Below are 109,763 nucleotides of genomic sequence, written 5' to 3'. Positions count from 1 at the left end.
ATCTCGACAAAATTTATAACAAAAAGCGGAATACACTTTAGGCATTGCGCAAACTTTTTTTCATCAAATGAAATGTATTATGGTAATGCATCAAAAGTTAATGCGAGAAGGTGAAATGAATTAGGTATTGCGTCATAATCTTTTTCGAGAAAGTGAAATGCATCATGTATTGCCTCTATATTTTTTTCGAAAAACACCTTTTATTAATTTTTCGTCAAAATATTAATCGTTATGTGTAATGTTTCTGTTTTTGCAAGAAAACATTTGGCCAATTAACTCAAATCTTCTCGTTTATTCGAATTATTTTTTGCGAAAACACTAAAAATATCATGCCTTTGCAACTTAATTCTTTCGACTTGCGTAAATCTTCTCATAAAAGATCGCGTAAGAGGTGACCCTTTGAAGCTTCCGTAATATTTCAACAAAGTCGTGAAATCAAGAAGTTTCGACAGGATTTTTGTCGAAGAGACAAAAGCTTCAAGCATATCGAGAAAAATTCAGTTGCAATGCCTAAAAGCTTCTCATCTTTGTCAGTAAATTTTATTGAGAAATGCAAAAACATCTTATCAATGCGAATAAAAATTAGTCGACATAGCGCAAAACATCTCACCAACTGTAGGCCCTGATACGCTTCCGTAATACTACATTTACTTCGATAAACGGCCTCAAAAGTCTCTTAATATTAATTTGTCCAGTAAATCAAGTAAATCTTTCCAAATTATTCCTAAATCGTATTCGGAGGTGTATATAAGTAGCATTTACAAAATTAAATAGAAAAAATGTAAATACTTACGAATGATAAATAAATATGATATAAATTTGTGATAAACTTTAAAAGAAAAAAATAAATAAATGAATAAAAAAAATTAAATAAATAAATAAATAATTATACTTACATTATTTACCCGATGAGTGCATTTCAATTAAGACACAATATATATCAAACCAACGTTTTGGTGAATTTATATTTATATATTTTATAAAACATTTCACGAATAAAAGCTAAGAGATGCAACAAAAATGTGTTTTGTTTATTTTAGATCAACTGCAAGGCTTTAGACTTTACCTTTCACGAGACGGAAATTTCACAAACAGCAACATAGTATACACAAATACCGCAGGGGATTATAACTATGGTCATATTACCATAACAACGAACTTAGCTGGTTTATTTAAGTTTATTAAACTTGACTTGCCTGGAACGTACAAACAAGGAAGCAGGCAGATTGTTTTATGTGAGGTTGAAATTCTTGTCAAAAGTAAGTTATATTTTACTTGATTTTCATTTTGTATGTATGTAACTGCTTGAAGAAAGTTACAATTATAAAGTCACATGGGTTACTTTTACACACATATAAAAAAACATGTCTCTTAGAGTAACAGTGAGTGTATTTTAGCAACCCGGGAACTGAAATAACACCAACCAACATTTTAATATCATTGACTTTTTTATCAGAGGAGAGAACTAGAACATTACCTTTTCTTAAGTATAATATAGATTACTCGTCCCTGAAAAATATAATTGCAAAAAAAACAACAACAAAAACATTGACCGGTGATACCATGTGACGTCAAACTAGACTAAATAGTTTAAAGTTTACGCGCGGTATTTAAGCCCCATTTATCACACCGGCGAAGGAGTGTTATAAAGCCCTTTATCGCATGGCCGCCACAACTTTCCTTTGAAGATCGGCGTTCTCTAAATTGCAGTATTGGAAAACTTTGGGGGGTGCTCTAAATGAGGTATCAGTACACTTTCTCGCGCATGCCCAGTTTATTATTTTATTTCAAATAATAAAGTGAGCATACCTGAAAAAGAGCAAAACAAAACATTACACAGTTGACAGAACTTAAAAAAACTATTTAACATATCATCTCGATATTTTTACTTCAAAACTTGAAAATGCAAGTATTATAACGATGTTGACTCCAGTGGAAAGTAATCGCCATTTTTCTGCATCCTGACATCGAAGACAAATCTGAAACAATGCTCAAATTATTCATCTTTTTTTTGCTTTAAACATTGCCTTCGTTTTACAGGAGATCTATTCTGACCAGTAAGCCACTTAGTAAATCACTACACGTATGAACATAATATTCTAGCGAAATTATTAATAGATTGAAGTAGTGTTAAGTGAAAATCACTACATTGTCGTTAGTTTTAATAAACTTTCCTTTAAAAGGAAAGGCTTGCTCAGTTGTGCCATCATCCCATCCCTTTAAAATTGTTTTGTTTTGTTTCAATTTATTATCACATTTTTTTTTTGAAATACGGTTTCTGTATATCAAAAAGGGTTTATTTAGTTTTTTTTGTAAAAACGAATATTTTTTGTCAAAAACGATTTGAAATCTATGGACCTTTCCGATTTTTCGTAGTGAAACATTTAGCCACACCTTTTCCTTTCATTGCTAGGTCAATTGCTCACAAACAGTATCACAAACAAACCCATGTGTTATTTTGTGCAAACCAGGTCAACCAGTGACTATGTATTATCTCAGTGTAGCAATTGGATAACAAGTTAGCCAATTTACATAAAACTGTAAACACTGGAAAGGTCCAATCTTTATCGTATAAAAATAATAAAGAAAATAATCAATCGTAAAAATACTAACATTGGCTCTCCCACGTGGAGATCTATCTATCACACTGAAGGCAAAACAAGTGTGCACATTTCATTTCCACTTTTTTTGCAGAGAGAGTCAATCGTTTAGGCAGTTGCTAATTTCATTTACATAGCAGCTTTATAGACAAGTAAATGCACTAAAAGTCTTCGTTACGTGGTACCATTGATAAGCATGTATCAACTATGTTACACCTAAAATATCTATGATCACAGATATACCGACAACACAGGATGCGCTATCTGTAGATCAGCACGTGGTAAGGTTAATGGTATGCATGGGTTATTTTTAGATTACCTCACCAAGACGTTTAAACTCTACGTTAGAATTGCGTTTAAATAAAAGACTCAGTAGATCTAAATATAACTCGATCATGCACTAATATTCTGTGTGATTCGGTCACGATCTATTGGTAAGTAGGACCGTCCTTTGGAGACGGAATACTACTACAGTAACCATTCTCTATTGTATAAAACCAATAAAGACAAAAACCTATTATAAAAGAAACTAACTTTTGCGTCTTGAAAAAGAACTGAAACGGAACAATTTCGTTTATAATTTATTTCTTCCTTCTACTTACGCTTTAAACCGATAAATCAAGTAAAAATAGAAATCCTATTTAAATATATAAACAAACTTTGATTACCGAAGTAACTAAAATAGCTTAGATTTCCGTAATATTACTTTGTCTGATGCCGCAGAATTGTCACGATTGCAATAGGAACTTACTCGGCTATTATCATTAATCCGAAGAGTGACCGAAAGGGCCGAAAAGTTGCGATTGACACGATTGCAGCGGAAACATAGATTGGTTTCCCGTTCAATCATGCACTAACAAATGTAAGCAGGAAACCACCTAACCGGAACAACTTTTCCAAAACAAATTGCCGTGGCTGCAAGCCAAAAAATACGCGTACAAGATATTCCTCTGAAATATACACCGGGGTTCTTATCGACAATATTTTCTTGATTTTATTTTGAAAATTAGCTGGAAAGATGATTAATATTGCGCATTAAGAAAAAATGCATCAACTTACCTCGTCAAATGGTTATTTATGTCCAGTTCCTTCAACGGCATCTAATGGGTGTATTTCTGTGGTTATTTCTAAAAATATTTATATGTTTAAATAAAGCAAATATTACGAGAGAGCGTAAATCTCCAAGAAAAAAGTCGTGATGGTCATGCGATAAAACAGAATAAATACTCGGACTTCACTGGCTGGTATCAGCGCATGGGGCGACAAAAGGGTCAATCATGGAAATTAATCTCAACGTTCCGTCTCGATTAATTTTCTATGATTGACCCTTGTTGTCGCTCCATGCGCTGATACCAGCCGGTAAAGTCCTTGTATATTTTCTATTACTACTACATATAATACCTCATTTGCATACGCCCTTCTGTATCTATTATGACGTCATCCGGTCCATAAACCGCATACAGACCGGGGGCGGTCCATAATTCTTATATGGACTGGGTGACGTCATATTAAATATTGACGTATGCAAATGAGGTATAATATTTTATTTTGTTGTTAAATGATTCTTTTTACTGAATTTATTGTTTTGTTTCACATAAAGTTATTACATGTTGATCAAAAGACATGATTTGTATTTAAATTGATTATAAATTATTTTTATAGTTTGTGAAAATTTTAATGTTCGGGTTTTTTTTGCCTGTTTAATTTGATTAACAAAAATTGAATGACAAAAGAAGAGCAGATTTTTTTTGCTGTATCGCTTTAAGATAATAATAAAAAATCCGATTTGGGTTTGAGATATTTCAGACATTGAACCAATTAATTATTATTTGAAAGCGAATTATAGTAAAAATGACAGCGACAAACGGGATGAAAGGATTTAGATTCGGTATAATATAACAAATTAAACATGGTCTTTCGGGCAAGCTGCAAGTTTACAGACTGGTTGGTCAGACCTCTGAAGGTATAGGTCCCTCAGCTGCGCTTCGGGCCATATACCTTCCTCAGTCTGACCAATCAGTTCGTAAACTTGCATATTGCCCTCAAGGCCATTTTTATTTGTTAATTAATAAAAACGATATTATACTTGTGTAATAACACTTTGACGTGACGTCATTTGCGTTATATATCATGTTGTATATAGAGGATATTGAGTAAGTTCAATACTGAATATATTGCACGAGTTGAATAAAATTATATTATGCGAGCCTCTGGCGAGCATAATATTATTTTATTCAACGAGTTCAATAAATTCAGTAATGAATTTACACGAGTTTAATATTCTATTTATCACACACCCAAAATAAAAGACCGTTTAAAGTGAAAAAAGAGTAATTTTTCACTGACGCGCCTATAGTATATAGCTAACTTTTAGCGCGTCTTTACACTATGTTTGTATAACGCTAATGACGTCACGTCAAAATATATGCTCGGCTGTGCAATAGCATTTTTACAGAGTCGCAAAATCGGCAAGGGACTGTGATTATTAAACATAGCGCTAATAGCGCTAATGTTAGCGTTACACTTTACGCACGTCAATGAAAAATAACTCGTTTTAACTATAAACCGTTCTCTGTTTGAATATGTGATAAATAGAATGTTATATCGTGTAGAATCAATACTAAATGTATTAAACTCGTTGAATAAAACAATATTATGCTCGCTAGAGGCTCGCATAATATGATTTTATTCAATTTGTTCAATAAATTTAGTATTAAACCTACACTCATTCAATATTCTCTATGTGTAATCGCTACGGTGTCTTTAGTTGGTGAACCAGTGTTCCGTGGTGTTTAAATTGCATTTACACATCCCCGGCATAGCCCAGGTGTATTCCCGGTTCAGTACCCGATACAGCACCGGATACATACGGTTAGTGCCGATGCTAACCTGGTGTATTCCTGGTTGATCCCGGTAGAGACCCGCCTAGACACGGTTTCATCACGGTCAATCCAGACCATCGCCGATTTCGCCACGGTTACGTTACGGGTGATGCCGGTACTGTCCCTTTGACGCCACTGTAATGCACCGAGGCTCCCCTGTTAAGTTTATAAGAATAAAACTGCCTGACCACATTGACAGCAGTCATTTGGTAAAAAGACAGCAGAGATTCCAGTCAAAAGAAAGGGGTAGAAAGTTGGAAAAACTGCGCCTATAACGCATACAGAGGTTGAGATACCTCAATCTGAAAATGCGTCAGCTGAAGATTTTTCCTACTCTCATTTAACAAAACATCCATGCTCGTGTTCCTTCAGTAAACATAATGATCCAAAGTACCACAAGAGTATATATAACTGTTCTTTAAATTGCCTGTTAGCGGCATGAGGTCGTGACGCCATCGTCTATCACCGTTGTATAACCGGGACTTGCAGGCAATATCCGGGACATCACCGGCTCCAACCAGAGCGTTGTCGCCAATAACCGCAATGTACATTCAACTGTTACAATTTGGCTCTGCCCGTTTTTACCGTGGCAATATCGTGTCGTGTCATCACCGGGGCTTTGCCGTGTGGACATTGATCAACACACATCCCGGTTTTTACGATTTGTCACGGTATGGGTGCGGCATAGATACGGTGGTTCCGATAATTTTCTTTTTTATTGAAGAAGTTGTTACCGGCAATAATTTCATTTTAATTAATCCCTGCATTTTGAAAGAGAGTTCAAGATAAGTAATATGATTGTGTCATAGTTTTAATTTTGTAATATAATTTGTTTTAATCTATTTATTTTGAGGAATAATTTATTTTGTTGCATAATTCATAAATCGAATGTCTACAAAATTGAAATGTTCAAAATCATATATTACAGTGTCAAACATTGCAACTGATAAACAAGCAACGATGTCAACACACTATATTGATATGACTGCGGATAAATGTATAGATGGTAATCCACGTCGTGATGCAAATTATTGTGATTGCTGCAGTCATTCTAATAATGATGCAAATCCATGGATAACTGTAGATCTTCTGGAAGTACATGAAATATTTCAAATTCATGTTGCTGGTAGAAATGATGATTATAGAAGTAACTTTTCTTTTTTTATGATAAATGGACTGTGTTCCATTGTACGAAGTCAATTAGTGGGGTGCTTTCATTTAATATCAGATTTCCTTGTTGTGTTGATCATTGTTTTCATACTATGAGAATTTGAAAAGTTACATTATTTAAATATATAAAACCGAATTGTCAAATTGCTTATCTTATGATAGACTGCCGTAAGAAATAAAACATGAATTCATGAGAGTTGCTTAGATGCGTAACAGATTTGTTTTGTTAATTTGTAGCGCCTAACGGTTTTTAAAAAATTTTAAAAAATCGCGAGACGAATGCTCCATTTAACATTGCAGAAACACATTGAAAGAATAAAAATCGTTCGTCCGTCCAATTTTTAAATGAACTTATCCTTTGTCCTTCTTAAATATTGACTTTTTTCATGCATGAAACTTTGGAGAAGATTTCATTCATATGGTTAAATAGTATCGAACATCGCTGTGATTCTTAAGCAATTTATTTAATTAATGACAAGCACTAAACATGCAATATCTTCATCGCGTAAAAATGCAAACATTATCCTTTCATAAGATTAAATTAAGAATTTCAATTGTAACCTTTGCAATTTTTTTTTAATTAATGATATTATGTTACTTATATTTTGTTCACACCTTTAACCTAAGCATTGGTTACCTCTCTTATTTTATTGCCAGGAAACAGAGATGTAACTGGGTTGGAATTATTTGCAAATGGTACTAACAACCTTATGCTCGGTAACTTTACATCAGCGAATGCTAGTGACGTAATAGTGACGTTACCACAAGGACTACACAGTCGCTATATAACACTCAGACGACCAATTCCACAGAACGTTAACGAATGGTATCTTATTGTTTGTGAAGTGGAAATATATACCAGATGTTCGTATATTTATCAGAGAAAAACATTTATAAACCATGAACTGTGTTGTGATACAACGAAAGGGCGCTGTTAAATACTTAATATCTAATAAAGTAATGAAATTTGAAATGGTAGCCTTCTCAGTATCACTCACTAACTTAAATAGTTTAACAATTGCTGTTAAAAAATCAACTAAAAAGAATAATTATAAATTTATTTTAACTTTAATAAATTTTGTTATTGTTAAACGAGCAACATAATTGTGATGTATATATAACTGTGACAATAAGCTGCTCTTGAGACATTAGACAATGATTATGATGACACGAACATTTCTAAAATTAATGTTCATTCATTTAAGATATTATTTGAAATGAATGAAATAAACCTTTCACAGACTGCAAACCAGGAACTTACGGAAATGTATGCGAACAACAATGCGGACATTGCAGACAAGGGCCGTGCAATATCGATTCTGGACATTGTCCAAATGGAGAGTGTATGGCAGGATGGACGGGGTTAGAGTGTAAAACTGGTAAAACGAAGTACATCTTTGTACATAGATGTTTTTTTGTTTTATCTATTTTTGCTGTGTGTAACGACATTTTAACACAAATATACATCAAAATGGTTAACCACATTGAAATGTATAATACGACATGCATTAAACATTACAATAGAGCGACGACACTACTTTTAAATAGCTTAATGTTTATTTACATGGATAAATTGTTTGGAAAACTGAACTCATTGCAAGGTATTCGTTTACAGCTAAAAGACCTTACCTGTTGACAGGCGACAGTTGCGATACATTGAGTGACAGGAACGATCTTGTTATGATTCAAGTATACAATAGTCTTAAATAAAAGATAAACATTGTTTAAAAAAACAGACCTTGTTTTAAATTATTGACATTCGAAAAATCATACATAGGTTTTACAGCTTCATCTTTAGATTTCCATTTCTACCCAATGTTTTTTATTATAGAATGCGACTTGGGGTACTATGGCCTGAACTGCTCCTCCGTCTGTAGTCCTCATTGTTTTAACGACGAAACTCAATGTAATAAAATTACTGGAAACTGCATGCAAGGATGTGAAGCCGGATATATGGGTCACAACTGTTCTATGGGTATGCACTTATATTTATTCTTCCACATAATGTGTAATAGAAACAGTATCGAAACAAGCGTTATCCGATTTGTTAAAGGGGGCGTAGACCCCGTGTATAAATCGGATTGCCGAGTGTTTTGATGTTCTTTCCCTTTTGTACTATATAAAAGCATTCAAAATATGGTTGAAATTTAAATGATGAAATTGTTTTATAAAATAGAGCCCTACTTGATTGGTTAAGTCTTGCATAAATTGATCGCTTATTCTTTGTTGAACCATAGAGAACTATTTCGGTATCACCAACGCCTTGAAAACATATCAACAAATCCAAGAGAACATGTTAATCTTTTAATAAAGTACACCAGTTTGTTTTATTTAGACACAATTCTACATTAAGTATTGTACATCGGAAATCAAGCAAATTTATAGAGATTATTGAATATGTTTTTTATGTAAACTGTAAACAAATAAATCGATGTCATACACATCATTTATAGGAATATTTAATCTAAATATATATCAAACGTAGCCCATCTGTACTTTGATTGTAGATCCTTATCAAAATCAAATAAAATCTTAAGGAAACAGACTCCGTGCTTAGAAAATAATTTCATTTTTTTTTTATTTCCGATTCAAATAACATAAAGTTAATATAAAAATATAATAAATTTTACTATAGGTAACAGCTTATGATTTCATAAATAAACTTTAATGTTAATCATTTAATCAATCCATGGACAGTAGTGTTATAATGTTTTTATAGATATGTTATCTAACACATTTAAAAATATTGGTCATTTAAATGTTGTGTTTTGTAAACGTACTAGAATGTACAGCTGGTAAATTTGGTCGTGATTGTAGAAGTACGTGCACCAGCAACTGTCTACAAGGTTTTGGTCAGTGCAGCAAAATTACTGGAGAATGTCAGAGTGGCTGTGTGTCTGGATTTAAAGGGCATAACTGTTCGACTCGTATGTATATCATCGTTTCCTCTAATGTTTTCGTGAGAAGCGAACCCAACTCTTCTCCACTTTTTTGCGAATATTGAACAGTTTATTTTTAAAAAGTGTACAATATCTGTATATCTTTCTGTTTATTTTAAAACATTGTGACCAATGGCCATTAAAGTTCAAGTTGCATAATAATGTTGCATTGATTTAAATACGTTGCCGTATAATAATAATAATAATAATAATAATAATAATAATAATAATAAATAATAATAATAAATAATAATAATAATAATTAAGACTTTATTTAACCAGAGAACTCATTTGAACAACATATCAATCTTCCATGGGGCCCTCAAAAAGGAACAATATAAATTTAACAAACAAAACTATTAAAATACATACATGTAAATACATACAAGAGATTATCAATTTGTATACATCGACGTGTGATTATATCTCAAGTATAAAGTTTTAAAATGGTTCACAGATGTAGCAGACTTAATATATTCAGGAAGGCCGTTCCAAATACAAGATTCAGAATAAATAAAAGACTTCCAAGGTGCCTTTTTAGTTTTGCTGGTGGGGAAATTCCTCATGTGCCTCTCCGTGCATAATTTCTGGCACGTGCATGGGCATTCCGTAGGCTAGCTGGATAGTTTCCTCATATAAAAAAAAACCTCCCGGGTGAGATTCGAATCCATACCGATAAAGGACAAATGGTTTGAGGTCACCATTCGGACACCGATGCCCCGGAATAGACGTTAACAGAATATAAGTTTTCTTTTGTTACATTTATAGCGTGTGAGACTGGACGATTTGGTGAAAATTGTACTTCGTACTGCAGTATCCATTGTTTTAAAGGAATTGAACAATGTAACAAATCATCGGGTATATGCGAGGAAGGTTGTGATGCTGGCTATATGGGCAATAATTGTTCAACAGGTATTTTTCTCTTGATTTTTTTATCAGTAAGTTTAATATGTTTCTACAGATTGTGTGTAAAACAGATTCTTTCATTTCATCAAGTACATGAATTTTAGTTGTACTACTTTCTAATGTAAATGTTATCTTATATCATCCCACATATGAACTGTTTGATATAAATTCGCAAAATATGAGTTTATGTTTACGTTTATTGACTGTCTGTTTACGTAATCTAAAGAAATTTGCTTTTTTAATGAAACATTTTCATTTTCTTTTCCCTGTTTATGTTCCCTGTCCATTTCTTTGATTAAGTCAGTAACACGGCTTACTTTGAACATAAAACAATTATATAATGGAGTTTCACTCTTGTAAACAGTTTGTCCTGATGGTCAGTATGGTCGAAATTGTACCGGAACTTGTAGTGATCACTGTAAGAACGGTAAAGTTGCGTGCAACAAAACAACAGGATATTGTATGGACGGCTGCAATCCTGGATTCACAGGACCTAAATGTTTTCTAGGTATACAAATGATTGTTTAGATCAATAATTCTATGAGTAGACATTTCTAAACTTCTAATAATGCAAGTTTAATGATGGCCTTATTATATAAAGTAGTTTCATGCTAATCTGATATCGGTACACGGACAAACAGCAATTGTACGTAAGCTTTTCTACTTGCACAGACTGTCCACATGGCACATTTGGCGTAAACTGTAGTGGTAAATGTCATTGTTACGGTGAAACAGATTGCAACAGAAGAGACGGGAATTGTAGTACAGGCTGTGCGTTTGGATGGTCAGGATCCAATTGTAGCAATGGTATGACAATAATAATGTTATTAAAAATATATCCTACTCATAACATGAAACGATTCTGTATTTTACCGATACCGATACCTGAATTTTAAAGAAGTAATAAATTTCTCTATATCCAATCACAAAACGAATTGTTGCTCCTGTTAAACTTGTTTAGACCGCAAAAAAGACTTTGCACGAGTAAAACAATTCTTTAACCAATAATAACTACAATATAACACATATTCAGTAACTTCTTAAATATGTGGGAAATTTAGAGAGAAAAACAACAACACGAGAAAATGAATTTAACTGCACAATACGTAATCATGCATGTTTCCCCTCTGAAGTATACTTGTCACAAATTGAAAACACGTGTTCAATACAGTTGTGACTTCCCATAGATTTGTTAAAGCGGACACATCGTGAACTCGCTTTATTTTATTCGGATGTGTTTAGTTTGCACTGTATATGTTTAACTTCCTGTATTGAATCGGTGAAACTCGACAATTTCCGTTACTGATGTACATTGTCGACCTCACACGTGCAATATCGAACGTCATCGCGCACCTGTTGAATATTCCCAGCCAGACCACTTTTTGTAGAAAATCCGTAAATACGATTTCATTATAAGAAAAAGTTAAAATATCAAATTATAATGTAGCGCCAAAAATGGATGCAGTGCTTCAGGTTATTGAAAGAAAAGTTTAAAGAGTTATTGCTTCATTATTCAACTTAGGATTACATAACTGTAATAAAAATACTTTACTGCAGTTAACACTAAGTTGACTTGACTAAATTATAGATATGAGGATGTAATATGGAGACAAATAATTCATCTTTATTAATTACATGTATACGGATTGGTATTTGAATAAAATGTAAAGGGGCTGCTGGACAGCGCAAATATAAATATGACGTTGCCGTTCATGAGTAAGATTAAAAAACGTTTTGGAATCCTTCACTTAATTCTTTATTCCGGTATATACCGACCAAGGCACTTGAATGATAAATTGCTAAAATCTTGTCCATTCATCTATCGAATGCATTTTTAAAAGTCTAATTTGTCTCTTCACAACGATTTTGCAATAAAACGAGTTTTGCAATAATTCATTGCAAAACACGTTGCAATGACATAATATTGTTGCATTTTTTCACAACTAGTTTTTGCAATGAAAACGAGTTTTACAATAAATTATTCTTATATCAGATTTGATATAAAGATTACACTTTCAACATTCTAGTGTTCGTCTTTTTAGCTCACCTTAGCTAGCTCAGGGTGAGCTTTTAGGATCGTTGAATGTCCGTCGTCTATCGTCCGTCGTCCGTCCAAACTTGTTCGTTCACACTCTAGCGGTCACAGTTTTGCCTCAATCATCATCAAACATTGTCAGGATGCTTATCTAGTTGATAGCTCGGATGAGTTCGAACATGGGTAATCTCGGAGGAAAAACTAGGTCACCGGAGCTAAAAATAGAAAAATCTTGTTAACACTCTAGTGGTCACATTTTTGCAACAGTCATCATTAAACTTGGTCAGGATGCTTGTCTAGGCAATAGCTCGGATGAATTTGAACATGGGTCATCTCAGATGAAAAACCAGGTCACAGGAGCTAAAAATAGAAAAACCTTGTTAACACTCTAGTGGCTACTGTTTTGATTTAAGTATCCTGGAAATTTGGTCTGAAAGTTTGTTTTGACGATTTCGTAGGTCCAAGTTCGAATATGGGTCACCTGGATAAGAAATATATCACACTGCTCAAATATGGATAATCCTTGTTAAGCATCTAGTGGTCACATTTTTGACTCACATGTCCTGAAACTTGGTCAGAATGCTTGTCTTGTTCTAGGTAATTGTTTGGATGAGTTCGATGGGTCAGGTGAGCTATCTAGGGTGATCATGGCACTCTTGTTTTTATAAGGATTGACATGCAGTGATTCTTTCATCATAAGTTTTTATTATATTATCTAACATCAATACAATTATAAAATTATCTATTCATAAGTACAAAAAGCATAATTATTTTTTTATTAAATATCAGCACATTTACATTATCAACAAACATTTTTGCAAACATGTTGGCTGAAAGCTCTGTGATATAGATAGATAATAATTGTTACATGACAAATTTATTGCAATATTCGTTTTATTGCAACACTGGTTGTGAAAAAAATGCAACAAGATTATGCCATCGCTACGAGTTTTGCAATAATATTGTGATCACTTTCTCAAGAGTACTTGTAATTTTCGACATTGTTACAATAACAAATATATATAGCACAGGGTTTGAGTCAAAGTGCTTGCAAAACTACAATTATTGATGATAATGAAAATGTGCTGATATTTGATTAAAACCTTTAACTATCATATATTTGGCATAATAAATAGATGGTTGATGCTAAATCATTTTTACAAATTAAATGACTAAGCTATAAAATAACTAAATAACTCATATAAAAAGATAAAGATAATAATATATAGAGTAAAATCTTTATAAGGATCAAATATGACATTAGAATAATTTATTGCAAGACTCGACTTTATCGCAAATCTGGTTGTGAAAAAAACAACAACAATATCGTGTCATCGCAATGAGTTTTGCAATAATATTGTACATACTGTCTCAAAAGTACTTGTAATTTTCGAAATTGTTACAAAATCAAATATGTATATCACAAAGGTTTGAGCCAACGTGATTTCAAACTACAGTTTTTATCGATAAAGAAAATGTACCGATAGTTAATAAAAACAATTTGATTATCATTTATTTTTGCAATAATGATTTATAAATGATTTAGATTGGAAATTGATGTTAAGTACGTGTTAGTTTTGAACTAATTACAAGATAATATCTATGTACTTCATAGAGTTTTGAGCCAAATATTTTGCAAAACTACTGATGCTATTTATTAAAAAAAGAACATTGAATCATCATATATTTTGCAATAATAAATATATGCGTTTAGAATAGATATTGATGTAAAATCAGATAAACACATTTAATGAATCAACTCACTGCATGTTAAACCTTATATAAAAAGACGAACATTAGAATCTTAAGAGTATAAACTTAATTTCAAATTTGATATAAGAACAATTTATTGCAAAACGGGTTTTTCTTGCAAAACTGTTTGTGAAAAAAATGCAACCAATTATGTCATCGCAACGCAAAACTAGTTTCATTGCAAAACCGGTTGTAAAAGCATCTGCTTGAACAACGATTTGTATCTATTTTGTGATCATAATTTCTGCAAGAGTCTAGAGGTACTGCACCAACAATGACGTGAGTTAAATCAGACTTTCATCAAGCCAGAATTGAAATGGCGCACTACGGGGCGATGACATAAACATGTTGATTTTATTTAACATGCACTTGTTGAAAGTGCCTGCATATTTCGTGTAAATGTTTCACTTAAATAAATTAAAGATCATTATTTATTATCATGAAATTTATTTTTCATTTATATGTGACGTAACCTAGATATATTTTGTGTCTACAAATATCTAGTAGTACGGTAGTAGTTGATTCGTTTCTTTAAACTGTCGATGGTAACTTTTAAAAAAAAAGAACAGCACATAAGTAAATGGCACATACATTCTGTACCCACTCATAACCGGTGGTCTATTTTACAGGGAATAATAACATCTCCTGTGTCAATTGCCATCTTAAGTGCATAGTGCTATATGCATCGCTGAATTTGTGTTATCAAAACTTTGAAAACAGATATTAATTTTTGTTCATTGTTGTAGGATAATGCACGGTTTGAGTTCAGATGTTCAGGAATATAATTTACGTAGACCGATTAACCGTACATTATTCAAAAAATGCACGAAATAATAATATATAGTTTCATTCTAACATGCTAATAAAAATGATATCATATGTTGAACTTTATTGAGCGTAGAAGTAATTTTCCTGGCGTCGTTTGGTTCATTGTATTATTTTTCAGATTTAAATCTTATAGAACGTATCTGGGAAAAGGTTAGCACCAGTCAGTCTAGTACATTTTCTCCGTCACAAGATTACGACTCTAGTAAAGCAATAGACGGAGTTCAGAATTATTCAGTAGATACATGTAAATGTTGCAGTGTAACAAATGGGAACTCTCCTTCATGGTGGCAAATTGATCTTGGACAGAAATATTTAATAGGTGGTTTGCAGATATTTGGAAGTGAATCAAGTAAGATGAGGGCATTCCTTTGTGAAGTTTTTCTTTTAGAATAAGGTAGTTTATTTGTGTGTTATAACGCTAAGATACATTACAATGAGGAATAATTAATGAAATATTATATGATTTTAAAGTAAATATCTTACAAAAATATTAAATCTTATCGTTCAAGATTGAAGTAATGAAATACAATTGTTCCTATATAGCTTTGTGTCATGGATATTTAATTTATTGGGCGTGTTAAATGAAACAAAACTTTGAACGTTATTTACTACAGGTAGGCATCAACAGTTAGAACATGCAAGAGTTTATGCTGGCAATTATTCAACGACAGTAAACCCGTCAGTAAATATGACAATTATTTACGAGGTTCCAGATATGACAAACAAACGACACTTTACCAAGGAACTAGAAGAACCATTAATTGCACAATTTGTTTTAGTACAGTTGACACAGCCAGTGATGACGTTGTGTGAACTTAAATTATATGAGAAAGGTAACAAATTTCAAAATAATAATCTTTTTATTGGTAAAAGAACATTGTTAGTAGAGTTGTCACAATAAGTGATGACGTTGTGTGAATTAAAATTATACGAGAAAGGTAACAAGGTTAAAAAAAATAGCTTCTTTATCTAAATCTGACTTTTCTTAAAGGTTTCTTTCCCCTCCTTATAGATCATTTTAAGACGCGGTCCGTTACTTAAAAAATCGATCGGATCATCGCCCTACATAGAAGTGTAGTAAAACTTCGTTAGTTGACGATAAAAAGTAAATTATAATAATAAATAGTTTTAAACAATAAAGCAAAGTATAACTTAATAACTATGTGGCCAAGGTTGCAATTAATAATATGAAAAAAAATGATGATGTTCAAAGAATTTTCTTAGCGACCCCGTCGGACTTGAAACTCATAGAGATAATTGTTACAAAAATAGATCTTTTCTTTTCTACTTAACAAAGTTCATATAAAAACATTAAAGAAATTATATTATACATGTATATCAAAATTAATAAAATCAATTAATGAAATCAAAGTTAATTATTATTCTGAAAAAGGTCAGAACATGCGAGAATGCATGATCATTAACATGTTTTAATATTTAGTTTGCCTGATTTATTCTTATCTGATTTGACTGTAATGCCAAGAAGTCATCTTAGACCATAAAGACGATAAAGAAATTTTAAGAAAATCGTAAGAAGTAAAGAACATTTCACAGTAGGAGAGCGCAAAAACACACATTTTTATCCAGTTGATCGTTTTGTTTTTAAATCTAGGTAAATGCATCACACACACTATTAAGTGTAAACATATTTTATTAATAATCATAAATAGCGCATAATATACATGCATTCAATATATACAATGTTGAAATGGATAAGAACGAATGATACGAAATTTTATAACTTCTTCTTCAACTCTGTTTTAAATTTACACAAAAATTATGGCATTAGTCCACCGAGACATTGTGAATGAATTCATATAAAGTGTGGAAAAAAACTTGAGGATACATAAATATATATTAAAACCTATATAGTATAGTATGCTGCTATTATAACGTTATCCCAGTACATAAAGAACTAACTTACACAGCTTAACTTAACACTTCCCGGCAAACGACTGACTGGTCACAAACATATCCTAGCACACAATTCCGTAATCACACACCTGAAATAAATATATCTCACAGCAAACAATTAAAAATACATATCCACCTTCTAGTTTTCTGGCACATAGCCCTGTGTTGTTCATTGTTTTGGTCGCAAAAATCAACGACAAAAAGAGTGGATTACCCCTATTCGCAAAATTACAAATAACAAATATATATTAATTAACGCCCAAAATAAATTCAAGAGCTATAGTGTTTCTTCCTTCTTAAACAATGCAGTATCTGAAAAAAAATCCACACGGGGGCACATGCAATAATGGTGTATTCTGCACCTTCATGAAGGTGGCCGATATTATCATATTTAAGATGTGATTTTTGTTGGGTATAAATTGCTGTCAGTTTTTATTATCAGGAGCAATGCATGCAAACCATATATTTTTTAATGTATGTCATATATCCTTGAATAATGCTATGCAATTGTTTATCTGGCGAACCGAACTTTAAGATTGCTCATTTTTAGGTCCGTTTGCAACTTTATTGCTTTTTGCCCTTCACATAATGCGCATGCGCGAAAAGGTACTCCCCTTTTGTAAAGTACTAGTATAGTATTGTAAAAATGTCTTTAATCAATATTTTGGCAAAGCGAACAGCATAAGTAATATTATAATATAAATAAATAATTCAACGAAATGTTTAAACTTTTTTTTCAGAATGTGAAATTGGAAATTTTGGAGCTGGTTGTTTGCATAAATGCCATTGTAAAGATAAACGTGCATGTAACCAGGTAACAGGTAAATGTCAGACACCAGGTTGTCTAGCAGGGTGGCAAGGAGAGGCTTGTGAAAATGGTAAATAACTAATATGTAAAATGATAGTATTATACACCTTTCCTTTAGATTTCTTTTTAAATTTGAAAATACTTCCTACAAACTATCATAAATAAACACTAGAGAAAGCCTGGTAATTATAAATACTCTTATTAATAACTTACAACATAATTTATTACCCTCTTTAACGATATATATGCGTTTCCTGATCTAATTCTTTATTTATTGAAATGCTTGTTTATTCATGCTCACGTTTCATTATAATTACGTCCATATACGAGTATTTGTAATAATTGTAAGTCCAGTTACCCAATAAATCTTTTTTCTATCAAATTAAAACAAAACAACAGTTGTAATAAATATTCTAAAAAATCATGTCTAGTTATGTTTCAATCTGAAGTACCTTCCGTATAGAATAGAATATGCCAGAAGAGTTTGATTTTACAATTTTAAGAACCATGATAATGGAACAGGAACAGGAGTTTTAAAAGATACATTTTATTATTTGAAACTACATGAAAAAATTCCTACGTATTTGCCTAATACAAGTTTTTTATGATATCAATAATTATCACTTTTTTTAATCTTTAAAGTATCATATCTTACCATTTAAAGTATATCATTCAGTAATTTTGTGCCCACGTCTCAAAATATCGGGTGATTATTTATAATAAATTGAAGTACGAGCTTGCAAATAAAGCTTTATCAACTTACTAAGAAACATTACATTGAAACCTTATTGTAGTTTGTGGTGTTCACAAGTTTGGTGATGGATGCAACAACACTTGCAACTGTAAAAATGGTACTTTATGTGATAATACTAATGGAATATGCTTTATAGGGCAATGTGATCCCGGATGGCTTCTACCAACCTGCAGCGAAGGTACGTTTCCTTAAATCATAAAATCAAAAGTTTGCTATAAACATTGTATAATGTTACAAGCAATAAAATTGGAAATTGGAATTAGTTTAACTTCCAAAAAAAAAGTAACTGTAAATGAAAACATATTTACAGATTTTTCTTTTCAAAATAATCTTATGAAAGATTTTCATCTTGTTTCAGATGTGTTTTTCATTTGAGACATTATATTTTTATTCATCGTGTATAATACAAATTGCAATGATAAAACTTTTGCTATGTCTCCCTTGTTTTACAAAATTTGATACAGGTAGACTAATTTTGGAAATGTTCGGATTATACTTTTTAATGAGAAATTTCGTTTCATCATCTATAGATTTTACATATTTCGCATATCGTTAAATCGCTCATTACAATGCAACAAATCACTTATGCCACGACAAAAGAACACTCGTTTATACAATTTAGTAGATACATTTTTTATGATTACTTTCTAAAACGTGAATGACCATTGTCAGTTGGTACCAAGTGTTTATATATCAATCTACCAATGTAGAAGTATCGATTGATCTGTTGAGCAGTGGCACCGTATTAGACTAATTAAATGCCATGAATGCTGACCAGCAAACACAATTCAGGTTGACGTGTACATAAATTGTATAATGCCTAATAAAACATATTATTATTACTCAGATGTAGGAAGTTGGCGGCTTTGCGGTCTAGAAACGTACGGTGGTGAAAAGTCGTATCGAAGTTATATCAAGTTTTCACCATCATGGTTTCGTTATTTCAATTTTTCTGCATCGTGCTTTTGACTTTTCATCATCAAACATCCGACCTTACACCATCGTTGTTTCGTTATGTTGAGTTTTTTTACCATCACATTTACGTGTTTTCGTTGTTTCGAATCATGTGCGTGTCGCGATGGTCTAATGGGGGAAAATAACCGTACAAAAATGATAAAAATAAAAATGTCTCTCAAATCTTTTTTCTGCTGACACATCATTTATCTCACAAAATATGTCTGAAGAACTTCATTTATAACCGTTTTAATTGTTTAAAATTTCAACAACAAATTTAGCCCGTTATGCCGCTATGCTGCCAGGTAATTACATACTTCATTTCCTCGATAAGGTTACCACTAAATCTTTAAACATCTTTAAACATACTCTTGTTTCATTTTTAGCTTATATCGACAGATAAATATTGATGAATTAGTGAAATTCTATTAACTATATCTAATAAATGAAGAAAAGTAGTTAAAAAACTAATACACATATTTCAAAGGTAAAAGTGTTTTTTGTGATGATCAAGAATGAGGGATAAGAAACATATTCCTTTATATTTATTTTCTGATATGTCCTTTCCCCGGAAATATGTTTGATGTTTTTCAGTCTTCTTTCAGGGTACATTTTGATATATTTTTTTATCTCTCCTGTTATTTTCTTTGCAATACGTGTTTGTTTCTATGATTTGATTTTACGTATTACAGACACAGTATATGTCATATGGCAACGTTTCAGCTTTACTGGTGGAGGAAGACCTCGTGTGCCTTTAGTACATTATTTTAGGCATGAACGGACACCACCTGACTAGAACCACCCACGTTCCGTAAGCTAGCTTGATAGCTTCCTCACATAAAATAATCTTATGATGTCGGGACTCGAACTCACAGCGGTGAGGGGTAAGTGGTTTGAAGTCAACGCACTTAACCATTTGGCCACGGCCGCCCCTTTCCTAGCAATATACATTGCATCAAATATAAACGCCTGTCCTGATCTTGATCCTTTAATCTTTGTGAAGTGGGTCTGAAGATTGAAAAACGTAAATAATTAAAAGAAAACAGTGTAACCTAATTGTGTAACAATGTTTACTATACCATTGTAATTGAGATGACTTAAACGCACTGTTTACAGATATTTTAAAACTATTAATGTTTTCATTTTATGTATATTATAATCATATACTTTGTTGTTGAATATAAATAGATATAAACATTTTGAGGCGCTTGGATGTGCAAACAGCTATGTCATCAACATTACTTAATTGGACTTCAAATCGCGCAATTGATGGAAAGATTGGTCCAATACCTGAGGTTTGCAATTGCTGCAGCGGCACAAAGAATTCCCAATTGTCTTGGTGGATGGTAGATTTAGGACAACGGTATCCTATCAGTAGCGTTACTGTGTATAGTAGAGACAACGGTTAGTATCAATCTGTTTTGTCTGCTTATATTGTAAGAAATGTGAAACTATCTGTAAATATAACGCAAAACTGTGTTTTTATTTTAAACTCAACATGTTAATTTCTGCTGAAGCCGAAACTAAGGGATAGGTGTGGTAGGGAGAGGCGAGTAGAAGGAAGCTGGTGCTTACAATTTCTGTCTATTTACAGGCTCAGTCAAACTGCACTGTTTTTATTATATTTGCCTTTTTGTGTTTTGGTTTGGGTATTTATTTCGTTATTTCAAGTAGTATGCTTTTTTATTAAATTTTTCTATATGGTTAATATTTACTAATCTGTATGTTTTAGAGAGAAAATATAAACAACTTACCAATTTCAAGCTTTATTTTTCTAATAATACTGGACAAAGTTCATATCATCTGGTTGAAAATACCACGAGGCGGATAGATGGAAATGAACATGTGCTAACTTTTTCAAATCAGCTAACAAGATATATTAAGATCCAGAGACCAGGCATCCTGACTTTGTGTGAAGTTTTGGTGACTGAAGGGGGTAAGCACTTTTATTCTCAACTCGGATTAATGTACATTTCTATTTATTGTCTCGGTATTATTTAAATTATTGCTAGCTAGTTTACGAATCGCAAATCATAGTAAAGTCAGTGTTCTTCAATAAATACAAGATGTTTAATAGATTTTAGAAGAAATTTGTTTGCTAAATGTAAAATTTGATTTATGGCAGAAAAAATGATGAGTACTTCATGTTTTACAGAATGTGAGGTAGGAACATTTGGCGAGGAATGCTCCCAAATTTGTCACTGTGCCGATGAACGTGCATGTGATAAAAGAAATGGATATTGTCAGTCAGATGCATGTAAAGTTGGTTGGATTGGTACATCGTGTAACAAAGGTAAGCTTACAAATGACACGTTGTGTTACATGCTCAAAATATGTTTAATGTTCCTAAAAATCTATTTTTTGCTACCTATACTTTATTAGATTTATATGTTTTATGTAATACACTTTAATTACTAAAACGACTTAACAGCTAAAGCTGCATGTTGTCTTTTACCTTAAAGATAGATACATGTATGATCAACAGGCCGAGATTCAAATTACCGCAGACCTTTTTGAGATTATTATATAAATTGGTACATATATATCCAGTGTAGCGTGTATTCTGATATGCTTACAGAAATTGTGACATATATTCTAATCATAGTATTGCCGCAAAGAAAACAATCTACTCTAACAGCAAAAGTAAAAAGTTACGACAAGTTATATAACATTGGAATAGGCAAATATTTACTGGAATATGTTTATTTGTCAAGCATGAAATAAATAACGGACAAATAGCTGTTACAAGTAGCAGTGATCGAATGTTACGGTAAACAAATATCACGTGATTACCTTCCCTGTACACTTCAGCATTCAATATTTCCGTATACAATCTTGAAATCTTGAAATTGGAAAAGGCATCTTTATGTTAAAATGTTTACTTTTAAATTTGTAATAAGGCGCCCTTGTTTATCATTCATTTCATATTTTATTGAAAGTGACATTATGCTCATATTTTGATACTTAAGTTGAGCTGAATTGACTTTTTATTTCAAAATATTGACTGTTAAAATGGTGTTTGACCAACAGTTTATTTTGGAAAAATTTTATCGTAAAATTTAAAATCTGCCTAAAATAGAAAAAGACTACCCCATCTTTTTATAAACTGAACGTTTCAGGTAAGTTCTAATTGAAATTTACGAAAATTTAGTTTCGATCCAGGGGTTATTTATTGTTTATGTAAAGTAGATTATTAAATTGAAATGAATTATGGCAATATAAAACTTATTTTGACTTTCACCCTTTAACTCACTGTACATACCCTTGAATGGGCATAATGTCACTTTAACTTATGCAGAAATTATTGCATAATACGTATATGTCTGTTCATAATGCATCATAAGTTGAGATTGATATTTGTGTTTACTAAGAATGTCCGAAGAACAGTTTTGGAGACAAGTGTAGTGAGAGCTGTTTTTGTGCAGATGGTACATGTACTAACGACTATGGGATATGTGAAAACGGTTGCCAAGACGGATACACTGGTTTCCATTGTAATCAAGGTGAGTTGATGTAATATCCTAGTGACTTACGTCTGCTATTTAAATCATATACCCATTTACGGTCTTTCTTTAAGTCTCAGATGTTCACCTCAACAAGGTAATTGGCTGCATCAATGTTAGCATTGTCCTTGCTGAAGTAAAATGATAAACAATTTCATGTCTGCTTTATAAACTCTGTACCTTTTTTAAGGCAGTTTTTCAAACTTTGCACAAATGGTTACTGCAAATATGCATTGTGAAGATGTGCCTACTGAAGGTCACATTTGAAGGTGAATTTAAGATAATCTCGCGACTGCTGTAAACATTTGGCTCAAATGTTAACATAAACGAGGTAGTATACAGCAAACATGTTTCCGCTGTGATGTCTCAAAGTCAATGTCATCCTTGAAAGTTAAATATCATACTGGTTTATGTCAGCTAAACATAAATGTTACTTCATGAAGGGCCTTATTGAAACTGTTCAAATGTACAGATGTATATGAATGTCGTTTTTGTGCTAACTCAATGTCAAGTAGCAGCCAGTGTAAGATCCTTTTAATATTGAGTGGAAATATAAAGAACTAATTCGTGAGTAAAATGTGCTTGATGACGTGAGTATCTGCACGAATTATGTTAAAAATGTAACACAAGTAAAGAAACTTTAAAGCATCTTTTTGATAATAATATTGTGATGTCATGATATGATGACGTCATGATTTCTAGCGCATATCGTAACGCGGTAAAAAAGTCAGTAGATAACAAATTAATGTCAGCAACTAAAATCTATGGTATATCAAATAGAAAATGTGTTTGTTTAGTATGTAACATTAAATTTTATTTATTTAATAAACACCAAGTCTTATATTTCCATTCGAGTTGCAGTCCTTGAAATATTTTTCAATATTAGATCTACTTCCAAGACAAGTACAAATGTATCCTCTATTGTTTGTTTACAGTTGATGAAATGAACAATCAAACCCACCAGGCAGAAAAGAAGAAGAATGCAACAGCTCTCGTAGCAGGTGTTGTCAGTGGATCAATTATTGTCCTGATACTAAGCGCCTTAATTGTTGCTGTTTTAATATTTAGAAAGAGAAAAAGGTTAACAAGTTTTAAACAAAACTGACATATACTTGACGTAAATTGCTTAAAACATGTGCCTGAACACATCTTTTGTAAATACAGTGCAAGTTAATTCCTGTAAGACTAGAATATTAATCAGATTCTATGTTATTTTGAAAAAATCTTTATGTTTTATTAATTTATTTCTGTCTTTGTTACAAACACCGATAAATAAAGAACGCAATGTCAGTTCTCTTTATCTACAGTCATAACGTCTTTCTTTTACTGCTATATGAATACAGTTATAGAATATGTTTAAAGGTAGAATCAATTCAAAGTATATTTATTAAAGTCATGAGATAAGTACCTTTATAAAATACTTTTCAATTATATAGAGCATGTTACACATGTTTTAATAGTATTGTGCGTTATTGTTTGTTATATTGTTTTTCTTTCTTTTTTTTTGTTCTTTGCTTGCTGAAAATATGAATACCTATCTTTTTATTACAGTGAGAACAATAAAAGTCACTACTCAACGCCAAAATCTCGAGCTGCTCAAGATGATCCAGATTATGACACTTTAGATGTACTCAATGGTAAAATTATATATATTGATATATTATGCGTATGTTTTGCATACATCGTACAAAGAGAGATGCAAGCTACTTTGATCTCATTCTTTGCTCTGTCATCGAAATTTCGAGAACGGTTTAGGTCAATTTCTAATTCAACTTATTTATATTAGACTAAGTTATGTGCAGTAAACGGTCGGTTCCGCTGATCTCACACAAGGGAAAAAGACAGACCATGTTTGTACTACAATCGTTACGTAAAACCTTTGCATTTACACTCATAATTTGGAAAAGCTTTTTTTTTGTACTCAGAATCTGCAATTTGGTACAAATGAGGACAATTCAGTCCATGTATTCCATTTATGCTTATTTTTGTATGGATAAAGAAAAATACTGATTATTTGTGTATCGTCCATATTTGTGTATCGTCTATGATATTAATTGACATATTCAAGCACAATGCTTCTAAAACGGTGCTGGTCAAACCTTTCACGTGAGAATTATTATGACGGTATAATTATTTCTTATGAAAAAGCCGAGTGAAATTGTCAAAGTTTGAAGTCATTATTGTGTAAGATTTTTGGATTTTTTTATGTCTTATATTACTATCGTCGGGCTATGTTTGTTTCGTTTGAAACATTTGTTCCAGAAAAGTATGTTTTCAATTATCATATAACATGTAATCTTTAAATCAAATTAATCATTATCGATATATCGAGTATAAAGTCGTTAAACCGACAATTGCAAATTATATCAAACGATTTATATAGAACGCAGCAAGACTGACATATGTTTCATATAAACACAATCTAGAAAAGTTGCGATCGGTTGGGAGCAATGGAAATAACAATATTATTATACCAGGTTTGATAAAATCTGTTCATGAGAGATAATGAAAATGTAGAACAAAGCCCTTTAACAACGTTTAAAATTGTATATAAACTTTAACATTAACTTGCTGTACTCGCTCCTGAAGGACCACCAAACTATATTATCATCGTAGGATACATGGGAATCAAATCATTGATTGTATATTAAATATTGACAGCAGAGTATGCTGTCTGCAAACTGCCTTGGAATTACATCCGTTGTAATTATCGTAAAGTATTAACAGAAAAGCTTTTCCACCCTATACACTAATAATACATCTGAAGGATCTCATGTAAAGTCAATGGCATATCTGCAATAACAGTTTTTTCACAATGACTTTAACCTCTTTAGAGCAAAACAACCAGAATATATGTCTCCAAAATATTGTTGCTCTGCATATTTCCACTGTATTTGCAGATTCTACTCTGAAGGTTGTATCATGTCTTTAATATATAATTATATACACGGCCTTTTTAAGCCTGCATAATACACTTAAAGATTTTTATTATGGATGTCCTGTTATAACATGTCAAAACATAAGGCTGAGCGCAATCAATCTCTCTCTCCGAATCATTGCAACTACATGTTAAGAATTCAAATATGAGTTATCAAAAACAACAACAACAACAGTTCAATTTATATAGTGTTAACACTATTCGTATTTATTTTCAGATAACCAGGGACAAAGAAGTGCAACGTATGAAAATGAAGTTGTATCTAGCATGTGATGCACTTGACTCGAAACAAAATCAACATGATAATAATTTTGTACATGGAAGTTAAGATCGTGTAAAACTGATTTTATTTTCATTAATAAAACGGATGTTATGAGATATCGTCCAATGTAATTTATCATTGCTTATAATTTTATATGATGAACAAGATTAAGAAGGGAAGGTGGTGTTCATTGAACGCAACCCCCACCCGACCCAGCAGCAAAGGACCAGTGGCTAGGCACTAGCAGGACCCCAAACAAAACAGGACTCTGCACAAGGCAAACCACGGACTGGATAATCACTTTAATAATACATAAAATAAAAGATACGGTAATAACCGACAAGGAAATTAAAGAAAACGATGTATTAATTGAATAACAAAGTTAAGGGGCACAAGGTAAGGGTCAGGGCAGGATTAAAATAACAAATAAAATAAAACGAAGTGTTATGACAACAAATAAACCAACTGTTAACATGAACCCTAATTCATTTAAATCAATTTGCAATAAGTCTTATGTTTTGTCATTATTTTCAGTTTCCAAACGGGTATAAAATTGTCTTAAAATACTTGTAGTTCAAGAGGTTTAACATGATTCACATGTCATTTAAATAATATATGTCTAAACAATATAAACAGCAATATTACAAATATCAAGGTTTGTTATATAAAAGATTCGTAACAGTTGTATATATCAAATGACTCAGGTGTGTTGTTCAGACCGTTGTGTAGGTTAGACAACATTCCTACGAAATAAATGAATGCCTTATTATATTGATTTGGCTAATATGGATTGAGTTGCAATTATATTTCGACAATGTAAATACAAGTACATTTTCATTCATAAACAATGCTACACGCGGTTATCTTATCAAATACCACGCGTCATACGTAAAAAACCCAGCAATTAAAGAGTTTAATTTGTATCTCTATGAGATTTTGAATATATTTTGAAAAATAAGGAAATATTTATATGTTGTTTTTCAATGTTGACAACCCTTGTTCATTACAAGCTTAAAACTCAAGTGTTTTGACCGTCTCAGTATCGTTCTGGGTTCTATACTGCATGTCTTGCACTTAATTGTTGTTTATGATATTATTTCGTAGTAGAAGTGCCTACTGATAATAAAAAAAAACATTTGAAATGCATATAACTTGCCCAATATTATGGAGAATGTGATGATTTTTCGTGTAACTTACGTTTAAGTTTTAACAGCATTTAATCGAGTGATATTTCTGTGTCATTTCTGTACAAAATTAATCATGTCTGTTACGTTTCTTCTTTAATTCGAACAAAACTAACGTATGTTGGATGTGCCGTAATTGTGTACTCTTTTCAAGTTTACTGTGAACGTATTTTTGCAAGTATAAATTAATCACAATTTTTAAAATAAGCAATGGTGTAGACATTCTTCGGAGTCTTAATTGTTATATCACTGTACAGTTATGTTGTTTCAGTACAATCGGTTTGTCATTCATTCAAACACATACACTAAAGGAATAAGACAATACAGACTATGAACTTACAACTGACCCGATTGTTGTTGTATTGAAGCCCTTGTGTAAAATTGTTTTTCTATACATCAGTTGCAAAATACCATTACATGTCATTTAAAATCTTGAAAATATGACAATTTCAATCATGAAAAGAAAAGATGTTTTTCACATGCATTCGAAGTGTTTAGAAAATATATGTGCTTATAAAACAGTCCCATTTACTGTAGAGGTTGTGCCAAAAACAGTGCAAGTAGGATTGTGTTACATAGCATCTATTTATTATTTGTGGAAGTGAAGTTCTGTCAATTGCTTCATTATGTTACACCATACTTAATATATGCCATTTAAACACAAATGAAATAACATTGACAGTGATAGAGATTTTTAAAAGCATCAGTTTTAAGTAAGACGAGACATTTACAGACATTTATAAAAAGTTAATTTTGTTAAGTAAAACGTGAAACAAGCATTGAAATCGTTCAAGTTTAATACATACGTGCTCGTATACAAATGTTTACAACTATATTTTGTACATTTTAAACGCTTCATAAATAACTCATACTGAGAACTGACGTATTGAAAACTGTAAAGGAAATTATCTGTATCGCATATGTGTACATCTGAAAAGTAATAATTTATCAAAACATATTAAAAGCCAATGGTGTAGAAAGTGACCCAACAATTTTTCACATAAAAGGTGTCCAAGTGAAAAAATATAGAATAAACATCAAATAATAATGTGGTACTTATTGCTGCCTTTTCATTTTTATATTTTTAAAGTGAAAAATAAGCATAAAAGGTAATTTGAAATGATAACATAAATTATGTTAAATTGTGGTCGAATAAATTACCATTCTTGCAATGCGTGGAGTAATTTTCTAAGGTAATAACGTGTGTAAAACAGAAATATTTACAAAATGCCTGTTGCTCTTTGAGATTTTATAACAATTTAACTGAGTGTACTCATTCGTCTCTAAGTAGTAAATTAAGTCTGCCACTTGAAAGATATAGTATGCAGTTGCATGAGAGAAACTATTTATAGTAATCCTCTTTGTTGATTTGTTTTTATTGATCAAAATATAAACGTTGTATGTACAGTTTGGATATATAAACATACAACTTTGTAACACATAGAGTTTATACAGCTATAAAAGTATTCAAAGTAGAAAATAGATCATATCCATAAAAGACAAAGAAAACATTTTTATATACTACACTCATTCATCTGCACTCTCGCACTATAGTCTGTGCTTTTAATATTGTAGTTGGCCATATCTAAAAATCTTTCAGTCATTTACTTATCTCTATAGTAATATTATGTGGGTTAAATATAATAATAATAATAATAATAATAATAATAATAATAATAATGAAAATAATAATAATAAATAATAATAAGAAGAAGAAAAAGAAGAAGAAGGAGAAGAAGGAAAATAAGAAAGAAAGAAAAAAGATATTGTGTTAATCTGCATTAAGGAAAATAAGATAAGAATACCATGCGGAAATAAATGTTTCAATTTATCATTACAGCCTCTTTTTCAACGTTGTAACAATATGTTATATAATGTTTAGCTCCTACAACTGAGAGAATAATCTTTTGCATTTTACATTGATAAATCTACATCTTAAAGCAAATTAAAATTAGATTTTTAGTTTTTGATAAAGGACTTTCATATGTAAAACCAATCATCTGCAGTTAATGTTGGACAAATTTTCTTTTTTGTTTTGAAATAGATATCAATGATGTCCTTAACAAAACTACATTGCCAAAACAAATGTTCGATAGCTTCGTTTTCATTTTTACAAAAGGTTCAAAGAGGATTATCATGATCTTCTTTGTTGATAGTACTTTTTTTATTTCGCGGGTATCCTGATAATATTTTATAATTATTATTTATAATAAGAGCTTTAATATGGCAGCGATTTAATGTTATCTATACACTCCCGTTGTATCTTTGCTGAACATGGTGTTATATGCGTTACATATTGTGGCTGATTTGTGCCATTCGTGTTTTTGACCCGCGACCCCGCCAAGCGAAAAGTCGAAAATTAACAATTTAAAATGGCAGTTGCGCGGAGCGAAACACGCTAATAAGCGAGGGTGCGGGGCGAAGTTTAATAAATAAAACTTCGCCCCGCGGGGCGCGGAGCGAGATTTAAGGAAAAAAACACGTTTATTAGCGGGGGCGCGCGGCGAAGTTTTATTTTTTAAACTTCGTCCCGCGACCCCGCTAATTGGCGTGTTTTCGTCCCGCGACTATAGCAAGCAAAAAGTCGATAATTAACAAGTTAAATTGGTGGGGGCGCGGATTAGCGTATTTTAGCTAAGCGCCCCATCGTTTTTATGCTTAATTTCTTTTATCACACACCCGTGCCGATTTTGCGACTCCGTAAATATGGTATTGCACGGCCGTGCATATATTTTGACGTGACGTCATTAGCGTTATACAAACATAGTGTAAAGACGCGCTAAATGTTAGCCTTATACTATAGGCGCGTCAATGAAAAATGACTTATTTCACTTTAAACGGTCTTTTTTTGGGTATGTGATAAATAGAATATTAAATTCTTGTAAGTTCATTACTGAATTTATTATACTCGTTGAATGAAATAATATTATGCTCGCCAAAGGCTCGCATAATATAATTTTATTCAACTCGTGCAATAAATTCGCCTAGAATCTAGGTATTGGACCACAAAATGTTTTAAAAAAATCTAGGCAAAAGAGAACAATCGTCGGTCACAGAATCCTTCAAAATAACCTATTGCAAATATTTGTGATACGTTTTAAAACAAGCGTACTTTTTTCAATCAGTTTATCTGTTTTGTAACTTAAATGTTAATTATTTAAATGAATAACATGCCGCACACGTTTTGCCTGTTTTGCAAAAAAATATTTTCGCAATCTCCGTTGCATATTTTAGTGATACCTCTTGTTCCCTGCCCATCATTAGATTATAGACGGGTCTCAACGGGTTTTAGAACGATCGACTATAGATAGATTTAACTCAATACAGGATTGGAGCAGTAGCCGATATTTACATTTTTCATTCATTATCATACCTAAATCGGTGTGAAAGGATGAATTAGACCTATTAAAGTTCATTCCGTTGGGTAAAAAGGCACGATTTAAGCATTTTATCATTCAAGCGCCTTGTCCGGTATATACCGGAATACGGCATTTAGTGTGGTGCTCCAATTCTTTTTTAGTCTCACTCACTATAGACTGGCTCTTTGGCACGTTATTTATTAGGTAGATAAAATTAGATAATTATAAAAAGAATATGATATTCAAACGTGACACTATCACTTCAGTAAAACGTATATTTTAATCGTTTAAAGTTCTGTGACATGTTGTACACCATAAAAGCTATTTTTAATAGAAAAAATGAAAACAATTTGATTTTGTTAAAACAAATAAAATGCACAAAATCAAGTCATATATTTTCCCCATTGCTATACGGTCTTTCGTGTTGTGTTCTATTTCTTTAATAATCCACAACTTGCTTAAAGTGACGATATATATATAAAGTGATTGATATTGACAAATTGCACATTAAGCATTTTTAGCTCGACTATTTTTTTTAAAAGTAGAGGTATTGCTATAGTCGCGGCGGCGTTGCCGTTGCCGTTCCCATTGCCGTTTGCAAACTTTCAGTACCTTTCAGTAGACCACGCTTACCTTTACCTTCATCCATAAATGACCTTGACCTTCAAGGTTAAACGTCCAAATTTTGCTTGTTCATGCTGTTATTGGCTGTAACTTTCTTATTTTTGAATGGATTGTCTTCAAACTTGAACATAATAATTTTCAAGGATATTCCTTAAAAATAATCAGACAGACCTTGACCTTCACTCATAAATGACCTTGACTTTGAAGGTCAAATTATTGAAATTTTCATTTTTTTTGGCTATTATTGGCTGTAACTTTGTTATTTTTGAATGGATTGTCTTCAAACTTGAAAATAATAATGTTCAAGAATATTCCTTAAAAATAACCAGACAGACCTTGACCTTCACTCATAAATGACCTTGACTTTGAATGTCAAATTATTGAAATTTTCATTTTTTTGGTTATTATTGGCTGTAACTTTGTTATTTTTGAATGGATTGTCTTCAAACTTGAACATAGTAATGTTCAAGGATAACCCTTAAAAATAACCAGAGAGACCTTGACCTTCACTCATTAATGACCTTGACTTTGAAGTTCAAATTATTGAAATTTAAATTGTTTTGGCTGTAACTGGCTGTTACTTTGCTATTATTGAAGGGATCAACTTAATATTATAACAGAACATACTTAAGGACAAGACCTTGTTGTATATCAAACACTTGGGCTCTTTAATGACCTTGACCTTGAAGGTTAAATTACTGAATTTTCTCAGATTTGTGCATTTAATGACCATATATATTTATTGGTGTGTGTGTGTGTGTGTGTGTGTGTGTGTATATACATATCATCATCATCATCATTAACAACAACAACAACACGTGTCACCACCACGTGTCACCACCACCACGTGACACCACCACGTGACTCCACCACGTGACACCAACACCTGACACCACCACGTGACTTCACCACGTGACTTCACCACGTGACTCCACCACGTGACACCACCATGTGACACCACCATTTGTCAACCACGTGACTCCACCACATGTATCTATTTATAGAATTTCTATTTATAGAATTGCGTGTTTCTATTTATAGAATTGCGTGTTTCTATTTATAGAATTTTCTATTTATAGAATTTTCTATTTATAGAATTGCATGTTTCTATTTAAAATATATAGACAAATCTATTGTGACAAGACAGACCGGTTAATTTTATAAAAAGGAAACGTGAAGATTTTGTTCAAACATTTCTTTGTTTGCTTTTAGAGAAATTAAAAAGTCGAGCGTTGCCCCCGCCCGGTGGTGGCTCTTGTTAATTATCTATTTTAAAGAGAAAGCAGAATAAAATGAAAAATATTTGTAATTGAAAAAACAGAACGTTGATATAAGCTTTAACATCTTTATGAGCTGTGTTAAAAATAATCTGTATGTATAACGTATATCAAGTGCTACGGATAGATTGTCATCTGTGTCGTTATTATCAGCCATTACTCACACCAGTACTGTGACGTTGAGTTGTATATCGGCTACGTACATCGATCTTTTTGTTTAGGAAATAACTGGTCGAAACACCTAGACTGCGTCGCTTGAATTTCGAAAGACCACAAATACCTCGTACTCGGTCAATATCCAAAACAAAAGTAAAGCTCCATTGTGGATCCTGTATGATCACAATATGATACCACCCTAGCCCTAACCCTGTAGTTAATACTTGCCCTTTATAATGTTGCGATCATGTTTCAAGGCCGATATACCTACTACATGTATCTTATATTGCAAAATAGTGTGTATATACATGATTCCAAAATGCAAACCTTAATAAAGACTAGTTCAGGTCTCGAGAAATCTAAAAGGGATTCCTCTGAGCATTCTTTTGACATGAATGAATTTTGAAAGACTTGTGAACCATTTTATGAAAGCATGGACTATTTACGAGTTATTTTTTTCATCCCGTTTCCCAGAATGAAAATTTTTATTGGGCAAAGTGATCGAATACTGAAAAGCGTTGCAACGTTCAAATCGGATCATATTTTCGATATTGAGTATGTTTAGTTGATATCTTTTGGGAAGTTTCTTTAGCTTTGCAAGAATTTGAACTTTTACCCTTTTAGTATTTCTGGCAGCCTCAGTGCAGTTTTTAACCCTTTCCCCCATGAGCATGTTGTGAAAAATGGCCGTTTTCACTGAAAAGCCTCCTGTTACAAGTTCAAACTGCTATGAAACTATGAAAAATGCTTCAATACTAATCAAACTTGGCACAAATGTTGTCTGGACCACTGCCTTTGTAACGACATGCTCAGTCTTAAATTTCCTGTTACCATGGCAACGAGGGGACATCTCAAAATTGCCAAAATCACTATTTTGCCTCGATTTTTTCCATCAAAATTTATTTCAAAGTGCTGCAACTTCTCAAGGGATTGAGATAGAGTCAAAGGCTTTTTAGCGTTGGTTACACGTTACAATATGATCGACCTGGGGTCATTTTTAGCCTCTCAGAAGTCCAAAATTTTCTTGGCGATGAGGGGGACTCCGCCACCCTTCAAACCCCCCTAACAGAAGGGGGCACATCCCCCCTTCTGGCAACCCCCTGATGTATCTTTTGGATGGGGGGCGGCGCCGAAAAAGTGCTAATTTTTTTAGCAACATTTCTCAAACGAAAACATGACATTTTTTCACTATTTGAGGCCTAAAAAGGGGGGGGGGTCAAAAGTGCGTTGTTTCGCGTATATATGTGGTAAAGGGTTAACAAAAATGATGAAAAACTTTGGAATCACCTTAAAACTAGTTTTTCCATGTTAACATGTGGTCTTTCACCTAACTTTGGTGAAAAATTGTTGTTTTGTAACATTTATAAACAATAAATAAATTCACATGATTAAAGGATAACGACCCATCATTACAAGTGTTTTAAATTGATTTTTCCAAAATTTACGATATTGTTTTCATATAAGAAAACATATCAAGTACTTGTCTAATAAAAAGTACTTTAACATACAGCGCATACTGATAAATAAAATCTGATACTTGATCTTTGTACCCACGAAACGTTATCATAGGAGAAGTAACATGAATGTGCTATAAGTTTGGGTTGTTTCTCACGAGCTGACTGTGTTAACTTCCTCGTCGGGCCCACATGGCGATATCGAATACAACTTTAAACAAACAACCTATCGCATTCTCCCATCTCCGCAATATGAGTCATATGACTAAGCACAGTCTCCTTTTTTCATTCTTTGAAAAAATGCGTATAACTATATTGATAAAAGCGTTTGAAAGCCAGCGCATGAATCTAGAAAGCTATTCTGCATTTGTTTATCGATTCTAAATCCAAAACATGACTGAAACTAAAATTAGAAGTATTATGAATTTCATTGTGAAATAATATGTGTATTCATTGTTACACATAACTTTGGAGTCTAACGAGTTTTGGATCCGACTTAAAAGTGCACTACATACATTGGGATCAACCGAAATCGGATTATAGGATAAATTAAAAAAAAAAGATTCATGATGTATATTTAATACAAAACACTTGCATGAAACCCTTTTGTTTGAATGGTATTTATCAAATTTGTCTTGTTTTATGTATGCGTTTTATTTATGCGGGGCCAACTACTAGGGAGATACAAATGCTCAAAATCTTTTGAAACTTCGTATTTTAATTGATGTAACAAAGCTTACAATTGGACATTTATTAACTCAAGAAAAAAAACACATTAAATAACTCTACCCAAGACAAAATGTGACCCTCAGAAATTCCTAGAATGATTTCAGTTTGACGGTAGTAAAAAGATCAGTGACATCAGAATCTTTTTTTTATTTCAAGCACACAGGTTTATAAAAAACTCAGGCACTAAACAGTATTCTCTCGAAGAAATATAACATGTATAAAGAGCATTTATCAATATAAACATCAATAAAACAACATTATCTCATATTCATTTAGTGTTATCATGTTTTGTAAGTTAATCGGAGTGTTAAACTGAATGACAGATATTTGTTTACAATGACAACTGTCCGTTTCTTAGAAAGGGCGACAACCAAGATTAGCGGCGATGTCTATACGCCGTATTTCCGGCATAGTTACATGAATGCTGCGCGCCGTTATGCAAATCAATAATTTCAATATAACAAGAGCGCATTGCTCTTTGGAAAACAGGCCAAATCGTCAATTGTTTGTTTACTGGGCCCTCCCTGTATGTATTGCACATAGGTAAAACCGGGCTATAACAAGAGCGCGTGAATATGTTAGCACATGGTTTTGTTCCCGTTATAACAAAGGCAAAAGAGGGGAAAATAGCCGGTTTTATGCTATAATGACGTTAATCAAGCAACAACAATAACGTCAAGAAGCTTTTTTTCTCTTACATAGGCGTTCTATCGCTTGGCATGAGCTTTAATTCGATGCGAAAATCTCAAAATTGATAAAAATGTCATTAAAAGCCGTTAGAGTGTGCATAATAATACATATTTGTTTATATTATCTTACGATATAAATGTCCATTATATAAAGAAGAAAATACTTTTTAACAGGTTTGATAAATTGGTATCTATAAATTTTACCTGCTGTTTGATAGCGTTATCTATATAATTATCCTGGTTGGTTTACATTAAATCTCCTTCCAAATTTAAAGAAAACTTCCCCATTCAGTTTAGCTCTATGTCTTAAAGACTGAAATAAATATCAAAGGTTAATTTGTCGTGTTATTTTAATAGTTTAAAATAATATTAGTAAATGACAATGGATATCCTTATTTTCCTTTATCTGGGCTTTATTGTGTTCAAGTCATCAGTACATTGCCAGCTTCTGAGTAAGTTATTTAAATTGTATCTATTTCTGTAGATTTATATACACTCTTTAAAAAGGGACACAGTGATTGATTAAATATTTAAAATTAAAAAATGTGTTCATACGCAATTATATAAATCACTGTCTCTTTGTTTCACATCCGTCATGCATTACCGATATTTCAAAGTTTTCCCATATATATTTACGAAAGAAAGATGCATAAGTGCTAATGTGAACGTGTGACAGATTCGGTAATTTCTATTTTATTATTTGTTTTTTTTTGTTTTTTTGTTTTTGTTTTTTGTTTTTGTTTTGTTGTATTAAGAAACTGATTTTTCATGTGTTAGTTCGTATAATTTTGATAATATAACTTATCGGGCTTACTGGAGTTCTGAGTCATGCATAATAAATAACGTATCATACATCAACATATAAATGGAATATGAGTTCAGCATTTTATTGGATGTCAATAGTATTGCCGAGAACATGCGGCTCTAGTGCGATCGGGGTTAAATCATTTGAACCATAGATGGCACGCTCCTTGACATTTAGGCTGCGTTTCGTAAACGTTGCTTTCCCTTGTAAATGTATATTTTCATATTTGAACAAAACTCTTTTTGATGATATGTTGTTTTCTCTCTCTTTTCATTGCAGTCCTATAAAGGTTAGCCAATATATAAAGGTATGAGTATTTCTAACCACTAAAAAAGTTTTAAAAATACAATTTTTCAATGTGTCATTTTTATTAGGTTCTCCGGTTGATAAGATAAATAACAATGGAAATCTCACGTAAAATAGATGTCACTGTTGAGACGCTACATTCACTGATCTTTAAAGGAGACTATCTTTAGAACAGTATAGAATTTACGAGGGGTATCTTTATTAGTGGCAACATCTCAATTTAACCATCATTTGTACGTGGAAATACAATACATGTATAATAAACCGTTGGAAAGATTGCTGATTTTTTTAACCAACAGTCTGTTTTGGTACGTGCAATGATTTTGTTTTGAATACTGGATGCAAACATGGCTGTGTTGCATTGTCATTTGAGAGAGATGCAAAAAGCTTATTGCAAAATGTGTAGGTAACGCGAAAATATGCGTCAGAAATACAAACGATTCTAGCTTTAGTTTATGGGAAAATGTCCTTTAATATCGTACAATTGCCTGATAGGTGTCAATGTTTAAGAAAGGTAAATCTTATGTTATGGATGATCCCATCGGCCAACTTCCGCTACCTCTGAAAAAAGACATCAGCACTTTCAAAGTCATTGTTGATATACCGTGGAGGAGATAAGTGACATTACGGGCCTGTGTTCGTCATATGTGTTTCCCATCTTGGAAGAAAAGTTAAAGTTGAGGAAACTGTGCGCCCGTTGGATCCAGTATTTCATAACTTCTGAGCAGAAACGGAAGCGGGTTGAAAAAGCCCCGGCCTTATTGACTAGGTTTAAAGAAAGAGATACTAAACCCTTGAGAGAAATTTGTCACAGAGGATGAAACGTGGCTTAATTTTCTCCCGCCAATAAACTCTGTAACAAAATGTTGGTAGGTGAAAACAGCGATCGCCCGGTGTTGCTCGACGTAGCAAGCAAGGAGCGTTAAAAGAGTAAGTTCTATTTCTTTGACAGTGGTGGAATAGTGGCCAAAGTCGCTGAGTCTGAGAGAGGTAGTGTCACTGGAATATTTTACCGTGACCATGTCCCACTTCTGTATTCGTCACTGAATTTCAAAAAACCAAATGTATCGGTGCGCAGGATCAAATAACTCCATGATAATGCACTTGCGCACCGGTCAGCGTTGGTTCAAGCTTATTTAAAGGACAGATAATTGAGACTTTAATACATCCCGGTTATAGTCTTGACCTTCGTCCTTGTGACTTTTGTTCAATACCTCAAATCTTGTCTTCGCGGGCGCCGGTCGGAAAACCCGAAGTGAAAAGTGCTCGGAAGTGCTCTCTACCAGTGTATAAACAGTTTTCCCAAAGAACAGTTCAAAAATGTTTTATACAGAATAAATTCTGAGTCTTGAAATATGTGTAGAGGTCCATGGTGAATATTTTGAAGGACGTTACTAGACATTTTCCAAAGGAATAGATTATTTATAAAAACGCGCTGCTATAACATTAATTAAAATATGCCCCTCGTTAATAAACGGTATTCCTGTATTTTAGCGATTTTGATTTAATCGCCACTTATTCATTTAGTCTAAATTTAAAATGTCAAGTTTTTAAATCACATGAACGTAAGCTCGCTCATAGGTTGATTTCAATTATTGTTACTCATTCAATTACATTAAAATTTTTAATGTATCTTAGGCTTAACTTGCTATTGATATTTGCTGACTTAGATTTACTACCTGTTTATTACCTAGTGCTACTATTTTACCTAAATTTTGTGTTGAATAAATGAGATTGTTGCTTGTGTTGCTTTTACTTCTGCTGATAGTGTGATGAATTTATTATAATATAGGTTCAGCTTCATTTCTGTTTTAATTCTAGAAACATTAAATTTGTTTTATCAGCCATATAAATAGAAAAACGTTAATTGTTTAGTGAACATTTCATTTAAAAATTCAGCTTACAACATTGCTCATATGACACAACTCAAAAGCTCATCTGTACTAACTTATGGGGGGTTAAACTATAGTACAACTAACGTGATTGATGGAAATCCGGCAACATCGCCAGACGCATGTAACTGCTGCTGGTCATCAAGCGATGAAACTAACCCCTGGCTGGAAGTCACTTTACCACGTCATGAGCATCTTGTCGATATTGTTCTTCAAGGCAGGACTGATCAAACTGATGGTAACTTACAGCAATATTACCTAATTACCATTATTAAGTTTAAGTTTTATCAGCTATTTTAAGCAAATGAATTTGTTCAAATAATTTATAAACAATTATTAAAATAACACATTTTGAATACTTAAACATCCCTTCAATTGCAGCCATTCAGTTAAAAATCAACTGAAAATGTGATAACCATCTTTCAGTTAACTGTTTTGATACGAAATCTTAAAATAATATATTTATTCACATGTATCACACAGACAGTCATGTGCCAACAGATATTTTTAAATAGTTCGTATAGAAATGTAGCAAACTCAATAGACGTTTTGTATAGATGTGAGATGATTTTCTTGTACTGAAACAAAGTAATGTACAAAACTATTAACGTTGCTGAAAATTATTAAAATAAAATGTAGCTATTCATGCACATGCCTAAATAATTATACACATTCATTCACACAGAACCAAGAAAGTTATCCGGGCTTAATGTACAAGCAGACGGCATTGCAATACCTGACAAGTGGATTTTTGTCAATTCTACACACAATTTTGTTTCAATAGATCTGCAGAACCAACCAGTGAAATCCATTCGAATAAATAGGCCTAAAATGCACGATAATTATGGAGCATGGTTTTTAATTGTTTGTGAAGTCCTCATCAATATACAAGGCATGTATACCTAGATTTGCATACAAAATAATAAACATAATTTTATCTTGGCTTATAATAACATCACCAATCTTTGTCACTGATAGGTAATGTGCGAATTGTATATCTTTTGGTTTATACATAATTTACTTTAGTTCGATTGTGTAGGAAGCTATAAGCTTATAGACACACTTTCGAATCTGTTTCTGGAACCAACCAGTACTGAGCAATAAGTGTAAAGTTTCTTGCTCAAGGAAACAACGACTTGCCCCTGACGAGGTTTGAACCAATGCGGCTAGCGATCACTAGATTATTAGTCCGACGCGTTAACCCCTCGGCCATGTCAGCGTGTATATCTTTTGAAAAAAGGAAGCAAGATTTTCGGATGTAAGGTTAATCACTTCAACAATGGACATTCCATTTTACGTATTATATTATATCATGTATATAAATAACATTCTGGTTATATAAAAGTACCTATCGTCTATTGTACGTTTTTTAATACAGGTCAGACATTTATTCCCTATATCAATGATTTATACTGTTCACCGATATTTGCTTTTATTCGAAACAAAATGGATTTATCTATTTATATTTTACAATATTTACCTATATCTTTTGATAGATAATATAAGTGTGATATTGACATATTACTCTTAATATTTACAATGAAAAATCACTAGATTACTAGTCCGACCCGTTAACCACTCGGCCATGCCGGCGTGTATATCTTTGGAAAAAAAGGAAGCAAGATTTTCGGATGTAAGGTTAATGACTTCAACAATGGACATTCCATGTCACGTATTACATTATATAAATAACATTCTGATTATATAAAGTTACCTATCGTCTTTTTATTTAATACAGGTCAGTATACCAATGATTTATACTATTCACCAAAATTTGTTTTTATTCAAAACAAATTGGATTTATCTATTTATATTTTAAAGCATTTACCTATATCGATAATATAAGTGTGATATTGACATATAACTATTTAAATTTACAGTTGCTGAATTATTTCAACAATTAAGGGAAATATCCAAAACAAGTCAGACAGGTTTGTTCTCAAACAATCCCGATTATGGATCTTCCAAAGCAATAGATGGGTTGAACAACTATAATATAGATGCTTGCAAATGTTGTAGCGTGACAGCGGATGCGAATCCTCCAATTTCGTGGTGGCATATTGATCTGAAAAGGAAGTACATTGCGTATGGATTGGAAATATTTGGTAGAGAAAAGATAAATGAAGGTAATAATATGTAACATAACAAATATAAAATTTATTCCATTTCTTGTATGTCCAAGATAAAATGACATTAGTACAGTTTGATGTTTTGCTGTCTTAATTTATGCTGATATGAAATATAACAACACTTAAAAAGCAGCAATAACACTTTGTTTCCTTGTCATATTTATGCCTCGATAATGCTTTCGTCATTGGTTTACATAGCAAATATCATCGCACACTTATGTTTTTAGGTACTGTTAGAAAAAAGTATTACCTTGTATATGTAATGCTTCACATCTATAGTTAAGGAACGTTTTATGTTAGACGAATTGCATTTATGCTCTTTTAATTATAGGTAATATAGAATTATAAAAGATATTTTACGATCGACTCAGTTGCTTGCCCTTCGTATTTTTTATGACTGGATATAAATATTGTAAATTTCATTAATGAAATAATGTGTCATGTATGCATAGTCATGTTATGCTTTGATACGTTATATGGTATTTTGATAATTTTAAATGATTTATTTCTGATTATATACATAAGCCATCTCTATAATGCCTAAGCTCATGTGTCAAACAAATAATGTATTAGAATACAAGAACCTACAGGTGTTGCTATTGGCATTGATATTTTCTACATTTGTTGCGCTTATGCATATTCTAAATAATGATTATTCCGCATAAACACATATACAGGAAAAACAACCCATAAATTATTATACACGATAAAACAGATGTTCATATCGACTTCTATTTTGTTTAGTTCACTTGTTTTACATAATGATGAATTACAAAGTGGCGTCAATTTATTGGCTTGTTTGTTTGGGTTTTACGTCACACCAACACAGTTGAGGTCATTTGGCGACGTTCCAGCTTTACTGGTGGAGGAATACCTCGGGTGCCCTTCCGTGCATTATTTCAGGCACGAACGGGCACCTGAGTAGAACCACCGACGTTCCGTAAGCTAGCTAGATAGTTTCCTCACATGAAAGAATCCAAAGTCCCTGTCGGGATTCGAACCAACAGCGGTGAGAGGCAAATGGTTTGAAGTCAACGACCTTAACCACTCGGCCACGGACGCCCCAAATTTTGTGGTATTTTGATAGTATTGATATTGCATTTAATATCAAAAACATAAAACTGAATCAGCTAAGTGCCTTAGTTATCATTCATTTTAAAATGTTCATATTATTATTGTTGTAGCATTTGATCAATTTACAGGTAACAATAACCAAATTCAGAATGCTAAAATCTACGCTAGTAATTCAAGTATGGAGGACAGTATTGACACAGGGTATTTGCTATTCGATGTGCCAACCATTGATGTCACTACACATTTCATCAAACATCTACAGAGGCCAGTTATAGGCCAGTATTTCATTGTCCGCATAAACAATACACTACTTGCATTGTGTGAAATAATCGTTTATGGAAAAGGTGCTGTTTGTATTAACGTCATACATATATCTATATTTTTTTAATCTTATCTTGTTTTATAAGTACACATAATTTACGTGACAGAGTGTTTGTTTTAAATAAATCATCTGTTGGTAGCAATAATGATAACCTGATTAATAACACCGGTTTGATAGATTGTCAATTGATCAACGGCCAAATCGAAATTCGCTTTATTAAACTGTAACGCATTTTTCACGAACAAATGCTTATCAAACAGTTTCGACAATTTCAGTTAAACTTAAGGCCCTGTTACATAAAATGTCAGTGCCAGATGTGCATTCATTAGCTGGAGAATGAATACGTTTTTCTAGTTTATATTTTCAAAACATTACCGTGTTTTTAAATTGAATTAAATAAATTAAAAAAGCACACTGATTGATTAATGATATCAAAATGCAATTATGATTTTTTACAATGCATTGCAAATTAAAAAGTGTTTTTTTTATTTGTGAAGCTACTCAAGCTGTCTCCAATTTTACGTTTACATGTATCTAACACAACTATAAACTAAAGTAGTTCTTATTTAAATTTAGGAAGGGAAGGGGGTACAATCAGACAGAAACGCTTCTTCTGATTAAACAAAAAATTAACAGAAAAAAGAAAACGGATTGGCTACAAATAAGGCGTTATTTTAGGATTCCTATCCCTGCGCTCAATATTAATTACAAAAAATGTATATTTATTCGCTCTTAAGAAAGAACTTTCCGTTATCTTGACGGCATTATGTCTTGTAATTATTCCTGTCTGAAACGATACAAGCTCAGCATAATTATAGCAAATATTGCTTTTCCGTATTGCGGGCAACATTAATTTAATAATATTTAATTTTTACTTTCAACGCGTTTGAGGAATTTCGTGAAATAAAGTAAAATAATTTTGCTCAATATTTTTTCGAATCAAAATATCGCTGTTTACAAGCAGCACGGCGCGGTTATATAAAATGCTTCGCATTGATACCTGCAAATACTTGTATCATATTTACAAGACAAGTTACTTTTAGTTTAACTTTATGAAATGAAATGCAGATTAATCATGCATGCATGTTAAAAGCATCATAAGCGAGGTTGTATTTTACAGGTAACTGCAACGTTGGAAGTTTTGGGCTCTCTTGTACATCTAAATGCCACTGTGAAGACAAGATGTCTTGTCACCCATGGACTGGATATTGCCAAACACCCGGATGCATGCCTGGATGGAAAGTACCATCTTGTGATAAAGGTATGAAAACAATTTAATTGAGAACTTTTTGTACTTTTATTGCGTCAGTTTACTATGATAGATCTTATGTGGCAAATGGGCAATTGACGCATACAGTCATTTCAAGTCTTTTTTACTTTCGCACACGGAAAATTTAAAAGAAGAGTATTATTACGCCATTACAATAAAGGTACGTGTAATGAAAATGTAATGAAAAGATCTAATTACTCAGACAACATACCATTTCAAGATCGGTGTTACTTTACACACACAAACACGCGCGCGCACGTATGTATGCAAACCCACACATAACAAAAATAACAATTTAAATTTCTTAAATTAAAAACACAAATGTTTGTTTATACACAAGACTAACTGGTGTAGAACACGTAGTAGCTATAAAATAATGTCTCGATAAAAATGATACTTTTGATGTCAACTCATACGAGGGTTGTTCAAAAAGTAATAGGACTAAGAGTCTTATGTCTCCATATTCCATTAGATTTTAAATATTTTCATATCCACGGCAATAGTTAATTGTTTTGCATACAATGTATCTTAAACGAATCTTCTACTTGCCCCTCACCGTTGTGGGTTCGAATGCCGAAAGAAACTTTGGATTATTTCATGTGAGGAAGCTATTCAGCTTGCTTACGGAATGTGGTTCTACTCAGGTGCCCGTTCGTGCCCGACATAGTGCTAGGACTATGCGACGTAAAACCCAATCAAACAAACATTAAACAAATATTTTAAAACAATGAATAAAATTTAAACACAATGTCAATATGCGAACAAATATTTATTTTAGAAGACAACACGCTCAACGAAAGATGATCTCGTGACCGAAATAATAAAATGTTCTCAAATGATGGCTGCAGGATTGCTAGAAATAAAATTGTCCGACCATTGTATTTTCTTAATACTCAGTTCAATATAGTAATTTAAAACAGCGATAACCATTTTCACATTAACTTATCATTCTTTAAATTGGCGTTAATAGAATGAGAAGAGAGAGCAATGTGCACAGGCGTAATCAAATCGAGCCTGCAACATTTTCAATTTTGTCGTTTTGGATTTTCTTTAGGGATCATTGTCATTTCCTCTATTATATAGATAATGAACAACATAGAAACTGAAGACAATTTTGTAAGGAAGGGATGAACGCATTTGATAAGTATAATTATACAAAAAAACATCTGGAATAATGTACAATAGAACTTAATCTAAATAGAACATGACCTGTGCGTAGGAATGATTTGGTAAGGTATCTGTAATGAGAGCAATGTTTGGCGCGGAGCTTCTCTATGGCTGCATTGCAGCAACATTTGTACAATCAAGTTGAATAATTGTATAATAGCTATGTGTGTGTTAAAAGTCGATGGCGTTTATGGGATATCGTTTTCAGATAGAGCACTTTTATATCAAAAGAAAATCTGAAATTTTACATCAGTTTTGCTTTTAACAAAAACTTGTAAAAACGCAAAATAACGCAAAATAATAATTATGTTGATGTTTTAGCGAGAAATGTTTACATGATATACAGTGTTTCAAAGGTTAACACAATTATGTAGGGATATTCCTACGTTATCAGTGAAAAGGGCGGCGGACACTAATGATTGCGTTAAGAAAAAAATAATCATGTTTTTTTCATAGGATAACATGTTTTTTTTATAGGATATTATGTTTATTGTAATTTGCGTATCGAAATCTATTAAAAACAGAACAAAACATACCTATTATTGACCTTAGACCTTTGAGAACCAAATAAAATGTACCAAATGTAAAGAAAGAAAACATAAAGACAAACAAAACGTCCGGTAATGGTCATATCCGCAGAAAGCTCTGTAAATATCAAGTATCAATTGAAATGAAATGCCTACTGTTGACGCCCTTGAAATCGGTTGTTATCTGCATCATAAAACAAATATTTTATCTTATTCAATGTTATTATTTCTTAATTTCTTACGCTGTTTTCGTTACCAAGGCAACAAGCTGGAAACCTAACATTATTCGAATCAGTATAAACATTTACAGATAGTTCCAACAGGACCTTCTTTCATCGACCTACTGCGCATATTTTTCCGGTCCGATTCATCATGTGTTTAGTGTCTCTAACAGAAACGCGTCATGTGCATTTGATAAACTCGCTTGTGTGTGCTATTTAAAGATTCAAATGTTATTAACGTGTACACCTTCTGTTCGAATGTCAGCTTTATAAATTGTTTAAATAAATTGTTTTTTTTATGTTAGCATCGTAATTGTCGATATATGTTTTTGTAAGAAGTTTTTAATTAATGAATGAAGTTCCGTAATCATAACATTTTAAGATGCAATTACAACCAACTTTAACATTGTGAACCGTTTAGGTTATGATCAGGTAATGTTCCATAAAATAGAACATAAAGAAAACGTGTTTTGTAATGAATAAAATGAAATAATCCAAAGTAAACGAGAGCAAATTCGATATAAAATATTTAAGACTTAACTTTTATACCAACCATTTTATCTTAGCTGCTGTGGTGTCATCATGATTCTGTTGTTAAATCACGAATCAGTTGATACTTCTAAGCACTGGGTACGGATTTGGGACACATAAGCGGAATAAAGTTTTAATTTCTATGTCCATTTACAATTGCATATATTAACTTTTGAAATTAACCTATACTTTGGTGATATTTATTGTAAGTAAATTATCCTCACATGATTACATTGCGCCTCCGAAATGAATCAATTTTCTTCTTAAGAAAAGGGTAAATATGAGTTTTTAACGCGTAAATTATGAATTAAGAGCATAGTTCAAGATATCACGATGACGAAAAGTAGAAAGTACGATGGAGGAAAGTCGAAACCACAATGATGAAAATGAACAAATATCAAAGTAACGAAACCAGGATGGTGAAAAGTCGAAAATAGAATGGTGAAAAATTGATCATACGATGATGAAACGTCGAAAGTGTCATTGCAAAAACACGACCTTCGTTGTTTGGTGATGTCGGCTTTTGACAATCATACTTCGAAATTTTCATTACCAAAACTTTGGTATATTCACCATTGTGGTCTCGTTACTTCGACTATTTCGTGTTTTCATTTTTACGAGATATGTGATTGTCTCGATGACTCTAACGGAACATCATATAAAATACTGTGGCTAACTAATTTTGAGTGAAGTGATTTATACACATTTTGAATGTTTCAAACTGGTAAAACAAGTAAGTTCAAAGAGGATATTGAATGTGTGTACATTTACCACTAATTTTATTGAACGTGTTGATTAAATGCATATGGTGCGAGCCTCTGGCGAGCATACTATTGTTTTATTCAACGAGTCCAATAGATTTAGTATTGACGCTACACGAATATAATATTCTATTAATCACATAATAAAATAGAGAACGGTTAACAATTAAAAAGAGTCATTTTTCATTCAATCACTCACCTATAGTGTAACGCTAACATTGGCGAGTTTAAACGCTATGTTTGTATATAACAAAAATGACGTCAAGTTGTATTACACTAGTCTAGATGTAATATCGTTCTTATTTAATGGCTTTATTACACTCCTACGTCGTAGTACATGTAATAAACAAAATTCACACTTAACAACACAACCCCCAATATTGTTCGTTTAAGCAATGGATTTTATAGTTTATTTAACAATAATTATACAACCCAATAGCAGGATTTTTTAAAGCGATACAATATGCCGCCATGTGTCCCACAAAAAAGGATAGGCTGCGTTCTTTAGGGTCTGTATGACGCTAACGTCCTGCGCAATATTATGCCTATTGTGTGCTCAAGATTGAATATGTTTTTACATTAAGTTTTATCACCAATCAGCAGTTGTCAGATAATTTTGGTGTGACCTCTTCCTTTCAAGAGTTTGCTGTTTTGTTTTAGTAAATTTATTCATTTGAGTACGCCATTAAAAATAACCAGTATGGGAAAAAAGGGGAAAAATAATGATTATATAACTTCAGCTGTCTATCAAACATAAAAGATTTTAGAACATATGAAGTATTTAAGCCAAACCATCCATTATGTGTTGTCGATTAATTTGTTCGGACAGTGTACTTTTCCGCCCAAAACGTTTCGTTGATGTTTCTTTGAATCCGTTTCAATAGATATGTAAATCTAAATAGAATGACATACACAAATTATTGTTGATATAAATGTTTTTTGACAAATAATAGAATGTACAGCTGGGAAATTCGGTCGTGATTGTAGCCGAACGTGCTCCAACAACTGTCTTCATGGTGTTGATCAGTGCAGCAAAATATCTGGAAAATGTCAGAGTGGCTGTGTGGCTGGATTTAAAGGGCATAACTGTTCGACTCGTAAGTATATATGCATAGGGTGCATATTCTACTTTATAAGTACATGTATATAACGCAATGGTTATGATTGTCGCTTCATATCTGTAATAACTACCTGTGGGACGTTCATTAGTTATTTAGCGATTGAACAGATTTAACATAGACACACCAGTTTTGTCTGTATAAAACTGAAACGTTTAATACCCCGGTCACATATTCACGGAATACGCCCACGGAAGAGCCACGGATTAATTCCGGCATCGTCCGTAGCTACCCGTACTGGTCAGTAGCTCTCCGTATTGTAACCGTAATCAATCGTAGTAGTCCTTGTATATCCGTAGCGATCCTTGACAATTTTTGAACATGCACAAAAATTTGCTACGGAAAAATCAACGTAGCGTATCCCTATTAGTCCGTATTAATCCGTACTGATACGTACTGGTCCGTACGAAAACCGTAAAAGTCCGTACTGATTCGTAGTCCACCAACTTGTCAAGGATTACCACGGTTTGGTACGAAGAACTACGTATTTTCACGGTTTCCCTACGTATAAGCTACGGTTTTAATACGGATTAATACGGCATAGTCACGGAAAGCCACGATCGTAATACGTTGTACTACGGAGAGGCAAGGATTAGCACGGTCTTACACGGTTTATTGCGTTGCAACACGAAACGGTACGGAACGGTACGGCCCACCACTGTTTAGTACGGATGAATTAAGTATCATGTACTTTTTCAAGGGTATAAATACTACCTTCTTGTTAAAGACAGACATATATATTTGCAGGAATATTTAATAAATGATAATTGCCATTTACTGACTGCAACTTTATATTGAAATGGCTCAGAATGCGGAGGCAGTGGTCGAGCTGCTTGATGACATTAATAGAAGTAAATTTATATTAATATCGTACTACAATTCATAAGAAATAGAATAACATTTAATGTTACATATTTTACAAATATTGGATCGTGAAAATGGAGTAAATATGTACATAAAACGAAGTGTCTTATAAGCCTCGGACGCTGGCCCTTGAGTGATAATAAGATTAATTAACAAGCTTTTCACATATTTTTAAAACATAAACATCACGACAATTAATGTAATTGTAAGATGAACAGCAAATCTCAAAATTAAAAGAGAAGCAGTATTGATCAACATTTTTCATTAATGATTACTAGTCCATATCTAATCAGGTACGATAAAACAGACGAGATGGTGGACTAGAGATGGGCTTTTACGAAGTCCGCTTCATGTTAAGTATGAGGCTCTCATGGCCGAACTTGTTAAGGATTTGACAGCGTCCTTCAAGAAATTCACTTTAATTGGACCTGGTGTGTCTCGGGGTTCGGACGCGATTAGGTTGAATCCTCTCCGCCAAAATCATTAAACGCTGCAATTCGTTTTCAAGGTGTTCTTTTCTTTTGAAGCATTTTGAAAATGAGCAAGCAAGAGGTTGTGGACGGATGTTTTAATGTATCAATACGTTCTTCTCCGTATCAGACCGTACTTATTCGTACTAATCCGTGCTTATACCGTAGCAGACCGTAGTGTATCCGTAGTGCGTCCGTCCTGATTCGTGTCGCTCCGTATCAAACCGTGTCGGTCCGTAACAATCCGTGTCTCTCCGGGGGCTTTTGGTGGTAAATCGGTCGGACTCCGTACTCATACCGTTGTGTGTCCGTACTGTAACCGTAGCGGACTACGGAATTTCACAATTCCGTAGTAATCCGTGAACGATTAGACCGTAGCTCTTCCCGTGGCATTATCCGTGAATATGTGACCGGGGCATAAGACGTTTTAAATACTTCTATCATATATTCTAATTATAAGTATACATTTTACAAATTCTTGTAATATTGAAGAACTATCAGGCATACATACGCTGAAAAGTTAAAAGTACTTTTCATTAGACGTTTTGATATAGATTAATCCATTTTAACGAAGACTTTTACATGTTGCCATTCAGTTTTTCCCAGTCACATGTTATATTTAATTAATTCCGATCAATGGCTGGTAGAAACACAATATTTGTAAACAAAGAAAACAATTGATTACATGGCACCGAGTCTGTAAGCATAGAAAATGAATCATGAAACATGTCGTTGCGAGATGGAAGATTCAATAGACGACCCGACAATGAACAATCTATAAGCATAAAGTTATATGTAAGTACAAAACCGGTTGATGAGCGTCATTACATTCAAGTGAAACAAAATCGTTAGAGAAACAATGACAGCTTATTGATTTGTTAGTTTGTATGAGTCTAAGGGCGACTTTGGCTCATTACTAGTCATACCGCGCCAAACATGAAAGGAAGTAAGCCTCGAAAGAAATAATAACATAAGTGAGTAAGGTATATCTTACAATACAAGTTTAGTTCCTTAACGTGATTAATTAATGTATTGGATTGAATTCAGCCACAGTGGTTTGATTCGGATTTTATTTAAGTCTGAAAATGTGTGGATAATCATAGTTAAAAATAGCGACCGATGGTTTCAAATGTTTTAATGAAAGAAACAGTGCACTGTACCAACGATAACCATTTTCTCTCACTGTATATTATATATCAAATTTGCTTTAATTGATAAGATTGGACTATGAAGTAGATCTGTTACATGCATATCATGGCATTGATATGTTTTATAAATACAACTAGAAATACTGCATTGCTCTAAATGAAGTCTACATTTCATAGAGGATATTTGTTTGTTTGTGTGTAAGATGAAATTTTATTTCATCGAGTGGGCTTTAAAAACAGTATTCTCACGAGTGGCGTAGCCACGAGTGAGAATACTGTTTTTAAAGTTCACGAGATGAAATAAAATTACATCTTACACAACAAACAGACAAATTTTCTTTTTATTTTCTGCTTAAAAACAAGTTAAAACGAAATTTCCATAATTTTAACGTTAATATAAAAATTTGTTTCCCCCATTGAGAGCCCCATTTAGACGGAATTTCACATTAAAAACAAGAAGTCTTGAGCTGAGAAATAAGTCCGCCAATCAAGGTTAAATGACGGTGAAATTTATTCATTTTATTAAAAAAATATGAATGATCGCTTGTTTAAATAATACAAACAAACAATTCTTGTAGGAGAAAAAGTCCAACCATCCATCCATATTTCTGTTACTTACTGCGAATTTATATTAGACCTGGCTTTGTAAAATGTAAGCGGCAGCCATTTTTTAAAGTTGTGTATTTCATGGGATGAAAATAATTGTGTAAGATTCAGAGGGATATAATTTGGATTTGTTAGTCATACACCTTTTTAAAAGAAAGAAAACTTATTTGAGGATTGTAACAGACAAAAAATAAGTGTTGACAGAAGTGAAAACATTCAGAAAAGGAGCTAGGAAAATGGAAAACTTGGAAGCTTAGCGGAACGCTGGGTTGTTTTACTTATTTTACGAGTGATGGCTGTCAATGCTTTTCAATTTTTCATAAAGCATACGGTAGTTATTGCTCATAGGATACTTTAATATGCCCAAATGTCATCAAGAGCAGTTTTGCATGGGGAAGGAATGTAATTTCAGACTGTAAAAACGAAACAAAAAAAATTAGAGACGAAATTTGGTGATTGGAATTTGAATGAATAGAAGTAAGTTTTCTCTCTTTATTACTTTTGACATTTAAGTTATTTATCTATTTCAGCTTTGCTATTTCTTTTAACAGCCTGACATTGTCAGAATTGTCAGTAAAAATAAAATTGAGGTACCACATGGGGAAAATCTTAAAAAAAGTAGTTTCGTCATTGAAAAAAGTGAAATTATATTTTGATAATTTTCACTGTGACATTATCAAATATAATTTTCACGGATAAATCAGTAATCCACTGAAAAGCATAAAATAAATGTATCTATTATCACATAAACGAGCTTAGATATTCAGAAACTAATAAAAGTATTTAAGGGTAAAAGGAAATTTACGTTAGTTGACTAGAAGTTATTTTGTTGTTGTTTTCTTAAAATTATGTTGTTTTAGTATACTTTTTTATATCTATTTCATTTTATTCATTAGTTTACTTCCTTTTTTGACATTTAAAGCATGTGAGACAGGACGATTTGGTGTAAATTGTACTTCGTACTGCAGTATCCATTGCTTTAAAGGAATTGAACAATGTAACAAATCATCGGGTATATGCAAGGCAGGTTGTGAAGCAGGCTATATGGGCAATAATTGCTCAACAGGTATTTTATGTCTTTATCATTTTGTTGTAAAGAAAACTGCAGGAAAATGAAAAATACAAAGATTAACATAAATAATACAACTGTTGATACGATCCATACCTTCATGCTTCTCTCTTTTGTTTTTCAATTCACTTTCCACCAAGCAACATATAAAAGTGTGGTGAAAATAAAAAAACAATTAATTACTTAATACACGAATATACAAGTACTTGTCATCATTTTAAGCGAGGAAATATTACCAGATAATATGTTTGCCACAATAAGTACTGTATTTAATTTGATATTGCAGTGTAGGTAATACAGATTGGTCGACTGCAACTCTCATTCTATGTTACATTTACGTACATTGACATAGGTATCACAATAAATAACTCTTTTGAATTTTATTTCCTATTTTTACATACCATATGAAGATGACTTAGTCACGTACTAAAATTAATTTTAACCCAGAACAGGTTCATGATATAGTGTCAATTGTTTTTCAACAGTTTGTCCTGATGGTCAGTATGGTAGAGATTGTACAGGAAATTGTAGTGAGAGTAAGAACGGTAAAGCTGCGTGTAACAAAGCAACAGGATATTGCATGGACGGCTGCAATCCTGGATTCACCGGACCTAAATGTTCTCGTGGTATATTAATGTTTTGTATATATTTTATGAACAAAAATTCCATTATTAAAACATGCTAAAACTTTTAAGGATGCGACCTTAATATAATGATTAAAAGTTGATCTTATTTTATAAAATAGTTTCATGTTAATGCTATATCAGTTCACGAAAAAACAAAAACAAACAAAACAACCCATAACAATTCTAACATAATCACATGATTGATTATTTCGACAGATTGCCCAAGCGGCACATTTGGCGTAAACTGTAGTGGTGTATGTCATTGTCAACATGAAACAGATTGTCGCAAATCAGACGGGAATTGCAGTAACGGCTGTGCGTTTGGATGGTCAGGATTCAATTGTAGCAATGGTATAGACTTTAAACAGTAATTATGTTAGAAAGAAATATCTATAACTTCATAAGATAAAAAAGATACGGTATTTTATTGATACCAATACCTGACATGTTGAAAGCAAAACTCTATATTTTTGTTTCAAATCAATATTATATTTACTCTAAAATAATTAGATAAGAGTTTAGCATTCAAAGTAGTTTTCACCATTTATCAAAATTGGTAAGACGGTGTTTAAACATATAGCGCAAAAAAGTCATGAAAATTTCTTCAACAGTATTGATCTTTAATATATAAGAGTTGAATGTGAAAAATTAAGAAAATGACTTGAATCACATAATAACAAATCTTGTATGTTTCCCTTCTTCCGTTAACTTTCAAAATATTACTTTTATATCATTTTATCAAATTTTCATGGCCTTTATTTCAACATATAGCGCAAAAAAGTCATGAAAATATCTTCAACAGAATTGATCTTTAATATATGAGTTGAATATGACAAATTAAGAAAATGACTTGATTCACATAAACATAAATCTTGTATGTTTCCCGTCTTCTGTTAACTTTCAAACTATTACTTTTATATCATTTTGTCAAATTTTCATAGCCTATATTTTAACCCTGCTTTGAATATGGAACAACTCATTATAATGAATTCATTATCGAAATATGAATAAGTTACCGAACGATTAGAAGCTGTGTAAGTTATGCCACGTATGGCTCTCTCCAAATATAGCTCTGAGGAGAGCTTTAACTTTCCGTTTAGGTATGAACGAATTGTTTTGTCAATAGGAGCATCGCATTAAAAATGATGGTTCTCTTCGAAGAATATAGCTCCCAATCAAATCATTATTATTTTAACATGAATAAAATTACATATTTAGCTCACCTGAGCACAAAGTGATTAAATTGAGCTTTTGTTGGTCACAATTTTTTCCGGCGCCCAGTGTCCCTCTGCGCGTCTGTGCGCCCATCCTTATATAGTTAATACTTTAAAAATTTTCTTGAAACTACAAGGGCAATATCTTGGATATCAAGCATGAAGTATTTGCTAGTAGACCTCTACAAAAAAATTCATATTAAAGCCACTGGAACAAATTGGCCTCGCCCCGGGGGAATATAGATTTCCCTTAAAAACCTCTCTTAAACTACAAGAGCTAAAGTTTAGTTTTTAGACATAAAACATAATCTTGTAAACCTCTATTAAATGTGTTCAAATTATAACCCTTGGGTCAAAATCGGCCCGCCATAGGGGTTCATGGCTTTTTCCTTAAATAGTAAATCTACTTCTTGAAACCTGAAAGGGCTATGTTTTGATATTCAGCAAAAAACCTTTACAAAAGTTGTTCAAATTATAGTCCCCAAGTCAAAATTGGCCCTGGCCCGGGTAGTAAACATTGACTCCCATAGTAATTATTGACTTTCTATAGCAACCATAAATTTCCATAACAACAAGTGACTTTCCATAGTAACCATTTACGTCCATAGCAAACTTTGACTTCCCATACCAACCTTTGACTTCCCATAGCAACTATTTACTTTCAAAAGCAACCACTTCTTTCGCAAGCAGTGACACTCCATAGCAACTATTTGATTTTCGCAGCAACCATTGTTTTCAATAGCAACCATAGACTTTCATGGCAACCAGTATTTTTAGTAGCATAACAACATGTTTCCATAGCAGCCAGCGACGTTCTATAGCAACCATTTTCTGTCATAGGAAACGGTGACTTTACATAGCAATCAGAGACTTCGATTTTAACAATTGACTCCCAAAAGAAACTAGTTCCTCCTATTGCAACCATTGACTACATTTCAACCATAAAATTCCTAAGCAACACATGGTTTTCAAAAGCAACCAACTATGCAAGAAATGGTTTTTAAAAGCAACCAGGAGCTTTCCATAGCTACCAATAAATTCCCATAGCAACCATTGACTTCTATAACAACCGGATACATTGTACAGCAAACACTGACTTTTGATAGCAATTAGTGACTCCCATAACTATTGACTAACATCACAACCATTGACTTTACAATAGCAACATAATACTCCCATAGTATTTTCTTCTCTTCCACAACAATTTTCTTCTATAGCAACCAGTAACTTCATAGCAGTCATTTGCCTTTTATAACAAACTAGAAATTTCCAAGCGACCAGTGACTTCCATAACAACTATTAACTTTAGAAATTAACGAGCGAATCTTCCATTAAATTTCATAGCAGCCACAGACTACCAAGGAAAAAAATGACTGTGTACAGCAACCAGTGACTTCTTTAGAAACTGTTGTATTTCCTGAAAAATAACGACCACATGTGCACTATTTCAGATACAAATATGAACTTTGTGATATCAGTTAAATATTTAGATTTTATATCTTCTTATTCATTAGTAGTTTACAATATTACTTGTTCCTTGTCATTGATGGTATTCATATAAAGGTGAGCGATACTAGAGCCATCATGGCCCTCTTGTCCATGAAAGTTATCACCTTTATGACCATCATATTCATCACCATTTGTCATCATTTCCATCAACATCATCATCAGAATTTCATTATTGGTATTTGCATCATCATCATTATCAAAATCATGAATTATTACCAACATCCTTAACATCGTCACCTTAATCATTATTATTTTTATATCATAATCGCATCCATTATCATCAAAGTTTCCCTCAGCTTTATTATCACCAACATCGTCTTCCACTATCATTATAATCAGAATCATATCTTTCTCGCCTCCAAATCATTATTCAAAATCATTATCACATCCATCGTGAAACAATAATCTACTCAACCATCATCCCGTTCAAATGAAATTATCCCTCTACCTATCTATCTTCCACCTAGTCCACTCTTGTGAACCATGTCTTTGCGCGTAAATAGTAAGGATACAGACAAAAATTTATAGTGACCAAAGGGCCGTTCACAAAGCGAGCTTTACGGTATCAGGAGAATATGACCTGCTAGATAGTGATGGTTTTTAAAACGTTCGACGGAAGTACTGCAAAATTATGGGTTATTTACCAATTGCAACTTTTCGAATTACAAGATAACGATAAAATCCGAGGAATTCTGATTAAATACGGATGCGTAGGCTAAAATATATGAGAAAACTAATACTCGTTAATTTCAACAACATTTATTGCAAGCTATTTATCGGGAGCTTAAGCCGTCAAACAAGGACATCCCTTTTCGAATTAAGGCAATTGAAGTAAGTTGTCGAGGAATTCTGATCCCCGAAGAGCTATATTAATTGAGAGCTTTGTGCGGCGTAACAATCTTTGTAAGACTGCTTGAATGTGTTATATATTTGTTATTATTGTCGGTTCCAGCCTGTAATATATACATTATTTTTAAACATTTTAGAAAATTTGTTATGCTACTGTTTTATTCACGCCTTATTAACTTATCCAAATTTGTACTTTTAGCTTTATTTAGCTTTAAAGCTAAATTGGTATTTTTCTCAAATGCAAATTTGTTATTTTATACAATATATGTAGTTGTTTATCATTCATTTTCACAACTAACAACCCTGAAATTTTCTGACAGATTCAATTCATATTTCTTTTGCTAAATTGTCTTTTTACATTCAAGCAATCAGATTTTACTGTTGATAAAAATAAATAAGCTTTTTTAGAATATATAAATTAATCACACAGTATTTTAATATTCTGTGCCTGAACATGCCTTTGTTCCATTTAACAGTAAACAATGTCATCTGTTGTGTTAATGTGCATATCAAGTACAGCGTGCTAGTTGAGTCATATGCATTTGTATTATAAAATGAATAAGCGTTTTTAAATGTTCTGATGATTTCTTTTTTTCAGATTTTAATCTTATAGAACGTATCCGAGACATTGTTAGTACCAGTCAGTCTAGTACATTTTCTCCATCAAACTCAAATTAAAAAGATTTCAACTCTAGTAAAGCAATAGATGGGGTTCCAAATTATTCAATAGATACATGTAAATGCTGCAGTGTAACAAACGGAACACCTCCTTCATGGTGGCAAATTGATCTAAAACTGAAATACCTGTTAGGTGGTTTGCAGATATTTGGACGTGAATCAAGTAAGATGAGGACATTTCAAAAACTCTTATTATAAAGATGTCTGAAATTTAAAGATATATAATTAAAAAAAAAAGATAAACTTTCAAATCAGTGTATGGTTTTTCGGGGTAATTTCTTGGTTAAAAAAAAGAATTACATAAATGGAAGACAACTGCTTCTACTTGCATAAAGCTTTGTGAAAATAAGAATTAATGTAATGGACACACGCATACATACACATTTTGTTTTAAAATTCAATTAAAATTTGAAACTTATCTAACTACAGATAATAACGAACAGTTAGAAGATGCAATTGTTTATGCTGGCAATTACTCAACGACAGTAAACCCATCAATGAATATGACAAATCTTTACGTGGTTCCAAAAATGAGAAACAAACGACACTTTACCAAGGAACTAGAAGATCCAATAATTGCACGATACATTTTAGTAGAGTTGTCACAGAAAGTGATGGCGTTGTGTGAATTAAAATTATATGAGAAAGGTAACATGGTTAAAAAGCATAATTTCCTTATCTAAAAGAACATGCTTACGTCTTGACTCATAGTATATTATTTACTTTCTAGTTCCGTTCCCCTTCTTATAGATTATTTTACGACACGGTCCGTTGCTATAAAAACTCGGCCGGATCATCGGTCTACATTGAACTGTAATATAACTTTGTTAGTTGACCATAAAACGTTAATAATAATAGTAAATATTTTTTAATCAAAAAGGAAAAGAACACATTAATAGCCTTGTGGCCAAGATCTCAATAAATGATGTAAAACAGATGATTGTTTTAAAAGAATTTTCTTAGCGAACCCGTCGGGCTTGAAACTTATAAAGATAATTGTTACAGAAAATAAATATTGTTTTCTTCTTCTTGAAAGTTTATATAAAAAACTAAAAAAAAGAAGATCATATAATATATGAAATAAAAGTTAATAATCATTCTGTAAAAGGTCAGAACATGTGATAATGCATGTTCGTAAACATGTTTTAGTATTCAGCTTGCCTGATTTATTCTTATCTGATTTGACTGTGATGCCAATCAAAGGTCAGAACATGTGATAATGCATGTTCGTTAACATGTTTTAGTATTCAGTTTGCCTGATTTATTCTTATCTGATTTGACTGTGATGCCAATCAGTCATACAAACGATAAATAAATTTTACAACATCGTGAGAGGTAAAGAACATTTCACAGCAGGGTTATGCCATAACACACATTTTAATCCAGTTTATCGTTACACATTTTAAAATTTAGGTAAATGCATACCACAATATTTAGTTTAAACTTATTTTATTCATAATTATAAACAGTGCATAATATACATGCATTCAATGTATACAATGTTAAAATGGATTAGAACAAAATATATAAACTCTCTTAAATTTCTTCTCCGGCTCAGTTTGAAATTTTTAACAAAGTGATGGCATCAGTCCACTGAGACATTGTGTATCAATTCATATAATATGTGGAAAAAACTTGAGGATACCTATACATATTTAAACCTATATTAATAATAGTAAGATATGTTGTAATTATAACGTTATTTCAGCACATTAACGACTAGCTTTCGGACTTACTTGAACGCCGCCTTTTCTTGTTGATCTTGTTTATCTTAAATGTATTTGGAGAATAAAAATTAAATGTGTATAAACGACTGCGGTACTGAATAAATGATGTTTCTATAAATCATTTTCAAACCTCTTACTTAGTTTGATATTTATGGACTGAAGAAAATATGATAGTATTTGCTTCAATTGTTTTGTATTCCGTTCTTAAGGAGCTGCTTTCTAACGAGGGAGCTATAATATTTAAAATTGTATTTGACAAAATGTCTTATGTTATCAAATTTTTGACATTCAAGAAATAGTGAGTTAATTTTACGACAATGACAAAAAGGGGTTTGGGCAATATTCTTTTGAAACAAAAATGTTGATTGAGAGAGCTACAATTTCTTCGGAGTCGCGTGTGTATAGTATTTGATATTATGTCCTGTCGCCGTAATAAAATAAAGAATAATATTTGCAACGTCCCTGATATAAGAAAGACTTAAAGCTGGTTAATGGGTCTGTATATCATATATTGAGTGGTAATTTATTCTATATTAAATGCATTTAGCGTAAAGGGATATTTTGGTAGGTATATCTTGACACTTCAGAAAATCACAGAGCTTTATCTATATCGTATTCTGTAATATAAATCTCTTACAAAAACAAATCCTAACAACATTGATATGAAAGGTATATGTAAAAGTTAATAAATTAATAATTACGGTTATCATAATAGTACGTTATTACGAATGCCATGGGATCATGGTTAAACGCCTCGATATAATGATATCATATTGAAAGCTAGCTGGCAAAAAAAACAACTGACTGTTTCCGTATGTTGGACACTAACCACTTAGTCAATAGAAATATATAATATAAATTGTGTAGTATTTCGTTTTACACCGGTTATACAAGTTTTTATTTTATGCTTTTCAGTGGATTACTGATTTATCCGTGAAAATAACATTTGATAATTTCACAGTAAAAATTATCAAAATATAATTTCACACTTTTCAATGATGAAACTACTTTTTTAAGATTTTCCCCATGTGGTACCTCAATTTTATTTTTGCTGACAATTCTGACAATGTCAGGCTGTTTAAAGAAAAAGCAAAGCTGAAATTGATAAATAACTTAAAAGTCAAAAGTAATAAGAAGAAAAAACTTACTTCTATTCATTTAAATTCCAATCACCAAATTTCGTCTTTAATTTTTTTTGTTTCATTTTTTACAGTCTGAAAAATACAATCCTTCGACATGCAAAACTGCTCTTGATGACATTTGGGCATATTAAAGTATCCTACGAACAATAACTGTCGTATGCTTCATGAAAAATTGGAAAGCAATGGCAGCCATCTGCTCGTAGAATAAGTAAACTACCCAGCGTTCCTGAGCCAGCTTCCAAGTTTTCCATTTTCCTATCTGCATTTTTGAATGTTTTCACATCTGTCAACACTTATTTTTTGTCTGTTACAATCCTCAAATAAGTTTTCTTTCTTTTAAAAAGGTGTATGACTAACAAATTCAAATGATATTCCTCTGAATGAAACACAACTATTTTCCTCCAATGAAATACACAACTTTTTTCTCCTACAAGAATTGTTTGTTTTTATTATTAAAACAAGCGAACATTCATATTTTTTTAATAAAATGAATAACATCCCCGTCATTTAACGTTGATTGCCGAACTTATTTTTCAGCTCAAGACTTCTTGTATTTAATGAGAAATTTCGACTAAATGGGGCTCTCAATGGGGAAAACAGATTTTAATATTAACGTTAATATTAAAATATCCTCTATATCTAAAGCACCATTTTGTTTCAATTTATATAACTGATGAAAAATGATACCTTAAACACAGGACTTTTGTATGCGCATTTGGATAATTTAAGTAGTAAGTCCCGCATATTTTCTTAATTCATTATAGTTATGAAATAACATTTTACAAATTTTCCGCTCTAAGTCATGCCATATTAATGATTTCCACTTGAAATAACTTGAACTCACATTCATTAAAGTCATTAAGTATAAGAACAAAAAGAGAATATAACCATATGATTTGCATTCACGATATCTAATCTAGGAGATCAGTGCTTTAGTATTAAATAAACTAGCATTTTTACAGTCTTGACGAGAATCTTAAAAGAAGATATGTTCGAGTGAAATATTTCAGCACATTTGAATGCAAGAGGGGGTTAAATTCCTACGCTTGAATACGAAGGTTATTTTGTCAGTATCTAATCATTATTTCAAGTATAATAGATACGTATTTGTCACCATTTTGTCACCCATTGTATCTTTCTTTATCACTTTTAAAAAGTATGGTAATATTTTTTTAGTCCAAATTGCTTGTAAAAGATTTAAAATACTGATGACTCTTTTTAGTTAGGGCGGGGGAATTTTAAAATTGGGCCCCCAAAGGGTCAAATTTATAAAAACAAGAATAGTGTTTGAAGGTACTGAAACTTTGTATTTCTCTGTCTTGTAATTTTTTATGTTTTTTATTAGGAAAAGAGCAGTACCCTTTTTTGTTTACACGAAAATAAAAATTTCGGGTTTTTTTGTTTGTGCGATTGTATTTGTAAGCTCCAAATGGGGATTCAAAAAAAGAAAACAAGGGGGGCAGTTTTAGCGAAACAAATAAAAAAACTGGGTAAAAATTTTTGAAAAAATTAAAATTTTGATTAAAATTTTAAAAAGGGGCTATTTGAAAAAGCCCTCGATGGTCTGTTGATATTTTGAAAAGGGAAACTGCTTGAATGCTGTCATGAAGGTTGTCAATATTATTATATTTAAGATGTGATTTTTTTTGGATGGGTAAATATAAGTTGCTGTCAGTTTTTATAATTAGGAGCAATGCATGCAAACTATAAATCTTTAATGTATGACATACATTCTTGAATAATGCTGTGCAACTGGTTACCTGCTTTTGAATATTTAGAATCGTTTTTCTGGCCAACCGAACTTCATGATTGCTCATTTTTAGGTCCCTTTGCCCTTTATTGCTTGTTTGCCCCTCATAGAATGCGCATGCGCGTAATGGTACTTCATTTTTAAGTATGGTATTGTTAAAAGGTATATAATCAATATTTTTGCACAATGAACAGCATAAAGAATATATTGATAAATAAATTATTCAACGAAATGTTTAAACTTTTTCAGAATGTGAAATTGGACATTTTGGAACTGGCTGTATACATAAATGTAATTGTAAAGACAATCATGCATGTAACCAAGTAACAGGTAAATGTCAGACACCAGGTTGTTTAGCAGGGTGGCAAGGAGAGGCGTGTGAAAATGGTAAATAACAAATAAGTAAAATGATCATAGTACTGATTGTACAACTTAGGTTTAAGCCACATTTTCTTAACAGATCTTTTGTAGAATTGAAGATGCTTTTTTAAAACTATCATAAATAAATATAAGAGACAACCTGGTAATTACAAATACCCTAATTAATAACATACAACACAATTCATTACCCTCTTTCAAGATATATATGCGTTTCCTCATCTAATTCTTTATTTATTGAAATGCTTGTTTATTCATGCTCACGTTTCATTATAATTTCGTCCAAATATTTGTAATAATTCTAAGTCCAGTTGTCGAATAACCTGTCTTTTTTCCTATCAATTTAAAACAAAACAACATTTGGAATAAATATGCTAAAAATTCATGTCTAGTTATGTTTCTATCTGAATTACCTTCCGTATAGAATAGGATATGCCAGAAGAGTTTGATTTTACAATTTTAAGAAACATGATAAAGCAACAGGAACAGGAGTTTTAAAATATACATTTTATTATATGAAACTTCACGAAAGAATTCCTATGCATTTGCTTAATACAAGTTTTTTTATGATATCAATAATAATCATTTTTTTAATCTTTAAAGTGTCATATCTAACCATTTAAAGTATATCATTCATTGAGTACTTTTGTGCCCACGTCTCAAAATTTCGGGTGATTATTTATAATTAATTGAAGTTCGAGCTTGCAAGTAAAGCTTTATCAACTTACTTAGAAACATTACAATGAAACTTTATTGTAGTTTGTGATGTCCACAAGTTTGGTGATGGATGCAGCAACACTTGCAACTGTAAAGATGGTACTTTATGTGATAATACTAATGGAATATGCTTTATTGGGCAATGTGATCCCGGATGGATTCTACCAACCTGCAGCGAAGGTACGTTTCCTTTAATCATAAAATCAAAAGTGTCATTTAATTCTATTGAAATGCGTATATCATTTGCTATAAACATTGTATAATGTCTCAGTGAAAGAATTGGAAATTAGAATTGTTTTATCGTTTAAAGAAAAAAAGTAACTGTATATGAAAACAGACTTACAGATTTATCTTTTCAAAATAATCTTACGATTTTCTTTTGTATTTGAATATATATTTGCACTAAAATGAAATGTACATCATTGTTTATTTGACTAAAATCATGGACCATTCGGATATAACTGTTCATCTGTCTTCAAATGTGTTTTTCATTCGAGACATTATATTGCTATTTATCGTGTATAATACAAATTGCAATTATAAAACTTAAAAAAAATGATACAGGTAGAATTTTTTTCAAATGTTTGGATTATACTTTTTATTGAGAAATTACGTTTCATCATCCTTAGATTTGACACATTTCGCATATCATTCAATCGCTCATAACAATGTAACAAATCACTTCTTCCACGATACTAGAATATTCGTTTATACAATTTAGTAAATATATTTTCTATGATTATTTTCTAAAATAGATAAATACAGAATCCCTAAAGGAAGCCCAACACGGCAAAATTGAAAATGTTGCAGGCTCGGTTTGATTGAGCCTGTTCATGGACGGTACTGAAAAGTGCAAGTTACCGTCCACGCCCCCTAGCACCGGCTTAAGCAGAATTCAACATTTAAACGTGAAATAGTAAAATTTTGAATTTAGAAACATCCGCAGATGGTTCATACGGCGGTTATCATGGAACCTTCAATGTGACACTTTCGTGCCATTCCATGAAAAGCGGCGTATGGTCCCCCAAGTAATAAAAAGCGTGTGCCCTAAACGAGAAAACAATGGGCGGAACTAAATAAAATGGAATTTTGAAAGGGGATCAAGAGGTTATGAAGCCTGCGTATCACAGATAAGACATCAATAGACAAATTTAAAAAGCAGGCAACATATCCTAAGGGTGATTCAACATTATTCAAGTAGGAATATTGGAACCACCCAACTAGAAAATGCCGAAAAGTTGAAACTAAAAATACCACAAGCACAACAATAATGTCGTGTTGAACGATCTTCAAGGATCGAAAATATAAAATCATTGATTAAATGTACGGGGAGACTTTTTACAGCCGCCACACGGCACAAATAACACGGATGTTATCATAAAATAGATAAATACAGAATCCCTAAAGAAAGCCCAACACGGCAAAATTGAAAATGTTGCAGGCTCGGTTTGATTGAGCCTGTTCATGGACGGTACTGGAAAGTGCAAGTTACCGTCCACGCATATGACCACTGTCATTTGGTACCAATTGCTTATATATCGACCTACCAATGTATTAGTATCAATTACAATTACAATTAATCTGTCGAGTAATGACGCCGTATTAGACTAATTAACTGACATGCTGACTAGCAAACAAAATTCAGGTTGACGTGTACATATATTGTGAAACGCCTAATAAATCTTAAGTTTTACTCAGATGTGTGAAGTTGGCGTCCTTTTGGTCTAGCGGACTGACGACGTGAAATTGGCAGCAGCAAAATAAAACAGAGGATAAACGAAAACGTACGGTGGTGAAAGGTCGAATCGAAGTTATATCGAATTTTCACCATCATAATGTCGTTATTTCGAATTTCTGCATCGTGCTTTCGACTTTTCATCATCCATCATCATACTTAATGGAAAAATAACCGTACAAACATGATAAAAGTAAAAACGTCTCTCAATTTTTTTATCTGCTAACATATCGTTTAACTTACAAGATATATCTGAAGAACTGCATTTATAACCGTTTTAATTGTTTCAAATTTCAACAAGTTTAGCCCGTTATGCCGCTAAGCCGCCAGGCCATTACACACCTTGATTTCTCGATACGATTACCACTAAATCTTTAAACATCCCCTTGTTTTAATTTTAGTTTATATCGACAGATAAATATTGATGGATTAATGAAATTCTATGAACTATATCTAATAAATGAACAAACGTAGTTTAAAAACTAATACACATGTATTTCAAAGGTTTTTTTTGTTGTGGTGATCAAAATTGAGGGATAAGCAACATATTTCTTTATATTTATTTTCTGATATGTCCTTTCCCCTGAAATATGTTTGATGTTTGATATAATTTTAATCTCTTGTTATTTCTTTGCAATATGTTTTTGTTTCTATGATTGGATTTTACGTATCCCAGACACAGTATATGTCATATGGTTTCAACTTTACCTGAGTAGAACCACCGATGTTCCGTTAGTTATCTTGATATCTTCCTGACATAAAAGAATCTAATCATGTCGGGACTGGAACCCACAGGGGTGAGGGGTATTTGATTTGAAGTCAACGAACTTAACCACTCGACCACGGACGCCCCTTTCCTAGCAATATATATTGCATCAACTATCATAATATAAAGATGTCAATTCATTATGTAACATAATTATCAAATATAAACGCCTGTCCTGATCATGATCCTTTAATCTTTGTGAAGTGGGTCTGACGATTTGCAAACGTAAATAATTTAATTTACGTATTGGTGTTGCGTAATTAAAAGAAAACAGTGTAACCTAGAGAGGATATTTGTTTGTTTTGCATGTAATATTGAAATATAATTTCACTGAGTGAACACCAGATGCAATAATTTCACGAGTAGCGTAGCCACGAGTGAAAATATAATAGCTGGTGTTCACGAATGAAATATATTTCAATCTTATATGTAAAACAAATAAATTTTCTTTTTATTTCATGCCTTTTAAGTAATTTAAAGTACTTTTTTACTTATTTTGCCGCGTAACATCTCGCATTCTCCCTTGTGACGTCATCACATCATGACGTCACATTATCAATTTTGAAATATAGGTCTGTTACATTTCTCTAATTTTGTTATATTTTTAACATTATGTATGATGACATCGACTTTTTTTCCTAAAGAAGCACAATTTACGCATGAAGGCATTTATTTCTGTCTGTTATTCCATTTAGTTATGATTTTCTTTTCATCTGCATTCAGATATAGTCCGGCTACAGTGAAAATTATATTTTATAAATTTCACTAGTGGTTTATCAGAATACAATCATCTGATATATTACAATAAAACACTGGAAAGCATGAGATAAAAATGTGTAACAATGTTTTCTATACCATTGTAATTGAGATGACTCAAACGCACGGTTCATAGATTTTTAAAAGTATTAATGTTTTCATTTTATGTATTTGTAGTTAGATATTTTGTTGTTGTATATAAATAGATGTAAACATTTTGAGGCGCTTGGATGTGCAAACAGCTATGTCATCAACATTACTTAATTGGACTTCAAATCGTGCAATCGATGAAAAAATTGGTCCAGTACCTGAGGTTTGCAATTGCTGTAGCGGCACAAAGAATTCCCAATTGTCTTGGTGGACAGTAGATTTAGGACAAAGGTATCCTATCAGTAGCGTTACTGTGTACAGTAGAGACAACGGTTAGTATTAATCTGTTTTGTCTGCTTATATTGTAAGAAATGTGGAACTATCTGTAAATATAACGCAAAACTTTGTTTTTATTTAAAACTCAACATGTTAATTTCTGCTGAAGCCGAAACTAGGGGATAAGGGTGGCTGGGAAGGCGAGTAGAAAGGAAGCTGGTGCTTACAATTTCTGTCTATTTACAGGTTTAGTCAAACTGCATTGTTTTTATTATAATTGCCTTTTTGTGTTTTGGTTTGGGTATTTATTTCGTTATTTCAAGTAGTATGCTGTTTTTATTAAATTTTTCTGTATGGTTAATATTTACTAATCTGTATGTTTTAGAGGAAAAATATAAACAACTTACCGATTTCAAGCTTTATTTTTCTAATAATACGGGACAACGTTCATATCATCTGGTTGAAAATACCACGAGGCGGATAGATGGAAATGAACATGTGCTAACTTTTTCAAATCAGCTAACAAGATATATTAAGATCGAGAGACCAGGCATCCTGACTTTGTGTGAAGTTTTGGTGACTGAAGGGGGTGAGCACTTTTATTCTCAACTCGGATTAATGTACATTTCTATTTATTGTCTCGGTATTATTTGAATTATTGCTAGCTAGTTTACGAAGCGCAAATCATAGTAAAGTCAGTGTTCTTCAATAAATACAAGATGTTTAATAAATTTTAGAGGCACTTTGTTTGCTAAATGTAAAATTTGATTTATGGCAGAAAAAATGATGAGTATTTCATGTTTTATAGAATGTGAGGTAGGAACATTTGGCGAGGAATGCTCCCAAATTTGTCACTGTGCCGATGAACGTGCATGTGATAAAAGAAATGGATATTGTCAGTCAGATGCATGTAAATCTGGTTGGATCGGTAAATCTTGTAACCAAGGTTAGCTGACGAATGACAAGTTGTGTTACATACTCAAAATATGTTTAATGCCCCTAAAAATCTATTTTTTGCTACCTATACTTTATTAGCTTTATATGTTTTATGTAATACACTTTAATTACTAAAAATGACTTAACAGCTAAAGCTGCATGTTGTCTTTTACCTTAAAGATAGATAAATGTATGATCAACAGGCCGAGATTCAAATTACCGCAGACCTTTTTGAGATGATGATATCTATAGTACATATATATCCAGTGTAGCGAGTATTCCGATATGCTTACAGGAATTGTGACATATATTCTAATCATAGTATTGCCGCAAAGAAAACAATCTACTCTTACAGCAAAAATAAAAAGTTACGACAAGTTATATAACATTGGAATAGGCAAATATTTACTGGAATATGTTTATTTGTCAAGTATTGAAATAAATAACGGACAAATAGCTGTTACAAGTAGCAGTGACCGAATGTTACGGTAAACAAATATCACGTGATTACCTACCATGTACACTTCAGCATTCAATATTTCCGTATACAATCTTGAAATCTTGAAATTGGAAAAATCATTTTTATGTTAAAATGTTTACTTTTAAATTTGTAATAAGGCGCCCTTGTTTATCATTCATTTCATATTTTATTTAAAGCGACATTATGCTCATATTTTGATACTCAAGTTGAGCTGAATTGACTTTTTATTTCAAAATATTGACTGTTAAAATGGTGTTTGACCAACAGTTTATTTTGGAAAATTTTTATGGTAAAATTTAAAATCTGCCTTAGATAGAAAAAAACTGCCCCACTCTTTTTTATAACTGAACTTTTCAGGTAAGTTCTAATTGAAATTTACGAAAATTTAGTTTCGATCCAGGGGTTATTTATTGTTTATGTAAAGTAGATTATTAAATTAAAATGAATTGTGGCAATATAAAACTTATTTTGACTTTCACCTTTTAACTCACTGTACATACCCTTGAATGGGCATAATGCCACTTTAACTTATGCTTAAATTATTGCATAAAACGTATATGTCTGTTCATAATGCGTCTTAAGTTGAGATTGACATTTGTGTTTACAAAGAATGTCCGAAGAACACTTTTGGAGACAAGTGTAGTGAGAGCTGTTTTTGTGCAGATGGTACATGTACTAACGACTATGGGATATGTGAAAACGGTTGCCAAGACGGATACACTGGTTTCCATTGTAATCAAGGTGAGTTGATGTAATATCCTAGTGACTTACGTCTGCTATTTAAATTATATACCCATTGACGGACTTTCTTTAAGTCTCAGATGTTCACCTCAACAAGGTAATGGGCAGCATCAATGTAAGCATTGTCCTTGCTGAAGTAAAATGATAAACAATTTCATGTCTGCTTGATAAAATTTTTAAAGACTGTTTTTCAAACTTTGCACAAATGGTTACTGCAAATATGCATTGTGAAGATGTGCCTACTGAAGGTCACATTTGAAGGTGAATTTAAGATAATCTCGCGACTGCTGTTAACATTGGGCTCAAATGTTAACATAAACAAGGTGGTATACAGCACACGTGTTGCCGCTGTGATGTCTCAAGGTCAATGTCATCCTTGAAAGTTAAATGTCATACTGGTTTATGTCAGCTAAACATAAGTTTTACTTCATGAAGGGCCTTCTTCAATCTGTTCAAATGTACAGATGTGTATGAATGTCGTTTTTGTGCTTACTCAATGTCAAGGTCTCAAGGATTTAACAGCAGCCAGTGTAAGATCCTTTTAATATTAAGTGGCAATATTGTCACAAAAAACTATTCCGTGAGTAAAATGTGTTTGATGACGTGAATATCTGCACGAATTATTTTAAAAATGTAAGACAAGTACAGAAACGTTAAAGCATCTTTTTGGCAATAATATTGTGACGTCATGATTTCCAGCGCGGCAAAAAAGTCAGTAGTAAACAAATTAATGTCAGCAACTAAAAAGTATGTTATACCAAAATAGAATATGTGTTTGTTTAGTATGTAACATCACATTTTATGCATTAATAAACAACAAGTCTTATATTTTCATTCGATTTTCAGTCCTTGAAATAGTTTTTTATATTACTTGCAAAACAAGTACAAATGTATCCTCTATTGTTTGTATACAGTTGATGAAATGAACAATCAAACCCACCAGGGAGAAAAGGAGAAGAATGCAACAGCTCTCGTAGCAGGTGTTGTCAGTGGATCAATAATTGTCCTGATACTTAGCGCTTTATTTGTTGCTGTTTTAATATTTAGAAAGAGAAAAAGGTTAACAAGTTTAAATCAAAATGACATATACTTGAACGTCTTTAGCTCAAAGTTATTGCTTGAACAAATCTTGTGTAAATACAGTGCAATCTCATTCCTGTAAGACTAGAATATTTAACAATCATGATAGTTTCTAGGTTATTTTGAATTTATCTTTATTTAATATAAAGTTATGTCTGTCTGTGTTTCAAACACCGATAAATAAAGAATGCAATATAAGTTCTCTATAAACAGTCAATTCGTCTTTCTTTTACAAGTACATGAACACAGTTATATAATATGTTTAAAGGTAGAATCAATTAAATGTTTATTTTAACAAAGTCTTGAAATATACCTTTATAAAATAATTTTCGAAAATATAGAGCATGTTACACATGTTTTAATAGTATTGTGCGTTATTGTTTGTAATATTGATTTGTTAATTGGGTTTTCTTGCTTGCTGAAACTATGAATACTTATTTTTTGATTACAGTAAGAAAAATAAAAGTCACTACTCAACGCCAAAGTCTCGAGCTGCACAAGATGATCCAGATTATGACACTTTGGATGTACCCAATTGTAAATTTATATATATTGATATATTTTGCGTATGTTTTGCATACATCGTACAATAAGAGATGCAAGTTACTTTGATCTCATTATTTGCTCTGTCATTGAAATTTCGAGAACGATATAGGCCTATTTCTAATTCCACTTATTTATATAAAAAGACTCAGTTATGTGCAGTAAACGGTCGGTTCCGCTGATCTCACAGGGACAAAAGACAGAACACGTTTGTACTGCAATCGCTAATATGGCCTTTGAAGCTGATGATTTTCAAAAGTCTTTTATACTCAAACTTGCAATCTACGTACAAATGAGGACTGTTCTGTGTATACCATTTATGCTTATTTTTGTCAATTGGATAAGGAAAAATACTGATAATTTGTGTATCGTCCATGGTATTAATTGGCAAATTAACGCACATTGCTTCTGCAACGGTCTCTGCTGGTTTAACCCTTTATGTGGGAATAATAATAACATATAATTATTTATATGAAATAGCCGTGGAAAACGGCCAAGGTTTGAAGTTATTATTTTGTAAACTTTTTTGGGGAAAAAAAATAGTCTGATATAAGTATCGTTGAGCATCCGTCTGAATCATATATGGACTGAAAAGTACATTATCAATTATTATAGCATAAAATCGGCTATTTTTCCCTCTTTTGCCCATGTTAAAACGGGACAAAACCCATGTGTTAACATAGTCACGCGCTCTTGTTACAGCCCGGTTTTACCTATGCGCAATACATACAGGGCCAAGTAATCAAACATAAAATGACGATTTGGCCTGTTTGCAAAAGTGTTTTATTTAGATAATTGGTTTGAGGGCCTCAATCGCATAACGGCGAGCAGCATTCTAGTAACTATGCCGGAAATACGGCGTGTAGACATCGCCACTAATCTTGGTTGTCGTCCTTTCTAAGAAACGGAAAGTTGTCAATGTAAAAAAATAAATTTCATTCAGTTTAACCATTAAATTAACTTACAAAACAAGATAACACAAAATAAATATGAGAAAATATTGTTTTATTGATGTTTACATTGATAAATGCTCTTTATATTTCTTTGAAAGAATAATGTTTAGTGCCTGATACTATTCTTTTATCAACTTGTGAGCATGAAAAAAAAAACGATTCTGATGTCACTTATCTTTATTCTACCGTCAATCTAAAATCATTTTAGGAATTTCTAAGGGTCATGTTTTGTCTTGGGCAGAGTAATTTGATGTTGTATTTTTCTTGAGTTAATAAATTTTCAATGTAAAGCTTTGTTAAATCAATCAAAATTTGAATTTTTGGTTCTGAGCATTTGAATTTCCCAAGTAGTTGGCCCCGGAAAAATAAAACGCATACGTTAAACATGTGGAATTGGATAAATACCGTCCAAGCACAAGGATTTAATGTATGTGTTTTGTATTAAGTATACATCATGAATCTTTTTTAAATTGTATGCTTTAATAGCGTCAACGCACGTTTATTTCGTGTTATAAAGTCTGCAGAGTCCCTCGGAACTGTTGGAGCACCAACTATTCCTCGGGAGTCTGCAGACGTTATAACACGAAAAAAACGTGCGATAACCCAAAATCATACTACATATAATCTTTAAATCAAATTTATTATCATCGTTATTACGTGCCTTTAATTGTTCTATATATATTGATCCTATCTTTCTTGTCTAAACAGGTCGCTTGTATAACAATATAAGGTCATTACACCGATTATCGATAGCAAACTAAATCAAAAGCTCTATACAGAAAGCAACAAGACTGAATCATTTTATATATTAAAACAATCGGGGAAGGAGCGCTCTTGGAAGCAATGAAAAAAAAACAAACAATATAATTATATACATTTTGGAAACTAGGTTTGATAAAATCTATTCATGAGAGATAATGTAAATGTGCAACATCTCCCAAAGCCCATTAAAACCGGATTAAGCTGTATTTAATCTTAAGCACTAACTTGATGGATCGCTCCTGAAGGACCGCACAACTATAGTGTCATCGTAGAGTACACGGAAATCAAATCGTTGATGGTATATACAATATTGACAACAAAGTAAACTATGCTATCTGCAAATTGCCTTAGGAGCATATCCATTGTGTATTATCGTTAAGTATTAACAGAAAAGCTTTGCTACCCTACAACTAATTCAACATCTGAAGGGTCTCATGAAAAGTCAATGGCATATGTTCAATAACAGTCTCACAAAGTTCGGCGTCACAATGATTGTAACTTATTTGAGCAATATCTGTCAGAAACAACCAGAATACTTGTCTCTAAATGATTTTTGCTTGGCATATTTTCACTGTATTTGCAGATTATGCTCTGAAGGTTGTATCTTGTCTTTAATAAATAGAATATACCCCGTCTCTTTAAGTCTGCATTATATACTTCAAGATGTTTTTATAATGAATGTATTGTTAATAAACATAACATGAATTATGCTGAGCGCAACCAATCTCTCCGTATCATTGCAACTTTATGCTACGTATAACTATTCAAATTTGAGTTATTTTAAAATACAGTTTAAATTTATATAGTGTTAACACTTTTCCTATCTACTTGCAGATAACCAGGGCCAAATGAGTACAGCGTATGAAAATGAAGTTGTATCTAGCATGTGATGCACTTGACTCGAAGAAGGATGATAATTATTTTGTACATGAAAGTTTAGATCGTAAAAAATGATTTATAACAGAGACAGCGTTCGATATAATGTACCAATGCTTATCATTTAAGTGTTATAACACCAAATAAACTGTTGATGAATTTCTCTAACATGAACCCTGTTTGTTTCCAATTAATTCCTAACACGACGTATTGTTATTACTTTTAATCACAAAATCGGTACAATATATTGTACAAGAGGTTAAAGTTACACATTGATTGAACATTTACATTCATTAACAATATTGCTAGCGGTTATCTTATCAAATATGTCTCACTACGCGTCATATGTAAAAAAATCAATTTATTTTGTATCTCTAAGATTTCGAATATATTTAGAAATATTTATATGTTGTTTCTTGTTTAGTACAAGCTTTAAACCCAATTGTTTCGACCGTCCCAGTTTGTTTCGGTGCTCCATTCTGTATGTCTTACACTTAATTGTGGTTTATGATATTTTCCTTAATAGCTTTGTCGTAGAAGAAAGTGCCACTGTTCATTTAAAATACATCTGACATGCTCTATATTATAGAGAATGTGATGATTTTTGTGTAACTTCAGTTGTTGCATTTAACAGCATTTAATCGTGTGATTATAATTATTTCTGTGGCATGTTTGTACAAAATTAATCATTTCTGTATTATACATGTAGCACTTTTCTTCTTTCATTCGAACAAAACTAACGTATGTTGGATGTACTGTAATTGTGTACTCTTTTCAAGTTTATTGTGTACGTATTTTGGCAAGTATACATATGTTCGTGAAGTACGCGGGCTAACGGGCTGACAGTCTGGCGGGCTAACAGTGTGAACTGGGCGGGCTAGCAGTGTAGCGGGCTAACAGTGTGAACTGGGCGGGCTAGCAGTGTAGCGGGCTAACAGTGTGAACTGGGCGGGCTAGCAGTCTAGCGGGCTAACAGTGTGAACTGGGCGGGCTGGCGGGCCAGCGGGCTAAAATCTAAAACTTTATTGATTGAACATAAAAATGTTATGATACATTACCTGGCAGTGTGAACTGGGCGGGCTAACAGTGTAGCGGGCTAGCAGTGTGAACTGGGCGGGCTGGCGGGCCAGCGGGCTAAAATCTAAAACTTTATTGATTCAACATTAAAACCTCATGATACATTTCCTAGCAGTGTGAATTGGACGGGCTGACAGTGTAGCGGGCTAGCAGTGTGAACTGGGCGGGCTGGCGGGCCAGCGGGCTAAAATCTAAAACTTTATTGATTGAACATAAAAATGTTATGATACATTACCTGGCAGTGTGAAGTGGGCGGGCTAACAGTGTAGCGGGCTAGCAGTGTGAACTGGGCGGGCTGGCGGGCCAGCGGGCTAAAATCTAAAACTTTATTGATTCAACATAAAAACGTTATGATAAATTACCTGGCAGTGTGAACTGGGCGGGCTAACAGTGCAGCGGGCTAGCAGTGTGAACTGGGCGGGCTGGCGGGCCAGCGGGCTAAAATCTAAAACTTTATTGATTGAACATAAAAATGTTATGATACATTACCTGGCAGTGTGAAATGGGCGGGCTAACAGTGTAGCGGGCTAGCAGTGTGAACTGGGCGGGCTGGCGGGCCAGCGGGCTAAAATCTAAAACTTTATTGATTGAACTTAAAATGTTATGATACATTACCTGGCAGTGTGAAGTGAGCGGGCTAACAGTGCAGCGGGCTAGCAGTGTGACTGGGCGGGCTGGCGGGCCAGCGGGCTAAAATCTAAAACTTTATTGATTGAACATAAAAATGTTATGATACATTACCTGGCAGTGTGAATTGGGCGGGCTAACAATGTAGCGGGCAACAGTGTGAACTGGGCGGGCTGGCGGGCCAGCGGGTTAAAATCTAAAACTTTATTGATTGAACATATAAACGTTAAGATACATTACCTGGCAGTGTGAAGTGGGCGGGCTAGCAGTGTAGCGGGCTAGCAGTGTGAACTGGGCGGGCTGGCGGGCCAACGGGCTAAAATCTAAAACTTTATTGATTGAACATAAAAATGTTATGATACATTACCTGGCAGTGTGAATTGGACGGGCTGACAGTGTAGCGGGCTAGCAGTGTGAACTGGGCGGGCTGGCGGGCCAACGGGCTAAAATCTAAAACTTTATTGATTGAACATAAAAACGTTATGATACATTACCTGGCAGTGTGAAGTGGGCGGGCTAACAGTGTAGCGGGCTAGCAGTGTGAACTGGGCGGGCTGGCGGGCCAGCGGGCTAAAATCTAAAACTTTATTGATTCAACATTAAAACCCCATGATACATTTTCTAACAGTGTGAATTGGACGGGCTGACAGTGTAGCGGGCTAGCAGTGTGAACTGGGCGGGCTGGCGGGCCAGCGGGCTAAAATCTAAAATAGATAAATACAGAATCCCTAAAGAGAGCCCAACACGGCAAAATTGAAAATGTTGCAGGCTCGGTTTGATTGAGCCTGTTCATGGACGGTAATGGAAAGTGCAAGTTACTAAATCTAAATCTTTATTGATTGAACATAAAAACGTTATGATACATTACCTGGCAGTGTGAAGTGGGCGGGCTAATAGTGTAGCGGGCTAGCAGTGTGAACTGGGCGGGCTGGCGGGCCAGCGGGCTAAAATCTAAAACTTTACTGAATGAATATGAAAACGTTATGATACATTACCTGGCAGTGTGAAATGGACGGGCTAACAGTGTGGCGGGCTAGCAGTGTGAACTGGGCGGGCTGGCGGGCCAGCGGGCTAAACTTTAAAACTTAATTGAATCAACATTAAATAGATAAATACAGAATCCCTAAAGAAAGCCCAACACGGCAAAATTGAAAATGTTGCAGGCTCGGTTTGATTGAGCCTGTTCATGGACGGTACTGGAAAGTGCAAGTTACCGTCCACGCCCCCTAGCACCGGCTTAAGCAGAATTCAACATTTAAACATGAAATAGTAAAATTTTGAATTTAGAAACATCCGCAGATGTGTTCATACGGCGGTTATCATGGAACCTTCAATGTGACACTCCCGTGCCATTCCATGAAAAGCGGCGTATGGTCCCCGAGTAATAAAATGCGTGTGCCCTAAACGAGAAAACAATGGGCGGAACTAAATAAAATGGAATTTTGAAAGGGGATCAGAGGTTATGAAGCCTGCATATCACAGATAAGACGTCAAAAGACAAATTTAAAAAGCAGGCAACATATCCTAAGGGTGATTCAACATTATTCAAGTAGGAATATTGGAACCACCCAACTAGAAAATGCCGAAAAGTTGAAACTAAAAATACCACAAGCACAACAATAATGTCGTGCTGAACGCTCTTTAAGGATCGAAAATATAACATCATTGATTAAATGTACGGGGAGACTTTTTACAGCCGCCACACGGCACAAATAACAAGGACGTGGTCATAAAATAGATAAATACATAATCCCCAAAGAAAGCCCAACACGGCAAAATTGAAAATGTTGCAGGCTCGGTTTGATTGAGCCTGTTCATGGACGGTACTGGAAAATGCAAGTTACCGTCCACGCCCCTAGCACCGGCTTAAGCAGAATTCAACATTTAAACATGAAATAGTAAAATTTTGAATTTAGAAACATCCGCAGATGTGTTCATACGGCGGTTATCATGGAACCTTCAATGTGACACTTCCGTGCCATTCCATGAAAAGCGGCGTATGGTCCCCGAGTAATAAAAAGCGTGTGCCCTAAACGAGAAAACAATGGGCGGAACTAAATAAAATGGAATTTTGAAAGGGGATCAGAGGTTATGAAGCCTGCATATCACAGATAAGACGTCAAAAGACAAATTTAAAAAGCAGGCAACATATCCTAAGGGTGATTCAACATTATTCAAGTAGGAATATTGGAACCACCCAACTAGAAAATGCCGAAAAGTTGAAACTAAAAATACCACAAGCACAACAATAATGTCGTGCTGAACGATCTTTAAGGATCGAAAATATAACATCATTGATTAAATGTACGGGGAGAATTTTTACAGCCGCCACACGGCACAAATAACACGGATGTGATCATAAAATAGATAAATACAGAATCCCTAAAGAAAGCCCAACACGGCAAAATTGAAAATGTTGCAGGCTCGGTTTGATTGAGCCTGTTCATGGACGGTACTGGAAAGTGCAAGTTACCGTCCACGCCCCCTAGCACCGGCTTAAGCAGAATTCAACATTTAAACATGAAATAGTAAAATTTTGAATTTAGAAACATCCGCAGATGTGTTCATACGGCGGTTATCATGGAACCTTCAATGTGACACTCCCGTGCCATTCCATGAAAAGCGGCGTATGGTCCCCGAGTAATAAAATGCGTGTGCCCTAAACGAGAAAACAATGGGCGGAACTAAATAAAATGGAATTTTGAAAGGGGATCAGAGGTTATGAAGCCTGCATATCACAGATAAGACGTCAAAAGACAAATTTAAAAAGCAGGCAACATATCCTAAGGGTGATTCAACATTATTCAAGTAGGAATATTGGAACCACCCAACTAGAAAATGCCGAAAAGTTGAAACTAAAAATACCACAAGCACAACAATAATGTCGTGCTGAACGATCTTTAAGGATCGAAAATATAACATCATTGATTAAATGTACGGGGATTAAAACCTCTTGATTCATTTCCTAGCAGTGTGAACTGGGCGTTTTCGTTTAAACTTTATTGAATATAAATTAGAATTTGAATAGTTTTCTTGAAACGACATCATAACGACATCAGCAATTGTATCTTTTTACGTTGTACTGTGTAAATTCGAGTTTTATTATTGAACTACAAATTTCGTTAGCACTTAATCCGGATATTGTCATTTTGTTTCAATTTTTTGTTTGTTTCCAAACTGTAATGATAATGTGATTTTGAAACAGAAGCTATATGACACTATTAACATCATTTTCAACAACTTCTCTGCATAATTTTATTGGACAATTTAACTGTATAACATAATGTTTTACTTTTAAAAACTTATTTTTTAACCTTATATTTTCGGTATTATCTGTAATTGATAAATATCATTGTTTACCTATAGGTTGAAAATATTTGATTTTATAGCACATATGCATGTTTTATAGCTTTTAACCTTTATGGGCAAGTAATTTCTTATTTTAACTAATGTCTATTCGAGTGTCATCCAGAAATGAATGACAGTTGTCTAATGCTAGTTATATCAGAATTAGGGATATCTTTGTTTCTAATAAATACATTTAGTTTATGTGTCTCTCTCATATGTTGTAATCATGCATACAATATTTTCATTCAAGGTATATTAATCTATATGCATGGCAAATTTGATCAAGTTATCTTGATTTGACTGTATTATTGCTTTCTTGTTTAAATTATGTTGTTTTTTTTTTCTCGAAAATCTAAAATCATTTTAAGGCCCACACCTAAGAACAACAAAGAATTACCATAGCATGAAACGCTAAGTTACTTTCAGTATATAAATGGACAATTTGCAATATGTTTGACAAAATTTATTCAACAATTGTCATTCATTTTTATATTTTTGAAAATTATCTAACGTTTTATCATGTATTGATTTTCATGTTTGTTCATTCGTTTGAACTAATGTATTATGCACATCCACGATACATAAACTTTGTTGGCTTGTGTATGTATTCAGAAATATTTTTATGTTGCATGTTGTCAGTAAGAATGCATAAGCTCGTGAAAAATTTCGAAATTTTCGAAAGGTTTATTAACCACAAATACTGTTCCTTGACATTTCTTAATATTTTTTGAAAAATAACTTTTGCATAATATTTGAGATTGTTATAAGTATAGGTTATTGTTTATTTTTTTAATTTTATGGAACTTATTGCAAGCCACGCGAAGCGCAGCATAAGTTCTATCAAATTGAAAATATAATACGATAACAAACTCGCATTTTCTTGTATTTTCTTGTCAACGCCCGTATTGAAAAAATGAAAATCAGAATTTTGATCACAGAGAAGCAACTGTTGCCATCGGCGCAGAAACTTTTTATTAATAAAAAGACGACAAAAACTCTTATGGTTGATATTTTATTTTTAACCCTTAATGACGTTTTCGGGAGTTTTCATATAGGCATATAGGCAAAATTAAAACTGTTCAATAGAATTTCTTTAAACTTGGCATGTTGTTAAAATATGAAAACAGAAACATTTTAAGCAAAAAAGAATTTGGGGTCACCGTTCTCGTTTTTGAGTTATATCAATAGGCGCCAACAAGAGCCGGTTGATCAGGTTCCACAATGTTCGGTGCCTGGACACTAGAATCATACTCAGTGGTTGGGCAGTAAACAGTGTAGATTCTTGGCAGACGGCGCGAATGCGCACCGACTGATGTGGATCTACGATGTTCGCAAAGGCTGAGTATACTCGGTCAAAGCACTTAAATTAAGTGTAAATGTCCGTAGTTTGTTTCAGCCTGCCGGGATTAGGAGTTTTAAAAATGTCTAGATTTTGCTATTAAAACAAAAGATGCCAGTTCCATAACCATCCCTGGTTGGTTGAGACCATGGTTTAAATTTAATACGGAATATTTGACAGGAGTGACCCCAGAAAAATCTCTGCCCCTGGACTGAGAGTCCGGTATATTAACCAGTTCGCCAGAAGTTGGCTCGAGTACAAAGGTTTTGGTTTAAATCCTTTTGTAAGTCCATAACTGTGCCTGTTTCTTTGCCATGATGAAAAAACGCCAACTTCAGTTAATGAATCATGAACACGCCAGCCCTCCCACTTCACACTTCTTAGAAATGTATCATGAGGTTTTCATATTGTCACACTTCTAAGAAATATATATCATGAGGTTTTCATGTTGATACAATTAAGTATTAAAGTTTAGCCCGCTGGCCCGCCAGCCCGCCCAGTTCACACTGCTAGTCCGCTACACTGCTAGCCCGCCCACTTCACACTGCCAGGTAATGTATCATAACGTTTTTATGTTCAATCAATAAAGTTTTAGATTTTAGCCCGCTGGCCCGCCAGCCCGCCCAGTTCACACTGCTAGCCCGCTACACTGTTAGCCCGCCCACTTCACACTGCCAGGTAATGTATCATAACGTTTTTATGTTCAATCAATAAAGTTTTAGATTTTAGCCCGCTGGCCCGCCAGCCCGCCCAGTTCACACTGCTAGCCCGCTACACTGTTAGCCCGCCCACTTCACACTGCCAGGTAATGTATCATAACGTTTTTATGTTCAATCAATAAAGTTTTAGATTTTAGCCCGCTGGCCCGCCAGCCCGCCCAGTTCACACTGCTAGCCCGCTACACTGTTAGCCCGCCCACTTCACACTGCCAGGTAATGTATCATAACATTTTTATGTTCAATCAATAAAGTTTTAGATTTTAGCCCGCTGGCCCGCCAGCCCGCCCAGTTCACACTGCTAGCCCGCTACACTGTCAGCCCGTCCAATTCACACTGCTAGGAAATGTATCATGAGGTTTTAATGTTCAATCAATAAAGTTTTAGATTTTAGCCCGCTGGCCCGCCAGCCCGCCCAGTTCACACTGCTAGCCCGCTACACTGTTAGCCCGCCCAGTTCACACTGCCAGGTAATGTATCATAACATTTTTATGTTCAATCAATAAAGTTTTAGATTTTAGCCCGCTGGCCCGCCAGCCCGCCCAGTTCACACTGCTAGCCCGCTACACTGTTAGCCCGCCCACTTCACACTGCCAGGTAATGTATCATAACATTTTTATGTTCAATCAATAAAGTTTTAGATTTTAGCCCGCTGGCCCGCCAGCCCGCCCAGTTCACACTGCTAGCCCGCTGCACTGTTAGCCCGCCCACTTCACACTGCCAGGTAATGTATCATAACGTTTTTATGTTCAATCAATAAAGTTTTAGATTTTAGCCCGCTGGCCCGCCAGCCCGCCCAGTTCACACTGCTAGCCCGCTACACTGTTAGCCCGCCCACTTCACACTGCCAGGTAATGTATCATAACATTTTTATGTTCAATCAATAAAGTTTTAGATTTTAGCCCGCTGGCCCGCCAGCCCGCCCAGTTCACACTGCTAGCCCGCTACACTGTCAGCCCGTCCAATTCACACTGCTAGGAAATGTATCATGAGGTTTTAATGTTCAATCAATAAAGTTTTAGATTTTAGCCCGCTGGCCCGCCAGCCCGCCCAGTTCACACTGCTAGCCCGCTACACTGCTAGCCCGCCCACTTCACACTGCCAGGTAATGTATCATAACATTTTTATGTTCAATCAATAAAGTTTTAGATTTTAGCCCGCTGGCCCGCCAGCCCGCCCAGTTCACACTGCTAGCCCGCTACACTGTTAGCCCGCCCAGTTCACACTGCCAGGTAATGTATCATAACATTTTTATGTTCAATCAATAAAGTTTTAGATTTTAGCCCGCTGGCCCGCCAGCCCGCCCAGTTCACACTGTTAGCCCGCTAGACTGCTAGCCCGCTCAGTTCACACTGTTAGCCCGCTAGACTGCTAGCCCGCCCAGTTCACACTGTTAGCCCGCTACACTGCTAGCCCGCCCAGTTCACACTGTTAGCCCGCTACACTGCTAGCCCGCCCAGTTCACACTGTTATGCCGCTACACTGCTAGCCCGCCCAGTTCACACTGTTAGCCCGCCAGACTGTCAGCCCGTTAGCCCGCGTACTTCACGAACATAGTATACATTTATAACAACTTTTGAAATGAGCAATAATGTAGACACTCTTCATATTAGAGTCAACATTGTTATATTACTGTGCAATTATGTTGTTTAAGTACAATCGGTATATCATAAACTCACAAACATACACGAAAAGAATAAGATAATAAAAAATATGAACTTACAACTGGCCTGATTGTTGTTATATTGAAGCCCTTGTGTGCAGTTGTTTTCCTATACATCAGTTGCAAAATACCATTACATGCCATTTAAAGTCTTGAAAATATGACAATTTCAATCTATGAAAAAAAAATTATAAGATATTATTCACATACATTCGAAGTTTTTAGAAAAAATATGTCCTTACAAAGATATGATATACAGGTTGTGCCAAAACAGTGCAAGTGGGTTTGTGTCACCTAGCATTTATTTACTATTTATTATTTGGGGAAGTCAAGTTCTATCAATTGTTTCATTATGTTACACCATACTTAATAAATGCTATTTTAACACAAATTAACTGAAATTGACAATGATAGAGATTTTTAAAAGCGTCAATTATAATAAAGACAAGGCATAAATAAAGAAACTTGTTTTTTTTTTTAAGTTAAACGTGATTCAAGCATTCCAACATACATTTTTATATCGTTCAAGTTGAAAACATACGTGCTCGTATACAAATGGTCACATCAATATATTGTACATTAAAATCATTTCAAAATAACTCATACTGAGTACTGGCATATTGAAAAGTATGCTACGTAACTGTAAAGGAAGTTATCTGTATCGCGTCCGTGTACATCTGAAAAGTAATCATTTATCAAAACATATTTTCATACTTAAATGGAAATGGTGACGAAAGTGACCGAAGGTCTTCCACCAACAATTTAGCACAAGAAAAGATTCGACGTTAACAAAAGAATAATCATCAAATAATAATGTGGTACTTATTGCTTCCTTTTCACTTCTATATTTATAAAGTAAAAAATGAGCAAACAAATTAATTTGAAATGAATTTGAAATTGTGGTTGGATGAATTACGATTTTTGCAATGCGTGGAGTAATTTTATAAGGTAATTACGTCGACGTCTGTAAAACAGAAATATCTACATAACGTCCTTTGCTCTTTAAGATTCTATAAAAAATTAACCTCGAACATATAAAACGTAAGGTAAATGTGATTTTAAGTCTACTTAATATCCCTTTATTTAAAATCATTTGTACCACTTCTTGCGTGCACTTTCATAAATTCAGTTAAATGTAAGAGTATATTTTACAGAGTAAATTATGTTTGCCACTTGAAAGTTATTAGACGCTGGGCTAGCATAACCCCCCTTACCCCCCTGGGTATTTTTGTACACCTATATAGTATTGAAGCTTAGGGTATGTGCTATCGATTGGCACTTGTTGTTTAGCTGAAACGTTTACCATGAATCTAATAGAACAAGTTGATTATCTCCCCTTGAATCATATTTTTTCTATATAAGTTTTATAAGATTTCTTCAGATATCTTCTCTATGACAGAGTAAATTTGTGATCTAAGCATTATTTTGAGTTGTAAATATATGTTTTATGTTTTATACAAAAAGTTTTAAGTTTTAACATAAAAATAACATAAATAATGGTGTCCGCCATTTTAAAATGGCCGCCAATTATTGAACAGATAAACAATTCATAACAATATTTAATGGGTTTATACCCATTTATACATAGTTTGATGTAATTATTAATTATATATGATATGCTTAGTGAAACTAACTCTATTCTAGGTAGAATTTTAAATGTTGTGCTCTTGAATATTATTTCAATTTTATAGAGATATGAACCATAAATATTTGGGGTCGATTTGAGCTGCCTTTAAAGTTCGATAAGATACTTTTAATTGAATTTCATGCGAATATTGACTTTTTGTCCTCTCTAGAAACTTAATATACTCTCACTTATATGAAAACAATTGAAAAGTTGGTAGTTGACTTTTCCGTTCTGTTTCTGTATATCCATATGACTATAATGAATTGTAGAGCTTACCCGCAACACAATGACTATTTGACAGAAATACTGAGTTCCACCAAAGGAAACTGTTCTTACTCTTATTTTATTTAAAATGACTTAAGCCTTTTGTTGGTAGTTTTTTATTATTATTAGAATAATAATTGAGATTAATGTATTACATTTCATTATCATTGTTACTGCCCTTTAAAAAACATTTTAAAGTTACTTCCCCTATTTTCATTGCGCCATTAGAAAAAAAAGCAGATAACAGTATGCTTGAGTAATAGTATGCTTTTCCCTTAAAATCAATTGTTTTAGAGTGATTTTGTTGAATAAATCTTTATTGAAATGCAACACAGCATATGACAGCATAAGACACTGATGAATCATTTCGGACATTGTCAGTCATACTCCTCTCAGATTTTGGAGTTGAAAACTGTGTAACAGTACTCTTGATCGGGACATTGTTCTCCCTGATGCAATTTCTGTAAAAGCAATTTGATAACAAATTTGTGCTGGGACCATTTCCATCTAATCCATCTAAATAACAACCCATACTGCACAAAAATTGTTTTTCAAGAAAGAGAACAGCCGTAAGATGATGATGATGATGACACTAAAAGAGAACAAACATCCACTAATATATCAAATATACAGGCGACTAAGGCATGCACTGTTAAATACAATCCTGAAGAATTAGCTGAATGCTTAATTACTGGAAAATAAGAACCATTTATCAATACTTATAAGTTTTGACAAAGGACATGTTTCAGGTTTTGCTGTTTCATCTGACTTTCTCTGGTTCATGTGTACATGACAAGCAGATTGTTCCAAGTTGGGCTGGCTGGGGCTGGCTGGATCTCTCTAACCTCTGAGTTGCATGATCAAACATCCTCTACAGAAGAGTACATGTCTACCAATGTACTTTAATTGCCCAAAGTACAAAAAAATGCAAGTGTTTTAAGAGCTGTAAACCAACAATACACATTTGTGACCTTTGATTTGGTCGCTGCTAAAAGGCATATTCTACAGTATGGAAAATCCGACTAAGTACAGTGATACTATCATACATTTAGGGGCTTTTCGTTTGCTAGGTTCATACCTAGGGGCGATTGGCAAACGGCTTCGTGGAAGTGGTTTCTCAGAAATCCTGATAGAGAAGAGTGAATGTGTTAATGTGTTTACAGTTGAAGCTCTTGAAAGATTGCTTTTTGAAAATTTTGTAGCACTAGTTATCCAAATACAACTCTAGTGCATTGGAAGATATCAACCAAGCGTTAAATGTGCTAGCTGAGAATCAAAGACGTGAACACCTTTAAGATGTGTTAGCTAATGTTTCTGTCATTGTACTTTACAAGAGGTATCAAGAGTTCAAGGAAGACGACTCATATGTTTCTGTCATTGTACTTTACAAGAGGTATCAAGAGTTCAAGGAAGACAACTCTAGTGCATTGGAAGATATCAACCAAGCGTTAAATGTGCTAGCTGAGAATCAAAGACGTGAACACCTTTAAGATGTGTTAGCTAATGTTTCTGTCATTGTACTTTACAAGAGGTATCAAGAGTTCAAGGAAGACGTCGGAAAAGGTCAGTTAGGAAAGACAGCACAGATTTGAAGGGATTTATTGTTAAGATTTGGCTGCTTCTTTGTTTTATGAGAGCAACGAAGGAAAATGATCTTGACCTATACATTATAAAATATGCTACAATTATTCTTTGCATATGATCATCAAAATTATGCAAAATATCTATTTGTATATGTTCTTATGTTGATAAATTGATTCAACACACCGGATCAAGAAAGCTTCTTCAAAATAACGGTTTCAGTGTAAGCAGATCCAATGTGCCTGGCTCTGTAATGCTGTTAATATAACTATTGAGCAAATAATAAACAGATGTGCAAAGTCTCGTTGAGGCATAATAGGATTGGCAGCAGAAACTTTGCTGCCTACTACAGATGGTGTCAAACACAACACTCGAGATCCAGCTATCTTGAGGCTACATTCCGCATGGCCGGCATATCAGCGGATTCTTCTACACACATTGATACACAACCAGCAAATATAGCTGCATTTGAAAAAAAATGTCACGAAACTCAAAGAATCAATAACTAACTTTATGAATCCATTTGCAATAGATAATTGGGATGTGTTTATTTGTTTAAGTTCAGGGGATCCTGCACCAGAGGAGATCGAAAAGAGTCTGTTTGATGCCTATCGAAATGAACTTGAAGCACACAAAAAGCTCGCCCAAGAACGTCTGGTTGATAAAACTGTTTGTTTTTATGCAAAACTGAAAAACCTTTGCCCATACAAAGAACGTTAAGAAAGTGACATAAACTCAGAAACAATCTTGTTGAAGTTAAGGCCGCTGGCAATGTCTTTGGTCAGCTTATCATGTTATAAGAAGAAAATGACATTATCCTTGAAAAGGCCCTTACGTACCCGCTTGGACCAGTGCCTTGGTCTCTAGCTACAGCAGATGTTTTCACCAACAAAGATTGCCAAGGCAAAACTAATGCATGATCTCGAAGACGATTATACAATGAACAGAGGCCAGGTAACAAAAACATAAGATTGATATTAGAGGAATTGTCTAAAGATAAATATGCAGGGAAATTGGACGGAAGGAAAATCTTGTGTTTGTGAAGAGACATGTGTATGCCTCCAAAGTAAAGATGGAAAAGTAGAAGTAATACCGATTCCAGATCTACATATGTCTCAGAAGGAAGCCGATACCAGAATTATGCTACATATGTTACATGCGGCTGAAAATGATGACAAAGCAATAATTGTACGATATCCTGATACTAATGTTATGATATTACTTCTAACGTAAGCACAGTCTATCAACAGATTAATACTATTTGACACTGGTGTGGCTAATAATGATAATAGAAGACTGTTGAAAGTAAATAGAATCATTGATAGACAAATTAAGGAGAAGATCTTTGCAAAGCGTTGATTGGGCTACATAGTTTCACCACGAGCCCTTTTTCATGAGGGGGAAAATTAAAGCCGTAAACATTTTTCTAATATATCCTGAATATATACTTATAACCAGTCTGCAAGAGAATGGACGAGATTGTTGATATTCAAGAAGAAGATTTCAAAATTCTAGAACAGTTTGTTTGCATTTTATAAAGGAAAGACAAATAAAGTGACATAAATAAGTTGTGCGTTGACATTTTCAGACAAAATTTTAGACCAAATGCAGACATACTTACAATTACCTATGTTATTGACTTGCGTTCAATACCACCATATCTTTCCACATTAAAGATGCATATTTATAGATCAAATTACCAAGTATTTGTGTGGTGAAATGCCTTTTGTCAATTCCAAGTCCTGATAGATTTGGTCGGAAAACTGGTACAACCGGAGGTCTCACATATACATTGTACATGGACAGAGGAAAATATACTACCACCAGGATTAATTGAAATCATAGCTAATAAAAATGCTAGTGAAGTGTTAGAAGATGATTAAAATGTTCAAGAAGGTGATCTAGAGGAAATTGAGATGGAAATTTATATTGATGTAATTTTCGAAGAAGATTTCGAGTAATAATAATTATTAATATGTGACTAAAAAACTGTATTGCAAAACATTGGAAAGGGGGGGGGGGGGGGTAATTTATATTCTTTAATAGCATTATCATTAACCCAAATTGAACAACAAAAAGTCTATTTAACTTCATAATATCTATACAAACAACTTTTTATGATTAAGTGATGTTTTGCTTTTTTTTAAAACAAAACCACAAAGTTTATATTAAAATGTTAATAAAATAAGAGGAAAATGGCGGCCATTTTGAATTTGGCGGCCATTTTGAAAAGTAATAACATCGATTAATTATGAAGTAAATCATTTTAGAGACCTTGTCTATGATCTAAAACAAAAACCGACTACATAACAATTCATTTGGTTAAAAAAATAATGGTTATTTCAATTAGGCTGTTTATTAAAAAATTGTGACAGGGGCAGATAATTCACATTGGCTTGTGTCTTAATGGTAAACGTTTCAGTCAGACAACAAGTTGAAATTGTCTTCCTATATGTTTATCTTTAAAACTACATGGGTCCCATAAAATACCCAGAGGGGGTAACCTTTTCCATTTCCAGCTCATACTCTATATAGTTTCCAAGTGCAATAGAGAAATCCTCTTTGTTGATAGTACTTTTTTTTCGCGGGTATCCTGATAACAGCTTTAATAGGTAAGCGATTTATTGTTATCTATACACTCCCGTTGTATCTCCGCTAAACATTTTAAACAATCTGAAGTGTTATATACGTTACATACTTTTAACGTGACTTATACTTGACACACAACGAAATGAAGAAATAAGAATTATTGAGTAAAGGTGTAACCTTTTAACGGTGTATGACACATTTATCAAACATCAAACATTTATCAACAACTGGTCGTTAATCAACTTATTTGATTTAAAAAAATATTATATCTTCTAAAACTATTCTTATTTGTATGTCCTTTAAGTTTGCTTCTTTAATATAAACATTCTTTTAGGAAGTCAAAAAAGATGTCGCTCAACGTAAAAGAAAACACACAATTTGATATTTGGTAAAAAGTTCTCGCAACGTCCTTTTATGATATTTAAAATCGAAATTGCATCCAGAAAAATAAGGAAAATGTTCTACATTAGTTTTCAGTTAGTCCAAAATATTGGACATACCTCAGTCTTCGGATTCATTCAGTTTAATCTTTGCAGGCTGACTGATCGATCATAATAATGATACGAGGTCTTCCGTGATAGATATTGACAAATTGCTTATTAAGCATTTTAATTATCAATTTAAAAGAGAAGGCAAAATAAAATGAAAAATATTTGTAATTTTATGAACAGAACGTTGATTTAAGCTTTAACATCTTCATGCGCTGTGTTAAAAATAATCTGTGCGTAATACGTATATCAACTACTACGGATTGATAGTCATTTGACTCGTTATTATCCGCCATTGTTCACACCAATACTGTGACGGTGAGTTGTATATCGGCTACGTACATCGATCTATTTGAATGTTTAGGAAATAACTGGTCGAAACTACCAGACTGCGTCGCTTAAATTTCGAAACAAAGTATTTCATGACCAGAAATTCCTCGTACTCGGTCAATATCCATAACAAAAGTAAAGCTTCATGGTGGATCCTGTATCACAATATAATATCACCATAGCCCTAACCCTGTCATGTATATACTAATACTAAAAACAATGTAGGAATCAATTTCAAGGCCACATGTCTCTATGCAAAAAAGTGTATATATCCAAGTTTGAAATGATTCAAAAATGCAAACTTTAATAAAGACTAATTCAGGTCTCGAGTAATCTTAAAGGGATTCCACTGAGCATTTTTTGACACGAATGGATATTGAGAGACTTGTGAACCATTTGATGAAAGCTTGGAATATTTACGAGTCGTTCTTTCATCCCGTTTCCAAGAATGGAGATTTTTATTATGCAAAGTAATGGAAAACTGAAAAGTGTTGGAACGTTCAAATTGGATCATATTTTCGATTTAACGTGGAGTATGTTTCGTGTTATCTTTAAAAAAAAAATCATTTTAAATGCATTTCTTTAGCTTTGCAAGAATTTGAACTTTCATCGTTTTGGTATTGTTGGTCTCAGTGGAGTTAAAGAGATTCAAATTAACATAATTATGAGAATACATTTTACTATATTATTTTGTTCCAACACTTTATTAACGGTCTTGGGTAGTATAGGGTTTTAATAATGTCGGGCTTTTTTTTAACCTAGCGACAGTGTCAATAGGCCGTTAAACCCAGACAAACAAACAAACAAATAACTAACAAACAAACAGTGTCATATTTAGCTTTGTATTATTTATTGTCGTTTACCATTGTCGGGCGTCATGTTACATTGTCGAGATCCTAAATTGCGATATTTTTTTAATGACACAACAGGGTCATACTAGATAATAAACAAATAAATACACATGATAAAAGAATAATGACCCATCATAACAAGTTTTCGAAAATGTACGATATCGTTTTAATAATTTATAAGGAAACATGTCAAATACTTGTATGATAAAAAGAACTTGAACATACAACACATATTGATAAATAATCTCTGATACTTGATCTTTGTACCCATGAAGCGTTATCATAAGGCAAGTTACATGAATGTGTTATAAGTTTGGGTTGTATCTCACGATTTAACTATGTTAACTTCCCCCATGATCCCGCATGACGATAGCGGATACAACTTTATAGAAACAACCTATCGTATTGTCGCATTACCTCATGACGTTGTCGCAATATTACTAAGCACATTCTCCTTTTTCTTACTTCATTTAAATGCGTAGTTATTATATGTTGAAGAAGGAGATTGAAAACCAGCGTGTTAATCTGCATTAGTTTAAACGACCGTGTTATCGATTTTAAAAACAAAATCATGACTGAAACAAAAACTTAAAAAACTGAAGCATTATACATTTCATTTCGAAATAATATGCACTTATTGCAGGCATTGTAACCTCGAATATTGGAGTCAAACGCATGTTTGAGTCCGACTCAAAAGTGCTCTACGTGCAATGGGATTCAACCAAAATCAGTGTACTCAGATACGTACGCAACTTTATTTACATCAAACAAACGACCACACCTTTGGGTTACAAAATTAAATTAATGAAAATGTATTTTGTGACATTTTAAAATTTAAGTAAATGGAAGCATTTTAGTTGGTACATGAAACAGATACAATTATCCCTAAATAACCTGCAATGTTTCATTGATTCAGAATCTGAAATTTCCGTGCAATTAATAAGCGTTTCCGTAAAATTGACTACTCATCGCTGTAGGTTCGAGTCGCACACGCGTCCTCTGATTTTATATACGAGAAAGCCATTTAGCAATCTAGCTTACTGAACGTTGGTGGTTCTACACTTGACAGGTACGGAATGCCGTTAGGGCCATTGCCTATGAATGTGTTGTTCTGAAACGCGATAGTCGATAGTACGATGGTGAAAACGCAAAATCACGAAACTACGATGGTGAAAACGCGAAAGTACGATGATGAAAACGCGATAGTACGATGATGGAGACGCGACAGTACGATACTACGATGATGAAAACGCGATAAACTATCGTGTTTTCACCATCGTACTGTCGCGTTTTCACCATCGTAGTTTCGTGATTTCGCGTTTTCATCATCGTACTGTCAAGTATTGCATTTCAGATCAAACCATTCAAAGGCGATGGCCCTAACGGCATTCCAGAATTCCGTTAGGGCCATCGCCTATGAATGTGTTGATTTGAAACGCGATAGTCGAAAGTACGATGGCGAAAACGCGAAATCACGAAACTACGATGGTGAAAACGCGATAGTACGATGATGAAAACGCGATAGTACGATGATGAAAACGCGATAGTACGATGATGAAAACACGACAGTACGATGATGAAAACACGATAGTACGATGGTGAAAACGCGATAGTACGATGATGAAAACACGACAGTACGATGATGAAAACGCGAAATCACGATATTACGATGGTGAAAACACGAAAGTATGATGGTGAAAACACGATAGTTTATCTTATTATCATCATCGTACTGTCGTATTACTAGTATCGCGTTTTCGTTATCGTACTGTCGTGTTTTCACCATCGTACTGTCGCGTTTTCACCATCGTAGTTTCGTGTTTTCGCGTTTTCATCATCGTACTGTCGAGTATCGCGTTTCAGATCAAACCATTCATAGGCGATGCCCTAACGGCATACCGTAGACAGGTGCTTGCCTAAGCCTGAATAATTTACAGAAAGGCAACAGAGGTCTTCCTTAACCAAAGTATGGAACACGATACGGGACCTTAACGCCGTTACTACTAGAATATAATTCAATGTAATTTCTACTGACGGAAAAATCGCCGAAATCCGTCGTAAGAAGTTATATGAAGTTTCTACTGACGTATATCTGTCGTTAAAAATATCACCGGCCGTTAACTATCCGCCCCCCCCCCCCCCCCGCTATATCTTTATAAAATGAAAGCGGTACGGGACCTTTTTGTTAATATTATATAATTCAATGTAATTTCTATTGACGGAAAATTCGCCGAAATCCACCGTTAAATATACCCGCTCCGCCGTAAACTATCCGTTCCGCTGTATTACCTGTTCTTTTCTTTTAAATATCTTACGGAAAGTATTGTCACAAGGACAAACAAGAATAATATGATATTCATCTTCGATATCAAGAACATTTCAACATTGGCAATATGGTAATATATGTTTACTATAGCTACATGTTCGTATCCTAAGAGAATGTGCAGATAATCTTATTCTGGAAAAATATATTATTAAACTACGTGGTATAAGGTCACTAATTTTCAGGACTATACACTTTGATTGACAAAAGGTCTCCATTAACTTTGTAAGACAAATGACAATGCATTTATCTGCAATGCAAAAGCATCTGTGATAAAGTAACGAAACGAAGAAAAATGTTTAATTCATGTGCCTAAAATACACATGTTTTAAGAATATCATTATTTATTTTGTTATACTATATATCATTTGACATAATCATGGAATATTTTATTCACAAACTCGTAATGGTATGAGGGCCTTACTAGTCATTTCGAGTTTGTTATCCACTTTATCGTAGAGTTCTAAGGTAGAACCAATATCAAGTTAATAAAGTATTAACATGTATGTCCTTTTAATATTTTACTAACCAAAGGTACAACAATACTGCTGTATGTTTGCTAGGAAAACTAATACATTGTAGCCATGTCGTTAATTTGTAAGAACGGTAAAGAGACGATACATATCGATATATCACAAAAGAACCATGTTCTGGTCAAATTTGTAAAAATCATTTTTTTACACAAAATTGATCACAAACCCGTCCTGGTAATGACAGCCGTCCACGAACAACATAACCTACTGTGTAGGGGAACCGTGTTTCCGTGGCATGAACGTTAAACTTAAATGAAACAATTCATTCCTCAGGATAAAGGAATCACGGAATATATCCGAGCATGCCAACATTATATAACATAAAGTATATTTTAAACTAAATCAAGTTGTAGTCATTAACAAATGCATAATTATTAGACTATGGAGCAAGGCCGGGACTCAATTGAATTTTAAATGGCATATTTTAGTAGTATTAGTTATGACAATGAAGGATGTAAAGAAGTTTTTCTAGTTAACTTGCATTTAAACCTAAGAGTCCCGCCAAGATGCTGAGACTATTCACGATAAGCTTAACATGTACTTGGCACTTGAAAGGAGAAAATGAAAACCAACTTTTAGGGTTAAATAAAATGTAGAACACAAACATGACAGTAAAAACATTGGGGCAATTCTAATAAAAATACAAAAATAAAATGGTTTTTGTTTTTAAAATGAATCCCCTATTAGTACAACAAATTTTGGGGGCTCAAAGGCCTAAAAATGTATTAAAAAAGTTTTTTTTTCTTTTAAACTTTAAAAAAATTTTGAACCTATGAGAAATTACATACTGATGAAAATTTATGATTATCATCACTTTAAAAAAGGAATTAAAACATAGATCACATCATTATGCATAAAAGTAAATATATATGTAACAAAATAGTTCTCGTGTATAATATAAACTATGTTAATATAAAAATTTTGATTATTGCTGTCTTAAACAAACTTGTGACACAGAATACTGATAAAAGAGTTTGTTTTTATTCTGGGCTGATTGGTATAACATCCCGCGAATTATTCAAGGTAGAGCAGGACGCGTCTTTGGCTTGAGACACTTGATGGTAGACAATGACATGACATGATCATATTTGAAACCTGCAAAGATAAAGTTAAAAAGAAACATCGAAAAATATGTTAAGGACTTGGTGGGAAGGATTTTATCAACAAGTATCCGTTCAGCTAGAAAACTGAGCTCATTTATTAGCTTGTGTAAACAATAAGTGCGGGGGAAAAACAAGGCAGAAACAAAATTATAACAAATATGATTGTTATCGTGATCGGCCTCTCCATAAGATGATAATGTATTGTGCCAAATAAAATAACACGAATTTATTTTCAAATAAAACATGAATTCATTTATTTTTAATGGGTCGATTTTTTCCTAGATTTGTTAAGTACAATCTTGTAGAGACATACTAAATTTGCTTAGAATAAAAATAGTTAAAATTGTTTTATACTTTTCATATCGTTGTTGAATGTATTTATTTTCTTTTCCGGGATCTTTGTATAATTATTCATTAGGACTCAGTTCATAGTAAGAAAAACAACTATACAGTTATTTGCAGATACTAGTTTAATATGATAATATTTAGTGTGTGCTAATTAATTATTATCTATGATATTACCCTTAAACGCATATGACAGAGTAATGGTAAACCACTTGTTCTAAGAACGTAAATGTACTGTGCTTCCTTATTCATAACCACAGTCATTTTCTCTTTCACAATTATAATGAATCTTTCTAAACGTTTTTGATTGGGCAAGGTGTCATCTTTGTCAAAATAAATAAATGAATAATTTAATTAATTAATTAATTAATTAATTAATTAATACATAAATGAATAAATTCAAGAATGAATGAATGAATAAATTAATTAATTAATACATAAATGGATAAATTCATGAATTAAAAAAGTAAATAAAATGATAAAAAAAAAAAAAAAAAAAAAAAAAGCAAAAAATTTTAAAAATGTTATTGAGATTAAAATTTTTAAAAGTTTGTATATTTAGTTTATCCCTTTTTGGGTTTGGTGATATGATTTTTTGGGGAAAAAGGTAACGGTTGAAAAAAAATTTAATCGGTAAGATGCGGGTCATTTTAAACAAAATTTTGAGAAAAATTTACCAAGTTTATTCCTGTTTAAAAATTTGAGAAAAAGTTTTCATTGATGGGTGTATTCCGTATACAGAGAGGTACTTTTAATTTTTTATTACTTTTGAAAAAATTTTCCCTTTAATTTCAACAATATTAATAAATGCATTTTAAAATTTTAAAAATTTAAAATTTAGTTTTAAAGTAAGTGTTTTTTTATTATTTTTTGTGGAAATTTTTTAAAAAAATTAATATGATGATAGTAGGTTTAAAATGTAAAAATTAAAATATTGAAATTTAAAACCTAAATATCAAAATTTGATTTTCTCAACTATGATTGATTTCGTTGCAATGAATATTCTTTATTTTCCGTACTATGTCTGTGTATTTAAAACACTATTTCAAAGTTCTTCTTTGGGAGAGTTTTGCTTATATTTGCACGTGTTCTTTATTTCACAAAGGTTTTCATTTGATATAATTCCATATAGATATCTATACCACTCGTTTAAGAGAAGAAAATCAGTTAGACGTTTGCTTCATATATACACATCAACAATTCAATTTTCAATTCAAATTTTATTGCATTTTTCGGGAAACCATTGCTTTAACGATATTTTAGGCAAAAAGAGGTGTTTTTGCGGGATTTTTAAACTTTTCCTTACCCTGAGCACAAAAATGTTTTAAATCTTGACTGTTTTTAAAATTTTTTGATAAAAATTTCCTTTCACTGCCACATTTTGATTAAAGAACATTTTTGTGTTCGTTAACTGGAATTTCAGGTTCCTATCACTGCCCGGATTTTTAAACAATGTTTATTTTTGTCCCCTTTTTAAAAACCCACTTTTTGTTTTGATTAGATAATGTGGGTTTTTAAGGTTAGACTTTCAGATGTTTCCAAAATCCTTATAAAAAATTTGTTAAAAAAACTGAAGTTTAAAGGATTCGACTGAGATTTTGTTGTTTTGTTGTTTTCTTTATATGTTTATTAATATTTTGTTTATTATTTGACCCAAAGGAACTAGACGATAACAACAAAAGCACATTTATTTTAAGTCACGTTACAAGATAGTACAGTAAGACTAAATAAACAAAAGCATCAGCATGTCCATAAAACATGTAAAACATAGAAAAAGAAGTCAAATAATATAAAAAAAACACTTTAAAACAAAATGGTAATTCTTATTTAGTATATAGAGTGAAAGACAGAAAAAAAGAGAAAAAAAAGAATTGCGATATAGTAAATATAAATGGCGCCTGCAAAAATAACTGCTTGACTACGACCGCCTGCACGAGTTTCACGTGTCATAGTAAACAATATGAATGAGCATTGGAACCTTTCAAGATCTAGAATACTACAAATATAGTATTTTGCACAATCCCCCCCCCCCTGCTTCTGGTAAATTAAATGAAATGTGGGACATGGTCAAGGGAAATGCGCAAAATGCGCAAAATAGTTGTCGGTCATTGCAAGCGTATCTAAAAACGCGTTATTAAAAGTTTCTGCTAAAATACAATACATTTCTAGAATTTGGATAACACTACGTCTGTGGTAATTAAAATATTCCTAACAGGTATATACTTTAAAGTGGCCTATAATATCACGAACAAATAACGATAGATATACATTTAAGGATTTGCCAGTGAAAAAAAAACACGTGATTTTATATTAATACCAAATGCAGGATTTACAGTACCATACAGTGGCTTTGCAAAATGTGTGACAATAAACAATAAATATTTTTAGAACGTATCAGAACAAGTGCAGAAACTATAGTGACTGAAACCTAGTTTAACTTCTTACTCAATAAACTGTTTGTAATGTATGTTATCCAAGAACAAGTAGTCATAAAGCCTCTTTCCCATTTTAAAGAGTTCTTACTCGCCCTTTTGATGTCAAAAAATATTGTAGCTGTAAAGGGTTCTTTCTATTTTATTTAAAATTAGTTTTTTTGATCAATTATTTGCCGAAGTTTTTTTTAGTTATCGAAAATTTTTTCGACGGGGTTTTTTTGTAAAAAATCTAGAAATTTTTATTTGGTTACAAAGGTAAAAACCCGGGGAACAATAAATTTTCATGAAAAAACGTTATATTTTATTATACTTTATTTAACATTGCCCCCCAGTGAAAAAAAATTTATTGTTTTTTTTTTTTGGGGTAAAATGTGGTTATTACTGTCAAATTTTTATCCCCGACCGTTAGGCGAGGGGGATATTTTATCTTGGGATAATTTAACTAATCACTCCAAACAAAAGTAATAATTTTATTTTCCCTTCCTCCCGGGAAAACGATTTTAAATTAAACTTCTACTTCAAAAAGAAACGTCGAAATAAGATTCCCTTTAGGGTACCCCTTCATCACTACATGACGTCACATAAATACATGACGTATTTTCCTTCGAACCAAACGAATGTAAACAAGAGAAAAGGAGAAGTCTGTTGAATTCATTTTTTTTTTTTGAACTAATATCAAGCTTTCACAAGGTCATATTTGTTTCAATACTGATGAGAATATGTACAAACTAAATATGCTAATAGTTTTTTCCTTTGTTTTAAATAAAGCCACTCACTTCGATATGTTTTCTTAAAAACTAGTTTCACCGAACTAAATGATTCAAATACAAATAGAAAATAATGTGATAAAAGTTTGATTAAGATTATAATAATACAAGCATATCTATTGTCGGAAATCTTCAACACAAACAAATTTTAATTAATGCTATTATTGCATTAAATCTTAAATCTATTGCATGTTATACATTCGAAAACAATCATCGTATTTTTAAAAAATAGAATACATGCACACATGTTTTTTCCCTCTTGCGTTGCAACGCAAAACTACTTTATCTCAATCTGCTATTATTTTTTAAACAGTTTTTTGTTGAGTTTTGTTTTGAAAACTATCTAGAATGATAGAAAATGGTCTAACTAAGAAAATAAATCCGAACACCAATATCTTTAATTCAGTCATTAACGCTGAAGAGACGTTTTAAGTGTTGTTTACGTGACGTTACAATGTAGCGCTAAACATCGCGTGCAAAACAAGACGCATCTATGAATAATAATTATATTACTGCGCGCTGTATAACTGTAGATACATAGCAAGCAAGGGGATTCGTAACAATTTTTTTTTTGATAATAAGATTAAATAAAAGGTTATTTTTTCGTTTTTCCCGGCCCGTGAAAATATGTGGCATTTTATCATGTTTCGTGAAAATATATTCCATATTTCACTCAAACGAAAAAATATTCTCTTAATATACGAGTATTTGAAGTAACTATAAACTTGTGTTTAACTTAAAGCGTACTAAAGCACATATACATATTCAAAATTATTTTTTATTTCAAGTCCTAATAGTCTAGCTTAACTACATATTTTTCCCCTGAAAACGTACTTAAGATTTCAGCGAATGCAAATTCCAGATATATATGTCCGTCCCAATCGTCGAATGCCGTCAATATTTATGCATATACTTATTTTTACTCAGTACGAACACGCGTTTATTCATAGAAATCACGTATTTTAATCACACACACAAAATTAAATAGATAATTTTAAATGTTTCTAAAAGATATAATGCCCGGATGTTTAGTCATGAAAACATTTTTTAATTTTTGTTTCGTCTATATTAGTCTTTTATTTCTTTCACATTTTTTTATAATAAAAGAGAATCAATGTTTCATATGGTTTCAAATATCTTTAATGTTAAGAAGACTGTTGCCAGCTGTGCAAGGTTAGTTATTCTATTATATGTCCTAGTCGTACCGGGAAGATTTTTGTAAACACTCAGAAATGATTGCAGCAAGTAACAACTTCCCTGTCTATAATTCATACATACCATAAATGAGGCATTTCATGATCTTCACTACACCTCACTGCTAGTTGTACATTGCTGCCAAATTGTTCAAAAATTCAATTCACTTTACATTATTAGGTGATAATTTGGATTTCTTTCTCTTGTTATCGTGAGAGGACTTTATAACAAGAATTTCAAATAAAACATATCATATCCCATATATTAAGGTGACAACAGACACTTTCCGTGGTACTCACATAAATGTCATTTAAACTAAGTTATTTTAGTAATAATTGTTATTTATTTAATCTTTGTGCATTAAATATCGTTGATCATCATAAAAAATAACATATTTGAAAAAAATGCCTTTGTAAATGATTGATTTTGAAAAAAAATCCTAAAATTTTAAATCGTCATATCAAAGTCATTTTTTATTTTTTTGTCATCAAACTTTTGGAAAATAACCATACTTATATTATCTGGGGAACCGTGTCTCAATTTTTTTTTATCTTTTCTCAAAAAAATATTACGTAACGTCAAACATTTTATGCGACTTTTTTCACCATACATATTACGTAATTAAAGATAATTAAGTCGCTGATTGAGCAAACAAAAATCCATGACACAGTTCCCTCCGTAAATGAATTTCCTTTCATGTGCTTTAAACCGCATGTTAATTGCTTGATTATTAAAAAAGTTATGCCGATTCAAAGTTAACCCGCATCAAACGAAGTGTCATAAATCGGCTGTTCTCTCTCGGACCCCTACGTTTCACGCTAAATAATTGCATAATACACAAATATCGCACCAGAGAGGGTCACAAGTTGCGGTAACATACTCTAACAACATTTTATGACCCAGTGACATCTGACCAATTAAAAAGCTGCTGATTAATATCAGTTTATAGCCGAAATTTCTTCAATTCTTAACGTGATTTACTTTCCGTCTGGTATCTGTCGCACATGTCACGTGACTATCGGTAAAATATGAGGCACTCAGTGGGGGGAAATGGAACGCATTGCGCACCGCTAGCGGGGTATTTAATTGTTTCCTTTTTGAAGTTTATTAAATTAGTATCATCAGCATTATTATTGTATTATACCAGTGTCACTCTGCCTGTGTATTCGTGTATGAAATTCCGTTAAAATATAAAATAAAATAACAAAAAACTGAGCTTCTGACAGTCTTTTAAAGTCCATGGTAGATGTACAAATAAGAACGGGATATTATATATTTTTTTCCACCAAATTGATAATGCTTCACAAATTTTAATAGAAATAAAAGATATTACTCGATCATTATGATCTGGCCTTCTTGACTTCTATTATCATGAATATCATCTATGCACGGCATAAAGATCCAGTTTCTACCGGGATAGACAATAAATTTCATACTTTGTCCCAGATTTATTAGTACTGTGTCCGATTTACTGGCGAACAATTTATTTTCACTGAAAATATATTTTAATATCTTTTTTTTATTCATAGAGAAATAATCATCCTTAGACAATCTAAAATGGTTTAGAAATTTGTCAGGGACACCTTACCACAAGTCATATAGGCGTTCACATAAAAAATGTTGTCTGTTTTTGTTGTTAATTGTTTTACTTGACATTGTTAGAAAACGAGGTTGAATGTAAAGTAAACCCTTGAATCCGTACAAAAGTCTATCAACTCAATGTAATATCTATCAGATTAACGGGACAGACAAATTATTCTCACACATTATGGATATTTTAGCAACTACATTTTTAATCAACCCCGTGGTCGTGCGATTTGCCGCTATGCTTAATTATTTATGTTTCATACATTATGTTACGTACATTGGCCGACAATTTTTTAATTTATAAAAAAAGGCTAAATGTTGAGATATTCATAAAAGATGTACGGTAGTTGTACGATACATGTATTACGAGTAGTATGGACCAGTATGGACCTGTAATTCACGCATATATGGAACTACCGATTTCCCTCATTGATGCCTCAACAGGGGGCGGAGCGTTATCGATAATCGACAGGTTACGCGAATAGCAGATACAAATAGTATAGGTACCGTTTTAAAACGTTTAAAAACACATTTTTTGGACTAACTGCTTCCAAAATTAAATCACGAATGTGTTCAGAAAAGGTTGATAAATCTACTTAGCAAAAAATCTCATTTTAGGTATTTTCAGTGATAATTGACTCCGTTGTCACCTTAAGTTATAAGTTTAACAAAATCAAATCAAAGTAGCCTATTCGCATTAAAATTTGCTTTTTCATAGCTATTTGGATTGTTTCATTTCAAGATCCTTACGTCTATTGTAGCTTAAAGCGTCTTTTGCAAAAATACCAAAAACAATTTGGTAAAAGCCTACAGCACACGTTAGCCACGTTTTTCACACAGCAAAGCACAATCGTTCTCTGTGTGTGCATAACGTAGAACCAAAACGTGAACTCGTCTTTATATGAATATAAAGATTTAGTTATACAATGTGTTTATAAATACTTTATTTTCAGACAAACAGTGGAATAATTATGAAGATACAATACTGTATAACACTGTTATCACTGCTTATTACGGAAAACAGTTGTATTTTAGGTAACATTGCCTTCAAATAGCAAATGTAGCTTATATGTAGCTGAAATGTATATTATCTTAATTTATAATACCGTACGTTTGTAACGTCGCTTTTCATTGGATAATCTTGACGTTTATATAGCTGCTGTCGATTCATGAAGAAATTTTACTTTTAACTCTAAAAATGATGTTTGCTGTATTATAAATTCGTTAGAAAGATTGTTGACAGGTTATATGACCGTATATAAACGGCTGTTTGCGGCTCGGGTTATATTTACAAAAAGCCGTTTATATAGGGCCATATAACCTGTCACTAATAGAATACACGTATCGTTTATAATACATGTACACAATAAAATATAATAAAATGATCGAAATGAAACATTTTCTCTTAGAAACGTATGGAAAAAGTAACGTATTTAATCATAATTATTTTATTAGTCCCCTACCGATTAACCAGAGGGGACTTTAGGTTTACCCTCCGTCCGTCTGCCCGTCTGTCTGTCCGTCTGTCAGTCCGTCCGTCCACAAAACTGGATCCCGTGATAACGCAAAAGTACTGAAATATTTTATGAAACTTAAGCGTCTTTTTCTTTTCTTCCAATGTTGAAAATTGTGGTTGCTATGGCAACAAATAGACTGAAAATATGGCAAATTTTACACGTAAACTGAATCCAGTGATAACTCAAAAGTACTGGAAATATTTTTATGAAACTTGACATTTGGGTTGATTGCACTCTGGAAATTATGCATGCCTTTATCTTTTCTTCTTATTTTCAAAAGAATGGTTGCCATGGCAACAAATAGGCTTAAAACATGGCAAATATAACAATATTTGTGATAAGTTAGAAAGAGCTGAATTTTTTATGAAATTGCATCTTTATTTCAAGAGTTATCTCCTCTTTAAGAATTTTCTTTTAAAAATGTTATATTTTGGTAACAGGGTATTCCAATATTAATGTTAGAGTGTCCTTCAGTCCGTATGTCTGTTCATAAAAACTGTTTCCTGTGTTCACTTTTAAAAAACTTTTCCAACAAATTTACTTAAAATAGAGAACAATTGAAACATTAGAGAATGGCCAATGACCCTTTAGAATGTTGCTTGGGTTCTAACCGGTAGGGTACTTAAGGATTGCTTGCAAAACTATGATAATTGCTTGTTTTATTAAGATGATATTCCTATACACATCTTTATTATGTTTATATGTAATACGAAAAAAGATAACATAAAGCTTAATATGCCACAGCAAACGGAATTCTGTGCGTTTTTATGCAACATCAAATTTCTACCCAACAAAGCATGAAGTACGAAAATCCTCAATTATTTCAGTAAATGTAGCGCTTGGGAAGAAACCTGAACAGTTAGGAGGACAAGAAACATGGCCATCTTCAAATGCTGTTGACGGAATAAAAGAATGTCAGAATGTCAACAGCAAACATTTCACATTATCAGGAGTCAGTGATTTACCGTGGTGGAAGCTTGACCTTGGTGGATTATTTCAGATTCATCAAGTCAATGTATTGGGAAGGAACGACGGACACTTTAGTGAGTTGAGATCCGTTTAGATCAGATGGCAAAATATATTCAAAACTTATCAGCCTAGTGTGTGTTGAAAAACTATAACGATGTCTTGCAAGATTTTTATAAAATGAATGAAACAACCCACTATCAAAGACTTACCTTCTTACCAGACTCTGGCTTCGTGACAAATGTTCACCCGTCCTGTAGTTATTTGTTAAAATAAAACGGACTACACAAAAATTGCCATTCTCAGTGCGATTGTTATTTTAGTTATTTTATCTTATTTCATTTAAGAAACATCTTGCGTTTTGAGCATAGGGCATATATGTAAGGTGGAAAATTGCTAAGTAGAGTTACTGTAGATCTCACTATTGATATAGTTTTGTTTCTCTTACATTTTTGAGTTCGGTGGTGTAATTATGATTTAAATATTCACAACATAAGCTGTGTACAAAGGAGGCTACCAAGAAGATGCAAAATATTAAATGGGTGTTATTTTTATAAACATAATTGCAAAATATATTCCCAGATTTTAGTTGTTTTATTGCAGCACACACATGGAAAATATAATACCAATGATAAGTATTTAACAAAAATCAAATGGTTAAACAACAAGTTTTAGCAACATTAGATTAAGCTTTCCCCAGGAATAAACATTAACGAAAACTAATGTTAGGGCAACAATGATTACTTTTAACAAGTATATAGAAAATATATAATTTATTTTTACAATTCATTTCTTCATAACATGTCATTTAGATTTAAATGTGCGATCCATCCATAGGATACCATCCTGGTCTTACTTTAGCAGTGATAATTAACTTTGATTTTAGTTTTAGTTTTTAAAATATGCAGGTTTGTGTATGTTATAAGATTAGAGCAAATTTATCTAGATAAATGAAAAACTTTGGAATGAAAGCAATAAAATATGCAATTTATTTAAAAGTCAATAATTATGAAAATGATGAGTCGTCTTTGAACCGATTCGAAAATGACAACCTTATCTTCATATTCCAAATGTTCATGACGAAACAGTGGTATGAAAAACTAAAGTATCCTACAGAAATAAGCGACTACGTAGAATTTATCATATATCTGCTGAACAGTGAACGAATGTACAAGGACGTGTTTGCTCATGGAAATTATCACCCTGGATTCGGATTTATTCTAAATAGAACTGAAACTGGGGCGAATACGAACTCTGAAAAGCAATATTTATAAAGTGATTGTGGTTGGTTCATTGTTCGACTTTAAAAGGAAATGTTCTGCATTTTCAATCAAATTATTACGAATGGTCTTCTCGCGAATGGTTATTTCATGAAGCGTGTATTACTAAATCGCCTCACATCATTGATGAGTAAACATAAAACTGTAATAGATAACCAACAGACTGATATTAACCACTCCACTCAAAACACTTTGATAAAATTCAATAAATGTAGCCTTTGTAGACTTTGCAAAGTGTTTTGGTAAATTGTAGCGTTTGTAAATAAAACTCATGAAAATGTAAACTCACAATTTGTTTCAAAAGCAATTGAATTCATGTACAGGAGTTTAATTTGAAGACACTTCATTATAGTATCATATTAATTTGTTATAAATAAATAAAAAGTAAGTGGCATTATTCAACCCTATGAGTGAATTTTATTTAAACCAAGTTTTTTAAATACTCATTTCTATATATTTTGAAAAACATTTAACCACTTAAAGCCAGGAAATGCAGTTTATTATGTATTTATTTTCAGATCAATTGCAGGGCTTTAGACTTTATCTTTCACGAGACGAAAATTTTACAGACAGCAACATAGTATACACAAATACCGCACAGGATTATAACCATGGTCATATTACGGTAACAACGAACTTAGAGGGTTTATTTCGGTTTATTAAGCTTGACGTGCCTGGAACATACAGGGCCAAAAGGAATGATGGCTCTATTCTTACTGGACCTATTGTTTTATGTGAGGTTGAGATTCTTGTTCAAAGTAAGCTAAATGTTACTTAATGTTCATTTTGTGCGAATGTCACTGCTTGAAGAAAGATACAATTATAAAATCGCATGGGCTACTCTTACATACTCTTACATACACGTTTGTAAATACGTATTTTGAGTGTTGTAAAAGCAAGAAAAATTAAAAAAAAATGTTTATGTCGACGTCTGTTACATTATATTCACATTATTTTATTATCTTAAGTTTAGGAAAATCTGAACGTTATGATATTTGACGAAGTTGTATAAAATCACACGTTAAACAGTACTGCAGTATATTTATTGCAATTTGAAACACGTTACAATATGCCTTTTTAGTTTAAATTTTGGAATATGTGTTATTTTCTTCTTTTTTATGATTTGTTTTGTAGAATTCATATTTCGAACATCTAAAATTGTTTTATTAAACCATTGGTGTGTTCTATATTACCTGGTTTTAATGTGTGTAAAAAAATCATATATTACAGTGTCAAACATCGCGACTGATAAACACGCAACAATGTCAACACACTATGGTGATATGACTGCTGATAAATGTATAGATGGTAATCCACGTCGTGATGCAAATTATTGTCATTGCTGCAGCCATTCTACTGACGAGATAAACCCATGGATAACTGTTGATCTCCTACAAGTACATGAGATATTTCAAATCCATGTTGCTGGTAGAAATGATGATTATAGAAGTAAGTCTTTTATATATATATAAATATAGAATCTATATAGATTGTGTTCCATTGTCCGGATGAAATTATTCATCATTTTACTACACACGTGAGAGCAATTAAGTATCAATCTTTATGTAATCTTAGCCAGTATCCGTCAAGTACTCTAGTCTATCGTGAACAGCAGCGATTTATGAAACATAAATACAAAAGGTGCTAAGTTGAAGCACTTTTATTCTAATAAAAGAATCGCGAGGATAAGTGAACGAGTTGCGTTTCATATTACCTTTCTTTCTGAAGTATTTTACTCTTTTTTTTTCGTCCGATGGAAGATTTATACCTTTTTTATGATGAACTATTCTTTGTTGATTTCCATTTATTTTTCATTTTAAACATTGAGATAGGATTTTTTCCATGCATAACCTTTTGGATATTCTTTCCTTAATACCATTTAAAAGGACAAATAAATTAATTTTGCCGGAAGTTAAAAATATTTTTTTGAAAATAATGACAATATTTTATTCTTGAAACATAGACAGATATGTCATCTGACTTAAACGTTGACGTATTGTATAAAAATGTGATCAAGCAAAACAATACGTTTGGTGGAATAATCTATATTCGGAATACGTATATTCCAATTGATACATCTGTTTTTAAAACTAGTGATGATATTATATGTAAAAAAATTGTTTCGAGACAGTGATCTGTTAAATTTTGTTTCGTTTACCAGACAATAAGAGTCGACAGTCAATGATTTATTCTAATGTTTTTGACAGACTGATTGATTATAGTACTGCATTGATTCAAAACATGAAAGTTATTTCAATCCGCTGTTGTGCTGCGACATAAACTTCACAAACTTCGATAAGCAAGATTTTGTTGTATACGATAGTCTTAAACATGTGTACATTTGTTTTGCCTGATACAAAATAACAATAAAGCTTATTTATTTTCATATTTGTGTAAACTGACCGGTTTATGTCCACACAAACGGGCGCTATAAGGAACTGGAAAATTGACAACATATTTCAGATAACACCCGTATGCAAAATTTAAACAAATTTTACCTTGCGCGAATCGAGTCATTGTCACTTTACAGAAACTTAAGCTGGGGTGTTAAAATACCCATTTTGAGAGATAAGGGACCTTTAAATACTCATAATCTACAAAGTTTCAAAGTTTCAAAGTTTATTGGCAAATCAGTACAAAAACCTTTGGCCATATATATACAAACATACATACAAATAAAGATCAAGACAATATATTTACAATTTTGCAATTCATACAATACAAAATCACAAGTTAATGAGTTATGTGCGAACTGAACAAAAATTCTTGATTATGATAATAGTGGTATTATATCTATATTCTTTTGAAATACAAAGATTTTACTATGAAGCAGCTAAAATATTTAAACTTTCTTCTCTTAGTCTAAAACTGTCATACAAAAATTTTGACAATCTTCTCAATGCATTGGTGTTTTGGCTATCTACAATATTATCCTTATGAAAAATGTTTTTCAACGATGTTTTGGTAGGAAACAAAAATTAACATTCAGCTGACAATCCAAATAAGCAAAATGATTGTTGCTACTCAAAATGTACGAAATTTGTATATCAATTTTACCCTACTTATTTTTAACACGTGTTTGACCATTTTCTATTTAGAAGGCCTTATTTAAAAAAAACCTAAAAATACCAAAATGAGTGCCAGTTTTCAAAGTTTCCTTTTTCTTTAAAATCTATTGGTTAATCTTGAAAAATATTAAAGACTTTTACTGCCTAGTTTTGTTTTTATTACACTTTGAAAATATCAGGTACAATATTTATTAGATTTAGCATATTTTAGCCAATAAATACCTATATTAATAAAGTAATTAAAATTTAACACTTTTCACTTCCCAAAAGGAATATGAGACGTACAACAAAAAAAATTAAATTAAAAAAAAGAGAGAGAAAAAATAAGTAGACCCTTATGGGGTTGGGACTCACGGCCCTAAGTTTCATTGAAGATAACAGTAGTTCTAGCTTATTTGGACACTCTTCTAAGCGGAGGTAATGCATTTAATGGTCATATCTTAAGTGGACGGGTTGAAATCTCCACAGCATTGGACCCAAACATATTATCTGATCATTGTGTTGTATTTTTTTCGTTTGAATTAAAAAAATTGTTTAAGAAATTATTGTTTTAATTATTGTAGAAGTGCTTATTCTCGTATTTATGAAATTGTAAATTATAAAATTAGTTTTTGTCTATAGATTTTAAAAAAAGTTGAAAAGAGTAAATCGTCTCTTGACTAAGAGCAAACAATAATCAGTTTGAATAAATAATGTAAATGCCCCGAATTATTTAGTATATTGATAAATATGTTAATTGTCATTGTCTTTGTTTAAGAAAGATAAAAAAATGAAAATAGTAATTGTACATGTATTAATGTCCGAACAATGTTGGTGGGGTGCGGAATGTCATGAGAAGAAAAGAAGTATGTTTCAAAAAGATACTGTTTTTTGAAGTTTAGAGAATACCCCATTTATATTGAAATTGATGACGGCAACTTTTAATTTACAGAATTTATTTATATGTCCCCGGGCCATTATTTATTTTTATGTTTTACATTATAAATTGTGTTATCATACTAGATATACTTCAGTATGTCCGATTTGACTTATATTCAATTTGTGAGGTTTTGTTTTTGACTTCACGTTGAGACTTAAAATGAGTTGACTCAAGTGAAATTTAAAGCGCACTTTAATATCAGTGAAATACTCAAATTTTAGGTTATTTGGGAATGTCGTCAAATTTTACAAAATGTGTCTGTTTTATGTCTACCAAAACGACTACTATCTTGTGATATGATTGCATCGCTAAACCAGAAAACGTCACGAATTTCGTATTTTCCGAAAACTGACTTACACGTGTTTCGAATTAATTCCTGCATAAAAGAACGCGATTTTTTATATAAATGTTCACTCAGTATTCTTAAATGTTTTGTTTTTACCCCAGTGATGGCAGGATGACACCTCTTGAATTCCTTTCAATGCAATCATTTTCTACAGCATTCAACATAGAAAGAACTAAAATTAAAAACAAAATATTTTAACTAGAAATATTATCTTCCTTTCAAATAACTAGGAATAGGAAAAATCTAGAATTTTACCAAATCCTTTCGTATATGGATCTTCAGTTTACTTAGATTGAAACCATGTGTGCCATGTAATCGCTTTAATTATCGGCGTATGACGGTAAGTTCATAGGCAAAGCTTAGATAATGTTTTATTATTTTCTGTATTATAGCAACCAATAATTTAAAGGGAGACGCAGGCAAAATTTTCATTTCTTAGTTTTGATTTTTTCATTCATTATTCTGTAAATGCCCTCAAAATGAATATATTAGACAGTCAAAGGAACAAAACTTTTCTCCCTATAAAGAATAAAATGGTGGTTCCCTAACTTGACCCGCGTGGGTCAGGTTAGAGCGCTAGGATTTCACAATAGTTTTCAAATTGAACTCTGGAAACGTTAAAGAACATGTCAAATGAATGACTTAGACTTGTTTCAACCATACAATATCCACAATATCTGTTATTGTAACTTCAAGGGTTTGTTCAAGTCACGTGACTTGTTTTAAACCTATTTGGTGATTATATTCGGGTCTAAATTTTGTTCAACCTATATAGATATATTTACGCTTCAAACCCAAAATATATAGAATTTAAACAGGAATTCATACTGAAACTTCAAGAAATGTCATTTTAGCGTGATTTGAGTACATAATATCATTTTAATATTTTTGTCATTATTTTGCCTAAATATCCCTTTAATGCAAACACACTACATCCTACTTTAGGACTTTTATCCTTTGAGACAATAATTGAATATAAAACATACAAATTATTGCAAATTGTAACTCTTAGATATAACAAATAAAGTACCATCTGCTATTGTTATCCAAATTGATACAACTCTGCTACTTCGTTCTTTATTTTAAGTTTATCATTGTCTTTCACTATAAAATATTACTTTAAGATATCATTTAAATTCATTTTTTTATGATCCGAACTTGTGGTTGTTTGTCAGATGTACAAGTGTAACGCTGAGGCACGCCTCGCGCGTTGAATCCAAAGTTCGATGATATAAACCGCAATTTTATGTCATAAAACAATAAGATTCTTTTCGAAAATGATATTATGAATACGGAATTCAGTAGTACTGTATTTTTTTGTATTTTTTTGTTTGTTTGTTTGTTTCATTTTACGCCTTTTCCCAACAGTATTTCAGTCATATAGGCGGGTAGTTTCCTAACCATCGTTCATGGAGAGTTACACCAGTACTAGGCTACGTTCCTTCGCGCTAAACTACCGAAGCATCTCCCGGGGATCGAACCCACGCCAGAGAAGTAACTGGATCAGAAGTCATCGACTCTAACCCCTCGACCACGGAGGCGTTTTTTTAAGTTAGATATCAAGATGTCTCAACCTGCAAAGGATTGTAAACCGTCTCCGTTGTTCTAATTTTGTTTGTATTATACTATATTTATTATGTATACTGTTTTGCTATACGAACATATTGCTTTGAAATCCCAAAGGTCATACTGTCATATGTCGTTTAGTCTTCAATATGTTTTCTTTTATTCCCAGACAACAGACATGTAACTGGGTTGGAAATATTTGCAAATGGTACTAACAACCCTGTGCTCGGTAAATTTACATCAGAGAATGCCAGTGATGTAATAGTGACGTTACCACAAGGAATACTCGGTCGGTATATAACACTTAGACGACCAAAACCACAGAACGTTGACGAATGGTATCTTGTTGTTTGTGAAGTGGAAATATATACCAGATGTAAGACCATTTATGCGTAGACCAGTGCTCGGAGCAAATATACTGATTTAGATAATATCTAACTAGATAAACGCATAACTGTAACAGAAACAACAGCACTTTACTTTCACTTTATTATTTTTTCATCAAAAGTTTACGGTTCATTAAAACGTTCAGCACAGTCAGGTGACCCAATCGCATCTAACAAAAGGGGAGTAACTCTGATGATCAACTTGTAAAAATCGCAATTTACTGCTAAACAGACACAGACGTTTTATGGTTATTATTTAAACAATTTTAAAACAATTGTTCATACAGTCTGGTGTTTTTGTATTCGGTAAAAAGTTTTTCAACACTTTTCATCTACAGAAGTCAAA

The 109,763-nt window shown here is 32.8% G+C and overlaps 5 protein-coding genes and 1 long non-coding RNA gene across 6 annotated transcripts; all 6 read left to right on the top strand.

The window, feature by feature from the left end:
• Positions 1–6,442: 6,442 nt before the first annotated feature.
• On the top strand, positions 6,443–26,815 carry LOC132713785 (multiple epidermal growth factor-like domains protein 10). The gene is made up of 19 exons (XM_060696462.1): positions 6,443–6,629; positions 7,310–7,516; positions 7,894–8,031; positions 8,484–8,627; positions 9,436–9,579; positions 10,360–10,503; positions 10,862–11,005; positions 11,170–11,304; positions 15,231–15,482; positions 15,727–15,945; positions 17,767–17,904; positions 18,629–18,766; positions 20,731–20,946; positions 21,275–21,478; positions 21,698–21,835; positions 22,914–23,045; positions 23,981–24,125; positions 24,597–24,682; positions 26,201–26,815. Exons 1-19 carry the CDS (start codon positions 6,443–6,445, stop codon positions 26,254–26,256), a joined length of 2,967 nt encoding a protein of 988 aa, XP_060552445.1. The 3' UTR covers positions 26,257–26,815.
• Positions 26,816–36,035: 9,220 nt separating this feature from the next.
• LOC132713783 (uncharacterized) lies at positions 36,036–39,675 on the top strand. Its single transcript, XM_060696459.1, has 3 exons — positions 36,036–36,169; positions 38,728–38,958; positions 39,406–39,675. The coding sequence occupies exons 1-3, from the start codon at positions 36,094–36,096 to the stop codon at positions 39,624–39,626; spliced, it is 528 nt and encodes a 175-aa protein (XP_060552442.1). The 5' UTR covers positions 36,036–36,093; the 3' UTR covers positions 39,627–39,675.
• Positions 39,676–39,931: 256 nt separating this feature from the next.
• Positions 39,932–52,753, top strand: LOC132713784 (cell death abnormality protein 1-like). Its single transcript, XM_060696461.1, has 8 exons — positions 39,932–39,941; positions 40,601–40,846; positions 42,052–42,267; positions 43,366–43,506; positions 47,676–47,819; positions 51,851–51,994; positions 52,483–52,623; positions 52,743–52,753. Exons 1-8 carry the CDS (start codon positions 39,932–39,934, stop codon positions 52,751–52,753), a joined length of 1,053 nt encoding a protein of 350 aa, XP_060552444.1.
• Positions 52,754–57,308: 4,555 nt separating this feature from the next.
• Positions 57,309–73,392, top strand: LOC132713782 (protein draper-like). Its single transcript, XM_060696458.1, has 10 exons — positions 57,309–57,521; positions 61,742–61,879; positions 62,630–62,767; positions 66,051–66,266; positions 66,596–66,799; positions 67,019–67,156; positions 68,237–68,368; positions 69,283–69,427; positions 69,900–69,985; positions 72,541–73,392. The coding sequence occupies exons 1-10, from the start codon at positions 57,371–57,373 to the stop codon at positions 72,594–72,596; spliced, it is 1,404 nt and encodes a 467-aa protein (XP_060552441.1). The 5' UTR covers positions 57,309–57,370; the 3' UTR covers positions 72,597–73,392.
• A 20,713-nt stretch (positions 73,393–94,105) lies between these two features.
• Positions 94,106–101,945, top strand: LOC132713786 (uncharacterized). Its single transcript, XR_009623482.1, has 3 exons — positions 94,106–94,131; positions 100,323–100,404; positions 101,714–101,945. It is a non-coding gene; the product is annotated as an uncharacterized LOC132713786 (long non-coding RNA).
• An 87-nt stretch (positions 101,946–102,032) lies between these two features.
• On the top strand, positions 102,033–109,407 carry LOC132713787 (fucolectin-like; the record flags this gene model as incomplete). Its single annotated transcript, XM_060696463.1, has 4 exons — positions 102,033–102,108; positions 103,651–103,890; positions 104,363–104,581; positions 109,201–109,407. Coding segments are annotated over exons 1-4 (742 nt in total), but the record flags the coding sequence as incomplete, so codon positions are not given.
• Positions 109,408–109,763: the final 356 nt, after the last annotated feature.

Source organism: Ruditapes philippinarum, unplaced genomic scaffold (assembly GCF_026571515.1).
Source record: "Ruditapes philippinarum isolate M1 unplaced genomic scaffold, ASM2657151v2 ctg2216_1_1_1_1, whole genome shotgun sequence".
In the NCBI taxonomy this organism is placed as follows: Eukaryota; Metazoa; Mollusca; class Bivalvia; order Venerida; family Veneridae; genus Ruditapes; species Ruditapes philippinarum.
This window is presented reverse-complemented; position numbering and strand designations above follow the sequence as displayed.

Excerpts from the sequence above, each read along its gene's own strand:
- LOC132713785 (XM_060696462.1), top strand. The coding sequence starts at position 6,443 with ATGTCAACACACTATATTGATATGACTGCGGATAAATGTATAGATGGT. Across the intron at positions 18,767-20,730 it reads TCTACCAACCTGCAGCGAAG|ATATAAACATTTTGAGGCGC; the intron begins GTACGTTTCCTT and ends GAATATAAATAG. Across the intron at positions 21,836-22,913 it reads TGGTACATCGTGTAACAAAG|AATGTCCGAAGAACAGTTTT; the intron begins GTAAGCTTACAA and ends GTGTTTACTAAG.
- LOC132713783 (XM_060696459.1), top strand. The coding sequence starts at position 36,094 with ATGACAATGGATATCCTTATTTTCCTTTATCTGGGCTTTATTGTGTTC. Across the intron at positions 36,170-38,727 it reads AGTACATTGCCAGCTTCTGA|CTTACAACATTGCTCATATG; the intron begins GTAAGTTATTTA and ends TTAAAAATTCAG. Across the intron at positions 38,959-39,405 it reads CAGGACTGATCAAACTGATG|AACCAAGAAAGTTATCCGGG; the intron begins GTAACTTACAGC and ends TCATTCACACAG.
- LOC132713784 (XM_060696461.1), top strand. Across the intron at positions 42,268-43,365 it reads AATAATCGTTTATGGAAAAG|GTAACTGCAACGTTGGAAGT; the intron begins GTGCTGTTTGTA and ends TGTATTTTACAG. Across the intron at positions 51,995-52,482 it reads GGGCAATAATTGCTCAACAG|TTTGTCCTGATGGTCAGTAT; the intron begins GTATTTTATGTC and ends GTTTTTCAACAG.
- LOC132713782 (XM_060696458.1), top strand. The coding sequence starts at position 57,371 with ATGAATATGACAAATCTTTACGTGGTTCCAAAAATGAGAAACAAACGA. Across the intron at positions 62,768-66,050 it reads TCTACCAACCTGCAGCGAAG|ATGTAAACATTTTGAGGCGC; the intron begins GTACGTTTCCTT and ends GTATATAAATAG. Across the intron at positions 68,369-69,282 it reads TGGTTTCCATTGTAATCAAG|TTGATGAAATGAACAATCAA; the intron begins GTGAGTTGATGT and ends GTTTGTATACAG.